The 144,179-nt window shown below is 40.9% G+C and overlaps 2 protein-coding genes across 7 annotated transcripts; both read right to left on the reverse strand.

The window, feature by feature from the left end:
* Positions 1-8,858: 8,858 nt before the first annotated feature.
* On the reverse strand, positions 8,859-100,537 carry LOC147309664 (uncharacterized). Of its 6 annotated transcripts, none has more exons than XM_086270474.1 (8): positions 100,076-100,537; positions 54,792-55,093; positions 48,501-48,594; positions 27,899-27,971; positions 20,760-20,893; positions 19,362-19,428; positions 14,207-14,294; positions 8,859-9,869 (listed from the first exon to the last, which is right to left on the reverse strand). In XM_086270474.1, the coding sequence occupies exons 1-4, from the start codon at positions 100,081-100,083 to the stop codon at positions 27,953-27,955; spliced, it is 423 nt and encodes a 140-aa protein (XP_086126600.1). In that variant the 5' UTR covers positions 100,084-100,537; the 3' UTR covers positions 8,859-9,869; positions 14,207-14,294; positions 19,362-19,428; positions 20,760-20,893; positions 27,899-27,952. The 6 variants fall into 6 exon arrangements, with proteins under 6 accessions (XP_086126600.1, XP_086126601.1, XP_086126599.1 ...); XM_086270475.1 differs by having other exon boundaries at positions 19,362-19,446; XM_086270473.1 differs by lacking the exon at positions 19,362-19,428.
* On the reverse strand, positions 48,852-51,448 carry sox2 (SRY-box transcription factor 2). The gene has a single exon (XM_086270472.1). It carries the CDS (start codon positions 50,901-50,903, stop codon positions 49,941-49,943), a length of 963 nt encoding a protein of 320 aa, XP_086126598.1. The 5' UTR covers positions 50,904-51,448; the 3' UTR covers positions 48,852-49,940.
* Positions 100,538-144,179: the final 43,642 nt, after the last annotated feature.

The raw sequence follows: 144,179 nt of genomic DNA on the forward strand, positions 1-144,179 counted from the left end.
TCATGTTAAACAAGTCTCACCACCACCAAAGCCCCAAATGAGGAAATATCTTGTAGAAGAATGACACTTCATACTCAGGTAGAGGTCTGAAGCTGTGAAGAGAAGATGGATTGAAGCTGTTTTGGTGATACCCTGGTGTATCTGTTAATTTGTCATCTGTCTATCATTTCAAATGAAAGACATATTACCTATAATAAATAGAAGCCCATTTCCGCCACTTAGAAAAAAAAAGGATCCATAGCTCGAAATTATTTTAGTTATTTTCTCGAAATTTTGACTTATTAGCTAGAAATTTCGAGTTAGCACTGCCAATCAGTAATCTACGTGAATGACATAATTTCCTTATTACCCGGAAGCTGAAGCCCTCAGGTACAAATGCTACAGCTAAGCTAGCAGTATTACATCCAGTCATGAATGCACAGATTGCTGAGTATTTTCAGCGTGGCTTCAAAAATGATGAAATCCTTGTGTTATTAGCTGAATCACATGGCGTTACTATCAGCAAACGTACTCGCGAAAGCGCCAGTTTGTTGCGATATGGTTTTGAGTGCGTGTTACTCTGCGCCATATGCTTCCGGGTAACAAGAAAGTGACCTCATTCACATAGATTACTGATTGGCAGAGCTAACTCGAAAATTTGAGTTATTAACTCGAAATTTTGAGAGTTATGGATACCTGGTTTTTTTGTTTTGTTTGTTTTTTTAGTGGCGGAAATGGGCTTCCATAATAATACATTAGTGTTTGTTTTTCTTCCTTTTTTTTTTTTTTTTTTACATCATTGTAACCTGTCTATGTCCCTGCCTGTCTTCTTCCTCCAAACAGATAATTACCTGAGGTCTCCTTCAAAGGGTGAAATCAATTTTATAATCTTGGGCCAGATAGACAGAAAGGTGAAGCACTGGTAAGACGGATGTCTTCTTACTGAATATGTCTGAACTCCAATAGTGTTAAACCAGTTTGCTCTGTTTCGTTCTACTGTGTGTGTGTGTGTGTGTGTGTGTGTGTGTGTGTGTGTGTGTGTGTGTGTGTGTGTGTGTGTGTGTGTGTGTGTGTGTGTGTGTGTGTGTGTGAGAGAGAGGTGGAGGGGGATGAGATGAAGAGTATATTCCAGAGAGCTTAAGGGCATTTCACAGTGTTAAGAGGTAGGATTTCAATTACAGTATATGTGTGTATGTGTGTGTGTTCACATGACATATCTCTGAGCCAGCTAGCTCTGAGCCAACCCACTGTAATACAACTCTTTGACACCATAATTGACAGGATAAAATACCTTCTGTTTGTTTTTCTTATAAGTGTGATCTGGCAGGCCTGAGACATTAGCGTGCTTAGAGTAAATGCATGTCAACTACTCTGCATTATAGTTTCTCTGTCACTAGATTGAGACGTTGATGATTCACAGACAATTTTCTTGAAACAAAAAATGGCAGCACTTCATTATGAAAGTCTCTAAAAACATATCATATTTTAGCTATTCCTCTGATATGCAAAGGCTAGAGTTTATAATGGTGCAAAACCTTTGCTGAAAAACGTATTTCACTTAAAGCACACAAAATGTTTGACATGGGACGCTGCAGTTCACATCTTGTTTCCTAGCAACATACATAACTTGTTTTCTTTTGTAAACACACACAGTCGTGACTGTGTTTTTAGACCAAACCCAAATTAACTGTCAGTTGAATCACTTTTGAAATAATCTTGTATCAAAGTCTTTCACAATCTTCATATTATCACGCAATTACACCTCAAATGAGAGAGCTATGTACACTGCTCAAAAAAAAATTTAAGTGACACTTTGAAAATTTGTCAGATCTCAGTAGGAAAAAAATAATGCTGGATATCCATACTGTCATGGACTGTGTAATGTGTAGGAACACATTAACAAAAAAATCCTTGCAGCAACTCAAAATGGTACTCAGGAGTTTGATTGTCCCCCACATGCTTGTATTCATGCCTGACAACATCCCGCATCTCCTAATGAGACAAAGGAGGGTGTCGTAGGAGATCTCACTTGCCAGATCTCAATCAGGATATCACTGAAGTCCTGGACAGTCTGAGGTGCACGATGTTCCTGAGGTGTATGTGGGGACGACCGGTGCCCACATACCAGTAACTCTCAGTGCTATGGCAGTGGTATCACCAGCAGGACCTAGTGCATTAGCTTTGGATCTGGCAATGGGTTCAAAGAGTTCATCCTGATACCTAATGGCAATCAGGGTGCCATTGCGTAGCCTGTAGAGCACTGTGCGTCCCTCTGTGGAGATGCCTTACAGGCAGCATAACATTCTCCATGGCATCAACACACACTTTTATGTCTGTCACGTTATTAGGGTGAACCTGCTTTCATGTGTGAAAAGCACAGGGCACCAGAGGTGGACCTGCCCAGTCTGGTATTCTATGGCCCCTTGGAGGACAGTGGGTCTTCAGACCACCCTCGTGAAGTCTTTGTTTGGTCATAGCTCTCTCACACCAGCCTCTTGCTGGAGGTCATGTTGTAGCTCTGGCAGTTCTCATCCTGTTGCTCCTTGCGCTAAGGAGTACATACGTGTACCGTTATTGAGTAAAAGACATTCTACGGCCCTGTCCAGCTCTCCCAGAGTAACTTGAGTCCTGGAATCTCCTCCATGCTATTGAAACTGTACTGAGACAGTAAACCTTGTGGCAATGGCCTGTATTAATGTGTCTTCCTGGAACAGGAGCTACCTGTGCAACCTCTGTATGATCCAAGTATCGCCTTATGCTACCGGTAGTGAAGTCGACCCGGGCCAAATGCAAAACTAGTGGAAACAAACACTCCTGTTTTGGGGGTTGTCTCGTTGTTGGCCCTCTTGTGCACCTGTTCATCAACAGCAAAGCAGCTGAAACTGACTAACAACCCCCTTTGCTACTTAGTTGATCAGATCAATACCACAGAAGTTTAATTGACTTGATGCTCTGCTTTGATTAAAAAATGTTTATTTAATTTTTTTTAGCAGTGTGGTTTCCCTTCTGATTAGGTGAGCTTTTTGCAACAAAAAGAGTTCTTTCACAATAAAACACAAGAAATAGAAGTATATCATATCTACAACATAATAGGCTATAACATACAATACTAAGTTATTTAGCAACAATTTGGATGAAAAATGTCTTCACTTGCTGTTTGAATGAGTCAGTGGAGTCTGTACCATGGAAAGACAGCGAAAGAGAAATCCTCAATCTTGGTGGCACCGCTTGAAAAGCCCGATCCCCGACTGCGGTATCCTTAATATAACCATCACAGGCACAGCAGCTTCACCCACCTGTGGTTCAAACTTTCTGTTTATAAGGAGCAGACGAGAAATCGTGTAAACCTTGACTTTAGTTGAGTCAAAAATTCAAAGTATGGTGATGAAAATTAGCTTTAGGGACTACACTTGAAACTGCAGAAAGTCACTCAAAGCTAGGAGCTTACTTATACAGTGGGGCAAAAAAGTATTTAGTCAGCCACCGATTGTGCAAGTTCCCCCACTTAAAATGATGACAGAGGTCAGTAATTTGCACCAGAGGTACACTTCAACTGTGAGAGACAGAATGTGAAAAAAAAATCCATGAATCCACATGGTAGGATTTGTAAAGAATTTATTCGTAAATCAGGGTGGAAAATAAGTATTTGGTCAATAACAAAAATACAACTCAATACTTTGTTATTGCCAACAAAGGTTATGTTACAGAGGTCAAACGTTTACTATAGGTCTTTACCAGGTTTGCACACACAGTAGCTGGTATTTTGGCCCATTCCTCCATGCAGATCTTCTCGAGAGCAGTGATGTTTTGGGGCTGTCGCCGAGCAACACGGACTTTCAACTCCCGCCACAGATTTTCTATGGGGTTGAGGTCTGGAGACTGGCTAGGCCACTCCAGGACTTTCAAATGCTTCTTACGGAGCCACTCCTTTGTTGCCCGGGCGGTGTGTTTTGGATCATTGTCATGTTGGAAGACCCAGCCTCGTTTCATCTTCAAAGTTGTCACTGATGGAAGGAGGTTTTGGCTCAAAATCTCACGATACATGGCCCCATTCATTCTGTCCTTAACATGGATCAGTCGTCCTGTCCCCTTGGCAGAAAAACAGCCCCATAGCATGATGTTTCCACCCCCATGCTTCACAGTATGGTGTTCTTGGGATGCAACTCAGTATTCTTCTTCCTCCAAACACGACGAGTGGAGTTTATACCAAAAAGTTCTACTTTGGTTTCATCTGACCACATGACATTCTCCCAATCCTCTGCTGTATCATCCATGTGCTCTCTGGCAAACTTCAGACGGGCCTGGACATGCACTGGCTTCAGCAGCGGAACACGTCTGGCACTGCGGGATTTGATTCCCTGCCGTTGTAGTGTGTTACTGATGGTGACCTTTGTTACTTTGGTCCCAGCTCTCTGCAGGTCATTCACCGGGTCCCCCCGTGTGGTTCTGGGATCTTTGCTCACCGTTCTCATGATCATTTTGACCCCACGGGATGAGATCTTGCGTGGAGCCCCAGATCGAGGGAGATTATCAGTGGTCTTGTATGTCTTCCATTTTCTGATGATTGCTCCCACAGTTGATTTTTTCACACCAAGCTGCTTGCCTATTGTAGATTCACTCTTCCCAGTCTGGTGCAGGTCTACAATACTTTTCCTGGTGTCCTTCGAAAGCTCTTTGGTCTTGGCCATGGCGGAGTTTGGAGTCTGACTGTTTGAGGCTGTGGACAGGTGTCTTTTATACAGATGATGAGTTCAAACAGGTGCCATTCATACAGGTAACGAGTGGGGGACAGAAAAGCTTCTTACAGAAGACGTTACAGGTCTGTGAGAGCCAGAGACTTTCCTTGTTTGAGGTGACCAAATACTTATTTTCCACCCTGATTTACGAATAAATTCTTTACAAATCCTACCATGTGAATTCATGGATTTTTTTTTCACATTCTGTCTCTCACAGTTGAAGTGTACCTCTGGTGCAAATTACTGACCTCTGTCATCATTTTAAGTGGGGGAACTTGCACAATCGGTGGCTGACTAAATACTTTTTTGCCCCACTGTATATATGCAGGGGTGGGGGGGGAGACAGGACAAAAGGTGACATATCAGTTGAAATTAAGTCACTCATTTTGTGTTTTGATTCAATCGGTGGTAATATGATTGGTTGATTCATTGATTTAATCATCCAGTCATTGTTTTTTTTGTTTTTTTTTTATCTCGGTTCTGCCACATGTAGTCGTGCTGAACCAAATTCATTCGAAGGTCACACATCAGGACAAATGGCTGCTGAAGAATTTAGCTTGGGGAAATTGTTTCAGAAGCACTAACCTTCAGTATCTTTGTTCACAAGTCCAAAAACTCACAGAGTCACATTCCACAGCTGTGGCATCTGTTCCTGACAGTTTACCAGACACCTTGTGCAGCATCAAAGAAAAACACAAGGGCAACAAAGTTGTGGCATTGTATGTGGGATGCAGGTAAAAATTTTCACTTCAAGTTTTGATTGTACAGGAGAAATGTTTTCTATGTTATGTTAGGTTATCTAATCTGTTCCACATACAGCAAGTGGCTCAAGGGAACGAATGAAAGGTCAAAGAAAAGGTAGAAAAACTTAAAGGCCGCTAAATGAAGACACTGCTTTTCGAGTTCTGCCTTTTTCATCACAGCAGGTGATGCAGCTCTGCATGTTTTAATCAGCAGAATTTTGTGCCAAATGTCCTCCTGATGCAATCCCCACCTCAATCTGCTAAATGGGAACGTAAATTTGCAGTTCCAGGCCTCTGTATTAATAGCTAGCTGTACTCAATAAGATGTTTGTCATCTGCAGACCTGATACAATGCTGCTGTTAAGACCTTTCAAGACATTTTTTTTAAAAGATGTAGAAATAATTGCTCTATAAAGTTTTACTCAACAGATATGTCTGCATTGCCGTTTATATTGTGAGACTTTACGGATTTGTGGTCTGAAGCCTCAAATTCTTTGTTAAGATTTTTTTTTCAGAATATACCAAAAATGAAGTGATCAAGCGTTGGAATGTGGCCTCTCTGTCTGGATTTCACACTTGATTTTTGAACGTTTAAATATAACGCAAGGCCATTATGGCTGAAACTGCCACTTTTTTGTTTGTGTCTCAAGTAAAATACTTTTAAAGTGTCATTCTGGATCTATGACGATATTGGAGAGACAAGAGAGAGCGGTTACACTCACAAAGAAATCAAACCTTCCATGTATTTCTTGAAAAACAAGCCTTTTGGACAGATATGTGACTAAGAAATGGATACAGTCTTCACAAGTTATGTGAAGTTACTAAGTTAGTTACTGTCACTGCTGCAATTGCACTTGACTGTTGCAGAGCAAGTCAGAGATGTTGAATTTCACTGTCATGTACTGCAGTAAACGCTGTATTTTCATGACATTATCAGGCTTCAGCAATCATGTCACTCTTCAGTAACAAGAGAGAAGAGCGGAGGAGTTGCAAGGAGCTGAAATCAAGGATGAAAGCAAATACAGGCTCATCGACTCGTTTTTTTTTCTTCTATCGAATGAAAATGAAAAAAAAAAACCATAAATATATTCTCATTGAAATGGAAAAAGTGAGAAAGTGTTTTACGGGACAAACTTGGAGAACTCTTGGGGAAGCTCTAAATATGTAACTACAGTGACATTAAAGGCTGAAGATCGAAAAAAAACAACAACACTAAAAACAAACAATGCTGCATGTGGACGATAAAGCGCACCCTTCATTCATTGTTCAGCATCGTTACACTGCAACTTGTCTTACAACCTCACAAAATCACAAAGTGGCTGTGGCTTAGGAGGTAGAGATAATCACAGAGTTTTTGGTTCAATCTCAGGCAGCTTCTTTCTGCATGCCAAAGTATCCTTGGGTGTGTTCATTGGAGTGTGAATGACAGATAGAAAGCTCTTAGACGTAGAAAATAAGTTATTGTATGAATGGGCGAATGAGGTGTGGTGCAAAGTACATTGATTGCACAAGTAAAAAAACACTGTGTAACAACCAGTCCTTTTCCCATCCATTTAGGCAGTATTCGTCCAATAGGAGAGCCTCATGCAGGCTAAAGTTGAATGAGAAAATGTGCTTTTTGCATAGATCTAGATATAAATAAAGACCATTTATATTTTTTATTTGAGGTTTTATCAAAGTCATCCACCCAAAGCAGGTGAAAGCCACAGTAAGCTAGTTTCTGCTAGTGCATTTGTAGTTTTTTTCCATCAGGAACAATGATTTTTGCTTGTGTTTGAGCTTGATCTTTACCTCTGACAAAACACACGCGCGCACACACAGACACACACACACAGGGGATGGTTCCTGAATGGGGCCGGAGGTCAGCAGCCGCATGCACGTGACAAGTCAGAGTTAATTCCAGCATCACAAAGGATGCTCTGGACACCAGCAAACACACTCTCCAACAAACACTCACACACACCAGATTATCCCATCAGGCCAGCTACAAAGGTCAAAAGCAAATGTTCAACTTTTGGTCCTTTAGCTCTTCTATTGTTAACACTTAGATGCTTACTTTATGCAAAACCATCAGTGCATTAATATGAGATTTATGGGGGTTAATGCATAACAGTAGACACCAAGGTTATTATAGTTAACTGAAACTAAATTTAGATGTGAAAAACAAAAAAACCCAAACATTTCAGTTACAACTTAAATAAGAATAAAAGCTAGATTTTTGAAAACTAATTGAAACAATTTTGTGAACTTGCAAAACTAATTCAAATAAAGTAAAAATACAGTGTTTTGATTTGATAAAAGTTTAATTAAAATACATAGAAAAGTTTATCGACACTTTAGATGACACGTGTGCACTGTAAGGCTAAAATTGGGGATTTATGATCAAAATCGACTCGACTTCGGCTGTTATTTATCAAACAGCTACTTTCATACAATCAGTCTGGTTTGCTCTCACTTCACTGGTCATCAGGTTTCCATGTCCTCCAACTATATAAACATTAAAAACAGAAGTTTACAGTAGTCTCTGAGACCTATTTGATTATTGGCTGGTTTTCCTTAATGGGAATTTTATATTTCTGACATTTTGCTACTTCCGTTTGATTCTTGTGCACCAGTGTAATTCTCTATAAATATTACTGCCTTGTCATATAAGAAAACACATTGTTAATCAAAGGGTTTTGTGAAACTAAAGCCATTGTCACTATGTTTGTGGCACTGTGTGTGTGTGTGTGTGTGTGTGTGTGTGTGTGTGTGTCAGTGCTCTTCAGATCACTGTGTTTACTGATTGGTCTGCCATCCATCACTATCAACTCCTCTCCGCCCCTTAAACAGAGGCATCAGTGATGGATCATCCTGATTTGTATCAATGGGCAAAACCTTATCAATAAGGTTAAACACACTAATGTGGGTCTAAAGTGAGAACAAATACGTGTGTATGTGTGTGTGTGTGTGTGTGTGTGTGTGTGTGTGGACCAGGCAGGACGATAGGTGGGGGTAGGAGTCATTTGTTCTGATGTAACAGAGTCAGTTTCATCACCCGAGGCATCGAGGATGAGCAGGAAAGAGAGAATGCACAGAAGGGAAAGGAAGTGACACGATGAGTCTAAAATGACTGTCTCTCTGTCTCTCTCTCTCACACACACACACACACACACACACACACACACACACACACACACACACCCTGGGTGTCAGCTTCCATCAGCAGCATGTATGACTGTGACTTATAACCACAGCTATGCGATCATTTACACTCAGTGCAGGAGATAGCCAGAAGCTACTGTCCCTCTGTACTAGTGTGCAGTGATTTAGTGTCTGAATTCACAACACTTGCTTGGATGTATTAGTGTATATGTTTTTACACGCCATATACATATAAATGAAACACTAATACATTAGGAGTCTTTCACAATGTTTTTATTTTTGTTTTATCTTTTAAACAGTGGAGCGCAAGCTTCAAGAACAAGAAAGTACAATAAAAAAAGAAGAGTTTGTGATTAAACCCACATTTAAACCACATCAAAATCAGCTGCCCAGGTCTTATGATGAAGTAACTTATGACTGGCACGATCACACTGAACACATACTTGGTTTTTTTTCTTGTCATGTCTCAGTTAAACTCAAAATGCAAAGGTCACTGAATCTGGAGTTGCTTAGAGACCAGATCTGCTGTACCGGTTATCTTTAATCGAATCAAGTGTGAAGCTCAGATGGAAAACAATAATTTGCCATCATTACAAAATATTAAGCAAGACTAATTTTGTGCAGTTGTGGTTAAAAAGAAAAACAAACGATTTGAAATGAAACGGCACCAGCTAGCTGAAAATAGCCTCTAGATTTATTTTTAAAAATCTAATTCTGTGTCTAATATTTAATTCCACAATAATGAACAGACTGTTGGCACACAGACAAAAAAGGAAATGTCACAGTACACTAATGTACACTTTTGATGGTTATGGCACAAGCTCAAATACAAAAACAGATAGGACACAAATGCTGAGAGTCCGGAGACGTACAGTTTAATAAGTGTTATAGAACGTAATGTAAACATGAAAATGAAAAAAGGAAATAAGTGAATGCCGAACAGGAAATCTAGCGAGGCCCCCTCGAGAAACCACAGTGTGCCATCTGCATTATTTCCAAATTATTTGTCATCTAATTTTTTTCCCTCAGCACCTTCAGAGAGCTGTCCAGCTGAAGCCTTCTTTTCAGCTCAGGTCATTTCAGTTCAGCCTGATTCACTTTAATTCAGTTTTCTACACTGGGGAATGACTCACACTCCTGACAGAAGACTCCCATTTACTGTCTGCCTGCATGTGTGTGTCCGTGTGTGTTTGTGTGGGGTTTTTTGGGAAACGTCAGCATCTTCTCCATCTCTCGTACTCGCCTGATGTTACACCGTCAGCATCACCTACAAGGAGACAGAGAAACAGGATTGTGGCGTGTTGTCAGCAACAAATCGGACTGTGTAAAAATAATGCCTCGTTCTTCCTCGCTCTCTCTCGTCTAGCATCATCAGTGTGATGTAATATGAAGAAATCACAGCTCTGGAAATTCTGCTTTTGAGGAATTATGGAGATAAGCTTGTGTTTCTTACTGTTAAACAATAAAGATGACGTGTATTTGTAAAAAATAATAAAAACATTTTTCTCATACTTAATGAATTCAAATACTATTAGACTGTGGTGGAGGTGCAGCGGAGGGGTGAGGCGTCTTAGTCGAGTCAAGCCGCTGTTCTCGCTCTCACACACACAGACACACACATACACACACACACAAACACACACAAAATTCAATCATGTTTCTGCTGCTGCCTGGGGGAACTCACTGTGGAAACCTCACTATAGTGGAAAATCACCTTTTCCATGTTATTTTACACAGCAGCACCTACGCCACACACTCGCAGACACACACCTACACAGTCTGTCTGCATTTACACGAGGAACCCAAAAGATCTGATTTTTTTTTAACTCTTTGTGGTGCTGATCTCACACCGTCATGCCTGTCTCAGCCAGAAGTCAGCGAGGAATGAGATTTTTATTCAGCCATGAAGAAAAAAAACGTGCCTCAGAGAGTTAATGTCATCCTGTGACAATACAGGGTTTGTTGCTGTAAGCGTGCTTAGCTAAGGTTGCATCAACCTGATACGTGACCTTATCTTGAGTGGCCATGTTGAATCGCGGAATCCTGAATATACTTATATACAGACACTTTTCTCTATAAAGTTATTTGGCAATGAATGAGGAATAAAGAGCAGGGGGCAGTTAATTTTGTAGACTATCCACAATATCAAAAAATCTGTCTTTTATTAATTACTGTGGTCAAACAATCAATACTTTTATTTTACATATAAATATATATTTATTGTTAGTAGTAGTGCTGGTAGTGCTGATGTTGACACTGACATGGGAACCTTATTTAGCTCAGAGAGTAGAAGAAGAACAACAGTACAGCAACCAAAATTCCATCTAAGGCCTGAGTTACACAGGTGTAGGGACCAGTCAGAGACACGCTGACAACAACCAGTTGTCAATGGGAAAAATGTGCAATTCCCGACCAGCTGGCGAGAGGTTGCTGGCTGCCTCTGGGTGAAACTGGCCACAAAGCCTTCTTGTGATCAATTTGGTTGCTAGCAGATTGCCACAGTTGCCCATGGTTTACATGGAAGATGCTAGCTTGTCTGCAAACACTTGCCAACTACTCTTTGAGCAGCAGTGATACTAAAAAATGCAACAGAATTTGGAAACGGAGAGCCTTCATAGTAAAAGTTGTGCCTTACTGCTGTAACCAGCACGATTTTACTTTGAACGCAAATGTTCTGTATTTCAAGTTTGTGGCACACTTGTCACACAGTAGTTGGCGAATGCCTGTATACTTTGTAACTTCCTATACTGATTTTTCTCTCTATAACATTCTGACAGGGAATTTTAAACTTTTTACATTTTTGAATGGCATGATCCCTTCCTAGCAATTTGTGTGCACCCTCATGCTATGGATATCGCAGGGAGAGCGATCAAACTGAGGGCCAAGAGCAAGAACATGGTGCTTGTTGCATGGATTCTAGATGGTCTGTCAGAATTCGTCATGTTGATTGCTCATGGCGTCCAAAATATCCTCGGGCCACTAAGAAATATCCCTGTGCTCCTGTTGGATAGCCTGACAATGAAATGGCATCATGTGAGGGTCTAAGATACAGTATTTATATATAATTAAACTTCACCTGAGCAACATTTGTTCATAAGCCATTGACACACACATACACACACAGTTTGTGCTACAAGGAACCCTCTCATCAACCAACCACATTACAAGCAGATGGTGAATATTATATGTGAAGTAGAAACATAATAACACCTTACATGAAAGAACTTTACTACAGAGTTGCTTCTGACTTAAAGGATAAGTCCTGTCATGTTCTGTTCTGCCGTTGCTTTCAACAAATCCCATGTGTCAGTGTAATCCAGTAATCATTACGTGTTAGCTATAGCTTTTTTAGATGTCATAGTGGTCCATTATTGTCCATTAACGGTTAAACAAATATCACCGGATCTCAAAATTTCATAACAAAATTAAAGTGCCACAGACAAAGTAGAGCAACTGTTGAGAGTAGTAAATATTGTTTTCTGTGGTCACTTCCCAGGAGGAACAGAAATTATGGGTGTATCAGTAGGCGTATTTGTCCTGAAGCATGAAGAACACAATGTTAAGTTTGGTATGAAATGTCCTCAGAGCAGTACGCCCTGGGAACTAAACTGCCACGGATCTATTAATGGTCACATACTCGCACTCCCCAAATGCTCCACCCTGAAATTTTGGCAGTTCACCAGTAGCTGTCCATCAGGTATGGTGTGCTAGTAAGGTTAGCTTAAGTTTTTTTTCTGTAGAGCTAATTGCCCATTTTCATGTAGCACATAAGCTAAATAAGTTAACGATAAAGTCATTTTAGAGTCCATCGCCATTAGAAACTGAAGGGCTGCGCCGAACAAAACTGGGGTTTGTCAAGTTTTTCTAGAAACCTTTTTAAAAGAAGAGGTAGCTAAAAAAAAAAAAAAAAAAAAAGCTAATGCTAAATTATCAGCAAACCTTTCAGAGCTAATCTGCACCAGAAGTTTTGTCAGCTTGCAAAATGCTTGTCATAATGTCGTACTTGTAATCTCTTGTTAAATATTTTACCGTTTCTGACAAAATAAATTCACAGTAGTCTGCGGACAATGAAGTCTATTGTCTGTAGCAAGATGTAAAAAACAAAGGACAAAAGTGATCTGTACACTTCTTAAAAGAAAGTTTTCTATTTTGTCAAACAGCTCAGGCTTTTCTTATTGTCAAGATAAAGAATTTGAGTGTATTAACTGTTACAATAAGAGCAATTAGACATTTTAAGATCTTTTTAAACAATGGGGAAAGTGCCATTTTTGCTTTATTTTTTCCCTGCTTTGCTGAAAATATACTGAAACCTGAACCCAGCATAAAGTTTTTGTATATGTTACAACACCATATTGGTCATATTGGGGAAATTTACATAAAAATATAAATAAATATTTGTTAAATATTTGTTTTAGAGTACACATCCACTTTTAGAACTAAAGTTTAAAGTAAGGTTACACAATCTGAATTATGGCACTTTTGAATGTAATTAACTTTTATCTATTCTTTCCCATCGTTTATGTTGTTTTTCATGGTTTCTTCCTTTTGCTCTTTTTTAATCCCCTCATGCCAGATGGCTGCCCCTCTCTGAACCTGGCTCAGGGAAGAAGTTCCAGTTCAAAGGAACTTCTTCCTCCTCACTGTTGCCAAGTGCTTGCTCACAAAAGACCGTCTGAATGTTCTTGCTCTAAAATTGTGTTTGTAATATGAAGTAGTCTGTTGTAAATGACTGCTTTTGAAACATAAAAACTGTATAAAGTATCTGGGCACTGCTGCTGCTTACATACTGTATTGAGGTCTTTGCTGGACAAATGTCATATGAAACTGGAAAACACCCGACTGCGAAGATGTGAACAAGCTTTGTGTGGGTGTCTGTCTGTCTGTATGGATCTGCAGTGCTCTGCCAATGCTACAGACATTTCAGAGCCCTTTGGCGTAATTCAGTGTGTCAGATACAAGAGGAAATAATGTGGTGAGCATCTCGTCGAATCGCTCCGGCTTAAACGGTCTCTCTCCAGAGTGTGTTTAGGAAATTAAAGGCCGGGGATTTTTTTCATAATTGTCTAGTTTATCATTTTATTACAGCTAGCTTTCCTCTGATGGGCTCCCTTTATGATTTATCAAATACAATTACTGCATGACTTATTTTAGGACCATTAATGTGTGCACGTGTGTGTGTGTGTGTGTGTGTGTGTGTGTGTGTGTGTGTGTGTGTGTGTGTGTGTGTGTCAGCTCTGGTGTATTTAAATAGCATTAAGTAATTGGAAAAACAGGTCGAGAAGCTGGAAAATCTAAATTGTCTTTGTGGATTTATACCCCCCATTCAAACACACACACACACACACACACACACACACACACACACACACACTCTCCTTTTCCTTTTCTCTCTGTTGCTTCTGAGTAAATACCCAAAAAGCTTCTATTTTAAACGTAAAATAAGAGAAAATTGTGTTTTAACTGATAGAAGCTAATCTGAAATAGTTTCATTCTTGTGCTGTGACAATATTTCACAATATTTCTCAAGGAATGAGGAAAATTGGGATATAGAGAAACAGAGAAAGGAAAGAAACAGTCACAGAGAGAAAGAGGTTAATTCCATACCTTCGCCTTCCAGCTAATGAAGTGTAGGTGGCGTCCCGGTCACTTCAGCTAATTGAACAGTGGAGATTACAGCAGCCGTCGCTCCCCTCTGTGAAAAGAGGGCCGTGTTCATTAGTCGTTGCCATATAATATTCATTCTCTGTAGAAATATGTAGATAGTAATCTATGCAAAGAGCTGCTGGTATGATTATAAAGCTCTCAGCACGTTCTCTGGTAGCAATAACTCAAACAACCATGATTTAAAATACTGCATGTGTCTATGTTTAACTTTATTGCTTCGCACTGAATTTATGGGCCTTTATCAATTAGACGTATACTCAGAAGAATCTATTAATATTTATGTAGGGCAATGTATTAATTTTGACATTTAACAAACCAGTAAAAACAGTAAACCTAAAGTATATCAGTATCTGAGTGTTATTTGAATTATTTGAATGGCTTTAGAGAGCAATAACTCCTGCGCAGCTAGTAATAATGGGCACAGTTGATAGTCTTGGTAACACTGTGACAGACTTCACTGAGGCATGTCAGTGCAACTCTAGGCTGCCCTAAGTAAAACAAAGTCTATGGACGGAGAGTCATTGAACCCCCTAGCTGGAATATGTGTCAATTTAAAATCCTCAAGAAAGCAAGACAAGATGGCAAAGCTAGTCATGAAAGGCTCAGTTTAATTCAGCTTTATTTATATAGAGACAAATCACAGCAGCAGTCACCTCAAGGCGCTTTGTATAGTAGGGTCAAAAGCCTACAATAATAAAGAAGACCCCAATAATCAGGCAGGTAAGGTAGCAAGAAACTCAGGAGCAGCCCTGAGTTTGAGATAACAGGTAGCACTATGCGGCGTCCTGTTGTATTCAAATTGATGGTGTATAAACTGGAGTTGTGGCCATCAGAGAGTTGTCCCGATTTTAAAACAGGCAGTCTTTAGTCACCAAAAACCTGAAACCAGTTGTCAATGGACTTGTCTCACATTATAATCTTGGCCTTTTTTTAATGCACTTCTTCAAAAGCCTTTCCACCACATTTGTAATAATAAAATGTTTATTTGTCATTACCAGCATTCTTCTATTTTCAGTCATTCTGGAATAGAAATTACGGCCATTGTCATCCAACCTATTCTGTGCATGAGAAAATTGATGCTGCTAATTACAAGGTATGTCTTTGTACCCATGTACAAAGATTAAGGGAATGTGTGTACAAAGCAATGTTACATAATTAAAAGCTGCAGCAATGACACTCGTGTAACCGTGAGGTTGATTAATGTCTCTGGTTTGTTGTGTTATGTTCACGAATTTCACGCTCATGTGACAGGTTGTTAGGCTTTGATTTTGTAGTGCGGTCCTGTGATAAACGAGCAACATGCTATAAGCTTTTCTTACATGTACAGTGAGTTGTGTGACTAAAACGACCGTCTCGGTCATTTGTTTCTACTGTCTGAAAAGGCCCACGTGAGTAAGCCTTCCTAAAATGACATACAGTGCTGTTTCACTCCAAAGGACCCAGAGAGTCCACATCAGGAAGCAGGTGGGCTTGTGGTTTCACAAACACACCCGGCTCCAGTCTCGCGGCTTTCTACCATTTTTGAGTTTCACTTTTACTCCCTTGGTAAAAGCAAGGAGGTCCTGTAGGTCCAGCAGCTGGGGCCTTACTGTGTGGAGCTCGCATGTTCTCCCCATGTCTGCATGGTTTCTCTCTGAAAACTCTGGTTTCCTCCCAATGATATATATGGGGTGAGGTTAACTGGTGATTCTAAACTGGCTATAGGTGTGAATATGAGTGTGAATGGGCTCCCGGCTCTAGACATTAGCCTAATGACAGACTGGTGATCTGTCCAGGGTGTACCCTGCCTATCACCCTATGGCAGTGGGGATAGACTCCAGCACCCCCAAAACACCCTGATGAGGGCAAACAGAAGAAAATGAATGGACTTTGACTCCCCAGTAACTTCTATTGTCATTCACCATTTGGTTAGGTTTAGCTAGCAGCACTTCTTGGTTAATGTAAGGAAAAGACTTTTGGTTTGAAGTGAACATACAATAAAATAAATACATAAATAAATTTATAAACACAACAAATTTACCATTTACAGAAACCTCCATTTAAAAAACCGCTAACGTACTATCAGTAATTTGCAAGGACATTTTCCATGTTTTTATGCATATTTTTTGCAGTGTAGGATTTAATAACATCAAGTATAAATGACAGCATGAGCCTTTTTCTGAGGGGAAATCTCTATTAATAATGGTGGAAAGTGTAATGAAAATTGCTACTAAAGCAGAATTACTGTTACATAACTGAAATGTTACTCAACTAAAAACACTACCATTAAATAGAAAAAAATACTTTACATAAAAGCATAAAATAACCTTCAAAACATACTAGGGATGTTTAATGTCAGGTGTCCTGTGGGTGTAACAGTTTAGAAAATGGATGGATGATTGTTTAATAAATAAAGTTAACTGAAGTATATCGTTGAAGGGTTTGTGAATCAGTAATGGAGACAGTTGTGAATAAATGAATGAAAAAATAATAATCAAGAACGTCCAGTGAGAGCAGAGTTTATTATACTCACAGCCATTACTGTGAATTTATGACAAACACACCAATTACTCATCTTAACTAGTTTATGGAGTTATACAGACTGCAGGTGTGTCCATGTGTGTGCGGTGCATCCTCTGCGTGCGTGTATTGACAGACAGAGAGAAACAGGAGGCAGTGGGCACGACCTGCAGAGGTGGGAGTGAAAGTAGGCAGACAAAAGATTTTAGAGTTAAGCAGGAAAGTTTGGATGGTCTAACGTTATAGTTTTCTTCTAACTTTCTTCTGGGAAGGACAGAAGCAGGAATGTGTTGCAAGTTAGTAAAAGGCGAGAAAGAAGCACTAAAAGACTAGCACGGCCCACCTCACAGTCACAGTGAGTAATAAAATTACTCAAATATATGTTAGCGTGCAGTCTTAAAGGAATTATATTTAGGATCTAATAACACACAACTTTTGAACTTTTTTTGTCTTGGTGTTTTTTTGTTTGATAGCTTTAAAACTCAAATTGTGGCCCCTGCTCAGCATTTAAAGCAGTAAAATTGATTTTCTAGTGTAAATCATACTTTTGTAAGTTGTGTAAATTACAACTTGGAAAAAAAGCACAAGTACTGGCCAGAAATGATTTAATTGGAGTGGGGAAAATATTGAGGCATGCGCACTCTTTCTCCCTGTGAACTGCACTGATCAGCCTTCCCCACCCGTGCGTCAATATTTGCTAACTCACTATCGCAGGATTCATGTTTTTTAAGTCACCTGATGCCGAAGTCACTGAACAGAACTCAGCAAAAACTCGTCATGTCTTTATCAGGACAAAAACAAAACTCCTCTCTGCTTCTGTCACTTTTCTAACCCCACTGAACCCCCTCCTCCCTGCCTCTTGTTGCCTATCCAGCACAGTGGGACCATGTCTCTCTCTCTCTCTTCTCCCCTCTCTCTCTCTCTACCTCTCTCGCCCCCTCCCTCGGGGCAGAAGTAGACCACGCCTTGAGGCCCTGCTCCCATTGTGTTTTCTCTGCTACTTCTGTTTGGGGCCTTTGTGTGCCGCTAATCAGCCGTGGGGCCATGCTCAGCCTCGAGTGTGTGTCTGCGAGTGTGCGTGTGTGTGTGTGTGTGTGTGTCCCTTGCCCTCATTACGTAGCCACACTGGGAGGCCAGCATGGGAAGTTTCTGCTGCCCTCCATCACCCCCTCCACCACCACCACCTCACCCCCCCTCTAGCTGTCCATCACTCACTTCCTCCCCCTATCCTCATCTCACCAACCCTTGGACCGGCCACAATTTTAAAATAAAACTGCACCTGCTTCAGTGGCTACATCAGAAAGCGATGCAGCAGTGGAGCAGAAAAACAACAGCGCTTTGTTCTAAAGTCCTCACAGTCACAGATATTTGCTGCGATGATTAGCGTCATTATTTTCGGAGCTGGAATGAAGCGATTTTGCGACAGGAACGGATTCTCTGTGCAAATCACAAAGTCTTTTCAACTGAATTTAGCGACAACAAAAGCGGGACTCCTCCACCCTAACACAAGGCTGAAAAAGTAAAAGTTTAAAGTGAAACTTCCCATTGCTTTTCAGGTCTTTTTTTCCTTCTTTTTTCAAACACGAGCACTTACAATACAGTAGGCAGGATGTTGTATGCTTATTTTATCTGCTGACGAAGTTAAAAAATATCTAACGCAGATCTTGTAAGAGAATCTTTTTTTTTAAACCAGGCTATAGTTGTTATGCTTTAACAGTTTAACTATCATGACTTGTTTAATAGCTGGTGAACATTCTGTGAACACATATTGCCGTAATGTCACTGTCATCTGGGGATACAGTCATCTATACTGTCAAACTCCTGGCTGTATGATTTCAGCGGGATTTATTAAGTAGCGTATTGTAATAGTAAAGAAAAAAACCTGGGGGTTGGAATAGTGTGCAGACCAATAATTAGTCATTTTATTTGTGAATGATTTAAGGCGTCCTCTTCAGAGTTTGAGCTTTTCTTCACAACATCAACAACAACACTTTCTTTTGTCTCACGTTCACGTGTTTAGCATGAGTCAACTGATGATGACTACTTCTCTCTTTTAAAAAGACAAAACTGAATTTCCAATTGTTCTTTGTGACAATCAGTTTGTTTGTTTCTTTTTTTTTGTCTTTCTTTTCATAATTTATGTCTTTGTGTGTATCACTTGCCTCGAGACAAATTTTCTCTTTTGGACATTGAGTTAAGTTAAGAGGAAAATGTTGCCCTCGCTGACAAGTAGCCTACTGGGTTCAGTATCAGTGCAAAGTCCAAGAAAACAATCTCAGTTTACACAGCCCTGTTTGTTTGGCGGGTTGTCTTTACAGAGATTAATGAAAGTTCAGTGCAGTAACGCAAAGTAAAGAAAAACTGAAGAGTTATTTTTTTAGATTATCTTTCACTTTCAGTGTTACTTATACACATCAGTAAGCTGGACTGAGTGAACTGTCCGCTGCCCTTTAGTGCTCCTCCCCTGTCACCTGCTGGATGCCTCTCTACCCTCATGCCTCATGTCCCCCCCCCCCCGCCCCACTGCTCCACCGCTTCACCTCCTTCCCATCTACTTTCTCCCTCCTTCAAGTCTTCACTGTTCATGAAATCTCACCTGTTCACATGGAGTGTGTCTCTCTGTCTTGATGCCCGATGAAGCTTAAGCCACTGGACCTCTTTGCCTTGAGGACAAGCATAGCCTGCTCATTGCTCATGTATACACACACACCCACACCCAAACACACACACACACACACACACACACACACACACACACACACACAACACACGCACACACACACAGACTCTGTCTCTGTCTCTGTTCAGTCAAGAGCTACACGGCTGTCTTAAATTTCATTGTGGGACAGAGAATATCCTCCCTATATATGTCACTCTCTCTTCCTTTAGCTCATTTCTTGCTTCACCTGACTTATCACACACCCCTGGCCCGTCCTCAGTCCTCCTCTGCTGTCCGACAATTTAGCTCTAGGTCATCAGCATCGTCTACTTACTGACCTAAATTCATGTTACGCCACATAATTAGGCTGTGTGCTTGTTTCCGTTCCCACTTTCAAAGACAGGTCTAAAGAGCTTGAGAAGCGTCTTGAGAGGGGAGACTTCTGTCCTGTGTCCAATGGCACTCAACAAGTTCTCCAACTAAATGGAGCATAGGAGCATACTGGCAACAGGAAACAGGCAACAATAAACTGTTAGAATTTTTGTTAGGTTAGAGGAAAAACCCTTGTTTAAATCATCGTTAGATGTCCAAGATTTTGAGTGTTACTGTGTTTCCTTCCCACTGTTGCCAAGTGAACAAATTCCAGTTCCTGGGTATGGGGCCGTCTGATTTTTGAGGTTTTCGCTCTATTATTATATAGTCTGTAAATTTTCCATGAAATTTTGGTACATCACAACATCATTGAATCTGGACAAATAAAATGTACTTGACATGTATATGAAAGTATGTTTATACCAAACATACTTTCATTGTTGATTAATTATTGGAATTTAAAAAAAAATTTGATTTTCTATATTCCAGTTGCATTTAACTCAGAACTATTGGTTCATGTCTTTGAGGCTGATGAAACCCTCCATCCACCTTAACCTCCTCCGCAGTGGTTCTGAAACCACAGTAGACTTCCTTTGCAGCCGAAGAGCCTTTTGAGAGAAGCACTGAATACTCATCTAATTCAAGTGAAGCAAATGAAACATTTTTTGAGTATAGACACAAAAATACACGTCTTTGACATACCGCCTGGAGCTGAACTGCAGTATATTACTAGGTTCGGACACAACCCACATTTTGTGAACACAGATTAATATATAAATAAAGTAACATTTCCCACAAGAGTCCAAAAAAAAGTGCCTCAGTCGGGGGACAAAACTGACATTTTCACCTTGTGCCATAATTTTTTCAGAAAGCTAATCTCAGAGCTAAAGGTGCTTACTGTTACCTCACTGACATTGCACATGTTTCAACAGAGAATCAACAGCATGAAAGTCTTGTTCTCACCTAGAAAAATTTTGATTTGTTTCTTTGCTGGTTCAAAGCAGCAATCTCAGCTCAAGAGGACACACAGAGGAAATGTTGTGAGACCCCCAACACCACGGGTGGCTCTGCAGGAACAGCGGACCAACAACTTAGCTCTAAAGAGAAACACGGGCAATGTTTAGTACAGGAAAATAAGTGCTCTTCCATAAACACCGCAGAAGCCAAAACATTGAGATTAACAAAAATTGCAGAGCAGCAATAATTTACATTCCTCAAAACAAAAAACAAGTTCAGGCCAATCTTTTTTTTGTGGATTGCTTTAACATGACGATCTGTCATGTAAACCCAGGACAGAGTAAAGGGAAACCAGAATCATAAAATAACAACACGCCTCATAAACTACCGCTATAAAGGTTTAACTAAAGCCTTAAAATAGCAATTACATCAACTGAGTTTCGTTTACAGAAAAAAAATCAGTGAGTGTATTAATATGTGTGTGTGTGTGTGTGTGTGTGTGTGTGGGAAGGGGGGGGGGGGGGGGGTGAGAGAATAAAGAGTAAGAGCAAGAAAAAGATGGTAATTAGTTGTGACTCAAGGTTTCCCTGACCATAATCCTCTGAACAATCTACACTCATACAGGTGTTCACTAAATCCAATTACCAACAGAAGAGGCAGTGGAGAGGAGAAGGCTAAATTATTTTAGCATTAAATAATACTGAAACGTTTTTGGGGGGTTGCCAAATAATAAAGTTGTATGTTGCACCTTCAAAATGCATTTTCCAGTCACTCGGGGAGACGGATATGCAAATGAAAATATTAGCAGAGCATCTACACTTCAGTCAGACTTTGAGTTTGTAGTTTACTTTTTCATAAATGACTTTGTGTTTATAGATTTCTGTCTTTTAAATAAGGTCAATAGCACTACCAACATGGAGCTTATACATAACAATAGCTGATAATATAGTGGACTCATATGACTGCCCCTATGTTTACAGAGCGCAACAAAGACGAGGCATTATATTTCAAAAGCTGCCTATTTATGTCAGGAGAGCTCATGCTCTTAAAAATGGTAATTGAGCTTTGGTACAGCACATGCATAATTACCTCTTTAAGACTGTCTCTGCTATTTCTTTTGTATTCCCGTGTATCGGTTTTAATATGCAAGTCCAGATATTGTGTACAGTAGATCCAGTATGTGTCACTGTGGTATTGTGCAGACCTCATCCTCTGATCCCCTGTATGGTTAAGCAGACCACAGAGCTCTGAGCAGGCTTTTGCAGCTTATTCAAATCAGAGCACTACTCCATCAAAGCTTCTGTTAGTTTAGCTTAATTGTAACTGAAATGAGATGAGATTAGAAACAAAGGCAGTCATTCTGTTACACAGTAAGCATGGGCAAGACTCTTCTAAACAGCACAAAGTAGTCAGCATAAAACTGTTAATGATTTTATGTCGAAAATTGCTTTCACCTGATTTGTACAATCAAATTCTAACCAAAATAAGACATGACCTGACTGAAAAAATAATAGAGTTATTTTTTAAATAAACATGCAAAGTATTAAACTTCTTCAACTGAACATCCCATAATAATAATAATAGTAACTATTATAATGAACATATACCTGACATGCTCATCCTAAACTATGGAGGTGTGCAGTGTGGAAAAAAGTTCATCAAATAAATGCACCAAAATAATGTAAATAATGCAAATGAATTCAATTTATTTCCTTTATATTAAACCAAATTACATCATTACACCTCATAGTGCATGTAAGGTGAAGAGGCCACGTTAATAGAGAGAAAACCCCAATATTTAAAATGACCGTCTATGAGCAAGCACTTGGTGACAGTGGCAAGGAAAAGCTCCCTTTTTATATGAATAAACTGCTGTGTGTGAAGACAGTGAAGAGTAATAATAATAAATGATTTAATGCAGAGTGGTGTATGAACATATAGAGAGTGCATAGAGGTGAGTGAAGAAGAAACAAAAAGTGCATCATGGGAAAGGAAAATAAAAACAGAATTCATTGTATGTCAGATTTATAAATTACCTGCATTATTTTACCAATATTCTAAATATGTTTGTTGATATATTTATTTACTGGCAATATAAGGTATACGGCATTGCTTGGTGGGCTTTTAACCCTGTTAAAGTACCATTCAATTTTTGGCATCTTTATTTCAGCACTGTCAGAATGTGAGAAAATCCCCAAATGAAATCGTAAACTCAAATAAAAACTTGGGAGTTCTGATCTTAATTACTTTTCTACTGCTTTGTAATATTGTTGTGACCAACTGCCTGTCTATGCTAGTGAGCTTGTTTGTGCTCTTCGCCCTCACCTGTAACTAGCGCTACAGGGAATGCTTGTCATGCTACTTGTGATCAACGTGTAGTCAGACAACATGATTTTGGCTTCTTGTATTTTTTTTTCTCAAATAAATATCCAGAAAATAAACTGTATCTTGTTTAAATGCTAGCACATCACTGGTATACTTCAAGGACACTTACATAACACACAAGTGAAGAAGAGCTTTGCGAGTGAAGATGAAGGTGGTTTACTGAAGTGAGCAGAAAGGGGAAAGAAGAAGAAGATTCTTGCTCCACTCCCTCCAAACTTGTAATGGAGGTTTGATTAGCAAGCATGTAATGTACTTTGCCCTGAAGCTAAAGGCGGGGGGAGGTACAGGGGGGTGTTAGAGGAGGCAGTGAAAAAAAATGGAGGGAGCATTATGGCAGGAAGAAGGTGGAGCGCATACAAGCTGCCCTCTCAGCAGGTCTCCTCATCCAACCTCTTCCCGCCACCCTGTCCACCTCCTCCACTCCTTAAGACGAGGACACAAGTTTCCCCCCTACTTCAAAACCTTGTGTCTAATGCCACCTCCCCATCCACCGCCACCTTCACCCCCTCCCATGCTGTATAAGTGGTGGAGGTGGGTGGAGTAGGATGGGGTTGGAGGTCAGAAGCAGGAAGAGTTTTTTTCTTTTTTTAACAAGCTGCACGTGTGCATGCAGGAAGTTGTTTGTGCACAGACACAATGCAAGTTTATTTGAATCCAGCAGGGAACAGTGAGCAATGTTGTCACTCAGCTGGTTTTAAGGTCAAAGGTTAAAGAAAATGTTGAGGTAGCACCCACCAGTGTGTTGCCTTCACTGGCAAAAAGAAAAATGAAACTAAAAGTCAGGGGAAAAAAAGTGTTTCTTTACACGCAGCAACAGAAATATTCATATCTGTATGAACAACTCTTCGGGGAGTCAGGTTAAATTGAGTCTTTGTCAATTTAAACTAAAAGATTCACTTTATAAATGATGGTGTAGTTTTAATAGTAACAATTCAAGGCACTGATGCTTTTAAAGTGACCCAGAAATTGTTTATCTTACTATGAATGAGCTCCCAGCCTTCAATCGTCATTTTCTCCTTTAACATAACTGATTATCTGCTAAAGTCACTTCCTAAATGTCAGGAAAGTTCCACCCAATCATGGAAATTATGAAAATAAAACTTCTTTTTAAATTTAAAAAAAAAAAAAAGTTCTAACAATCCAATCCAAACAATACAGTCTGTCCCTTTCTCTCCATCCTTCTGTCCCATCCACCGCACCGGATCAGCGTTTCTCTCCACCCCTCCTCTGCCTCGCTGTGCTGTCAGCTCAGGGTGTGAGCAGAACAACGTTAATGTGTGGAGACACCTGACAAGCCTGCTGGCCTTTAGGGCTCAGCCTAATCACTCTAGACCCGAACCCATCGGGAATTAAACCTGCAAAACCAAACAGTCACTGTGGGAGCTGGCTGGGAGCTGGCTGGCATCTGCTGGGGCCACTCCATCGGCTGCTGAGGGGAAAGGAACGTTGCAAATGGCGCGAGAACTGTGCTGTTTTAATGGACTAAAATCCACGACCTGGGTAGATTTATTGCCAAACCTGTTGTGCCATTAAGTAGCCAGGACATCAAGTAAAAAAAAACAACAAAAAAAACAACAACAACAAATAACAATAATAATACAAATGTTTCAAAGTTTTACTAAACTAAACGTATCTTGAGGAGAACTACCTCCTTCAATTCCTGTGAGTTATTCTATTCAGGGCTTTGATTTTTCATTGTAAATCCGACAGGATGGAGGTGTCAGAGTTGAATGCACGTACACACAGGAACACTTTCACGACCATTATATTAAAAAACGTCTAGAAAATTTAATACTGCACGACTACGGAGAGACCGACAAACGCTGATGTATGACAACATAAAGGAGGTTAAGACAGCGAGAGGCCAAGAGTCAGTCTGAAAATGTCACCGTAATGTGCTTGAAGTAACATTAAAGCTCTTCTCCACCATTCACGCTACAGTGCTGTGTTAACTTTAAAATTAATGGGGATTTTCCAGTGTTTAAAGTACAGTAGCTTGTTAACTCCAGTATCTGTTAAGCCACACTGGGCCCCTTCTCCACTCTCTCTCTCCAGATGCCCTCATTAATTTTAGATTGGCTCTAAATGAGTCTCCTTCATCGCAGCCAAGGGTTTGTAAATTGGATTCATTTATATTTAAATTGTGAAACAGGCGTGGTTAATGAGAGAGTCGTTATTTTGGGGGGTTATTTCAGATTGGGCCGATAGCCGGGGCAGCTCAGTGCTGTGCTGAACTAAAACCATCAGAGTAGAGGCACACGTGATGTTGGGCTTAACGTTTTCTCTAACACAAAAAAAATTAAACATGTTTAAATTAGATATATATTTTGAGGCACGTTGTTAATGAAAACGGTAGAATGTACAAGCACCTTGGCATCACCGTTTATTCTTTAACTTTAGAACATCACTTGGATCTAAGCTTCTAAAATGTTTTCTGTATGAAAATGTGAACAAAATTAGGGAGGAAAAACAACCGCCGTGTGTTTGTGTCCTTTGTTAACACCTAATTTAACACTCTTAAAACTAATGTGTCACTCTCAACGCATCTGTGTGGTTTTCAGCGCCGCATGTGCCAAAAACAAGCCGGTGAACGTGTTGACTTAACAGGTGCCTCTATCAACACATGACGCCCTGGCAAAGCAGCGGGACGCCTCTCAACCTAAACTGCTAAAACTAGAGTGTTGAAAGTGCCACATCTGGGGGGGGGAGAGAGAACACGAGGTGAGACGACAGAGATGTCCCCCCACCCCAAACCCATCCCTCTCATAAAACCCCCAAATCACACAGTGCTTTACAGCTGTACATCTCCTTGCAAGGCTTCTTACAGCTCTCGGCGTCCTATAGCAACCCCCAGCTTCTCCCTGCTAGGAATTTGACTGTTAGGAATCTAAGTGCCAGGCGTTTAAAACCTGAGGAATGCTATTGTTCTGGTCACAGCTGCACTAGCACTGGCCTGGCTACTGCTGCCACTGTGTGCGTGGGGAGGGAAGAGGGGGGGGTGATGGTGCAGGAGGAGGAAGAGGGCGGGAGAAGTCGAAGGTGTGAAAAAGGCAACTTTACGTGTTTTCAGTGCTCTGCGGTCTCATGACAAAGCAGCACATAGTTGACAGTAAGTTGACACATTCCTCCAGCCCGGCCTCCTCTCTGACTAACTGCCCTACTACTCTTCTAATCTTCTTACAGCATGAGATGCTTCACTGTATGTAGGTTATATCTGAAGCTTTAAAAAAATATATCAGATAAATGTGCACAACACACATGCTTGGAACTGATAAACACACAATGGTATGTATGCAGCGATGCAGTGGAAGATTAAAACTGCTAGTAGTATAGTTGGTGTTAGGTAAGCCCATACAGGAAATTTATAGTAGTTGAGGACAGGGCATTTTAAAGCTTCTTTTAAAAACAAAAGACATTTGTTGTCTTTTATACAGCTTGGCTCCAAGATGGGTTTCGCTCTCACAAAGCTAATTTCTCACTTTGTGACATGTTGATTCTTTATACCGCTGCTGTTTAATTTGGATGAAGGCAATAGTAGAGGTCTGGCAGCTTTGAGTAACAGGCATGTGTTTTTTCACTAGTAGAGCTGGTCAGTTTCTCTGCTTAAGCATATTTCTTTAAGGCTAGTCAAAATTAGCAAGCTAACGAAGCTAGTGCTACCATTAGCTAGCCTTTCCCTAGATCTACCCGCCCCCCAAACTGGCAGCCTTTGAAAGGTACTCCACAAATCATTAAGGGCCAGGTTTTAGTGTTAAAGACAAAGTACCGTTGGTACTGACAAAGAAACTGCAGTGACAAGACTGTGTGTAAGAGGAACTCAGAGATGTTTGCGACTGACCATGTTGCATATATATTTCTGGAAGTTCCTGGAAGTATTTCTGGAAGTAATTTACTAACACTGACATGCAGTTTACTGCTGACCACACCAATATTTAATGCTAGGAAAACAGCATGTCTTATTTTTTACGCTTGATATGAAAAAGAACAAACTGCGCCTGTGTTTAGAAAACAGTAAAACCGAGTAAAATCACTCGTAAAACTAACCACTCCCGTAAGTGCTATTTGGGACACTATTTTAATGCCATTTAATAAATCATTTAATAAACAAAACAAGAATGTGCTGTTGCTCTGGTACCAATACTAGTGTATATCCTCAAATTATTTTCAGTAGCTTTTAGCCACTCCTCGTGCAGATGGAGTTGCTCACTTTTTATAGAGATATCGGCGTACCACATCATAACGTTTGCTACTAAAATTATGTGCTGCCTGAAACAAGTAAAAGCTATTTGAGGGATGTTGGTTCATTTTCTTTTCACTTCAAATGAGCAGTTGGGTTCGGGGGTTGGGGGGGCTTTCTGCCCACTATATTGAATACAATTTTTATGTGACTGATTTTAGGTTGTTAATAAATAAAAATCAATGCCCGGCAATGTACTCTCAAGTGTGTTTGTGTGCAACTTTTACTATATAAATCTGTCAACAGCAGTGAGGATGCAAAGCTTCTCTCTCTCTCACACTCACTCTCTCCTTCTCTAGTAATTACCATCCAGCTGCTTGCAGGAACAATGCTTGGCTCTCTTCCAGACGGCTGACTTCATACACTCTGTGCCACGCTCAATTTGGAGCGCAGCGGAAGCTGGGCATGACTGGCACCCTCCAAGGCATTGCTGTCTTTTTCTATGGGACTCTGTGTGTGTTTGTGTGCATGAGTGCGTGTACGTGTTTGAGAGTGTGTATTTGGGTGTGTTCCCTAAACTTACCATTTGTCATTTTGCCATCCCGTTTCCCATTGTCCCGCTCTCTCACTCGCGTCTTCACTCTCTCGTTACATCACTAGAAGAAGAAGAAGAAGGGGTGAAAAAATGGAGTGTTGTTTTTAAGGGAAATCAGCATGTATTCTGCCTTGTTTCAGTATTCACTTGGAGATCTGTTTAGGAGCAGACCCAGAAGGAAGATTGCCACATACAGATGCTCAGATATATTTAATGGATGATCAGCAGAGTACAGAAACACGATAAAATCATTCATTCTGTGTGTTTAGCAGAGCAGATGTGGGTGAATTCATAGAAGGCAGATTTATGAAAACACTCTGGCTTGGTGAAAAGCTGCTGAGACTATAAGGTCAGAGTTCACAGTGAATCCATGTATACCCACAATAGTTCCCAGTGTTTCCTGATGCAAGGCTGTGTTACCAGGCAACGAGTAGTGTTCGGGGGCTAGTAACTTGCTGACTCCCCCCCTGTGCACTTCAATAAAGTTTAGATTCAGAAAGTTAAAGGTGACTTTGGTTAAAACGACTGCAAACTTTGCCTAAAACTAACGTCACAGCAGATCCACTCCCAGCTGTCTGAATATGAGAAACTCCCTCATTATGCGGGTCAGAGGAAACTATTGTTATCACTCCACTACAACACACACTCACAGACAGACAGCGTGAGGAGGAGGCGGGATGAGGGCACAACTCAGACAGAAATCGCTCAACACATATCTTTATATGGCTCCCTGCAGTCGCTCTATACAACTGTACACACGCACACACAAGCACACCCGTGCAAACAAAAAGCACGTACATAAACACGTACATAGTGCTCCCCTTTCAGACCCTGTCTTGGCTGAATAGGGGGCAGTACGAGCGGACTCTTCCTCGCAGCATAATGAAGAACTGTTTGGGTCCAGTACGCCGAGTTACGCCGATTTCACTGCCCAAAATAAGCCTCAAACATGCGCAAACACGAACACACACACATACTACCAGGCCCAGTCTGGCTCTTACTGTTTGGGACAGAGGGGCATTTAAAGAGGCGAGATAAACAGCAACAGTTGCTAATTGTTGCGTAACAACTCGACAAGGACAGAGCAGCGCTAAAACAGAAAGTCTTACAGTTTCATTTTGATTTGGGATTCAAGGCTGTCTCTTGACACTGGGTTTGACCACGTTTTTAAGGCGATACATTTGCGAATATACATGGCGATTTTCTGCTTTTTTTTTCTCATGAAGAAGACAGAATCCTTTTTATCCAGACATCGATCATATGGAATTAAAATGGGATTGAGATGTTTAGTTTTACAACCATATTGAGCCACCACCTAAACAGGCAGAAAGATATCATTGAACATTTAAAATAACAATAATAATAATAAATCAAAACTATACAAGGCAGGATATGTGATGCACAGACAAAAAACTAATTAAAATTTTTTCCAACTGCATAAAAATGTGCTGTGGATAAATGGTAATCTGTGTGTAATCCCCTCTTTAAGTGCTCTCACTAAGTGCTCTCATGCGCTCGTATGACTGGACAGGTAGAGCAATGGAAAATGAAAGAGGACAGGCTGGAAAACTGTAAGATTTACTTTGCTGCTAGCTAAACAAGATAGCTTTAGCTTGAATTTAAGCTGTCAATAATTTATAGCTGTTTGCAGCATCTCTTAGTCTTTCATCAGTCTCACATTTTGCTATCTAAACTTGTTATTGCATCATTATTAACACCTGCATCAGCACAGTGACAGAACATTAATGTAAATTACACCACAAAAACAGTAATGTCATTCCCCATTTGCAAGGCATATGACTGAGGCTGGTACAGCGTGGCACAGGACCAGGCCAAAGCAAACAGAGGTGTGTTTCTGATTTGACTGCTCGCTCAGTGCCGTTACAGAGTTAATACAGACGCTCACATAATGCAGTGTGGCTACCACCAATCAGCGGTGGTATTTTTGGAAAGTGAAGTAAAGAAATCTTGCACCCCTCGATATTCCTTCCCACTGTCGCCAAGTGCTTGCTCGTAGCGGGTCGTTTGATTGTTGGGGTTTGCTATATAGATATAACTGAATTGAACTTTATCACAAAGCTGGTGTAAGCTGTCATTTCCTAAAAAGTCATAGGGTAACTTCCTTAAAAGGGAGTTACAGGAGCATGCTATAAAAGAAGGTGTGCAGTTGGTTTTAGTTTAATCACGTTTGAATTGGTAAAAATTAGCTTAAAAAATCACGACCACCAGTTTTTGCAGTGTAGTTCTACAGTCATGGGCCCCGTCCCTGTGAGATTACTTCTACTAATATACACTGAGTGGACATGTAAGTTTGTCACGTATGCAGGTATGTATGCATCTATTGACCTGTGAGCACAAATGCATACGTGTTCATTTCTGGGTATCTGTGTGTGGATGCGCACATTAATGCACGTCCGTGTAAGTGTGTGTGTGTGTGTGTGTGTGCGTGTGTGTAATGGCAGTGGGCCCCCAGGGCTGGGCCCCCCACAGTTTCCAGCAGGATTGTGGGTAGCTGGGAGAGGGTTTGGATTCTGGCTTTGTCTGTCTCTGTGTGCTGACATCACTGTGCTGATGGCACCAAATCCCTGTTCTACTGCACGCAGCACTTTCTATACAAAACACAAATACAAACACACATTCTCACACATGCGGACACATGGTACAAGTAATGCCAACTTAGCCAAAAAAAAAAGAAAAAAAATGCGCTTTCTCTTTTTGACACACATCCAGACATCCATGATGCGGCTATGCCATCATACCGTGAGCTTTTTAGCAGATATTTGACGCTGTTGTCGACCTGTAGATTTTTATAAAGCAATGACAGCTTGTTTTCAAACTAATGATCACCAAACTGACATTCAGTCACCAGTTAAAGATAAATTTCAATAATTCCTTAAAGTTTTCCACACTGACTTTTTCAGATTCATCCAAGACAACATTAAAACATGCACGTACAAGGATATTATGATATTCATGGTATTTACATGTTTTCCTACATACTGAGTATTTCACTGTTTCCTCTCAGCAGCTTGTGCCACACACGAGTCTATTTGCTTCTGAGCTCAACTATCTGACTGCGTCTTTACATAGCCTGGTTAAATATTAACTGAGAGCCTTTCTCTTCCCCCTAGTGCTGTCTTTGGTATGTATGCAGCTAGCAGGAGGGCGGGAGGCGTCGGGTAATGACGGTGACAACACTTCCCCCTCAGCCTAGAGGAAATTGGTAATTGGTTTTGTAAAAAGTACATCACTAAATTGTTTATTGGTTGCTTTAATTTGTTCGATAGAGAGAAACGAGGCCAGCGTCAACGTGCCAGAAAAAAGTGTTTACCAGGGGAAAAAAGTTTCAAGGTGATAAATGATGATACCAAACAGGTTGCCTTGAGATTTCAACTGAGAGTCTGAAGCTGCAGCAGGATGAGTTCTTCTCAAATGGGAAGAAATGTTACATTTTAATGCATTCAAAGTGTTGATATGAACATATTTAAGAAAAAAAAAGAGAACCGGAGCTATGTTTCCTAAAGATCCCATTGTGAATTTGTTTTCCATTTCATTCTTGGATAGGGATACAGTGTCTTGCTCAAGGGACACTTCAGGGTAGCAGCTGCCTGCTGACGCAGATTCACCCTACATCCTCTGTTTGAATAGCAGTCTCTAAAAACCACTCATCCTGCTTGATGCCCTCGTGTGGTTTTGTACTTTGCAGGTCATACAAGGGCTTAATATCTACACACAGAAATACCACGAGAAAAAAAGCATGAACATCAAGCACACACACACACGCACACACTGCTCCTAAGAACCCCAGAAAGCGATTGGGATGGACCCAGCACTCAGAGCCACTCAAAGCCAATCAAAGCTGATGATAGCACAGACGTTTATACTATCCATCAATCCACTGCCTCTCTCTCTCTCTCTCTCTCTCTCTCTCTCTCACACACACACACACACACACACACACACACACACACACACACACACACACACAAAAGCATTTTTGAAAACTGCCTTCTTCAAGTGATCTCCATCCACATATCACTGAGGAGGTAAAGGGTTATCATGGTAACGGAGAAAATGTGAGCACAATGATGCCAATGGTGCATTTGTACTACCGGAGAAGTGAAAGACTAACTCATAAAAGATTGATCAAACATTCATTTGGCAGGGTGAGCTTTCTGCGGAGATGCTGGCTTACAGGTGAAACACAATGTCCTGAAGTGTTTAGGTGAATTCTGAATATATCAGAGGAAGGCTCTGCGCTCTGTCCTCTGATGAACAGTGGGTGAAATGTATTTGTAAAAGGAACTCAAAGTGAGTAGATGGGTTGAAGCCTGGGTTGCCATTCTCTACATGTGACGCACGGGGAATCTGATTAGCACTGAAGTCATAGTTTTACTGAGTTTTACTGTGCTGCTGTTCATACGGCACTGTGGAAAAGAAAAAGTGAAGAGGACTCAAACTATCAAGGCAACACGATTCAGTTCCTTTTAGTGTTGTTGACTTTACTTTGATTTTAGACAACACTTCTGGGAACCTGAATGTCCTCGCTCATCTAATTACTCTCTTGAGGTTAATAATAAAATTCTTGCTCAGCGGCATGTTCCCTGAGCCTGGGTTTGTGTTTCCTTCAGGAAAACTGGTGATCTTTAATTTGCTGGGTAAATGTGATAAGCACTACACCGACACACTGCTACAAGACACTCTTCTTTTATAAATAAATGTTATTATGTCCCCATAAACATATGTAAGGAATACTGAATAAAAAATTGAATAGAACACAGCAGCATTTTTTAATCTGCGAAACAATACATGGTTCTGAACAGATAAACGTCTTCCTGCCTGGTGTTGATTACAGTAACTTATGTGTGTTATACGATATAGATGCAGTCTACAGATTGTAGTTCAGATCTTAGCTTTATGAAATATTTTCCAATAAAATTAAAAATCACTGCATTTCTGAAAACGACTAGCCTTTGACGTAAGCTCACAAGATTTTTTGTTGCTGCTGTCACATCTTTAATCTTTAAAGATAATCAAATGATAGCTGTCTTTTTCTTTGTTCTTTATGAGGATAAAACTTACATGCAGATGATTAATATACTGGCAAGGTTGTTTTGTTGAATGTCCATATATGTTTACTTTATTCCTTTAAAAGTTTTAAATCAACTTCTCTATCTATATCTATCTTTCTAGCTGTCCATTTCAACAGACTCACTTTATTGGACTCATTTAATCCTGCACTTTAGATTTCTCACTCACAAAGAAGCAGTTTACTCTGGGTTTATTTACCCTGGTGGAAAAACAGTCTTATTAATGAGCTAAATCTTATTAATTGCACTCATTTCAAAGAACCTTGAATGATGAATGGGCTGTTTTATTTCATTCAAAAAGTTTAATTTTTAGTTGTCCCTTTCCAAAAATTGTTTAGTCTCATGATTCAAGGTTTTCTACACGAGGGTTAAAAAAGTCTACTTCATTTTTTTTTTATTTTGTAAATTCTGATAAACAAAATCATATTTTTTTATGATTTTGGGGAAAAAAGAATCTACTTTACACCAAAAAAAACATGTCATAATTTTAAAGCTGACAGTTTTTGAAGACTTTACAGGTTTAGGAGTTTAAAATGTCCCAAATTTGAATACGATCAAATATTAGTTGGGAAAAATTTGCTCAAGGCACACTTTTCCTTCATAGATATTGGTTAGTAATTTTTCTATCTGTTTTCTTTTACAAAAGAAAATACACATATAGAGAATTCACTTCCAGGTTAACCTGTTTTTCTTCAAAATATTTCAGAAATGCTGTATTAATCACATCAGAACGATTAAAGGGTAACTTTTTTGTTTCAGTCAAAAAAGGATGGATGGATGTGAGACACAGATAATCTAACAAACAGCAGACACTCACGCAGTGCGCACATCTGCCTTCATCTGCCTTAAACCAAATTTCGCAACATGTGAAAACCTTCTAATAAACTTTTAATGACCACTCCGCGCACACAGCCCGTCCTTTGAGTGCTGCTTCTCTTTCTCTCACCCACGCACACACACAGAAGGTCCTGTCAGGGCTAACTAAGCGCAGTGGCGGGCAGGGCAGCATTTGGATTGGCTGGACAGGGGTTACCGGGGGTTACGGTGGATTTGGTGGACCACCTGCTGAGCCTCAGCCGCCAACTGACTAAAAACATTTACATCAGAAACCACCCAGGATAGGGAAAGAGAAAGAGAGGGGAAAGAAAAAAAAGAAAGTAAAACTAAGAGACGGAGGAAGTTGAGACAAGAAGCACTATTCATGGAAACTTTACTCGTCATCTGCTCAGTTAACCTGACTCATCTCTTGTTTTTACAGATGACTGTTGTGCCACAAGAGAATAAATCAGTTTATCGCGTACAGCGCAGGTTCCAGTAGCGGTTGTTTAACTAATACCGATTCAGCTTTACAACCTGTTCACTCACTTTTGTTTTACAATAGTTTATGATGAGGAGTCCAAACCTGCAGCGGCAGTGTGGAAGCAGTCGAGGGCTTCTGCGCCTGCTCGGAGTGCAAGCATTTGTCGGAGACTGATGGGCTGAAACTCTTGCCCAATAGCCAGATTGTTTAAGGTGTGAGTGGACACACTGCCAGAGCTGTTAGTGTGCACGGGGAGACTTTGGCTTACAGTCAACGGGACAACAAAGTTTCATTGACAAGGCTTTGGTGACCGTTGAGCCTCGCTGGGCCAGAATTAATGGTTTTGTTTTTTGGGGGTGGTGTCTGTATGCTGCTAGTACTGTACCAGCTCCTCTGATACGTGGACGGGGAAGACTTGAGCTTTAACAGCTTTAGATGCACTTTTATTTTTCCTGTCAGTACAATGGTGGTACTTTTCAACAAGTTAGGACATCAAAATCCGCTGTCAGGTAAAATTTCCTTCAGAAAAAAGAGAAGGATAAGAGATGAAAGCAGACACTTTCTTTATGTTTACTCCCTTCGATTTCTTCCACTTTTCAGACGTAAAAGCTTTGAAACACCCATTAGCATAAATCAGCATTGAGGTGTGGGTTTGCTGATCATCATACTAAAGGACTGAAAGTGATTGAAGTCAGTGAGCTGCAGAAAATCCCAGCACAACAATGTCCGATATCACTCATAATCAGCTTAATTTCGATCCGAGAAATCTCTAAAAGTTCTGACACCACAACTGTTTTAGTAGCAGAGCTTTGCAGTGGCCCTTGCCCCTCCAAATACATCAATTCCCCCTCCGGATCCCCTCATGTATAAGGGCCCAGGCCCATACGGGGGTCCCCTCAACACCCCTACTCTGTCTTTGGCTCTGTGTGTGTCGGTGTGTGTGTGGTTGGGGAGGGGGGTTAGTCTGACCCGCAAACTGACCTCCTCAAACTTCAAACTGAATACTTCTGGCAGTTACCACGACGACAGAGCTCTCCAAGCCTTATCCTACTTACCGAGACGAGACGAGGAGCGAGGAAGAGGTGGGAGGAAGGAGAGCAGGAGCGAGGGAGGTAAAGAAGGAGAAGAGCGACAGAGAAAGAGAGAGAGAGAGCGGTGTGGACAGAGAGAAAGATACTGGTGGGGGGGTGGGGGGGCAAAGAGGGAGGCAGGGAGGACAGCCAGACAGAAAGCGAGAGTTGCTGCTGTTGCATCTCTGTGTTTTTCATGAGTAGACAGTTTACTGGGAGATTATTCACAGTCTGGTATTTAGCCTTATTAGGCCACTGCTCCCAAAGCAGACTTCCCTCCCATCATCCACTGCCACATTGGAGATTTTTTTATATATTTATTTGCTTGTTTCACATTTCCTTCACCTTTGTGTACATTCAACTTGTAGTAAATGCACAGTTTGCACTTTTTTCCCCTCTTTAAACGGAAGAAATAATTCAGGGTGGGTTGTGCGGGGATCTGGAAGGAAAAGTCCTGTTGGTTTTCATTGGATAGCGTTAGGCAGTTGGAGCACTCCCAGAGCTTGGGGAGAAAAAAAAGCGACTGATTGAATTGTCAGAACAAAAGATGAGCAGGTTTGTCAAAGGCACACATTTGTGTAAACAAAACCTGGAAGAGTAACTTTCAGGAAGCATTGTGCTGAGATAAATCCAATCACAGAGCCTACAGCAAAAGGTTGAAATCAGTCCAGCTGCAGATTTTGGATCACGGTTGTTAAATGATTGCTTAATTAGAGGCAGTAACCTTTGTAATCAAGGTTTAAACACTTAATACAGTTGGGGAGAGGTTTTGGTTTAAAAAAATGTATCATGACAATAAGTGGGCAGGTTTCTCTCTACCGGTCGACACTTTGACACTTTCCTAGTCCAGTCCACAGTTACAGAGTTGTTCGAGCATCTATCCCAGCTAACGGGGGAAAGCGACCAATAACTACCGGGGAAAAAACAAAAGCTCTTTCTTACTCTTCTCTGACCCCATGTAAAGCAAGGCTTGTGACTAATTTCAGTGCAGATAATGCACTTAATTTATAGCCACTACATCGTGTAATCAACATTTCTTTTAATTTACTACCCATCCACGCAACAACCATGACCTCCTTCATCTGAGGACTGTGACTGTAAATGGACTGGCACTTACATGCTGCCTTTCTACTCAGTTGAGTGCTCAAGGCGCTTTCTTCTGCAGGTCTCAGTCACTCGTGCAATCACCCAATCGCGCACACATTCACACAGTTGCATCAGGAACAACTCAGCTTTCCCGAAGACACTTTGGCACACGGGCTGAAGGAGATTATGAGGAGTCAGGCAGGCATCGATCCACCGACCTTGCCATTCGTAGACAACCTGCTCTCCCACCTGAGCCACACTGTTTGTTTTTTTAAAGGAAAGCATCTATGCCAGTTTTTGTTGATGATCCAAAAGTTAGAAATAAGCAAGTTAATTAAAAATAATAATGATAATAATAATGCAGTATGTTAAATTTGCCACAGCTCTAATTTGTGCCCCTGAATGGCTTCTTCTCCATAGCAACCACATCCAAGGCTAATAGATATTGTAGTATTTCAAGCAATCAGGCATACCAAAGTAAATGGAAGAAAGTTGTAATAGTAGCCTTTATATGAATCCATAATACTTTTAACTATTCGAGAGTTTTCCACGCTTCTTTGTTTGAGAGCACTGAAGACTGGACTGGTGAAAACGATGTATGGATTCGCACCTCCTTCTGCTTTTTTACTGTTATTGGATAATTTGCCGTTACTTTGCAATTTCTAATACGCGCATTGATCGGCACGTTTGAACTTTTTCAGGCTACGCTTCTTCACACGCTGTAACCATCTTAGTAGGCAACAATTTATTGCTAATGGCTTCCTTAAAGTCACCTCCCTCCTACTGTTTAAATATCTTATAAGCTCATTAAGAAGCACAGCCAGAGGGTTCCTGCCCATCGAGTCTCAAACAAAAGTCAACTGGACTGTGTCTGATTTAGACAGTAATAGTGAAAGAATGACAGACGGAAGTAAAGCAATGAGGCCTGTCATGATTTTATGTGTGTGCAACTGTAAATGTTTGACGGCATGCGTATGCCTTGAGAAAAGCAATTCAAGAGAGATCAAAATCAATAGTCTGGGTGTTTGTGTCCCCGGGCTTGCTGTCACTCACGCACCCTAATATTAAGGCGATTGATCCATCTTTGCCTTAATCTGTGCTCAACAGCTTCACCTGGCTCATTCCCAGGGCGACACAGTCTACAAAGAGACTCAAAACTCCCAGTAATGGGACAGCCGGCCCTGCTTCTCCATCCCGCTGTCTGGTTTCTTCTCTCTTGTCCTGTCCTCACTTTTTATAGCCATTCATGTCTCTTCTTGTATTCCCCTGATTTATTTTGCATCTTTTTATCCTATCACATTAAATATAGCTGCTACATATTGCCCAGGCTGACCTGTCTTGTCCTTCCTTGTCCTGCCAAGTCCATCCCAGTCTTGTCCCATCCTTTCTTTTGCTGTCTTAAATTCCAGCTATCCTCCTCCCTTCCTGTCATGCCTCTCATGCATACAGTGATTGTGGAATCCTAAAAGTCCTTTTGGTAGGAAACTGAAATTTTGACTGTGAAACAAACACAAACAGTTACTAAACCTCCTTTAAATCACCTTTTTATCACTACATTGCAATGCCACCGTGTCATCATGACTTAATCTGCGCTTGTTTAGAAGTCACTGTAGTGATGATCTCAACATCGAAAATGAACAGCATAATCTTTTAAGTGTGTCCTGAGGGACACAGTGGGGTAGAGGATGATGTTCGCATTAAAGCGGCGGCTGTGAACATAAACCGCAGGCTGTCTGGACTAACAGTCCGAAACGCTCCCTCGGGGCGGCGCTGTACGTTTGAGCTCCGTCAGTCTGTAAATCGGTAAATGATCCCGGCTGTCATTTAATCAATATGAACAGGGAGCAGCTGTCGCACATCATCGACTCCCCTGGGGGCCGTTGTTGAGATGCAGCACTAAAAGAGAACGCGCGTGAATGCAGTGTGTGTGTGTGTCGGATCCATTTTTCACAGGTATTTATTGTGACAAGCAGTGTAGCTGCAGAGCATCCTCTGGCTTCTCAGGGTTGTATGGTCAGTGCAAAGAGGGTACTGGCTGTTGATGAATTTTGCCCTGAAGGAACAAATTTAGTGATTTGTTGATGGAAATCGACTGCCAGCCCTTTTGAAAATTAATTGTTAGTTCATCTTCTCATGTTTTATTTTATTTCCCTATAAAGACAATATCTGGAGTCATTACTGGATTCAAAATATTGTAACTGTCTTGTGGTTTCAGTGTTGCCGTTCATTTTTTTAATCTGTTTTTTTACTTCACATTTTAAAGACTGAACAAGTTTACAGTGTAACCATGAGGTCTCTTTGACTTGTAGTGATTTTTTTGTGCCACGAGTTTAACAGAAACATGATTTCAACCACTTTCTCCTTGCAGGGACTCTGAGAGACGACAAAGCCGGTAACAGGAAAGATTTCTGGATGATTTATTTATTTATTTTTTGGTGGGGGGGGGGGTCCCCCTCTTTCTCTCTCCTTTCCTTTCGCCGCCTCTCCTTTTCTTTTTCCTCCTTTCCTTTTCTCTCCTCTTGCCTCCTCTCCTCTTCTAACGTGAGACAGTGAAATCTCATCCAGCCACTCTGCCTGCCCTTACAGCCAGCAGGGAGGGACATGTCATTTCATTTGTGTGCATGTGTGTGTGCGTGTGTGTCCCTTTACTGTGCAACACACAATGACGAGAGCACAGGGAGGAGGCAGGTTGTGTGTGTGTGTGTGTGTGTGTGTGTTGGGGGGGGGGGGGGGGGGGGGGTGACAGGGCTCTGATCTCTCAGATAGGGAGATAGCCACCTGATTCAAATGGCTCGCTTGTTCCCGGCAGTCACTTGATCGGCGTGTGAACTGACTCCTCGCTTATTTACAATCAAATGCTGCAGCACTGACCTGCCCAACCCAACCTATTGCAGACATCTCTCTCTCCCTCTCTCTCTCTCTCTCTCTCTTTCTCTCTCTCACTTTCTGCCCTATATTTGCCATGTCCCTCTCCCTCCCTCCCTCCCTCACGCACGCACGCACACCCACCCACACACATACAGGTGTACTCATAAACCTGTGATGGAAACTTCCAGCAATGAGCTGCACTGTAATGATCATGCAATCTTTTGAAATATGAGCTCGAGTAAAGGGGGTGGGTTGCGATTATTTTTTCATATTAATACATTTATCACATTTGTAAGATCACATATTAGTGATTAAGCCACTCAATCAAATAGTTAATGCTTCAGTGTACAAGAAGATTTTTTGTTTTGATGTATTTTTTTTCTGGAAAATATACGCCGGCACTATCAGTGAAGCAAATCATAATAAATGAACAACTGTAGTAAAAAAAATGTCAGTATTGTAGCCTAACAGCGCACAATGAACACTTTAAAGCTCAAATATATCTGGGTGCAGAGTTACATTAAGGGACACACTTTCTTCAGCTACAGAACTATGGTTCCCTAGAGAGAAATGCTTTTCCCGATTGGATAAAAAGAAGATGAAGAGCATATAGTATGTTACACTAAAGCCTGGTTTCTAAGTCTGTATCTTTATGGATGAAATGAGAAACTAGGATGAATTGAGGTAAATATAATCAAAGACAAGGTGACATCTTTTTTCTTAACAACAGATTTTCAGAAATAATTAACGTTTTCATATCATCATTTATGAGTAGAGCTGATTTCTATATTTTTATAATCATTACAGTAATCTTAGTTTCTTCCTGTTTCGTGTGTGTGCTGTGCTACAAGAAGCAGCAAGACTCTAATCTAATCCAGTCCAATCTGAGCTAATCTGCACCCACTTGTGAGATAAAACAGAAGATTTTGCTGCATATCCACTACAGATCTGCAGACGGGATTTCAGACCTCGCTGAGTGACTTTTAAAGGTAGAAGAATGAAAACAGCAAATTAAAACACCATCTGAAACATTTAACGTGTAGAAAATAATAACCCTGCCCACCATTACAACCCCCAGTCTCAAATTCTTGTGAGTCTGGGAGAAACAACTTCAGTCTACTGCATCTGCTTGCCCATCCGTCCATCCGTCCGTCTGTCTGTAACTGTCCTGTCTGATTATCTCTCCCAGTTGGCCCCGAGGGGACACCCACACTGAAAGAGGCCACTCTTCCATTCAACAACAGCTTCTGTCAGAGACACGAAGAGAGGGAGACCTCAGAGTCACCAGCTCCAGAATAGCCTGATAGTGACTGATGCAATCAATCGAAATCTACACTACAGTCCGCACCATCGTCCAGCGAGCCAGATTTTACGCATAATAAAAGGAAATTGCTCTCGCTCGGAGCTGAGTAAATGCAGAAATTTTAAAGAGGGAAGGCTCCATGCCACGCCGTGTTCGCCTTCCTTTAAGACTCTATGTTTTCAATTCTTGAAAAAAAGGGGGAGAAAACACTAGTAGGATTTTGTTTTGGGCCAAATAAAGAGTCATAAATTCCCTGAACTCTGAACTGTCTGACAAATTTCAGTCAGTTTAAACCAGCACATTTGTAGCTTCTCTAGTTCCTTGCTTCAATGCAAAATGTTTAAACTCGCTAAGGATGCAGAATACAATGTAAGTAAACAAAGAGAAGGTCAGATAAATAATTCAATACTGGAAGAGTTATGGCATTTCTACGTGACAGAAAGTGATCTGCGTGTCGACACGAGTTATCAAAACAGTATCGCCGCAAATCAAAATGTGCCTGCTGCTGCTGAGGCCCAAACCATAAAACCATTTGGCAAATGACACATGGAGGATGTTTTCAGCCTTTATCTGATAGTTAGAGACCAGAGAAAATAAGGGGAAAGTGAGGGAAGACAGAAGCGGGCCCTATGTGTATGTATACACTGCGCTTGTAGCAGAGGAAAGTGTCGTGCTGATATCTCAGCAGGCTTTCAGGAACTGCACCATCTCTGTGACATGTTGTAATACAAGTCTAACCTTATAAACCCCACATGAACACATTTTCTTCCAAGTGTTCCTTAAAAACGAAACCCAGTGTTGACTGATGACATGTGCCACAATCTCCACAACAATGACAGCAGAATCCCTCTGAAATTACACTGGTTTAATTAAATATTAGTAGCACTGGGTGGTAAAAGTTGTATACTTTGTTTAAAGTGTATAACAATGTTGTTAAAACTGTAGATACACTACTAAAAGGTGGCCCAGTTTAGAAACATCCATTCAAACACTATAAACAGACATGATCAAGCCTGTTTCACTTGTTTGGGTTTGGAAAAAGTGATCAGAGTTCTCGTGGTTTTTCTGTCTGTACTGTTTGGATATTGTCCAGGTTTGATGTATGATTGTTCTTGGGTTTGAAAAGACTGAAGCCTGCTTTAACATTTATCATTTACGAACTTTGTATAATCCATAAATAAGCAAAAAAGAAATAGGTAAAAATCTCAGTTTGAGAAAAACAAAAAGGCTAGAGTTTTTTCTTTTTTTAAGAGTGTGCATCTTTGCTTTTATTTTGAAAAGCAATCAGATGAGCTAACTGCGTTGGACCAGTCTGCAAAATATCAGACTGTTTTAAATATATTTTATCTGTTCTAGAACGGTCTTCATAATGGGTGTATGCTCTTTAGTATCATTTGGCCGGACTTTCTGCTGTACTAAAACACTAAAACCACACCTTTTCACCCATTTAGCCCCACTTTTTTTCTCAGCATGCATTTCTAGATGTGTCATATTCTAAAATAGGACAGCACCCGCCGCCCCCTCCCGATTTAATGTGCGAGTGTAGTTGTTGGTCAACAGTTGGGTCGGGGGGCCAGGCAGAGGGAGGGGGGCCCGGGAACAATGGACTGTGCTGTTGTGCTGGACTCGGTGGAGAGAGAGGGAGAGAGTCGGGCTGATGACAGAGTGAAAGAGGTTAGTGTCTATGCTGGGAAATGAGACCAGAGGAGGGAGGGTGGTGGTGGTGGGGGTTCCTGTGTCTGTTGGCTTGTTAATGATGATTCAGTCCCATCAGCTCAACAGCCTTCTCTATCAAAGAGTCTCCGAATGCCTGCAAACCACCTCCAGCTATGGTGCCCCGACAGAAACAGGCTCCTGACAGTAAACCTGTCAGCTACACTCATTCTAACATGAAACAATATGTCGCTGTCACACTCATCTTTGGCTTCATGCGCGGAAATCTGGTGCAAAAATTCAAATCAATCAAAATTTGTCTGCCACGTGTTTCCTGTGCAATCGGTATTTTATTGTTTGACTTTTAACAGTTTGGAAAATAAAGAGTGCCGGGAAAAAAAGAAAAAAGAAATAAATGCTTAAAAAACATCGGTTTTCTCCATGTGGAACATGAATAAAGGGCTTGAGAGCTTCGGTGATGCTCTCGGCTGTGTAGACTAACGAACACTAAATGTATCCAAAGACTGACTCTGGGAGCAAAGAAATCGAGACCTCGGTTTCAAATTCGCCCTAATTCGAAAAGTGACGCTGTCGAAAATCAAAAGTACGACACCTCAGCCAAGTGGATCGAAACTTTCACCGGTGGGGGGTGGTGGCGGTCGATGGGTGGGTGTGGTGGGTTATAATGAAAGAAAAAGCCAGTCACTGCAGCACAGATCGGCCCTTTCTGTGTCTCAGCAGAACACCCCACCCGTCCACTTTCCCTCTCCTTTTCCCCTCCCCCTCCCCCCCCCCGGGTCTCCTTGAGTTGCCTGAGCCGGCCTTGGGGTGGCAGTCAGCCTAGAAACCCGCTCATGTTGTTCCAGACAAACGACATGCTGTGGGAGTCGGGAAATTGTCGCTCTGTTTTATAAAGTCTACAGAAGAAAAATGCATATTATTATTATTATTATTATTATTATTATTATTATTATTATTTATTTATTTTATTTTATTTTTTTAATTGAGATTATTGACTGAGTTTATACCTTTCTGCCTTTGAATCACTTCCGATGTCCACTCTTTATTTATAATCGGACATCGGGTGGACTTTCCCGACAAACTAGTATATGTAGAGGATGCTTTAGTGCACGCTCACCGCCCTCACCGGTCTCCTAATTTCCGGACAAGAAAGGACCGATTTTCACTTGTAACTGCAGGAACGGACCTCACACCGGTCACCTGTTGCTCTAAAGAGACGAAAAAGCATAAATATGCGCGACACTGGTTTGATTAAGACACCTTTGCGCACCGCCAGCGTCACTAGCAGTGCGTAATCTCTGGCTTTCCTCTAATCGCTTTGATTTTTTTTCCTTTCTTTTCTTTTTTTTTTTTAGCGATCATATAGCTCTTGAGTGAAACTCCTGAATTGGAGCTGCATTGTCCTCTCCCCAACAGCAGCCAGCAGGCTCAGCAGCCAGCACAGCCAGCCAAGCGTTTGACGTTATTAAATAATAAAGAGATGCTGATCTGGTAGCATTGTTGTGAAGGGAAAAGGCCAATTAGCATGCCGTTATACTGTCATTATGGCTGTATTAACTCGAATTAGTTATAAGACAATGTGCTTTTTGATACTTGCATTTTGTATGTGTGTGTGTGTTTTTTTATTTCTAGATTTTTTAATGAGTGTATGACAGAAATGAAGACTGAAAGTACAGCTACATTAAACCGGCATGCAAGGAAACAAAGATTAAAATAATTAAAGTTATCCTTAATTATTAAATTCGATTCGATATATATATATATAAATATATGGAGTTTAGAATTCATTCCAAATATATTGTAAGTGGCCCGTGAACAGTAAAGATTTGTTTCCTCTAATGAGCCCTCTAATTTATCGACTCTACTCGTTTTTGTGGCAAAGCTCGGGTCCGTTTTAGCGCATGGCAAGAGAGGTTTCCTACCAGGCTACAGCAACCTGCGCCAGGCCTTACGTTGTTTTAGCCAGAGGGGAAAAAAATATTCACATCCCTCTGTATCCATCCCTCTCCCAGCCTTCTTTATCCTGGCTTCAGTTTTTATACAAGAAGCAAAATGAGGCGTATATGATCAGTTCCATGATCAGCTTTAATCAAGAAAATTTAATCGATCTGCAGCCCTTACATTATGTTCCACTGAGGTTCAGGAAGCCCGGGAGGCCTTTAAGCGAGGCCTGCAGCGCTAATTTCTAAAAGGCCTTAAAAAAGTAACAAAGTAAGTAGAGTGCAGGAGTAGGCTACATCACGTTTATGCAACCGCGTGGGTGTGAAACACGAGTTTTACAAGTGTCATTCGGGAACACGGAATGCAGATTTCGTAATGACATGCAGTTAGTGATGGATATTTAAAAAAGAGTTTAGGCACAATGGAAAGTAAAGCAAAAAAAAACCCCCAAAACAACAACAACAATCAAGCAACTTTAATGTTACTGCAAACGGGAGTGAATTCCAGAGTTTTGTACGTGCGCGTTCACGGCCGATGGAGGACAAGAAAAGAACAAAACGCGGACACCTGAGGCACCGCACGGTGAAACAGAGACACTGGTGTTTTGGTTGTGGGGATTTTTTCTTTGCTTTTTACTAAAGAGTCGTGATCCCCCTTCAAACTGTGCATGTCCTTAATGATGGCGCTCTATAAAGCTGTCAGCATCAATGAGCGGAGATGATAAACGGGAGCTGGAGCTACGAGTGACGGGGTGGGGGAGGAGGGGGAGAAGTGGTGGGAGAGGGAGTGAGGGGTGGTGGGTGGGGGCTGTCGCAGAGGCCTCGAGCCTCTGAGAATGCAGGCCGAGAGCAGCGCGAGGCTGATGGCATGCTGGTCTGTGTCAGTGTGTGGTCCTATTCACTGCAGTAGCGGGAGAGAGAGGGAGAGAGAGAGAGAGAACCCCTGCACCTGCGCTAGATCAGCAGGCTACTGGCTGCCATTCAGTCCCTCTGCGCTCCACACACACACACACACACACGGGCAGCTGAAACACACGACAGCTCTCTGCTCTGACAGTTTTGCTATTCAACTCTTCTCTGCGCTGTGATGCAGGCAGAGATGTCAGGCAGCCTTAAAAAACAAAAAGACTTGAGGGATGCAGAATAACGACGCGACACGAGAGGACGGATCTAAACAGGGCGTTTGGGATTATTTATAGAAGCGGTCCAATTTTTTTCACGTACCCCGCACCCGGCCCGAGAACAAGGGGATGGCCGGGTTCCCCCTTATTTAGGGAACCGTGATCGTGCTCTGACCGACATTTAAACATGGCGTCAGTTACACAGACAGAATGATAAAAACACACACAGATCCATGGCTGTTTGTTTTGTCTCATCACGGCTCGTTTATTACTAAACATGTTTCCCATTTAGTCTTGTGTCTGCCTTTTGTTAAAATAATAAAAATAACAATAAAAATAATAATAATTGTTATTAACTATATAATAATAATAACGGCTTGGTTTCAAAGCCAGCGCGTGTACACTTGGTAGAGTTTTTATGTTGTAAAAAACCTGCAAGAAAAAAAATCATACAGCGATTTTATGAAAACGGAGATAGACGCTTCATGTGCGGGTGACGTCAGCGCCCCCCCCCCCCCCCCCTTATTATTTGCGTGGTGGGTGAAAAGGGAAAGTGGCTCTCGTGGGATTACAGGCCACTAAGCTCGTTGTGTTTGCGTGTGTGTGCACGCGCGTTTGGTAGGTGGGTCATTTGACCTAATTAAATAATAAATAATAATATAATCTGAACAACAAACACGGGATTTGGATTTTGTCCAGGATAAATGACAGGTCTGACTCGATCCACCGTTTCTTCATTTATTTACATTGAAATTCCAGCAGGCCTCGCTGAGCCAGTTTAATCTGAGCTCACTTCACAGCGTTTACACAAAATGCTCGGCTCCACTTTGATGTCCTGTTAGAAGCTGCGCTGCTTTTTATTTTTTACAGTCATTAATTTATATATTTTTAATTGCATTTAATAGAAACACCTTTGTAACGGAACACGCACGTCAATATGGGCACAGACGCACACCAGGTTATCACAGATAACATCTGAGAGCTTATTGCTTTTCTTTTCTTTCTTTTTTTTTTTAACCCGAGGCGTAAAAAAAACAGGAGGCGCGCGCTTACCACCTGTTGCAGGCCAAATATCCTCGAGCTGGGGCAGCCAGACTCTGCACGCGAGGAACAGAAGGATGGGTGGGTGGATGGATGGATGGATGGATGGATGGATGAACGGTCGGATGGGGGAGTAATGGGTGAACGAAAGGATGAAGGGGAACACCTCAACCGGGCCTCCCAGCTTCAACCTACACGGGCCAAACAAAACACACCTGACTGCGTAAAGTGCAGCAAACATACATCTGAACACTGAGACGCGTTCAAAGCGTCCCCGTGGACTAATAACACCACATGTGGGGTGTAACGTTTTAGGCAGGCCACTTAATTCCCGCTATCAGCTGTGCTGTTTGAACAGGAACGCCGGGCTCGGAGCTCAGAGCCTCTCAGACCAGCTCAGATTTTGGAAAGCACGCGGGGTTAAATGCGGGGCTAATATTTTTCTACCGAGATAGCGCGATATCAGTGTTTTCCGAGTGAACATTCACAGTGTCCTAGTTTGTGACTGCCTCGCTCACACAGAGAGCAAACCATTTACAGAAGGGTTACAAACAAAAAAAAGTGGCTGGGTATGGGGCAGTAATAGAAAATAGGAGCATTAATATAATAATATAATAAAAGCTGCCCACGGCCTCAAGTCAAGCATCCTGTGTCCACATGGAAGTCTTTACCAGTCAGCCACAGGTCTTATGACACGCCACGGAAAATATAAGTTGCCCATCGAGCATGTTTGGTGTTCTTTGCCTTTTAAAGGTTTTTCCCCTCCATCACATCAAAGGTGCCACGCTCAGCCGGGAAAAAAAATGATCATTTTGCGGGGCCCCGTGGGCCTGCAGGGGCCCACGGGGCTCCTGGAAACATAACAGGAGATCTTTACGCGTCTGCTTTTTTTTCTTTCTTTTTTTAAGCAGGAATAAATTAATTAATAAAACAAATTGTTTATCACCAGCGCTCTCGGCTATTACAACCGATTCAACTGTTTACATCAATAATTAATGGGACTCCCAACGATCCCCTGACCTGCGAAAGGTCCGATTAGGAGGAAGCGAGAGAGGGAGGGAGATGGAGAACTGGACGGATGAATACCGAGGGGCCTCTTCATCTGCCGCTCCCCCGGGACACAGCCTGCAAGACACAACGGCCCAATGCGCGCGCGCACACACACACACTCTCCCCCCACAGATTTAAAACCGTTTGTTAAATTCAGGGCGAGCTGTTAGCTCATCATAAGGATCATCATTATTATTATTATTATGATTATGATTGGGAGGAATCCGCCTGGTTGGCAGAAAGGTGCATGGGTGGATTATTTTGGAGTCTGTTCTGTATGCGTTTGTTTTTTTGTTTTTTGTTTATTAAGGCAGAGGGTGGATGAGGGTGGATGGTGGTGGTGGTGGTGTGCAGCAAGTCACCGGAGAGCTTGAACCATGAGAAGCGGGGTTAACGGGAAACAGCAGGGCCCGTTTGATTAAACATTAAAATTAAAATGACCACACTCGAGTATCGGCGTGGAGCTATTACACGGCCGAGGAAAAAGCATCCCGGCCAGGCTCCCTTCAAGAGGGCTCCACCTTCAATTTCCACCTAATTGGTCTATTTCAGCCTGATAAGCCAGCTCCGTGTTTTGAAAGGAGTGAGAGAAACACAGAGAAAGCTTCCAAAACTAATAGATATTATTGTTGCTGTTATTATTATTATTATCATTAGTATTATCATTATTATTGGATAAACTCAATGAACGAGAGGAAATAAAGCCTGAACTCAAAGGTTTAAGCTGCTGAAAATACTCCTTAACAAACACAAAAAACACTGCAACACGGTGTCAGCAGACAATAAAAACCCACGGATGACACACATTCTCTTCTCTAATCTAAAATAACCTGGAATCAGATCTGCGCCTGGCATTAGCGCTCCTGCATGATCAGTCATCTATCAGCCTTACAAAAGAAGGCCCAGTAATCCAAGAAGAACAAAAGAAAGAAAGGGAAAAAATGTAGTTTGTATATTACATTTTTAAAAAGAGAAAGAAAAAACATCAAACCGTAAACCGGCTCTTAATAGTAATAATTATAAAAGAGGAGAAATGACAGTCTATACCTGGGGATGATGGGTATTTTGGTGGAAAAATCTTCCCCCCACTTTTTAGGAAACAGGCAACAAACTTTGGGCTTGATGTGGCCATCCGCAGGAACTAGAAAATAGAAACGTGGTTAACCACGACGCACAGTTATTTGTGGACTTTAAAGGAGGCATGTCGCCCCAAAGCTGTACTCTGTAAGCACTTAGTAGAATACTAAGAATACTAGAATTTACAGTACACATTTAAAAGAAGACGAAGAAGACAGATGACAACTTAACATGTGATGACTGCCTGGAACACAACAACTACAACAAGATAAAGAAAACCCAGTGATGAATCAAATCAAAACTCAAACAATTTCAAGTATCCAAATTTCCAAAATTTATTCATTTCAAACTGCATATTGAAAAAAAAATATATACTCAGCTGAAATTGTAACTGTTATAAGGATGGTATTAGTTCCAGTATATATACATGGAGTGGTTGGCTGTTCTGCGTACAGGCCACAATTCTTAAAATACAACTACGGGAATGAAAAAAAAAACCCCAAAACAATTTTTCTTCTTTTTGAAATAAAAACTTAAAATATCACAGGAAATATACAGAAATTGTACAAATCAATTAGAAAATAAAAAATAAAAAGTACAAGCGTCATATACCTCTAACAGATGAAAAGTGGGAGACGGAAATATAAATTAAGAACCTATATTTTAAGCTGCATTGAGAGGAAAAACAAAAAAGGCGTCGTTTTTTTAATATATATATATTTTTTCCAAGAAATAAAATGTTTAGTAATGCTGCCTTTAAAAATGAAAACAACAACAACAACAAAAAGAGCAGTTTTACCTGCTTCGTTTCATGTCCCCTTTTTCTTTCCAGTGTTGTGAAGTGTTAAATGAGCTCCCATAAGAATTTCAGCTCTGCTATCTTTCACTTTTTTTGTTTTTTTTATATTTTTACCTGCAGAACTGGCGTTGCTTTATATAAAACAGGAAAAATGAAACAAATCGAAGAAAAAAAAGAGAAATAGAAAAAGAAATATGCAACCTTTTGCAGTTTAACAAACAAATTTCGTCTGATTGTAATGTTTCTTTGATAAATACTGTACAAAAGGGTGATTGCAATAATAAAACATTTTTTGATTGCGACTCCCACTTTCTAAAGTCTTCCAAACTTCATCCGTCAGTGAAAGGGGGTGGGGATGGTGGCTGTGGCGGTGGTGGGGGATCTCCTACCGTTCCTCTAGAGCTTCCTTAGAATAAAATGTGAGACAAAAAAAAAGACAAAATAAAAAAGAGTCGTGTGTCCCTTTTTTCTTTTTCTTGGAGACTTCTATACAACTTTTCCCACCCCGAAATTTTTCTGTACAAAAATAGTCCAACGTTAAGTAGTCCACAGTTTCTCTTATAAAAGTTCTTTCTCTTTCTCTCTCCTTTTCTTTCTTGCTTTCATGTCTCTTACATGTGTGTTAACGGCAGCGTGCCGTTGATCGTCGTCCCGGGCACGGCGCTCTGGTAGTGCCCGGACATGTGTAGCCTGGTCTGGGCGGTCGGTTCGCTGACCTCCGCCCCGGGCAGGTACATGCTGATCATGTCTCTCAGATCCCCGCTTTGGCAGCCCGGGGCGGCCCTGTGGGATGACGAGGTGACAACGGGCGGGCTGGAGCTGCTGGACTCGGACTTCACCACCGAGGATGGCCCCATGGAGCCCAGGGCGGTCATCCCTGGCGTGGTTTGCTGGGAATAGGACATGGAGTATGTCGGGGAGCCGTTCATATAGCTCTGGGAGCTGGTCATGGAGTTGTACTGCAGGGCGCTCATATCGTAGCGGTGCATGGACTGCATCTGGCTCGGGTTGTGCGCGTTCAGCCCCGGGTGCTGGTAACCCAGCTGGTCCTGCATCATGCCGTAGCCCCCGTTGGTCCAGCCGTTCATGTGCGCGGCGTAGCTGTCCATGCGCTGGTTCACTCCGCCGCCCAGCCCGGCCCCGACCCCGACCCCGGTCCCCATCCCGTTGCCTCCCGGAGCCAGCAGCCCACCGGGCAAGGTGTACTTGTCCTTCTTCATGAGGGTCTTGGTTTTCCGCCGGGGCCGGTATTTGTAATCCGGGTGCTCCTTCATGTGCAGGGCCCGCAGTCTCTTGGCTTCGTCGATGAAAGGTCTTTTCTCGCTCTCCGACAGGAGTTTCCACTCTGCGCCCAGCCTCTTACTTATCTCCGAGTTGTGCATTTTGGGGTTTTCTTGCGCCATCTTCCTCCTCTGTCCCCGGGACCACACCATGAAGGCGTTCATGGGTCTCTTGACCCGCTCGGGGCTGTTTTTCTGGTTGTTGCCGGTGCCGGACGTGTTGGTGTTGCCCGTGCCCCCCGTGTTGGTCTGGGGAGCTGGGGGCTTCAGTTCAGTCTCCATCATGTTATACATCGGGAACAGATTTTTAATTTCAAAAAAGTTGAATCCCAGAAAAAAAAATGTTAAAAAACAAAGAAGCCAAGAGAAAAACTCCAGCAGCCAAAGGAGCGGACAGTGAGGAGCGAGCAGGGCTGCAGCGAAAAGTTACCTGCCGGGATTTCTCTATGCAACTTTTCTCTGGACAAAAACAACAAGCATCAAGCCGCTTCTCTCCACACACACACACGCATATACACACACACGCACACACACACAGAGACACGCACACACAGGCTCACGCACACACACAGACACTCGCTCTGTTTTCCTCTCTCTCTCCCTCTCAGCGCGCAGAGAGAGAGCCTTCTTCCAAAACAGCTCCCCGCTAATGTTGTGTCCACAAAACTTCTCCCGTCGCTTCTCCGAAAACGAGCGTCAACAAACCCGCACTTTTTCGCCTCTGTCCGCCCGAGCCGAGCCGTGACAACTCCGGATAGTTTGTGAAACAAGTTAATAGACAACCATTCATGCGACCGGGGGCTGTCAGCGTATAAATGGGTTCGACTCGGCCAATCAGAGCCGGCCTTTTTCCCAGCGACACGCCAATGGGAGACCTTAATTAGCATAAAGGGGCGGAGTCTGCCTGCCCCAGACACACACAGAGAGAGCCACACACACATACACAGGGTGCCCATATGGCCAATACCAAGTACATATTTACTATTTCCAGGCTGATGGGGATTTTTCTGTGGGAACATGTTAATGGGAGCACTTGATGATTATTTCCACACTTCATACTGAGAGAGCGCGTGATGCAGAAGCGAGAAAGTGGCTGCTTGCAAACTTTTAGCCCCACACAGAAAGTTAAAGTTGGATAAAAAACTAAACAGAATAAATGACAGTATAAACGTTCAGGAAATGATTTTTAGAGCCTTTAGACTTTACTTCTAACAACAAATCCACAGCTGGGAGTCAAACGCACATGCGCAACTATCAAACATGTTCAGCATCATTCGACCCTAAAGGTGGAGACAGCGTCCGACACAAGCCACAGCCTGCGGGAGCTAACCCTCGTCCCCAAAATCGAAAAGTCACTCATTCCCCTCCGCTTACAACAATCGCTCACCAACACCACCACCCACATCCATCAGAACAAAAGCACAACAACACTTAAATAAACTTTGTTAGTTAACTCAAAGCATCGAATGACTGTGTGTCTGAGTGTGTGTGTGCGTTTGTGAGTGTGTGTGCGTATGAAGGAGGGAGGGCCGGGGGGTTATGAGCTGGTTTTTAGCGTTGAAAAGAGGAAAGGTAATCCAAGATGTTTCCCCCCCTTTTTGTCCCTTTTAGTGAAGTTGAATGCCAACACACAGAAGGCAGACGGGCTCATCTCAGCACAAATAAGCGCTTTTTTGTTTGGGATGTTGTCGCTACATCTGTCCGGACAAAGACCCTACTCCACGTCACTTCCACTGCGAGTGCTGCTGTTGTTGTTAGGGCTTTGTAGTGTGTGTAAGAGAGAGCGAGAGAGAGAGAGGGCGAAGTAAGGCCTTACCGGGGGACGCGAGGAGGGGGAGAAATAAAGGTGAGGAATATTTTAAGATAAAGTGTGTTTGCACAAAAGGCGCAGCTCATTCAGTGAGCCCGAACGAGCGTGTCAGCCAAATAAAGTGTGTGTGAGTGTGTGAGAGACAGAGGGGGGGCGGGGGGGGGGGGGGGGGGGGGGTAGAGAGAGAGAGAGAGAGAGAGAGAGGAAAGAGCGGCCTCCACCTGCTTCACCTCAGGCCGAAGCAGGCCGAGATTACCGTGTAGGGAAACACATGCCGCAGAGTGCGAAACTATCAGGCTTTAGAGTCTCTGGGAGGAAAAAAAAAGTTTTTGTTGTGGGGAGGGGTCTGTGCTGGAAGTGTTAGTTTCACTTGTTTTAGTTCTTTCTCTCTCCCCCCCCCCGCGCTCAAACTGCATTTGAGGTGCCCAGAGCCTCTGTGCTGCGTGACACCAGTGCCGCCTAGTGGAGAACACGGGACCTACACGCGACTGCAAAACTTGAGGGGAGTAGAGGATGAGTTAGAAGTTCAGTTCAACGCCAAGGAAATGCTTAAAAAAGAAGAGTCTAAAAACCTCAGTATTTTTTTTATCACAAAAACCGCCCTTAGACAAAAAAATATATACTGAATATATTGTAATAAAAAAGCTCCGAAAAACCCGAGTCACCTGTCACACATCTCCTGGCCTGGATCGCTAAGCCAGAGAGTCACGATAATTAAAGAGAGATGAAGTCCACACACCTGAAAAAATTCCGTTTCAACCAGATGAAATCCCAACTGAAAGTCAACATATCGGGCCTTATTATGACGATTTTCTGTTGTTTTTGTTTTTAATCATTTGATAATAAATAGAGGAGCGGAACCCCCACGCACCCACCCCTTCCCTCGTGCACTCATTATGCCGGCCCCCGGCAACCTTACATAAGATTCATCTTGTGCTTAAAAGGCTGCGAGAGGCGACACATGCAGCTCGGTCCATTCTAATGCAAGGTTGAAATGGGCCGCTCGGCTGCTATCTGCATCTGAGTGTGTTCCCCCTACCTCTAATCTGCTTATGATAATAAAGGAACAGCGGGGCTCTGCGGTTCTCTGAAAGCAGGCCCCAGCCAGTCGGGAATGGCCCCATGCATCCGCAATCATCCTGAATTTGTTTAACAAAAAAAAAAAAGAAGAAGAAGAAGAAGAAGAAGAAGGAAAAAAAGGGAGAAACCAGTGGGGCGGCCCCCTCGGACCACTTGTAAGCCCCCATGGTATATTCACCAGGTTTGGGGTGAAAAACTGCAAACACGCAGCGGGCTGTGAAGCTAAAAATGCTGTTTATGTGGTTGCACCAATTTAGGTGACGTAATCTCTGCAAGAGTATTTTTTAAAAACAAGTATGGGTGGAAAATGATTCAAGTATCTCCTGTCAGAATCCTTCTACAGAGGATCTCAATGATCAGAGTTTACCGGTGACAATTTTCAAATGCAACACATGGCAAAATCTATGAAGGGATTTACTCCCGTTACAGTGAAACAAAATAAAAACCACATTTGTTGTTTCAGGTGAAATAAACTTCTTTTTTTTGTTTTTGCTTTTTGTTTTTTGCCACAAGGGCTAAAGAAGCAAACAAGAAATAATCTAAGCAGAATCTTCACCATAATTAATAACGCGAATAATACAAAATACATGAAGAGATTGTTTTACACACACACACACACACACACACACACACACACACACATATATATATATATATATATATATATATATATAAGATCAAGCAGGTTAAATATTTAAACACGATTTGCTGTTGATTTTTTAAATGACAGAACTAAAAATGTCAAAGTGAATTAAATAAATTCGATTATATGGTCAAGCTTCTAAAGTTTAAAGACATTGCAAAACTGAACTGATGTCATTAAACATAAAAGACATCGAGGAATTATGAAAAAAAGAAGATACAATGTAAGAAAATGTGAAATGTAAGTAAAATGTAAACGTGGATTTACTGTAAATTTATGGCGGTCCGAATACAGTAAGCACAGAGGCGCGTAAATTAAGCCTGTAAGTAACAACAATAAGCCGGGGTTGGTTTGGAACACAGCTCAGAGCAAATACTATGATACTCGTGAGTTTTTAAAATAAAAAATTAGAATGTGTTTTTATATTTTTATCAAGCTAAATCAATTTAAATAATTTTTAAATGTAAATGATTTTTGAGCTACACGAAAACCAAACCGGCCGACAACAACACAGACAGTCAGTCAAGCTCATGATTCCAGGCAGTGTCATTCCACAACACTGTTTTATACACACACACACTGACACACACACGCACACGCACACACCAACACGCACAGGGCTTCTCCACTCCGCCGCACTCCAACTTACTGCCAGTTTGGGAGTTGTCTTCCTCTCGTCTTGATTGGCAGAAATTAAACAAGTTGCCATGTCGCTCAGCCTCCTTCGTGTCTATCTCTCCCACCGCTGATGGAGCCTCAGCCTGTCCGGGGCAGAGCTCCAGTCGCCGGCACCCAGCCCGCACTTTCCGTTCGTATCCCCCCCGACCCGAGCCACCAACCACCAACACCTGGTAGTCCGTGCGCTTTCGGTGCGCGATTGTCGGCGTGCAGATCCCGGCGTGCAGCCCCGTCGTCTGTCTGGAGCTCTCCGCTGTCTCCTCTCCGCTAGCCCTGCAACAAGAAAAAGCCGTTTATGGCGACACACAATGTGAAAAGGGGGCCGATTTAAAAAGGAGAAGAATGCAAGCAAGAACAACAAAAGTCAGTTATAGCAAAGTCTGTGCCTCTCCTCTCCTATCTTCCACCCCCTAGCTTAGCCCACATAATGAGCAGGAAAAAGCTTTATATTTTGTTCACTGGGTATTCACAGATAATTTGAAGCCATTGTTTCTGCCACAGATGGTTCTTTTTAATACAATAACGGTGCTCTTTGTGAATAGCGAGCCCACAATAAAAATCTAAAGCGTCCTCCTGAATAACCATTTTGTTCTCTCTTGTATAGGCCGAACAAAAGCGCCAGTGAGGTAATGGCCTGCCTTATTGAAAGCCTCAGAATGGGGATTTGATAAAGATTTTTTTTCGCTCCTTTTTTCCTTCTTCTTCTTCTTTTTTTTTCTTTTTGCAAAGTACACGGCAATGTCAAAGAGAAACTGACACGGGATAAAAAGGAGGGGGGAAAAGGCTGGAAAAAGTGCTTGCAGTTGCAGATTGCAAAGATATTATTATTATTATTATTATTATTATTATTATTATTATTATTATTATTATAACTGGATTATAACTGGCAGAAGTCAGATGTGAGGGGCTGTGTTGCAGAGCTGCAGCAGAGCAGGTCAGGTGCATGTTCCTTTTTTTTTTCTTTTTTCTTTTTTTTTTTTTACAATGGAGCTTAAATCCAGAATACATTAGCTTCCAGAGGTCTGCTGTGGATTTTGCACAGGGTGTGTCAACTTCTGGACTCCACACAATTAAGTGTCCAGGGTGCAAAATAGCAGCAAACCCTTCTCACTTCTCACTACACAATCACAGAGCAAAGATAAATAAATAATAATAATATTGCATGACCTTAAAGTGCTTATAACTATAACTGGGAAATGTCATAAATGCATGGGTGGTAATGGGAAAAGGGGCGGGGGTGACTCATGTAACATGGTAATGTTGAGATGCTTGCCTATAGGCCTATAGGATGGTTCTTGCAGAAGTGTGCAAGACCCCCTGCACACACACCCACCCACCCACACACACACACACACACACACACACACACACACACACACACACACACACACACACACACAGTCTTGATGTAATTCGTAATTAACTCATGGCTAATCAATAAAGCGTTTAACACAACGCACAATGGACACACAGGGGATGATCCCCAAGCCAAACATATTGGATGTCACTGATCGTTACAAGGTGAGGACACCCTGTCTGTCACACAGGGTTGGAGGGTGAGGGTGGGGGCAGCTGGAGAAGATTGCAAAGGAGAGGAGAGGGGGCATGAATGGCAGGATGGAGAGAAGGGCAGAGAGATGAAAAGGTGAGAAGGAGATGCAAGGAGAGAATCACATTTCAAACTCACCGAATCAGCCCCCCAACACACACACACACACACACACACACACACACACACACACACACACACACACACACACACACACACACATGATATGTACTTATCAATGACATCAGTGAATAATGGATTAAGAAGAAGGCTTCACTCATGCCTCCTGACAAAGTTCATTCATTCATCAGTTCATAAGATGAGAAAAATGCTATTAAGGCTGATAATAACAAACAAGATGAGAGCATTTGGAAAGTTTGGTGTCATCAGCACAAGCTTTTCTCAGTCTGCTGGTATTCTTTCACTGTGAAGCAGGACTGTTTTGCTACAAGCACCATCTTCTTCAAATGCCTTAATTTCAAAAGCAAGAGCTCAAACTTTTTTCCTTTTTTTACATTTGTATGAACTAAATGAGTTTCTCTCCAAAGTAGAAACGCAATGTGTGCACACAGTTAGTGTGCTTGTTGAATCTACGATCAGCTGTGACAGGAAGTGGGTGGGGGTGGGGGTTTGTTTAACAACAGGTTCTGCATGAACTCATTTGTATTCTTATTTTAAAGAAATAAATACCTAGTTACTTTCATTTTGTGTGTCTTTTATTTGAAAACAATAACCCAGTAGCATTTTTATGCCCTCGTAAAATCACTTGCACACAGGCTAAGCGATTCTCTAGAACTTTGCTTGAAAAGACAGAAACTCAAGCATCAGAAAATCTGAAATGCACCTAGTGTGCATGCACCGCAAACACTGTCTGCGCGTCACTGAGCTCGTAACACAATTACATCTGCATTTAGGTATAAAAAGAGGTGGAGTTTTACTCAAAAGGTGTAAAAGAAAAACCAAACACAAAGTGATGACCAATAGGAGCAAAGGCCTAAAAGGCATCCAGAGAGAGAGAGGAAAAAAGAAGAGAAAAGCACAAGAGCAAGATTTAAAGAGGAAAACATGGCGGAGAGAAAGCGAGAGGGGATCAGCGCTCTCAGTGTGAATAAGCTTAGCTGCAACGAAGCACAACTCTCTGGCTTTATCTGATCAGTCTGTGCCATGTAGTCTAAATCACAGCCATACCACTCATATTAGAAGAGCCGGAGCACTTTTAATTATAAACCCATCCACAGGGGCCGGAGAATATGATAGCATGTTTGAAAAACTGGAACCAGAGAGAGCGAGAGACAGAGAGAGCGGGAGAGTTCACTGGCACCATGAGAGCTTTTTAGAACGACCAGCATCATCACTGAATACTAATGCATTTTACCTTGAGGCTGACCATTAACATACACAAAGCAAACGGCCACACACAGACACATATTTATGCTCTCAAAGACATTCAATCAGATGCATATTACACATACATGCCTGCATTTCAATATGCATGAGCGCGTATGTGGTGCTGTTTTGTTTGTGTGTGTTTTGTTGGGTTTTTTTCCAGCTCGGCCTAATGGGAGAACCACGGTGCTGCCCCCAACCCCCAGCCCCTCATGTGTCTGCATAACATGTGTGTGTTTGTGTCTGTGTGATGCAGACACACTGACACAGTAATCAGTGAAAAGGGAAGGCCCTGGATGAAGGAGACGTGGCCAACCAGCTGTCAATCACGCTACAAACACAAACATTACAGCACAAATACCCATTCATTAGCACCAATAAACTCGTCCTTGAGAAGAAATAGTAACATCGCTGGAAGGCTTTTTTTTTCTCCTTTTTTTTTTTGAGGATCATGGGTCACTGCGCAATGTTTTCAGGACTACCTAAACTACGTTCAGTATTACGAGTTCAAGTCTTTTTTTTTCTCAGTTTAAGCCATTCTCCTTCCTGCCTCTCATCATCGAGTATCATGCCATGATACTTATAACCTCAAAAGGTATCAGCAAGGCAATTTACGCCACATTCAAAGGCAAATCTAAGCCTCCTTTGCTATAAATCTCTTTATATGATGATGCCATTTTAACACTTTCATGTTTACCTGAAATTGACCGAAAGAAAGCACAAGAAGTTGAAAGTAGAATTTGACGGGGCTCGACAGATTGAACCAACTTCAGCAAAAGAGCTGTCGGCTGTGGCGACATCACCAGACACGAAGAAGCATGCCAAAAATAGCAAAATCCTCAATTTTACTAAACAAACAGTTAAAAACATTGAAATTGTTACATTTTGTGAAATCAGCAAGGCACGTAAAAAGAGACGAGTTAGAAACAACATCTCTCTCGTTACTAAAAAAGGCGCTCCCACACTTGTTTATTAACGATGTCACAAAGCCTCACGTTACAGTTGGGTCTCTTAAAAGAACCACACTCATCTATTGCACAGCATTTTGAGTGACAAATCCACCTCTGTGGTGCCAGAGAACAGAAGGTGATTGAAGGTTTCTGCAGCAGACTCTGCAGAGTAACCGGCCTGTGGCTGTCCCGCTCCTCCGCATGATGTAATGCCCAGCTTTGATGTTGCTTTCAAGTTTGAGAGTGGACAGACAACTTTTCAAAAAAGAAATAAAAAAAAAAAAAAGAAGAATAAGAAGAAGAGGTCTGAAAATGCTAGAGTGGACATAAATTTCCATATGCGGACAGCATTTTAAAAGTTATCTGCCACAATGTGGACATGGTCGGACTTTGAGAAGCGCAGGGCACGAAGCTGTGGAGTTTGAGGATTAAAGCTTTGAAGATACTAAAATGCTGACCGCCAGAAGAAGGGAGGTGGCTGGTCAGTCCTGCAGCTGTTTGTTCAGGAGGCAGGCAGGAACACATACGGACACAGCTGTCAGATATTTGCTGAGCAACACAATATAGTGGCATCTCATTAATGAAGAATGCAACACAAACTGTTTAAACACAGAAGCACAAAGAGCGTCCTTTTGTAGGCCACCACGCTCTTTAGCTATAGTTCATGTTACAGGACTGTGTCAGCATTAATGCAGTCTCAGTGGAAGCTCGTTTCCCCCACTGAAAGGAAAAAAAGGCTTCCATAACAAAAAATTTTGAGTTAATAAGTCAAAAATTTGAAAAAAAACAGCTTTTCAGGTAGTGGGTTGAAATTTTGAGCTAGCTAGCAGCCAATCAGGAAGGTCTGTGAAGGACATCATTTCCTTGTTACCTGGATGGCGATGGTGTTAAAATGCCTTCTGTAGCTGCATAAAAGGTTTAGAGTCAGTGAGTTCATGTCAAAGTACTGGACAGCTAATATCTTCGAGGTAGCAAGGAAATGACTTCTTAACACTAAATCGTCGTTTCTAAGACGATGTATTCTAGATATTTAGTAATTAACTGACTCTTCCTCTTAAACCACCATGAAAGACAGTTTGCACTCACAGTTTTGAATGAAATATCTTTCAGCCAATTTTAATAAATGTAACACAATTATATCTATTCTAAGAATAATAATAACTTTGGAGAGTCACAGACTTTTTAAAAATCTATAATTCTCTGCTAATTAACAAATACCTTCATTTGAGATTTTTTCTTTAACAGGGTGCATATAGGTAAACATTCTAACATAAATAAAAGCATTGCAACAGATGTCAAACAAGATAACCAAAACACTAGTTAGATTCTTAAAGTCATGATCTAGCAGTGCAAACCAATGACTTTATGTTAAATCTCTGGTTGTTTGGAGCTAATTAAAAATGCAACAAAACTATTAGAATAAGTTACGCACTCTAACATATTACCATACCAGTGTTAGCATTAACACTAATCACTGCTGTGCAGGCTGAGCTTAGCCTCAAGTTTGTACAGCTGTAAACTCACTTCCGAAACGTTGCTGTTTATTCATTCTGATCATGTTTTGTTTCTCTACAGTCACAGACTATCCTATATGATTATCACTGTTCTGAACAAAACCACCAAGCTCATTTTTCGCCTCCCACTGGCTCTTTCACTGATGTAGAAAACGCTGGAAATGTTGTTCCAACTATGGCCAAGAAGCTAATCCAGAAAATGGAGGTGATAATGACAGAGTGCATGACATGACATGACAATGATTCTGCAATAACTATGCACTGAAAAACAATCATCTATGCTATATTACAATACTTCACTGAAGAAATTACAAACACCCCTAAGAAGGCAAAACATAGAAATGGTTTCATTATACGAGGGAAACACTCACAAAAACCTGAATTATAATACCTGTTGGAGAATTCTTACATAGCAAAGACGATATTCAAAAGTCAACTTTCAGTTAAAAAAGTTTCTTAAACCTTGTTTTGTATTTTAAGTCACAAATTCTAAACTGTACAGATGGGTGAGTCTATATAGTTTCCATGCCCTAGTTACTGGCATTATTAGAGTTCATTTAGATGACGCTTAACTACCCAATCCACTCTTTAAGTCTGACATCATTAAGTCAACATCCAAACTCCGCTTCTGGTCCCAAAGTCAAACAAACACTGCGGCATCACGGTGAGTTATAAACTGTCTAAAATGAAATCTTTAATAAAATGATATGTTTTAGTTTGACGTTAGCAGGGAGTTAGCTCGCTACTTTCCATCTAAAGATGATATTCTATGTTCTGACTGAAAAATTAAAATGTACACCTCTGATATCACTTTCGACATAAATGCAGACAGAAAACTAAACAGCAGTGACGTTTGTGGGGTTACTGAAGTTGGACTAGCTGGTATATAATGATGTGCTACGTCGTTGCTAGCGCCACAGCTAGGGTTAGCATAATGTAAACACATTAGCACAGTGAAGCTGGAGGATGAACACTAATGTTTTTTCCACCCACATGAGGGTTTCCGATGGTTAGGGACAAATGCAATTGCATGGTAGGATGCTGTAAACGGACTGAACTTCAATCGGGAGAACAACTGAGATAATCTATTTACAATGCAAGGTTAGTCATTAATATACTGCTGCATGGGCTGGGCTGTAGTTACACCGTAAAGTTTTAAAAACTGAGCTTTAAAACATGCTGTCGATGAATAGTGTAATAAAAACCGATAGAGACCGACAGTGATCACTGACTTTTTGTGCAGATTAAATAGAACAAGATACAAAAGCATTAAAACATGTTAAAAACAGAACCTTAATAAAAACAGTGTAATTTGGACCCAGGGTTCTTACATCATCACTTAACAAGTGGATAACTGCTCAAATGAGCCTAGGATTACCCAAGCTGGTGACTAAGTTGTGAGTTTTGCCTCTAAAAGGACTTTGGTGTGAGCTATCATTACTATCCATTTTAATAATGTGCCAGTCCAGTTTTTTTAGCTTTCTTCCCACTGTCCACCATTTCCCCTTTATAAGTTTCTTTCCTGTTCTTCAACACAAGTTAAGGCTCAATCACACCAATGCAAAAATAAGACTACCACATTCTTGTAAAAAAAAAAAAGTTGGCTGCATTTAATTTTGTTGTTCCCTGACACCGACTGAAACAGTGGCCAACATGTCTCCCAGGGGTTGAGGGTGTTGCATGCTCAACCTCTGGGTGACCACTTTTGTTTGCAAGGAGATTGTACAGGTCGCCATGTAGTGAGGGAACCTGTCTCCAAACAATCGTGGTTACACTTGGAGTGATGGCAATCACTCTCAGACAGAATGACAAAGCTTTGCAAATATTTGCTGTCTAAAAGCAGACAGATTTTCATCATGTTGCAATCCGTCTGCACCAAGGAGCACGATATATAATGCATATATATATATATATATATATATATATATATATATATAGATAGATAGATAGATAGATAGATAGATAGATAGATAGAGATATTTATAACATTTATTTATAACAGTGATCAAAGTCAAGTTGATCAAGTATGTCAAACAGCAAAATGAGATAAAGATAATCTAAGATTTCTTTGTGTTCTTTTTAATTGCTGTGGTTCGTCTTTTCCTGAATTAAAGAAGCATCTGTGTGCAGGGGATGGCCTGACCTGACAAAAACCAACACCACTCTGAATTTAGAACAAGCTATCTGTGGATTACATCTCTACATACCGAGATCAGCATGACATAAAAACTCCAATTAAACGAGCAGTTAAATGTCACTGTGTAGGAATGACAAACCCAAACAGGGTTAGATTTCAGATTAAACATGACATTTGCCTGGCTGCACAAGTGAATGCTGTCACCACTACAAATTATCTGGATGATGATTAAAATGGCATTTTAGCTCATTTAGTGTTTATGGATAGTTTTCATAATGTTTTTATTGCTAACTTGCACAACTTAAAGGCTTCATCATGTTAAACAAACCACAACAGCTGGTTACAAATGCTCAAACGTCATTTGAATTACAGGACTACATGACCGATATCATAAATTAGAAGCATCAAATTCAAATGCCTGAGGAAAAGTGAAGTAAGATATTCAGTTACTGGCATCATATTAAAATTATGATTTTATAATAACCAACTAGTTTGCTTGATTGACAGCTAATAATGATCACACCCAGCCAAAATTGGCGTTTGCAAAAATTGATGCGTGTCAGGAAATGCAGCTGATCTGATATGTCAGGGCGTCTGGTGGGACTGCAGTTCACCATTAAGCTAAAAGATAATCTAACCCAAACATCAGTCACGGATCAAGCCAGAGGAAGGACACTTTACTTTGAAATAACTTGAGCTGATTGACGATTATTAGTGATCAAGTCAGATTAGCAGGCAGAGTGAAAGGACAACTCCCATGGTTTGAGTTGCAGTTAAAAATGTACTTCAGCATGCTGAAAGGAGCTGAAAATAAAATCATAGGAATCTGCTTTAGGGCCATCTGCCTCATGGAGAGCCAGAGGATTGAAGTTAACAGAAAATCCAGTCACACTAAAGCAGGTACAATACATACTGATATAAGCTCTAATATCAGTCAATGTAAATTCAGTGCATATATGTCAACGACACCACTCTTAAACAAACACTGAGATTATGTCTTGTGCATTACAAAACCCAACAAGGGGAAAGAGATGAATCCTGGTCTGTCTCCATGTGTCAAAATGTCCATGACATCTTCATGCTAAAATGCTAAAGGTGTAGGTTGCACCAGCCAACCAAAAGTGGAGCCACATCTCAAATGACTATTGCAATCTGAAGTTTATTAAAGCTTCATTAAAAGTAGGCAAAAAATACACACTGTGTGTTATTAGGCTCAGGCAAAGGAGGGAAGTAAGGCCGATAACAGCAGGGACCTCACATGGTGAGTGTGTGACAAATACAGTTAAGCACTCTCTTATACTGGGAAGTGTAAAAGGTGCTATAAGACCACTCACCATTATTGAAATTTACCTGTGCTCTTGGTTTAAATCTGATTTATGATTGCTTTTGGGAACAGACCGGAAATACACCTGACTTCCCGTGTATTGGCTTAACTTCAAACGTCTCATATTGACATTCCCTCACCTGTACAAATCAACATGAGTGCATGGCAAGAACACCAGTCAAGGGAACTAAGAAAATAAGCTCTCCACACTTTGCATGCACAATGGGCTCCAGTTCAAACTCCAACAATTTCTTGGCCTCTTTTGTACACTGAAATATTCACAGACGCAAAATACAGATTTGTCTGTAATATCGCACACATACACACACACACACACACACACACACAAACTGCAGCTATATTACAGATGTATACATATAAGATGCTTCACGCTCACTCCATCATACACTCATCTCTCTCCTCTCTCCACTCTCATCTCACTCCCAGCCACCGCTGGTTTTGTTTACAGGCCAATTTGAATGAGAATGAATCTCTCTAATCCACGCCGGCTGCTGCGAGGCCCTGGCCCTTTGTTTGGGATTACTGCAGCTTAGCGCTAGCTAACAATGAGGAGATGAGCAGCTCACCTCATCTCTGCTAATGAAGTGTGGAGAGTCATTTAGCCGGTAGCTAGCTGCTACCGAGCCAGGATGATACCGTCACACGTGCCTGCACGCACACACACTCACGCAGATACATATACGCATTTGTATTTCTACACATGTGAGGACACTAACTGTTGACACTTTGCTTTTGTTCCTCGGTCACACGCTGAGCCTCTCGATCTCAAGTGTTGACCTTAAATACTGTGAAGTATTTAGAAAGTGCGACAAAGGACATGACTACAACTTCTCTGACAATTTCCATGCATAGCCTCGATCATATGTATATGTTCAAGGCTATATGAAGCTTTCATTGTTCTAACCTAAGATGTCTGTTTTTGCACTGTTGCGACAACAATTGTTTGCGGTTTGCCAATTTTAATATTAGTTCAGTAAAATATGCTGAATCTCTTTAAAGATTTTGGGCCTGTTTTGTACCCTATTCTATGTTTGCAATATGAACCTAAAATTCTATTTCTATTTATGGGTTCTACCTTTGTTTCATGCTTTCACAATATATTTGCAAGATAAGTTTGAGAATTTTCAAACCATATTAAATAAAATTTAACAGCAAAGAAATGTGCTTTATGTCAGCTCAAAATGAACAGTGAACGTTGTTCAAACACAGTCCAAATGTGCTGATTTAAACAATATGGCATCACTTCAAGTTTGTGGCCACACGGCTTTCAATTCCAGGCATAATTATTATTTTCAAGGCCCTGCATCTTCCCCTTTCCATAGACTAACCTCCTGAAATATACTGGGCATGGCTGCATGGCAGAAAATCAGATGCAAGAATGGCATACCAATTTTCAAAATAAGAGACTCTAATCCACACTTTAATTTAGAAACTCTCCCAGTGTGCCTTGGAAGGATGCAACAAGGCACAGACACCCATAATACTTGCTGTATAGTTACGCATTAAATCTCTCCAATATCCCCCAGACAATAACTGCAAACTGCATGTCACAGCAACACAGACCTCAACAACTGCCACTAATGGCTTGATTTTAATATGCAGCGTAAACTCAGTATATTGGTTAGCACTCTGTAAAAACTGAATGTTTTAGGCTTTAATTGCACTTGGCATGCTCATTATGCTAATATAGTGGATAGCATTTTGACAGTGCAGATCGTGCACAAACGTGGGCCACACTTCTAATCTTTGAGTTCAAGTGTTTTTATTCTCATCATCATTGGTGTGTAACAATAAGCACCTAGCCATGCAGTTCACCGTTACAAGCATTTGTAAAAGAATGATTAGGAACCTGCTGACTGCACAACTGCACGATATTTCATATTTTCACAGCTCTGACAATACATGTACAGCCACTCTGAAGTCTTCTTTCTATCCTATGTTTCATTCAAAGTAATTATTATTTAATATTTACTGCAGCTCTACAGATGAAGCTTAATGAGCAGGCCAGCTAGCAACATGTTCTTCGTCATTCTCATCTTCAGGGTGATGAAAGATTTTAGGGGATGGTTTAAATTTATGGTGGAAATGAACTAAAGACATTGAATTTAAGACAACTGAATACTTTCATGCCTTATATTCCTTTTTAACTAATGCCGTCTCTCGCTGTTGTCTGATAAGCTTTCTAATTCATGTACATATTACATGCTATAACTTGCTATTTTCAACTTATCTTATACCTTGTTTTCAGTCTGACTGTACATTGACACATTTGGAAATCTAACTGAAGCATTCCCTTAAAAAACAAACAAACACACAGTAACTGCTGTAAAACATGCAAAACACACACATTTATGCTCACGCTTACTGACTGGTATTTGTGTGTGTGGTGAGGGGTAAGCCATGGTCACCAGGGTAGAGAGGCGTCAAGGCAACAGGAGAATCAGGAAGATTTAAGCCTGGCACAAACACACAGAGATAGCAGCGGTCCACACTGAGAGCATGTTGGCGTGTCTTCTGACAAAGTGACTGAGCCTGGCATCTGATTAGCAGAGAGAGAGAGAGGTGAGGAGAGAGACAGAGACCGAGTGGAGAGGAGAGTTTTGATGTTTATCCAGGTTTGTGGATGAGCATGGCAGGATCAGAGCTCTGTGATTGACTTGGATGGTGAGCGAGGGAATGGCCCGATGTTGGTCACATACCAGGACATTCCCCTGGCCTTTACTTACACACTGGTATATGTGACACGTATGGGTACACACTCAAACACACGCACACACAAACACATGCAAGGTTAAACAAAGGTTAATGAAGGGAAGAGGAAGAACATGCGTGGTAATGTTTATTTAATTTGCTCTCTTCTGATGACATTTAGCACTCTTGATCACAATAATCACTCTGTTGTCGTCTACATAGTGCACACTTGAAGCTATCTTGTTCAAAAGTGTTTGCTCTTGGGTTTATTTTCTTGATTTATTCATTGATGGATTTGGCGAATAAAAAGTTTAAAATGTGTGTGTGTTTGTGTGTGTATGTGTGTGAAGGGGAAGAAGCAGATTGTCCTCAATTGTCCTATACAAAACGCAGCAGCCAGACTACTAACTCGCTCTAGCAAGCGAGCTCACATCACTCCTATTTTATGTTCTTTACATTGGCTCCCAATAGATTTTAGAATTTGTTTTAAAATTATTGTTTTAACGTACAGAGCACTAAATGGCCAAGCCCCAGATTATTTATCCAAGCTTCTCACAAAATACACTACTGCTCGCCGTCTCCGGCTTAAACAAGTTTTCTATTGACTAATGCTTTTTACATTTTTATATTTTTAATTTACATTTAAACTCTATATTGTGTATACTGTGCATTTTGCTATTTATCGTACTGTTTATTTTAATCTCTGTGTGCAGCGCTTTGTGACTACCTGTCTATGAAAAGCGCTTAATAAATAAACTTTACTTACTTACTCAAACAAAAAGAAACATCAACAGATGACAATAAGAAGTCCTAAATCCACCCGTGTTGAAAGGACATGAAAAGACATCTAATTCTCTCTCTCACTCTCGTTCTGTATTTTTGCACAAAATAATTTCTGTTCATCTACCAATCAGTTAATCAGCTTATCACTGCGGCTCTAATTTGCAAATGACAAAAAGGGAAAACACGGAATAATCTGGTATTAAATATAGAAACACAAAAGAAACAAAAACACAATGTGGTACTTCTTCGCCACCTATCAGGTGTGGGACACGGCAGTCAGTGCTCACAGGGAGGGGTCTTCTTTTCGGCACAACGCAGCTTGACAAACTAATAGTCCCTACACACACACACACACACACACACACACACACACACACACACATGTCAATGTTGAAAGTTTGATCTCTTCTAGATCTTTTCCTGTCTGCTTAGCAGCTACTTATAAAATGAATAAGGACTCACCACTGAGTCCTGAGTCCACCACAGACAGGTTCAGACTTCCTGTCTCCACCTGCACACCATTTTAAAACCGAGTCTACGAAATAAAATTAACGTGCCATTGATTCCCCCCCTCCTAAATTAGCCTGGTTTTTATTAAAGAAATGATGTAAAGACCATGACACTAACCAAGGCTGGAAACAACAGTCGAGGAACCATTTACTGACACTCAAAAAAGTGATTCTTTGTCCTCATGAAGACGTAAAGTAACAAACACCAATGACATAAGAAATATAAAGCAATCAATTTGAAAAAAAAAATGCAACTTAAACATGTCAAATAAAAGGTTTTTTTTAACCATTTAATTACAGTTTACAGTTTTAAATTTACAGTTTACGTTGTACTTTTGTAACAAAATTAGATGGAAAATTTATATATAATCCAAATACTTAAAGTTAGCATTTTGGGCATAAATATAGTGCATAAAAAAAGAACAGCACACAAAGTTACTGATTGAACAGGCGTATTTGCTCCTTGTGTAACGCCTGTCCACAGACGCAGGCATTTCATCCTACAGTGTCTACGACAGGCCTACAGACAGTCTAAGTTTGAATCACAGAGTCAACAAGCTGTAAAGTGTAAAAGCCATAAACGCTCAGTGTTTAACTTCAGGCTGAGAAACCTCACACCTCACTGATAATGTGTGCGTTTCGGGAAAGACTCAAACACTGCGGTCTTAGCGAGTCGTGACTTAACGTGCCCTGAGCTCACACGCGTACACTTGGTTTGTCTCCGTCCTGTTTAAACAGGATCTGTTGAATTTCACAACCAGCTCATAAAGGACGCAAAAATGTGTTAAGATCCGCGGGAAAATAAATCCGGACTGTTTGCCTCACTTCTTGTGTACATGCGTGTGTACATATATGAAAGAGTGTGTGAAAGGTAAAGATCTCTGATTGGCCTAAGACCCCGTTAGGGTATGAACTATTGTTTCCGCCTAAATAAGGCCTATTATGTCTTAGCGTCTATGAGTATATTGACATACTTCTTATGCAGTATTGGTATATTTTAGAAATCAACATTTTTATATCAGTAACTAAATAGACTAACTAGATTATAACCACGTATAAATATTCACGTTCTGCCTTCAATTTCAATGACAGGTTAGTGGACGGGGTTTGGACCTGTCTCTCACTAACATTCTTCTGGCTTTCCTTGATTTTGCTTCCTGGTCTTTGTCTCCGTGGGGGATTTTCTCTTGATCTCATATCCAAGTGCTTCTAGGATTACTGTGGCGTCCATGAACTCATTGGTTTCAGCGATATGATGAACAGCGCTGTGTTCATGTCTGGAAATATCTCCTCTGACAGGACCTTGTCAGCAAGCTCGGAGAGTCATGCTCTGGGCTGGGTGGCTACCTTTGGTGTTCACCCATGATGTTCCTCCTCAGCTCAGTAATGCATCTGTCAGTAATGCAGGTGGCTGGGCATCATCTGCTTCAGTTCCACTACACTCTTCAACCAGGGTTGGCATATGGCCCTAATGCTCACTGGTGTTTTTATTTTGCTGTAGCCTCTGGCTCTTTTGATATTATAGCACTGAGCTACACGGTGCTTCCTGGTCAGTGTGCATCGTAGCATTCCATCAACTCCATGTTCTCAGTCCTTCTCCATGTATGCCTGGTTTCAGTAGCCCACATCTCATCAGTATGTCCTAGTTCTCCAGGACCTGACCTGGACCTTATTAAGCTGGGTGACGTCTGAGTCGGTATGGCTTTTGCTTTGTGTCACTTCCAAGATAGGCTTTTTGCTCATGCAATATACAAGGTGTAAAAAAGAATCATCAGATTTCAAAGTTCTTTAATTCTGCAGCTGTTCACTAATAACTAACGGAACACATACTGTTAGAAAGCGCGTATTGGTAAGTTCCATGTGGTTGATGGTAGGTTGCATAGCAACAGCAGTGGCTGCAGTAACTTCAGACATGATCACAAAAGCATGGGATGAGTATGGACCAATGATGTTGAACACTTAAAGTTTACAATCACTTTAAAAAGTAAAGCCTTTTGAAATGATAATTCTTTCTAATCTACCCTATAAATGTATATATCTACAGTCAGGTGGAAATAATTATTTCATCCCCTGCTGCTTTGTGTGGTTGCTCACTTACAAAGAACTGAACAGCCTTTAATTTTTATGGTAGTTTTACTTTGATGGAGAGAGACAGAATATCAACCAAAAATTTAAAAGATTCGACATTTTCCGCTAGACAGGTAAAGTACTGCAATAGTATTGCAATTTGTGAGTGTTCCCTTGAGTTACTTTTCAGTTACCTTTTAATATAAAAATGTTGTTTAGTTTCATCTTAAGTTTTATTTACAGTTTTTTACAGACGCTAGGACACATTTCACAATACTTAGGTCACTTTTGCAAAACTCTTCACACAATCCTCCTAACTGACCGTCAGCTTGGCAAAGCAGTTCATTTCACATTCAAAATGCACTACAACTACCAAAACACTTCATTCAGGTCTCAAATAAACTCATTCTTCCAGAACACTAGCAAAGGTTGACAGCCGACAAACACACTTTGTCACCCACAAAACAATGACCTAAAAAACACTAACAACATGTAGCATTACACAGTGTTTTCTTGTGTAAAACAAGGACACATCTGTGTTTATAATTTCAATATATGTTACTGGAATGGATCAGACATGCAGAATTCGTTAATATTTGTTTATGTATTTTTAGTTTTTTGCACTAAGTAATCCCAAAATACAAGAATTTGTATACACACCATCCACTGATACACATACAATAGTAATGCTAATCTACTCGGTCTTCTCCATTTGGCCACAGGTTCTCATCCACATCACATCTTATGTCATCTAGGGCAACACACCTAGGAAAGAATCTTCTGGCATGCCAGAATTGAAGGAGTTGAACAATTGAAGGAGTAACACCTGTGTAGATGTTCATCTACAATGAGAATCAGCTGTGGCTGGTTAAACTGCATTTTTAGATTTAAAATATGTTTCAATAAAATATTGCTGTTGGATTTTGCTGTCTTTTTAAGTTTTGCATTGTGTTATTGTTTTGGCCATAAGTTTAACAGTTTTGACAACAGTATGTAAGCACATGCAAAATGTCCTGTCCGTACAAAGATTTTTGGCAGTTGTTGTGTCTGAGTGAGAAGATAATTCATGAAATTTGAGAGATGTAGTCATTGAATGCATTTTGTGCCAAAACAATGATAACTGGTCCTCAGTTTAGCCCACATAGACTTCTGTTGTGCTCACTGTGTGAGGAGTTTTGCAAACGTGACCTAAGTATTGAGAAATGTGTCCTAGCGTCTGTAAAAAACTGTAAAAGCCTTGGTACAAGTTGATTCAAGAGCAATATATAATCTGAAGTGAAAGCAGAGACAGAGTGCATTAGGTTCTCCACAGAGATGCAGCATGTGTTCATTTGCATGTGTGGTCTAGGTAAACTGTCCTTGCACACGACCTAAACCATCATAAATTCTGACCTACAGATGGCCTGCAGCTGGCACAAACCTGGCCACGTGATTGTATTTTCTTCATTCTGATCCTCTCAGTTTTTGGCAAAAATACATTTAGTTGGGCTACATTATACTTTATATTTCTACTTTGTAATTTTGTGCCTACTTCAACAAATATATCAGTAGTTTTGTTCTTGGGAAATTGCAGTGCTATCACTTTTAAAATTGTATTTTTCATTTCACAGCCATTTTCATTCAGGTAATTCAAGTCTCTGTTGCTGGAAACACCTGTGATGTTGAAATCTGTCCTGCATGCATTTCTGTCTGTGTGTGAGTTCACCAGCAGACACATTATTAGGGTAGAACATATTAATATTTCTCATCACGACTTGCTTTTTGCCGCTAATTATCATTGTGCATGTAAGTCAAGTGTATGCCTGTGTGTGTGTGTGTGTGTGTGTGTGTGTGTGTGTGTGTGTGTGTGTGTGTGTTCACCATCCACCAAAGAGTTCCAAGCTGTCATGCTTTGGCCTCCTGCAGCTAACATCTGCTGCATTTAGTGCTGCCATGCTGCTCTGTGACACACACACTCTCTGATAGAATCAAATGATCACACACTGCCAAGGTTTATCATGTAACACCAACACACAGCCTCATTATTCTGTCCGCCAGTGTATCGCACACATGCTGCTTGTCCTTTTAAACACTGAAACCTGTTGCATAGCAGCGAAGGATTTTTAACTCTTCAATACTTAAATATTTCAATAACAGCAAGCGTGAATATTGATGTCATTAGATATTGCTTTTCGTTCTTTTTCTTTCAGTTCAAATTTGTTATGATGCTGGAGTTTTTCCAGGAGGTTCACGTATGTAACAAACCTTTTCATACAGATTCTCTCAGTCAGGAGTCATTCTGAAATACTTCTCTTTTTGCCCATTTAAAGGGCTTTAGACTACAATCCTTACTTTATCACTTACCCAAAACCCCTCTCCTCTTCTTTCCCTGACAGACAACCAGCTACACACCTATTAGCTCTGATGTGGAAAACTGGATGACCACACTGATGGAGTCCCAATACCAAATATTTCTTGGTTCCCGAACCCAAACAATGCCGGCATCTGCTACCACACCAATTCTTTTATGGAAAACCCTCTCTCTCACTCTCTGTCAGTGTCCTTCGCTCGCCCATCCAGGCACTAATGTAAATGAAAAGCAGTGGGAGTGGGTGTGCTGCTAATGTCTGGACAGGGACAAAAAGCCGGGGTATTGTATTGGCCATGTGACACACATCCGAACCTCGAAACACACACACACACTCCTTCCTCCTTCCCTCCCCTCATTCTCCTCTATTGACGGCTCTTCAAAATCAATAAAAATGATCTTGGAGTCCATCCACCATTTGGCTGCATCATCTTGGAAGTGCCTTCTTTAGAATATAGCAGCCATACTGTACAATGGGCCAGCCGAGCGCATGTAATTTGCCATTGATTTCCCCCCTCCTCTCACTCCCTTACCGACTCCTTAGCCCCTAGTCACTGCACACAACACAAAAAAACTAACTTCATCATACACCCCGTTAATGCACATGCACAATAACCCTCTTTTCTCCTGCCCTCTGGTAATTTCACTCTTTCATTATCTTTTTCACTTTCTCTCTCCTTCCTCCTTTATCTCCTTCGTCCACAGCACTCTGTGCTCCGGCCCTACTGCTGAACTCTCTTCACAGGTCACTGTTCTTTGCCATAATGGACTTGTACAAATGTGTGTGTTTGTGTATGTGTGTGTCTGTGTGTTTTCAATCTGATTTTTTTATTACTTTTATTTTCATTTCTTTACTTCTCTTCTTTTGTTGAAGTGAATGTCCCACATGTTGTCAACCACTTCTAAGCACGTCTATATCTTGTAAGCAATATGCAGCCCACAACCTTTTACTAAGCTTCAAAATATATCATTTTTCACGTCTGTTTAAAGTCTGAGCTTTCATTTCCATCCTTTATGTCACTGCAACATTTTAAGGTAGTAATTTATGACTGTCTATAAGTTTGTAATGTAATAAAACCAAGCGCAATGTCCAGGGATAAAAATTAGGCCAACACAAAATTTAATCTGAGCCCTTCAGATTAGCTCCAAGCACAGTTTCAGCTTCATGGACTCCCTTATTAAAAAACTCAACTCCAGCTATTTAGCTATGTAATAAAAATGTTTACAACTTAGCATAAAAACATTTTGGGTGTCTATAGCCAGTCATGGGAATAACGGTGTTACAAGTAACGGCGTTACTAACGGCATTACATTTTTCAGTAACGAGTGATTTAACTAATTACTACTTCTACAAGAAAATGCGGTGCGGTCGCGTTACTATTTTTCAACAAACAGACGGTGGAAGCTGTCTTCAGCTCACTGCATCTTATATCAGTTGCACGGAAGTAGCTGTAAGTAATCTGGGCGCTACAGCTTTAAGCAGCTGCGCACGCTCTCGCGGACGGCAATCGCTTTCTGGCAGGGATCGCTTTTTGGCACAACACCTGGAGCTAAGGGGGCAAAACAATCGCAGGAGTGCTGCTGTTTGACTGAGGAAGTAGTAGTCGTGAAGTAGTAGAAGTAGTCATGGTAAGTCAATCACACGACCACTTCAAGATGACAAAGCAACAAGGTGATACCAGTTTTTAAATTGTGTTGATAGGCCACGTAAAACCAGAGTCATGATAAACAATATATACGCAGTGTTTTTTCCTCAATAGTTTTGTCATGTTTACTGTCTAAGGACAGTGCTACCAAGCACTCTCTGCTTATGAGCAAAAAAACCCCAAAAAAACAGCCCGTTCGTTTTGGTGGAAAAATGCACCATGTCGACCAATCAAAAAATAATAAGGTGACATGACATTTGGCTGTTTAGGAAGAGGGGGAAGTTTTAGGAGTGACGGCGAGAAAGAGAGAGAGAGAGAGGGAGAGAGAAAGAGAGAGACAGCAGAAAAAGATAGAGAGTGAGTTTTGAGATGTGAGAGATTTGTGACATTTAGCATGTTTGGAGTATGTAGTTAATGTGTTGTCTTGTGTAGTTAGTGTGTAGTGTTGTGGATAGTTTTGTGTTTTGTGTCAGAAAAATGTCTGATTTTAGATCAATTGTGTTAATACAATATGTCAAACTGAAAACATAACTGTAAATTCAGACATGTGAGGTTGTGCTGAAAAGGATGATACCAAACAAGGCAAAGTAAATAGTTTTTAAAGGTGAAATGTAGAGGTAAAATCAAAAGTAGTTAAAAATGGCCAATTATACCAATTATACCCTGGACCACAGAGGGTTAAACATTTTTTTTTAAGTAACGCAATAGTTACTTTTCAAGTAATTAATTACTTTTAGACTCTTCTAACTCAGTTACTAACGCAGTTACTTTTTTGAAGAAGTAACTAGTAACTATAATTAATTACTTCTTCAGAGTAACTTGCCCAACACTGTCTATAGCTAACCTCCTCTGCATAACAGGGCATAAAGATAGCGGTTAGCCGGTAACTGTCTGCTAGTCCTCACCTGGGCTAATTCAATGCGCTAATCTCCAACTCTCTGTCATGTTTGTGATGTTGATGTCTTTCTGAGCAGAAAAGTGGAACCAGGCTTGTCAGTGAAATTTTTAGCATTTACGTGGACTGTTACTTCCCCCTAACTAGCAGGTACATGTGCCCAAATGTTTTGCCCAAACAGTTTATAGATCCAGCTTGCCAGCCAAACTTGTTAGCCAGGCTTGCTAGCATTAGCTGAAAATACTTCATCTTCCTATGAAAACACAGCCACTTCAGCTCCAAAAAAGACAGCACATCAAAAATGCTAACATTGAGACTTCACACTACCAGGGTTCAAAAGCCATTGGGTAACATCATGGTGGCCACATGCATCTGTTTATGTTGGACCACTACAAAACAGCAACTTTTGACAAGACAATGTGGAAATATAAGTGTATTTTCCTTTTCCATAACCCTCCACATACCTTTTCCTTTAAAATTAAACCTCTATAATTAAATTATATTTTTTTGGCCCTTTCTGTTCAGTTGATGCAGTCAAACACTCTGCACCAAGCTTTCCTTTTTTAAGCTGTTGAAAAAATGTACTTCACACATTGCTTTGAGTTTTCCACTAAGAACAAAGAAAAGTGATTAGGACAACAAGGGGGTAATATTTTAGATTATTTGACCGTACTCAAGTGTACGGAAGAGGATTAGGGCCATTGGGAAAAAAAAATCTGAGAAAAAAGTCAGAAGTCTGAGATTAAAGTTAGAATTCTGACTTTTTTCTCAGAATTCAGGAAAAGAAGAAAAAAAAAGTGCCCCCCCCCCCCCTTTTTTTTTTCCAGTGGCCTTAATCCTCTAAGTATATATATCTCCTCCTAAGTGAGATATATATATTTTTTAGGTCAAAAAGAAAAAGAAGTGTGTCATAAACAAAGTCACTCTTAGTGACTATTTGAATATTCAAGAATCTGTGAATAGTTCTCATCATTATGTGACAAGTTGGGAGTGACACCTGTCTGTTTTGATTATTTCTTTGCATTTAGATTTTTGTCATAGCTGATGATGTTTCCACTCATGGCAGTGACATCTCTGTGATGATGCTTCTGCTTAGAGCGATGACCTTTCAAAACCCAGCAATGACGTGTCTGGCCACATCGATGACATTCCATCACTTGGTGATGTTTCTAATGCAGGGGTCGGCAACCTGGGGCTCTTTAGTCCTTATAGTGCGGCTCCGCGTGGTTTGGGAAAATAAATTAGAAGTATTTAGCTGAAGTGTATTTTATTTATGTTAGTTCTTTTTTAACTTGTAGTTCTAAATTGGAAGATTATTGTGATATTGAAATATAAAAATACAATTATATTCTATTATTTTTTCATCGCTCAAAATAAGCGTCACACTCGCGGAAGCCGGTGTACCCGCCGAAACGCCGTGCATTTATCGAGACACCAGGTAGGCCAATTATGGACCTTCGGATCCACATTATGTCAGCAGCTGTTTGCAGACGCTGTGCGCAGAGGTTCAGGACCAGAAGTCCCATTGTAAACATACCACAGCAGACCCGACGCTGTTTGCATGAACATGCTTTTCAGCATCTCTTTATTGACCACTTTTCACACACGGTTGCTGTACGCATACAGCCGCTGTAGCTTTTCAGCTCACAGCCCGACACATGCCAACACAAGAGCATAGATAGCACAGACATTAAGGCGGTGAGGCGTGATTGCGGGTGCCGCTCAGGTGCGTCCGCCTCCCCTGCAGCGGCGCTGCAGACCACGCCCCGCCACACACATTAACCAGGTCAAATACATATGTAGGCAGAATTTTGCAAATATCAATTTTTCATTTTTCAGCAGCATAGTGCTTTTTTTCCCAATTATTTTTTAAAAGTCAGGTCAAGGCTCCAAAAGCCCAAAGGCGATATAAAGATGGCGGCTCACAACAGTTTTTCTTTGCTGGATCATTTTAGTTCAGGTTGGTGTCTTTCCTTTTGTTATATTTCTTTAAGAGTTCAAAATGTGTTAATTACATAAATAAAATGTAATTTTCTCATTAGCACTTCAAGGATTTCATAAGCAACACACCTTAGTTGTTCACACAAAGCATAAAGGTAAAAAAAACAATATATACAGTGTTATCTTCATTTTAGATGTCAAAAAGTATTTGCGGCTCCCAGTGTTTTCGTTTGGGTCCAAATAGCTCTTTGGGTGTTAAAGGTTGCTGACCCCTGTTCTAATGTAATCATCTGTTACTTGTGCCAGCATTTGTTGCCCGGTGATGGCCTTTTTAGGTCAGGTGATGGCATTTTTAAACTCATTGAGGGCCGTTTTGAACAGAAGAGCTGATGTTCACAAAGGTCTTGATCTCATTTTAAAACCTGCTGTGGACTGGGACAAATGTACAACAAGACACGCTCGTGTTAAAAACAGCTTGTTGCACACTGAATCACGTGAACTGTTTACGGGGAGACACGCACGTATCAAACACACAGAGACAGCTGTCAGTCAGTCTTTGAGATCAGTGTGTTGTTTGTTAAGTCTGACACTCTGCCTTAGCCGCTTTAAGCCTATTACTATATTCTTTCTGCGCTGTTCACAACATACACACACATATGCCAGTGCTATCACTAAGACTTTATTCAATAAGTCTTGGATATCCTCCAGCCGTACCACACATCAAACTGCAAACACACACAAACACGCACACAGACACAAACGATATCTGAATCTTTTTTTTTCCTGAGTGGTGTTGTCATTGCTGTTTGTTGAGAGTATCATTTACAGCCAAGGTGTTTGAAGAAAGACACCTCTCCCATGGCACAGTGTGTGTGTGTCTCTTCAGAGTGGGGCTTTGCTGCTCCTGACACCGTTATCAGCTCTAGTCGAATGTATTTCTTATCGAGGTGGAGGTGTGGAGGGAGGTGGAACGGAGGGGTCTGTGCGGGGGGAGAGAGACGACCGACAATACAAGCTTATCAAACGTCCTCAGCCACGATTCGGCTTGTCACTCAAGACCCGCGTGCACGCTCACACACACGCATGTGCGCACGCACAAACACAAAAGTGCACACAGACAGCTGGGCCTTGTTTGATTGATAGATGGCTTTCCCCAACAAATAGAAGGCTGGGATCAACATCAATGCCCCCCCCCCCCCATTTTTCTTTTTTTTTCACCTTACACATGCTTGTGTGGTTTATAGTGCTACGTATGGATGTGTATGTGTGAGAGAGAACATTCCAGAGTAACAAAGGTGGGATTAGGGATGCATTAGTTGGCCGTGGAGCGAGAGGCCTGTCAATAACAGCAGTCAGAATAAACCCCAAAACCTCGATAAGAAGACAAAGGCCGAGCCAGATAGCAGCAAGCAGAGAGTGAGAGAGAGAGAGATGGAGTAAAGGAGGGATCGATAGAGGAAGAGAGAGAAGAGGATGAGAAAGAGAAGGATGGATTAAGAGGAAAAGAGAGAGAGGATCAATATCAAGAGAGGCAGGAGGAGAAAGTTTGCACAAAGACCGAGGGAGGGGTGGAGTTGGGTGAGGACAGAGAGAGAGGATGCAGGAGAGGATGCTGAGAGGTGGAATGTAGGTAGGAAGCAGAGATTGACAGACGGGTCGATAAAGATAGCAGCAATGTTGTATTACATCCTGCTGCAGCTAAACATCTGAGGCTATTTTGAGCATTTTTACTGACGAGAGGCTGTCAATGCTCGATGTGAGGTTGTTGATTAGTCTTTATGAGCTTGGCTGCCTAAGAATCTGTATTTCTACTGTCACTTCAATTCCACTGATAAAACTAAGAAATAACCCAAAGATGTTTTCACTTCCTTGTGAAATTGTGTCCTTCTATTCGTGTCTGTCAGGTTTTGAAAGAATCCTGTAACCCTAATCCTTTAACAAGAAGAACCTTTCCAGAACACTGGGAACTGGTGCCTAAATAAAAGGAAAAGGAACAAAATTTGGCCCAATCTATAGTGTGTGCAACCCAGCAGACGATCCAGGGTCCTAATTTAGTCCATCACCAGTTTGTTCCACTAAGACCAAGCAGTGGTGGTATCAGCAACATTACGTGGAACTCAAACAAGTACAGTTTTCAGATTTTTAGATTTCTCTATGTATTCCATGCAGGTCTCCATGCCTGATATATTTCCTAATTATCCCAAACACCCACTGAAAGGTACAATAAAATGAGCAGAATATCTAGCAGATTTCAACGCTCCTGAAAAACTTTCAATCAACTCTCCAAAAACTATTTATGCCCAGTATGCTGACATTACGTAGTTTGAATACATGTGAATTTTTTCTTATTTTGTTACATAATGTAAATTGTTGCATTTTATGAAACCTCATCCAATTATTGATACATTCAATTTATACCACCATATTTTCCTTAATGATTTAATATTTGAATAAATCAACTTGATTTTACATATTACAGTCGTATTTTACTAAAAATTATTCATGTTTTTTTGAGAACTCAACAAAACTCTTTAAATATTCCTCCAACACCAAAAGAAGTCAGTGTTTGAATTAAGGTCTGTTTTGTCAGTCAGTCACATTTTGGTCATTCTAAAATGTGAAATTTGAAATTGGTGAATTTACAGACTTTGTCAATGTCACAACAGATTTAACAGCAAGGTTTAACAGGAAAAATGGTGTAAAAATAAAAAAAAAGAAGAATATTTGTATTTGGTTTTTTTGCTAAGAAAGCTGACAAAAGCACCAACATTCAACATTAATGACCAAAATATCTATGTGTGTTACTTTTACTGTGTTTACTTTTAGCTCTGTTTGTCTTTCTGTGCTGTAAAAATCACTTAAGTTTTGCAGCCAAGTTTTGCTCGGGCAATGCAACGCAAAGGAATTATTTTATCACAAGTAGTCTCTGAACAGGTTGGCACACTAGCAAAGAAGGAGTAAGAAGGTCCTGTGTTTGACTGCACTGCAGGGCTGGAGTCTTTCTGTGTGGAGTCTGCATGTTTTCCTGTGCCTTTGTGGGTTCTCTGCACACTCCCACAGTCCAACGACATGCCAGCTTAATTGGTGATTCAAAGTTAGGTGTGAATGCTTGTCTGTCTCTATGAGTTAGCCTTGATCTAGCCAGGATGTACCCCACTTCATAACAGCACACCACCAAGCAACGTGGAACATGGATTACCCCCCCCTCCTCGCCAAAAGCGCGATGATTGCTAAAGTGGTTAAAAAAAAAGGTTAGTGTATTTTTCGTGTTGTTGACGTTCATATTACAAATATGGCTCATCATAAAGGAAGTAATGAAACTGTAAATGGCACTAAGGCAAGATTGTTTTGAGGATCAGGTCAAGCTTCATTAAAACCTGGTGAAGCTTGAGCATGTATGTGGTGGATCCAGATGGCTTAATTCAAAACTGCATAATATGACATTGGGACTGGTTAAGGACTCTGATCTCTTGGTGACCTTTTAAAGAATTTGAAGACATAAACTGACACTACGTAGTTTACCTAAAATACTCCAAAACATTACTGTCATAGACAGGATTTGAATTTTTCTTTTGGTACTTTGTTTCTATCGTCTAACGTTAGTATGTAACCCATTGAATTGTGTTTAAATAAATATATTTTTGTGTTGTCACATCTATTTTATGTATGTATAGCCAATAGGGCATGTAAACAACAGAAGTTGATCCAAAGTGCTTTAGAAACCGGCGCATTTTCATTTCAGGTCTCCAAAAAACAACCCAGTTTCACAGAAAACTGAAAGGTGTGTTTTGTTGCGTTAACTAATTATTGTGGACACTAATAATCACAGTGACTTAGAGCAAATTTAAGATAGTTCAACTCATGAGTCATGACACACTGCTCTACCCTACATATGCTGCCTTTATAGGTTGAAAGTAATGGTATCGGTATTTATTTGGTATTGATACCAAAACCTGCAGTATGGCACACTACTAGTGGATACACACCTGATGCCTGATGAGCTGTGCTTTTGATGGAAAAGTACACAACTAGCCTCTATGCAACTTATCATCTTGCCAAACACATGCCAGCCTGAACTGGATGCTAAAACGCCGGTTGCTCTTAGTCACAACAATCCTACAGAGGTTTGAACCAACGACAGCAGGGGCAGACAGTAGCGGGTTGGGAGGGGCGTGTAATTGTTTCAGGCGGCTCTCATTAATTAATTTCCCTCCTTCATTTAAACTGAAAATGCTACATAGGTCTGGGAGGTATAGGCAATGATACAGAAGGAGCGACATGAATACTGAGAGCGGGAAGAGACACGGAGAAAGACGAGAGGGAGAGAGAGGGAGTGCATCCCGCTCCCATCAGCATGGCAGCGAGCAGCTAGCTGTCACACAAAGACACAATGAGGCCCGGCAACAAACAGCCACTTAAAAAACAGCCTGGCAACAGAGAGCAAATTCAATTAGAGAAGTAATTAGTAGATACAGGGCCAGGCAGCGGGCTGCGGCGACGCCACAACACAGGAATTAATAGGCGCGGATAGGAGGAGGACGCTGTCATAATTAAGAGGCAATCACCTATGTCAATGAATACCTAAAAAAAAAAACACAGCCCCCCAACGCAAAACTATTAATTCAGTGATCAAAAATATTTCAGGAGATGATTAATACAGCAAATTCATTTTAAAAGACTAATTTCTGGAAAGATAGCAAGACAATTGCACATAATGTAGCCCGCCCGGCATTTATATTGCTAATTAAATTTTTTCTTTCTGATAATTTGTATTGGAAGGATTGCTTTTCTCTCTCCTTCCTCCCCTCCCACGTGTGTTTGCTTCTTCGCGAGTTGTGAACCAACGGAGGCAGTGTTGCAGCAGTGAATAGACTGCAGAGGCTGCTGAACGGTGTGGCTTCAGAAAAACACGAATTGCTGCCATGCATGGGCGAAAAACACAAGAACATGAAATAACCTCCCCCCTCCCGAAAAAACAAAATAAGCAAACAAAAAAAAAAAAAACCGCTCACCACTTCCATTTTTCCCTCCATCAACATCCTCTCCAGACTCCACAGATACAAAAAGACCAAGCACTTAAATTAGATGATAAGGACGTGAAATAGTTTATTGATTGATTTGCTTCCCTCTTGTTGTGGGGTACATTGGAGGGCGACGGCAGCTATCATTCCACGCCAATGGCTTCTCTGTCGCTAATTACTCTAGTTTTTAAATCCCTCAGATGAGCCACCGAGGTTTCGTACAACAAACAGGAGAGCTTTGAAAAAGCAAAGGGACAAGCACAGATCTGAAGGCTGAAGGGAATCATCAGAGAGTGTAAAGAACAAGAGAAGCTGGTTAGCTTCAGCGTTTCACATGCAACAAGCGACAGGATTTTATGGTGTTGGGCCTGATGTTGCTTTCATGCATGTTGGTGTGGAAATTCTTAGAATGTCTTAAAGCCACTGATCTGAGCAATACTCACATAGCAGCCCAGAGAAGCTGCAGGGCAATAGGTCTATAAATACAACAGGAATGAATGACTAGCAAAGCCACACAGTTAATGAGCATGTGCAGATATAAACAACGTAGCTGACACAAAGTAAGCACAAGGAGAAATCTGGATGCTTGTATGATAAGGATCTTTCATGATCAGAGCACCAGTGGTACAAAGAAAAAGATTTACTGATTTCACCTTACTTCCATTTGTTTGGCTGTTCTCAGGAAAACTCCTAGAAAAAGAAAAAGAAAACATGCAATACAAAAATACTTGAACACAAAAAACAGAAACTGCCACTCAGTGGCAAAGAAAAAAGAGAAGAGAAAAAGCATCACAGCATAATATTATAATGTAATGTAATACCACGTAAAAACTGAAAAACGCGGTCCACACTTCCATCAGCAGGTCTAAAATTACCAAAGTTTTTTTATTCAAGGTCAAAATTAAGCATTTGTGTGTCTGTTGCTTTTACAAGTAAAGAAAGCACTACTATACGTTCATCCGTGATCCACCAATTCGTAATGAGCCTAATCAGGAATTTCTCTGTAATTTCAACCCATCTGTTTCATACATCATTACACTATAAACCTTCTAAACTTAACTTAAAAAATTAGAACAGCTTCCTCACCAAAGCTTAAAAAAAAGGGCTATAAACCAGCGTGAGAAAGACAGTTACCAACATTAAACACCATGCTCTCAATAGTCACGCTATAATAAATGAAACTTTTTATGTGACACATTTTTCTGGTGTGGTCTGGTGTTTATATTGGCTGACTAATTTTGTGCTCAGCTGCAAAACGTACGATAACCTTTTACCACCTCGAGGTTTCTCTTTATGATCTCAGAAACAGAATTCTTACCTTTATTTATGACATTGTAGTTTTCTGCGCTAAAACTTTTATTGACCTAAAACAATTACACAGGGTTTTTTTTCAAACAAAAGCTAAATGATTTGTATTTTCAAATGTATATCGTGATAAATATTTTTGGTCATATCGCCCTGCTCTAATCTGTTGTCCATCTTTAATGATCCTGTGCAAACTGTAGCCTCAGTTTCCTATTCTTCTTACCTAACAGAAGCGCAACCCAGTATGACATTTTGCTACTGTAGCCTAATTGCTTCAAGGTTCAACGTGTTGTGTGATCAAAGATGCTCTTCTGCATATCTTGGTTTTAATACATGATGATTAATTTAAGTTATTGTTCCCATCCTTGGAACAGCTTGAAGCAGTCTCGCCATTCTCTTCTCACCTCTGCCAACAACAAGGTATTTTCTCTGCAGAGAACTGCCACTCACTGGCTATTTTCCCTTTTTCTGATCATTCTCTGCAAAGTATAGAGGTGCTTGTGTTGGAAAATCCTAGTTTCTCTCAAATGCTCAGTCCAGCCCATCTGACACAGACAATCGTGTCACATTCAAAAGTACCAAACACTCTTCTGTAAACAACTATTAGAGGTGTTAGACTTATGATGGGTTGTGTTTCTACACCAAACTTTACTAAACTTCTCAAAATCCATCACTTACTGTAAATGCCTCTATCAAGACCTGAGAATGGCTCAGAAAGTTTCAAAATCAATCAAGAACCCAGCTGGACGTTGGAAGATTAGTGTCTATTTATTTTATCCATGCATAGACATAAAAAGTAAAGTAAGGGCTCTATTAAATTCAACAAAAACCATACAATAACCAAGAAATGATTGACTTCTGTGCTTTGTATTAAATAAGTAAAATCAAGCAAGTGCAGATGACTTTAACCTGATTTTGAGAACACAAAATCAACAAAGAAAAAAAAATGCAAATGAAAACTATTTACCGTTGGCTCGAAAAGTCCACACATTTTATCTTCTAAGTGGAAATGAAAGCGGGGCCTACACGTCGCAGAGGGGCCCAGACTGTGATGATGAGCTGAGTTTCCACATCCACATCTTTTAAATACAGATTTAGTTTCTTAGGCTCTGTTAGAAAATGGAAGGAGATCTCCATATGCAGAATTTACATATTCATCTTTGACAGTTGGGGGTTATTTTGGGTCCCATTTGGGAGTGATGTGAGAAAGAAAATATCCACTTAGCCATATCACCTCCAGCGATCGGGACTCATAAGCCTGGCAATAGGCTGAGAGGGGAGGATAACACTAATGTGGCCTCAGATTTCTATGCAGGACTAGTTAATGCTATTTACTGAGGAAGGTAGATGATCGACTGCGGAGCAGAGAGGAGAAGGGAGGGAAGGAGATGGACATTAAGTGGCCTTCGGAGTCTGTGGCCGCTGCTTTAAGAGAGCCAATTACCAGGCTAATGGAGTTAATGCCAGAGATGAGATGAGCTTGGGAGATGAGAGGAGAGAAAGGATAGCGTGGTGGTGGTGGTGGAGGGGGGGGGGGGGATCCTGACAGTGAGACAAGCCGCAGCAGAGAGAACGATTAGTGTTTGTTAATCTGATGGGCAAATCATTAAGCATCAAACATTACCGCAGCACGTCGTGAGGAAAGAAACCGAAACGGGGATGCAGGGCCAAGGACACCCGGACCAGATCTGTCCCGCGGTTTCATGATCCGTCATGTTAGGCTGAAGATTAAAAGTGTGATCTCCGGGCTTATAAACGATTTAGCCAATTACCAACGTTATCTAAAAACGCTTTAATTTGCCATTCAGAGCTGCAACAGGGGCCCTCGGAGCCGTCAATGAGGGTGATTAGAGCCCCCGATTGCAGCTTCGAAAAGGTCCCAAACAGCTGCTGTCAGAGTGACTTGGAGATGTCAACGCAGGAAAAAACTCCACTTCAGAGGCTGGCATCTGATTAGAGAGGAGAGGAGAGGAGAGGAGAGGAGAGGAGAGGAGAGGAGAGGAGAGGAGAGAAGGGGGCAAGAGAAGAAGAGATTGAGATTAGAAAAGAGAGCAAAGAAGAGGTGGAAAACCTGAGTTGGTCGGCTGCCAGCAAGCTCAGTGTAACAGGGAAGGCCCATCTGCACTCTCCGACACTCAAGATGGCAGATGTAGAAGCAGATTGATTTTCATTCAGCTGTCATGATACACAAGTGGAGGAAGAAAATACACACGCTGGCGAGCACACACACACAATCATGGTGTTTGAGAGCTCTGTCAAGTGCCTGGGCTGCTGTTGGCTGTCGGTCTGCCAAGCTGTTTCTCTCCTTCCTGTCATTTCCTCATTCTCTTTCCCTCCCTCTCTCACGCTCTCTTCCTCCCTCTGTCTCTCTCTCAACGAGCGCTAGAAGCATCTAAACACCACATCTGGCGCTCAAATTAAATCATTTACAGTCCATAGAGAGAAGCGGCGTTTAGTGACAATACAGCCGGTGGGGAATCAGCGTGTTTTCTCTAAGCTCTGACACCAATCGTCTCCTCTGGCATCTGATTAGATGTCATTGCGGAGCTGTTCAGATGCGCGAGACGTGTTTTCTTGCTCGCACGCTACAAAATCAGAGGGGTTGAAAATGTCATGGAGGGAGCTGATCATCTGCTGGCGTCGCCTCTGACACCTGCACTCCTTTCTCTCTGCTTCCATCTGCGGGTCTGTTAACTTGAGCAGATTTTATTTTTTTTGCACCATGTTTTCTCTTTCTACCTCTACAAACGTTTATAAGGTCACCTATGAGCTGGCTTCAGAATTCATAGGGTAATTAAAAAAATGTTGTAATATAACAGTGAATCGCCGCAGTCTTTCAAAGTCATCTTCCACTGACAAAAATAATAATAATAATAAAATAAGCAAACTGCAGGTGGAGCTGCCGGCTGTATCGGTCAGCTCCCAGTTTACATAAGACTTAAAATACTATTAGAGCCAAGGATAATTAGAGCCAGTCAGACTGTATCAGATCAAACTGATCTCAATAGAAAGAGCGCTGGCTACCAGTGAAGAGAAAAAAAGCAATAATATTTGTTGTTTTACCTGTTTGCACTCTTTTTGTCATGTCAAAAAGCACATTTTTCCATAATGACTATCATCTGCTAAAAGATAAATCAGGTATTAAACATATAGACGCTTGCAGCACCCAGACTGAGCTATGTATAACTTTACCAAGGTCAGGTCAAATCTAACAACTGAGTGAATCCAAGAAGAGCTCCAAATTTAACGTTTCATTCAGAGTTCTAAACATTGCATTCAAAGGCCATTATAGAAAACAACTGAACATCCAGCCACTGTTACAATGGCTTCATCAAACACAGCACAGGCACTGCTTTGAGCCTAGTTCTGCTGGAGGTTTCTTCCTGTTAAAAGGGAAGTTTTTCCTTCCAACTGTCGCCAAGGGGTCAAGCGCCTTGAGGCGACTGTTATTGTTATTTGCCGCCATATAAATAAAACTGAACTGAACTGAACCTATTCAACCTTGATTTAAAGTAAAGTCGCCACACAGATTATACTTGTATAACCTTTGTATAACCTATATTTGTGTTTTAAGTCAAATCTCAGTGCAAGTCAGGCTTTAGGCACACAGGCCTAGAGACCAGTCGCTGATTTGTATTCCCTGATTGGTTGGTGATTGGTCGTTGGGGGTTGGTGGTTTTTGCCAGGTGAAATCAGTCACAAAAAGGGTGCCGTACCAAGAAAACTCCTTGGGATTGCTGTGGTTATCAGAGGATTGCCATGCAATGCAGTTTGCATGGGAGATTCCAGTTTCACCGCCAACACAAAGTCAGTAACAGAGAGCGTTTTGGTCCAAAAACTGAGAGTTGCACTTGCTGAAATGTGTTGAATGCAGCTCTAAGGCACAACCTTTACTCTGAGGGTGTTTGCAGACAAATCAGCATCCTCCATGCAACCTGCAAGCCACTCTGGCAATCTGCTATAGACACAGTATACCTCACTGTGACCACTTTCACTTAGTGACAACAAGTAACCTTTCACAACCACTCACCAACTAGTCAGGGAATAATTATTTTTGTCCTCATAAACTTATCAGCATTTTTTTTCATGAGGTCATAATTCAAGGGAGCAGAAGGATTGTTTCCCCATAGATTTTTATACAAATGTAACTTTTTTAAAGAAAGAAAGAAAAAAGAAAGACTTCCCCCTGCTGGTCATTAGGGAGAGAGTTCTTTTTTAATAATGATACCCCTGATTCAGACCCAGAGGCTACCTCCAATTTTTAAGTGCCTCCAGCACTACCAGTGTAGAATACTATGTGGGACGTATAGGTCAGGGTGGATGAGCATGAAGTGCGTGTGACTTTCATTCAGTAGAACAGAGTTTCCGTCTTACTACAGACATGTAATTAACCGGCATGCAATTAATTCTGTTTTTATTAACAACAATCCACAATTTTCTCTGACCGTAATCAAGTGGTTTAACCCTAATCAGACCACATTCATAGCATATCTGGCACAACCACATTCGTTCCAAAACCTTTTGCAGCTGCTATTCCAAAATATTGTTGACATCCTTCAGTGTAATAAGGTTTTACACCATTGTCTACTTCACTTTCTTTCTTTTTCAGTAGGTTTGGTAAGACACCACTGCTCATGACAGGCTGAATATGTCTTTGCATTGCTCTTTAGTTCAACATGAACCATTTTTTGCAAATAACTGCTTCTGCAATAGCTATAGAGTGGAGCCACAATCAATTAATAGTGTAATTAAGTGTCCCTGAATGTCATCTACTGAACTCAGTTCATTCAATATAAATACTATTTTGAATAGTTTTTAAAACCTGCAGCAGATAAGAAAAAAAACAAGCCAATCACTGCTTTTTACTGGTGTTCTGTGATGCATTTTATAATGGTTATCAACTGTTTCTTTGGTGCGGTACACTTTAAAAGGTCCATCTTGAAAGTTTTTAGTTCCAAAAGACTCGATATGTATTCATCAGAATACACATCGAGAAGGCAATGAGGTCGGTCCATTAGCATCAAGACGAATTCCATTTCATTTGTGAAAATGATTCAAATGAGATTGTTCAAATCAAAAGTGCAATAATGCCAATCCATTAGTAGCCTGTTTAGGAAAACAAGATCTCAGGACTCAATAAAAGATTAAATGACTTGTTAAGACAGAGATTTACTTCATAAAAGGTATCGTGGCAATTCAGTCCCACTAAAAGCACAAAAAACACGCTCTCACATGACAACTACTGTGCACAATATGTCCACACACTCCAAAAGCGAACAATAATGACCACCAGGGCTCTGTCAATCAGCTGACAGTGACACTTATAAAACATTCCACTCTCTGCTAATCACATTCAGCCATCATTAACCACTGCTCTGTCAAAGACTAATTCAGGCCTAATAAAATCATGAAATATTTCTTCTTCTTCATCTTTTTTTTTTGCCAAAGAACTCAGAAACATGGTTTTAGAGATTTGGGGAAGCATGATAGAAGACTATTGACTTGTAGCTTAGCCTGGGAATGTAGTGACTCCTGTGAAATCCCTATAAAATGCGAGACTGGTGGTCATCCATCATTATAGTCAGACAGCACAGGCCTTTGTTTGTCCAGCACCGGCCAGCGCTGGACTGGCCTGGCTAACAGAGAGACTGTAATGTGTGTGTATGAGAGAGTCTGAGAGAAAGACAGCTGAAACAGAAACAGTGTGAAACAGAAAGCAGTGTGAGAGTGCGAGAGAGGGAGGCAGTTGACCTGGTGTCAATTAGGAGCCCATATCGTTCCATTCCCTGGGGGCGAGGCCGACTCTGAAACATTAAATCATTTCATTCACTTCAAACCGATCCTGCTGCCCCCACCCCCCCAAGCATTGCCTGTGTGCCCGAAATCTCCCACTGCCTGCTGCTTTGGCGACATTTTCACTAAACTGTGGATTGGATGAAAGCAGCTTGGATCTCGGAGGCTGTGATACTGCAGTGGTGCCTCATTTAGAAGGCAACGAGGTAAAAGACCAAAAGAAAGGCTGTTTTAGTTATCAGATATTGGGTGAACCTTCTTGTTTGCTTAATTCAAGGAACAGCAGGAATGCAATACATTTTAAACCACAAGTTTCTTTTACATATATTTTTGAGCCGAAATTTACACTGCAAAGGTATGATGGTGGTATAAATGACCTCTTAGGATCCTAATCATGGAGACTTTTGCTTTGTCTCAAGTGGAAATGGAAGTTATGATGATTAAGATCAGGTTTTACCATATGGAGAAATAATTGTCCAGGTGGTGCAGAATAGCATATACTTTAGCATTTAATATTTCTTATGGAACATCACTTGATATCAGCAGGACAAAGTGAACACACGTTACAGCAGGCATGGTAATCCAATACTGAAGTCTTCAACTCCCATAAAGTTTCATATAGTCAACCTCATCATCACTATGGATGACTCTGCTAGTGCTTTAGTTACATTCAGAAGAATATATATAACCTCACAGCTGGAACCTCTTCGTTCAGTTTTATTTAGCATATTGTAAAATGTTCAGCGCACCAGGTGTCTCACTGTTGGTGTCCTGACAAGGTTTTGTTTTTTTTTTGTTTTTTTAAAAACTATAATATATGTGACTGTTAAATACAGTTAACAGCTTTTAATGCCACTGAAATGGATGGTTAGGTCACAGTTCAAAGTGTGAGTAACTATTTTTGTATGTGGACCTTATTCTTGATTTAAACACAAGTACTTACAGGACATTCCTAAACTGAATTCAACATCTCCACTCTGAAGCAGACTTTAATTTATAGAGACTGTATGGGCTGGAGATCATGCTTTCTACTGTTCAAACTTGTTTTAATTTGCTTCTTTCTAACAATAAGGACATAATCTTAACAATATAAGTGAAATACTGAGTTGACTTTGCTTGATTTAAAATGAAACAGCCATATTAAATCACATGTTTTGCTTGGGTGGGAAGTATCCAGCTCAGCAGCTTGTTTTTGTTGGCGCTTTCAGTCTGAGAAAGCATTTCATGTACTTCTAACACTAACTGAAGACTTGTTAATTGAAAATTATCTTCACACAGCAGAAAATATTAATGAACAAAGATCACATTAGCACAGTATCCACAGTATCTACTAAATACCAACAAATGAAAACTAAAATAACTCTTATGTCACGTTTTACAGCTAAAATTGAATTTGGATAAGATTTTGATCGAGTTTGCGTGCACAGTTATGTTTGGAAATTATCGCCTAAGCACTGTTAAACTTCATGCAAATTCTCTAAACTGATTTAGTAATAAATCCCATATTTCCGATCATTGTTTGTTGGTGGCAGACTCTAAATCAGCTTTTCCATAAAATCCTCTCTGACAAAATGTGACAAACTATTGTTGTTCTTTGTCTCCATATCGCTCTAATCCTCTTTCTCTTTTTCTGCCTCTCCATCCCTCCATACGCTCTCCCCAACCACACAGAAAAGGCCTCAGTACTGACCGCCACATAAACACATACACAAACACACAGAGCTATGGTCGGCTCTGTGGGTCTTAGTGGGGGGCTTAGCTGTGTGGTCACATTTTACATGTGTGTGTGTTAAATTGTGAGTTGGCCTGGGTGTCACTGGGTTTTGGCCGTGTGTGTGTGTGTGTGTGTGTGTGTGTGTGTGTGTGTGTGTGTGTTTATGGCTACAGATGATGAACTTGGCCAGACTTGGGAGAGGTCTAGCCGGATTTTGTCATTCACATTGTCTGCGTAACTTGTTGGCACTTATATTGAATTGGGCTGCAATATGCATACATGTGCATGGCTGCATCTGTGTGTGTGTGTGTGTGTGTGTGTGCGTGTGTGTATGCTTGGCAGTTGGCATAGGTATGCAGCAGATCAGTTTAAGCCTTATAAACCCATTGTTGTGAAATAAAACCATCCTTTTTGATTTGTCATAACCCCTTTGTTTGATATTCTATCCATGTTCCTGTTAATATGCAAACACACTTTGGACTAATAGTATATAATATATCAGTCGGGACCAAGCAATGACATTTTGTCATGAAACATGGATCCACTATGCAGGACAGAAATGAGAAAATGGGAGAATGATGAAAACAGAGTTAGTTTGAAGGGGATTAAACAGAATTTCTTTTCATTGAACTGATCACAAATATCAAAAACACAATCTAAATATCTTAAATGACAAAATTAAATTAAATTAAAAAGACATTCACCAGCTGACCGCCCAGGAATCATTCCAGTGTTCTTGGTCCTTACTGGAGTCAGGCTTGTCAGCCCCCCATATGTCCAGTTATGAGCCCGTCCGTTTCATGCATGTACAACACACCCACACCGGAGCAGGCAAATAGTCACACACATACTCATAGCTATATTCACGAAGTGAACAAAACTTTAACCAAAGTAAACTGCAGGGGACCACCAAATGACTAAGCAAAAAAAAGTACTTCATGTACATTAACATTAACTTAAATTGGTATTAACTTAGTCAACTTGTCACAGAATCAAGGAAATGACAAAAGATTTTAATGTTCAACAACGGAACAATCCAAAGCAAAGGTTATATGTAATACGAACTTCTCTCAAAACTACACTCATGTAGGACTGCATACAGTCCTACATGAGTGGACTGCATACACAAGAGGCATATCAGAATGCTACACTCCAATTCCAATTCACATTCATTCACATTCATTTTAGAGTCCCAGATATAACCTAGTGGGAGTAACCCACTAGGTTATATCTGGGACTCTCCACCATTTGACCTTAGAACTGAAGAAGCTTCTCGGATGAGAGGTGAAACGTCTTCAAGCAACTTAAAGAAGTCCAGACGCTTTTCTTTGCAAGCTCCTTTGACTACGATGACCTGGATGACTGAGAACCTTCACAGACAACTCAGGTTAGTCTCCTCAGGTTATCTGCAACATGACCAATACTTACATTAATGTATTCTCAAGTTACCTTACATGAAAAGTACCTATTTAAATTTACCAACCTCAGTTTGCAACAATGTGACCAAAAGTTATATTACTGGCCTTTTAACACACTTATGAGGAGGTCAGCATTATCTGACAGTATGTTTTGCACTAAGTACCGCAGCAATTTCCTAATGTTGTAAACCTGCTCAACATTTGGCAATAAAACCCTTTCTGATTTCTGAAGTTTTATTTTTTCTCTCGAAGCTCAGTTACCCATTAAGTTACAAGTATATCACTGTAATTTTGACTTGGACAACCCAAAAAACAACAACAACAACAACAACAAAAAAAAAACATGTTTTGAGTGATGTGCATTTTAGCAAATTTTTACTGTCCACCTTTTCATATTTGCAAAGAATTATTGAAGCTTTTGAGTTAACAAGCTATTTTAAGTATAAAACCTTCTCTAAAACACTACAATGCAACACTTAAAAGATGAATCATAAAGACTGAACAAAATTGAAATTTAAAATGTACATCTACAGACTGCAGTTTAAACTTGCAATAAGGTGTCAAATCCAAATCTGTAAGAGAAATTTCTTTTTAACTGTTTAAATACAACTGTGGTTATGCCACAATCCCACACTTTACATTATGCTTACATTTACAGAAAGCAAATGGAAGACGTATGCACACACAATATTGTTTTTTTGTTGCTAGTCTAGGTCAACCAACTTTAACCTCAGGCAGAGTTCGCAGTCAAGCTTAGAACATCAACACGATTGATAAAAATACTTTTAGTCAGGGATAAATTCAACACATTTTACTTTGTCAGTAATTAGTTACCTCACCCGAGACCATCTTGTGGAAACACGAATTTACTCTGACACCATGATAAAAATGCAGGCAGCTACTGACCAGGGCAAACACACCTCTTCTCCCACGAGGCCACAAGAATCCAGAAACTGTTGCGTACGATACGAACATATGCTACGGGGTTGCCCTCTGATTTCTGCATGGTCTCACACACACCTATGTCTAACCAAAGTAACGACCAGAGTGACATATTTAAATAACAGCAGAAAAAAATACATCCCTTTTTCTTTTGTAGCATAACAACTAGCATAACACACGGAGAGACACAGCCAATTCACAGCATGTAGCTGCCAAAAAAAATAAAAAATAAAAATCTACACAGATATAGAGAAAAACAATATTAAGCACTGTATTAGCTGGCTAAAATGACCAGATATCTCATTTTTAAAATTAATTTTATAATGCTGAATTGCATTAATACAAATTCTTTGTAGCGTGACGAATATATTTTGCATAGTAAACTTATATAGCCAGTATATATTAATAAAAGACAATAAAATAAGGAACTTACCAGGTGGTGTTGCCAAACTCTGTTTTTTTTTTTCTGTTTCTTCTTCTGTTATTTATGGCAGTTATAATTGTTTTTTCGTTATGGTCCAGTGTACGGGAAATTCAAACAGGAAGGATGTTGAAACTCATTTTTACATGTTACACAAACTTAATATTTTCTGTTGTTGATTGATTACAAAAGTATTTTGTTCAATATACTCAAACATTTAAGGAGCTGTTTTTTAATTTTTGTGTTGCACTGACTTTAACATTGATTAGTCAACTCACTGAAACATGTACATGTAGACAACTTACTTTTTTTTAAGCAGAAAATTGCTTTTTTGTTAAGTTCTACCGACAAACACCACGAATATTTTTAGAGTGTAGGAGAGCCCACTCAAAAGGTATGACTTTTTAAAAATGGATTATGGGTGTTCCCCAAAGCCTTTTTTTTTTCTTTCTTTGTTATGATATCACGATGTGCTTTTTTTTAACCCAACACTGACCAAACTAATGTGCATGTTCATAAGGTGCATAAGATAGTAATTTCATACCAAAAAGTATGAAATCAAGTATGAACAGATTTATTTTTCAGCAATTTCTAGGACACTTCAGGTTGGAATACGGTTTTACAGCATGTTGTTCCAAAGATCAATTATGATGTTTGACTTGCGTAGCTATTCTTCCAACAGGGAGCTTCAAGAAGTGAATACAACACACTTGTCAATACAGGTCACAGATCCCACTGACATCCCACTGACGTCAGTTAAATTGAAGGTCAGTGTCAGTTCAAGTGCCACAAATGTGAGTGGGTAGACAATGAATTCAGGGTCCAAAGGTCAAAGAAATCAACCCGTTTCTTTAATTCAGGAATGGCTCCCATGATTAAGTATACATATTAATTTTGTATAGTAATTCACGACTCATTCTTTGGGTGTCTTGTAGTGAAAACAAAAACAAATGGGAAATTTTAAAGTTATAGTGTGTGATATTTTCAGAAGAAGTCCGTAGATTGTAGACTTCAGTCAAATGAGTTCTCTTTTCCTATCCTCCCAATTTATGTGCATAACCCTAGCTACTGTGGCTGCCGTGGGCCAAACATTTTTAGTCAGCCAAGAGAGAGAAAACATTAGATTTAGACTGCCAGCTAGCATGTTTCTACTACTGATTGTGTAAGAAACGCACTATATATCCTGTCTTCCTTCTCTCACCCAGCAGATGGCCGCCCCTCCCTGAGCATGGTTCTGACGGAGGTTTCTTCCTGTTAAAAGGAAGTTTTTCCTTCCCACTGTCGCCAAAGTGCTTGCTCATAGGTGGTCATATGATTGTTGGGTTTTCCCAATGTATTATTATGTATTATTGTAGGGTCTATCTTACAATATAAAGTGCCTTGGGGCAGCTGTTGTTGTGATTTGGTGCTGTATAAATAAAACTGAATTGTATTGAATTGAAATACATTTGAACATATTTGAATCACATCAACACTTAACAATAATAAACTATAAATAAATGTGGAATAAAAAAACGTGTCAACAGAATACTCTGTGGCATTTTATGTTTTTACCCCCAAATCACATCAAAATATCTGGCCACTGCTCCATCTGTGGTGAGTCTACTCAGATTGCAAATTGACTCTGGACTGGACCCACCCTCGGGTCTTTTTCTGTCTGGGTAGACTGTCAGTTCACTGTTTACCTCTGCTGTCGACATGGTGAATGCTGAGGAGCATGCGTGTCTATTTACTCTGGAGGAAAAAACGTTGCAAAAGGAATCCAATACAAGTCAGTGAGTCACTGAAGTTCACTTTTGTCTGACGACAGTGATGCTGAAGTGAACTGTTAGGATAAACTTTTCCTTTGATAAAGGTCGCTGTTAGACTCTGTTAGCTGCTGTTAGCTAATGTAGTGAAACCTTCTTTGAAGTGACACTTAGTGAATAAACTCATTTATTCAAATTGTTTATCATAGGGAAAATGTGATTTGTCAGACACTGAAGCCTAATGATAGCTTTCAAAAAGCTAACTTAGCTGCTTACCCAGTTCATTGTCCGGAGACAGGAAGGTCACACGTCATCTGCTGACAGAGAATAACTGTCGCAATATCAGGAATAAATGAGCATGAAAGAAGGGCGACATTTTATTAAGATGTCGGTGGCGTTGCGTCTTTCCTTCGTGTTGTCACTTCTTTGTTGAAGGACACCTCTTATTAGATGACAAAACTTAGATATTATTCTTCATATTTCGAGTCTGAAGGTGCAGACGCAGATTAAAATGTCCCTCCACGGCACATTAATGCCTATGAATTCTCTTCTCCTCCACCTATGTAGCCGGTGTCTTGCTACATATCTAAAACTAGTAAAAAGGGAGATGTCCTTTCCAGTAACGGTATTCAAATATGGCGGAGCAATAAAGCAGCTTCCACAGACCCGTGCTTATTCTTATGCATTTCTAACAGATTAATTACAATTACATGTGACTGCATCAGTTGTTGAATGACACACACAATTACACACAATGTATGGTTATGAGTACAACATTCTTTCTTTCTATTAAATAAACGTTTTAAAAAAACCTGACCATACCAAAATGTTGATGGAGTTTCACATAAGTTAAATACCAGAAAAACTGCAGCAGCCCAACTCTGAATATAGAACCCAAACGAAACCCTAACTTCATCATGAAAGCCAAACTGCAAGGAAAAATATATGATTCACTTACTTACTGCTTGTCATCCTAGCCCTTGCATCCAGATTACAACCTTGATCATCAAAATGTGTCTTTAGTGCGACTTAGCTTAAAGTTTTGAGCACAAACAAGTGTCAACAAGCGTGCATTTATTCCTCAGCTCCTCAGAAATGTTGCTGTGAAGTCTCCTTGTTGCTAAACCAACACAGCAGTGCCGATTAAAGTGGATTTCAAGCTCGTTGCATTTGATCAAAGTCCAGCTGATATCAGAATCACGGAGCAGCTAAGCTCTTAGAGCCAAATCCATAATAACACTCCTACACCACCCACAACAAAGAGACAGCCAACGCAAGTAAATAAATGCAGGCAGAAAATATCATTTGAGGACCCCTCCCATCTCAGTGAAATAATACTGCCGAATACAAACCTCCATAATTGGTTGAAGAATTGGGTTGATAAAAGATGGAACCTGGACACTAAATCCATTCAGCTCATCTGTTTACTGCCGAAGCCTTTTAAACAAAACTGTTGTTCTGGTTTGATAGTGTGTCACAAAGATAAGTGTCTCAAAGAGTTGTGCGTTTGTATTTATTTTGTATTTATTGTTCATTGATCTCTTAACAGCAAGAAAAAAAAAGAAAAAAAAAGTGAAAAGCTTTAGGTTTCTGACTGAAAAAACCCCATCACCAACGTCATACCAAGATATGTTTGATTATGTTAGCATTTTACTGCAGTTGGTCTGTCAGTTAAGCTCCATCTTCAAAAGCTGTTTTTGGAACAAATTAAAAAAAGAAAAACATCGAGCAGCGCTTTCAGCTCTCTTACTGTGCTGCACTGTCAATATTTTCCTCCTCAGCATTAACCCTAAAAACACACAGACACTAATGCGTAATGTCTTAATGTACAATAAAAGAGGAGCGACCTCTAAAAGAAGCGAACGCACGCACTTCTATCCCATACACGTGCGTGCGCCTCTCCTCTGCTTCAGGGAGCGGAAAAAAAGTTTTTCTCTGTCAGCCTCTTAAGTGGCTGGCCTTCAGCTATATTACCCTCGTTTCCTCCTCCCTCCCTCCTATCCCTCCATCTCATCTTAATGTGTTTGATAAAACATCAGGCGCAGAGGGAAGGGCACACAGCAGATGATGTGCTTTTTTGGCCGAAAACAGGCATCAACTAAAGGACGGGAATAAAGGGCTGAGTCCGCTCTGTCTGTCTGCCCGAGTCTGTCCATCCACTCGCTGCATTAAGAAGCTGCCCGGCTTCTTTTCAAAGCCAGCCACTCTCGTTGGGCCGCTGCATCTCAGGCCTTTTGTGCCCCCCTCAATCTCTCCATCCAACCGCCACAACCACCCCCACCCCTCCTCAGCCCATTGCTGAGTGTCTGTAATGGCCCAGACGTGGAGTGGGGTAGGTGGGGGGGCGGGAGAGAAACTAAGGAAGTGAGAGAAATGGAGGAAGAAAAAGAGACCGAGCAGGAGCAACTGGAGGGTGAAGGAGAGAAGGTACAAAAGGAGGAGAGAGGGAAGTGATGGGAAAAGTGGTGGCAGAGCAGAAAGAGGGGACACAGGAGCGAGATGGACAGAAGGGGGTGGTGGGTTGGGGGGAAAGGAGGCCGAGTCTTTAGGAGGAAGCCAGGCGGCACTAAGCATCTCTGTTGCTGAGCAGTCAGGCCTGCCTGCCCCCCTGGCAATGAAAACCTTTCCATCCCCACCTCCTTCCCCCGCACCACATCCCTCTCTGACCGCAGCCTCCTCCTCTCCTCCTTTGCCCACTTCCTCTTCTCATTCCACCTCACACACTCCCACTTTCATTCAGATTTGCTACTCTTATAAGGACTTTCCAGCTCCATGCTTTACCCCTATGAACCCGAGGCCATCTCTCATTCGGTTCAGACACTTACAACATGGTCACTACATGTCTCTGTGAGGTCAGAGTACCGTACAAGCTCTAGGCTATTTTAATGACAAAGTATGTGAAAATAAAAATACTTTTCATATCCAAAATAGCATGTGAAGAACTGTAGAAGATTGTGTTTTTCTGTAGTGTGCACCCAGAGGGCAGACGGTTTAAAAGGCCCCATTTGAACTCCACCATAATGCAGTTGAAAAATTAAAACAATTATCAATGAAGATAAACTCATAAAAAGAGCAGCAGTCTCTGCACTGCACATTTCTTTGGAGCAATTTCTTTGTATGAAGAAAATCTGAAGAGGGTATTAAAGGCAATCTAAAAGGTGGAAAAGAGATTTTCAAAGATGGAAAAGTTTCAAAATCTTCCTGAAAAGTACACCGAGTCAAGTCGCAACACCTTCTTTCACAACCCAATGGGTCATGCTAATGTATCTTTTAACGTCCTGTGACAAAACACTCTGTGGCGCTTTAGAGGCACACATTGTGAAGGTGGATCAGTTCATTGAGTACAAATGGAGCTCAAATTAAAAGTTGCTTAATTTCGCAGCAGGCAGAGACACAAAGAAGGTGACTAATAACTTGCAGCAGCATCTTTTAAAAGGGTCTCGGGAATGAAAGCGGTCTTAATTTTGAGGAATACTGTCATTGGTGTGAGCCCAACAATCATCTTGCACCGATTTGTTTACAACAATTACAAGAAAAGGTAGGAATATTAACTTGCCCACACATGTCTCCGACTCAAATGAAAAGAATCGCTATTTGGCCTGTCGTCAACTTCAGTGATCCTGCTCGGTCTTCAGGACACACACACACACACACACACAGACAGACACACACACAGTCAGTGGCCTCAGGACTAATTGCTAGATTGGAGCAGATTTTCTAGTTCAGTTCAGGGCTGTAATTGTGAGGAGAGCTGGGAGGAATGACATGGCTTCAAGCTGAGAGGACAAATCACCAGAGGCCAGCGATTAGACTGCACCAATGTTCACATATCTGTGTGTCTGTGTGTGTGTGTGTGTGTGTGAGAGAGAGAGAGAGAGAGAGAGAGAGAGAGAGAGAGAGAGAGAGACTATGTATGTATTGGGGGTGAGGGGTTAAGCCAACCATCTCTCACTTCCAAGTTTCTGTGGCAGTGACCCCAAAGAGGCACACGTGCACACACACAGACACACAGGCACACCAAGTTGACCCCTGCAGACTCCACGGTGCTACACACCAGGCTGTTGAGAATAATTTGAGAGCCTACTTGCGATTTACTACAAAAGAGAAAACTACAGCTCTGCTGGATGCATTTATCTCTCTGAAAGGAAATGACAGAAAAATGAGAAAAATTGAACTTTTTTTACAACTTCTCATATCTTCTTCATGCTTGTGTGCATTGTGTAATACATCTTAACGTGCACAGAAATGCAGGCTTCAAGTTAGAGGATAAAGACAAGAGCAAGAGAGACTTTTCACCTTTGAGCTTTGACCTTTTGTCAAATGTGAGCAGGAAAAGTGCATATGGTCGCTGCAGCCTAAAATCCACAATTTAAGTAGGTTTTGAGATTGCGGTGAGTTACCGTAAAAATTACAGCTTTATGGTAACAGCATAACAAATGTTAGCATACAAGAATAATCATAATCTTAAACTAACTGCAAAAACACTAACAGAGCAGAAAAGAACTGGGACACAATCTTCTACAGTGCCCTTTAGCAAGGTATCTGCTCTTGAGACATGTATGGAAGTCCTGGTCAGCTGCTTGAGAGAATGCCTGCAGGACTTCTGTACAGCTGCTGTGTTCAGCTGATAATTCACTATAATGTTACTCTACCACAACTCTGAAATGAACACACACAGCTCCAAACAGAGCCAAAAAACAGAAAAAAATAACCATTTCCTGCAACCCACGTCTAGCTGTCTTCCTCTCCCCGCAGGGGGACCCTCAGACACAGCAGGACAGGAAGGATGCATGCCGAGAGAGATGGCAACACACACAGAGACACACACAGCAGCGCCAGCGTTTTGCTACCAGATAAACCTGCATGAAAACACTAGCACAGCCAGGAAGGCCTGCTTTAGAGACACTTATTCCTCACTCCCTCTACATCTGCACCCGCACCTGGGCTCTCTCATGGCATAGCCAGCTTTTAATAAGAGTGAGAGAGAAAGAGGAAGAAGACAAAAAAACGAAGGAGAAAGGATATGAAGATATTCGCACAGCCAATCGTACAACTCCGCATCGCTCAGCCAGCCGGTAACAGGGAATCAGGGAGTCAGTAAATCATCCAGCCCGATCTTTTCAGTCAGCTTACCTTGCCATGATGTCATGCTTGTCATTATGACAAGGGCCACAGTCCTTTCATCTGATTGGATGTAATCCAAACCAGCATTACATCCATGGCAGGGAAAGGAAAGGAGACTCCACACTCACAAAACTCTAATACTGATTTTCTGGCTCTCCTTTTTTTTTCTTTTGGTCTTGTTGCAAGCGTCTTGTTTCTCTTTTTTCGCTCCATCCTCCAGCCTAGCCTCCTAACAGGCTTCACACTTCTGCAGATTAAATGTCCTCCTACACTATGACCTGCACTATTTCTGTGACAAGTCATTTATTTCTTCACTAACACTCCATCTTCCCTACCTGGTCACCTAATTCTACTAGCATTCAGTGCGGCCTGTTATCAGTCACCACTGCCTTACCTTTTCTCACCTTAGCTGGGGCTGGGCTGCATCCCCTGCCCTCCCACCTTCTCACTTTCTCCCCCGCCTCCCTCCACCCAGCATCCCCTGGCTTGCCGTCCCCTTATCCCCCCCAGCCTTGGAGCTCGTAGCCCGGCCTCAGCTCTCCCTCTCCCTGCCTCGCCTCCAGCCTGCCTTCCCCTCCACTCTGCCTCCCTGAGCCCCAGCCTTCTGCTCAGTGTTCAAGGGGAGAGCCAGCTAGGAATGCTGTGGCTCTAGACGTTTTGTCCAAGCCCTAGGTCTCTTTCACTGAGGCAAGATTAGTTCATACAAAAACTCAACAATACACCACTGAAAGCCATTGTTGATATTCAACATTTTTCACATAGCGGAGCAGAATAGACAATGCGGCAGCCGGGAAAGCCCGAAGCGGACTAGCAGGGCTGATGGCTGATGGTATCTCAGCTGAGCGAGGCCTTAATCCCTTTTATACACACACACACACTCACGCAAGTGTACACACTCTCAACAGACTGGAGACAGCAAAATCAATACTGCTCGCTCTGTCTCTGTCTGAGTGTGGATCAGTGGGTGGATGAGTGTGATAGGAAGAAAAAAGAGTATACTGTTTGTGTGAGCGTGTGTGTGTCTGTGTGTGTGGGTGGTGTCGGACTGTCTTGAGCATTCTTAGATCTTTGTATAAGATATAAGATTTCTCAAGGTTTTCTTGCACAGGAACTAACTGAAGCAATGTGATGACAACTGTACTACAAACTAATTTAAAACAGTAAAGATTGTTGTTTTTTAATGAAACTGACACAAAACATTTAGAGATCTGTTAAGCAGCCACCTAATTTAAACCCGAGAAAGATTTCTACCTAAAATACAGTCAATACAGTCAACTCTCAGTGGAATTGTATGGTCACAACACAATCCTGCTGTTTAAGTGCCTCACAAAGGACCAAAATGGGTTAATTTCATCAATAAAATAAAACAATACAGCACACCTCATGTTAAAAAACAGTATCTATCCACTCTGCAAATTCTGCAAACTTGGCCGAACTTTAAGCATTATAGTAACAAACACCATTTTCATATGAATTAAAGTGAAATCTAACTTTAATGTAGATATGGCTTTATTCAAGAAATCACTTCTGACTTAAAAACAAGGCCACTATGTTTTTTTACATCTCTCTATCATTTGCTACTTTTATATCTTATTTAACACAAAATTGTATTGATATCATGATTTATGGTTCACATGAAAATGAAAAGTAGGATAAAGCAGGATATGCTGTATGACTGGCCACTGGACTTTGGACTTCGCTTACTAATGGGTCATGATCACTGCACTCAAATAAATTACTTTTAATCCTCAATAAAAATGAAGCGATAATTTGGAGAAAAATGCAAATGAAGTATATAAAATGATAATAATTCCTCATTAAAAAATCAGGTAAATGTCATTTAAGTAGAATCCTTTGAATTTAACATTTCACATGTACTTACGTAATAAGATTACATGGAAAAATTTGCCTGTAATGAAATGACAGCAATGACTCTGGGCATAAAATTTGCTTTAAGTACATGTCCATTTTTTACATACAGTCTATGGCCTCACAGTTGATGAATAAAAGGCTATTTCAGTGGTTTAAACCTGTAAACATCAAAGAACCCAGACTTTTATTCTAGTGCAACTTACCATCCCAAATAATCAATAGTTTTAAAGAAACCAGGTGGTGCTCCCAGCAACAAGTGACCTGAATCTGATGAGAGAGCAGCCCTTTAATAGACATAACACCCTTTTAAAAATCCACATGTGGGAGACACACTTGAGCTAGAATCTCTGGGTCTTCAGTCCAACTAATCACAACATAACTGGGTTATGAATATCTTCCAACGGTGAGAGCCGGGCCAGCTTTAAATTTTTTTTACCTTGACACAGTGGAACGCTGCAGAGAATTTTAACTGCATTCCTTAAAGATGAACAGCAAGGAGGTACTGAAGTGTGAGAATGAAAGAGGACATTTTTTTAAAAATAAAGCACTGCCCAATTTTCAGCCACAAGGACAGCTGCTGGATTCCAACTCTGAGCATGGAATCAGTCTGAACAAGCATTTATGATTACAGCTGGTTAATGTAATGAATGCCATGTCATGTAAAACTCATAAATCAAGTCACGCCGGCGGAAACATTTCATAAAACATGATTAAAAGTGTCATGTAACACTGGGAGCAACGGTGTCAGAGTGAGACATGTTAATTGTGCACTAATGATATGTAATGAATGTCATCAGCCCCGAGGCTCCGGCTAACGAGCTAAATGAACTGGCACTAATGGGCCCGTTAGCTTATCTTAGCGCTAACATCAGCTAGCATAATAAAGGGTTTGTCTTCTGCTGACAGCGGCTGACGACTGTGAGTGGCACTGCAAGTTTCTGGAGGTGTCACATTAGAATTAGACGCTTTTTAGAAAAAGCCTTCAGATGTCAACAACAACAGGAAAACAAAGACTCGGAGGACTTTTTGTCATGCAGACGACTAAATGCAAAGACCTGAAAACAGATTCTCAAATGTATTTTTTAAATGTTTATTTTTCTCATGGCGCTGTCACAGGTCTTCCTTCTGCTTTCCACCTGGACTCCAAATCCAGATCCAGATCCAGCTGCCGGGCTTTCCCTGGACCCCCAAGTCCGCTAGGTAGCAGAGGAGAAGAAGGAGAAGAAGAGGAGGACGAGGAGGGAGGGGACAGGGGCCCTCTCTCTCTCTCTCACTCTCGCTTTCTTTCTCTCTCTTTTCTTCCAGTTGACCAATTGACAGGTGATTGATGGCTATCTCTTCAGCCTGACAATGAGTAGCATTAGCATAACTAAAGCAATGTACAGTAGAGTGGGGCAAACAGTAAATTACATGTTACCCCCCACTCAGCTCTCACTCCCTTCTCTGTACCTCTCCCTCACTCTCACTCTCTCCCTCTCCCACTCCACTCACTCATTCAGCCCAACACTACGGCAGGCAAACAAAACAAAACAAAGTATGCTTTTTGTCCCTCGTGTGAGCCCTTAAACAGTGCAGCTTGACAGCTTCTTTAGAAGGAGGCACACAAAAGGCCTGACAGTGAGAGAGAGAGAGAGGCTGAAAGAGAAACAGCACAGTACAATGTGAATAAGACATTGACCTTGGTGAGGGTTTGTGTGTGCTGTTGTTTGGGATGGCTCTCACAATGTATGTCTAGTTGAGGAGTGTGAACTGTAAATTGATTGCCAGCATTCAGACCACAGCCTTGTTCTAAGTGTTTAATATATTCTTCATCTGAAATCTAATTCAAGCTACCGGTGCCCAAAACTTTGCACTTTCCTTCCATGTTAGTTTTTTCTGAACTGATCTCCATCTCAGCCACAGACACTATTCAGGTTTCTCGTATTTAGTATTCAGGATGTTGAAGATGGAGGAAGAAAAGGGGAAGGTTCATGGTTAAAGATGAGGGTTGGTGTGACAAAAGAGGATAAGGATAGGGTGAGATGGAGGCAGGTAATCTGCTGTGCTAAAGGTCAGAGCAGAAAAAGAAGAAGAAGAACAAAAACGACCAGCCAATTTCTCTCAGTGACAGTAAACAACTTCCTGCAACCACTCACCAACTGGTCAGGGAATAAACACTGGTGACTGGTGGTTGCCAGTCAGTGAGTATGACTCGGTCTTTAGCAATCAGTTTCCCAACGACTGCCAGCAACCTCTCACCAACTAGTTGGGGAATATATATTTTTTCCCTCCTGACTTGTGGTTTCTAGTTGGTCTCCAACTGGTCTCTAAGTCTTTGTGACTGGGGCCTTATACATTTGACCCCACAGTGTTAGAATAATATTAGAATAATATTCAGTGATACTGAGTTTATTGGATAGTTCTGTAATGTCGAAGATGTCTAAAGTATTTTTAGATCTGTTTGGATTGTCATTGCATTCACTCAGAATTTGGTCAGACCTATCCAGAACTGGGGCGGCACGGTGGAACGGTGGTTAGCACTGTTGCCTCACAGCAAGAAGGTCCTGAGTTCAATTCCACCATCAGGGCAGAGTCTTTCTGTGTTCTCCCCTGTGCTGTGTTCTCCCTGGGTACTCCGGCTTCCTCCCACAGTCCAAAGACATGCACTTTGTTAATTGAATATGTTATTTGAATCTAAATTGCTGTGAGTGCGAATGGTTGTCTGTCCCTGTGTGTTAGCGACTTGTCCAGGGTGTACCCCGCCTCTCAGCTAGGGTAGTCTCCACCACCCCCAAGAAAAGGATAAGATGAAGCAGATGGATGGATGTCCAAAACTGCTCAGAGGTGTTTCCAAGATGGTTGAAGAATTAAAAACAATAAAATAAAAATTGCTAACTAGGTATTAAAAACAAGCTTTACACATGGGTTGCTAGCAAATTGACAGCAATTTAGGAGAATGTTCTTGGATTTCAAAAGCTAAAACTTTTTAATTTAAGCATTATCCTCCTGCTGCTCTAACCACACAGGTGAGGAAGGTCTGCTAAGCCACATCTGCTTGTCAGCAATTCAATCATACCTGAAAGGCTTGATTTAAATCCCAGGCAGCCGAACAAGCCTCACATATTCTGTTTCACATAAAAATATGTAGATGAGAGGAGATAAAGATGCTCGAAAATGTGAGTAAGTTTGAAACCTCTGCAGCGATATTCACATTACTATGATTCATGTTGTCCTGCCACCGTGACCCCTCAGACGCGTTTGCTCAACACTTTACACAAACAAGCTTCAAGCAAACTCGGGCTTTTAAGCGCTCGGCTGAGGTTAGGAGAAGATCACAGTCAACACGAGATACAAACAGCAGTCTTCCTTTTCAGCATCCACCCTTTTTTGATTCAACAACCACGTACACACGTACACATTTTTCACGAGAACACCACTTTACCAATGAATAAGTAAATGCTACCGTCTTATTCATTTTAATGAAAGCAGTGTTCTCAGGCAGAGAGCCTACAGCACGGAGCGCTTCAATAATTAAATCCACGTAAAAAGGTGAATGTCATAACGCATTGGCCAGAGAGGAATGCATAGTTATTCTATCACTCAGGCCATGAGTGCCCCATTTTCTACTTCTTCTTCTGCGCTACGTATTATATATATTATTGTCTGCACCGTTTATCTACTCTGAGCAAGGATGATTGTTTGTCCTTGAGCTCAGACGTTCGGAGGATGAGAAAATGAATGCTTGTGTCATATACTGTTGAAGTAACAAGACCTTTGCTGGATAGCAGGAAGGATGGATGAACAGACAACCAAAGGGGTGACCACATACTGGCCTGGTCTCCTTTCGCCGCCACTTGGGCCAGCAATCTGGTCTCTAATTGTTCATTCATGGTGTGAATCTTTAAATGGGGGGCCCTAGCCTGGCGCTAAGATAATGACTCACTCTGTGTCTTTAGCTAGTGAGGCTAAATTACCACTGGGTGCAGAGTTACCATGGAAATAGGCCACAATGAGAGTGATTAGTCTTGTGTCTTTTACACACCGAGACACGGTGCAGTTCCTCCAGTTCAGCGGGAAACATGGAAAGCCTCTTTCGTTCCCTCTTTCTCCGTCAGCCTCACGTCAAATAGTATTTTATTACAGTAGGAGTAACAGTACAAAGAGCATCCTCGGGTATAATTAACAGTGATTAAAACAAATTGCATTTATGTATCAAGGCTGTTTTTTCGTTACTCTTTTTCTTATCTGAATGGGAAGTGAACCCTTTCAGGTACAAGCCCGATAAGGAGATATTTATAGCTGTCAGAAAAGATATCAGTTTCATCTTTAGTTTACTTTTGTTTGCTACACCAACAGATGCTCTCAGATGCTTCTCTCTCACCACAAGTTTCTATGACAACCTTTTCAGTCACCAAGGCATCTTTTGCTGATGCTTCTTCTTTCCTTCACTGAGCCAAAGAGTTCATTTGTCTTTGTGGAGATTTGCTGCAAGCTGATGCCAGTTAGTTTATATCTCTCTCTTTTTTTCTTTTTTATTTGCTTATTTGGCTTTGTATCTTTGTATCTTTTTTGTTGTGTTTACTTTCTTTACGTTATCCCTTTTTTCTGCTTTTTTAAGTTCACTGCCCAGTTTCCCCAAAATTGTGTTTGTTCTTTTCCTGCACTGCCTCCTCTACTCGTCTATGCTGCTGCATGTGTGTATATCTGTGTATATGTGAGGATCCTATAGAGCTGAGTGGCATACAACTGATACCAAACCAAGGAGAGGAGAGGAGATAATCTGTCTCAGTGTGACGCTGCCAGTGAACATCAGGAGTAGAGAAACTGAAATAGCCATCATTACCTGGTCCCGCTGTTGGCACCCGCTGAGAGGTCTGTGTATGTGTGCATGTCAGTCAAATCAGTGGACCGCAGAAGACCAGTGATCATAATATTTCTTACTAGAGCAGGACGGATGCTAATCAGTGGAAGAACAATATGATTCATCCTACAAACACATACAGCTTTCACTGTATGTTATAAAGTGTTTTTAAAAATGTATAAAAACAACTCAAGGTTGCACTACTGCACTGAGTGTACAGAGTTTCATTTTCCCGATGAAATTAACATACCATTTACTGAAAGGCCACAGTCAAGGCCAAACAAATGCTCACCTTTGATGGGAAAATTGTCTACTTCAATGTGCCAGTTTTTGTTTGATCAAAGACTATATAGTTACTGTGAAAATTTTAAAGGAAGATAGCTGTGGTACACTGAGAGCATTGGATCCTTTATTCTACCTTTTAGCTTGATTTAGGCAACAAAAGCACTTGGATTAAAGGGGACCAATTATCCTCATTTCCAACTACATGTTTTTATTCTTGGACTATTAGAGTAGCTCTCCATGACTCACAGTTTGGAATGATCCTTCTTTACCTTATACTGGGTCTCAGCTTGGCACCCAGTGCCTGCACTGGCTGAAGTTACGATTTAAGCTCTTTCCACCCCTTACTTTCTTCAGATTGGCTGCCCCAAACAAACAGAAGGTTTGAAGACCAGTGCTCACCAGCCAGAGTGGTGTATGTGCGATGCCTCTTAGCATACTCCTTAGCCCCAGTCGGGCTACCAAAATCTCTATCTCTGCCCTGCCCGTCGGGCTGTTATAGGAAGGGAAAATATATGTCAATGCTTTTGCATTCTTTCGGAAATGTAGCTGGGTAATTATGTCATTGGCATCGGTGAACCACTGTCAATATGTGACATATTGAAATCGCGTTTGAATTTGCGCTTGTTTTTTGCTTTCACTTTGCAATCGCGCGAACTGTGTATAGAGAGCGACAGCACTGACTGGTGAGTGACGATAATTTGCGCACCAATTCCTCTGACATCGTCTTATCAATCGTTAGCTTACTATGCAAACATGACAAGTGAAATCTACCGCAGCAAACTTAAACATGTGAGAGGTTGATCGCGCAGAGAATCGCTGAGCTTATGTGAGTGCGTGTGTAAAAGCAGCAGGATATATATTTTAGTTCTGCTGAGCCAAATAAGACAGGTCAGGGTGAAGAAGTGACCACAAAACAGAAAAGTTATGACAAATCAGACTATACGGCAAAAAGAAAGTGCAGCTTTATGGTTTCATGGACAAAAGAATTTCTGTGGCTGCAATATGACGAGCTATATAACCGGGGCTGCACATAAGTGGTCCGCAGGTGCGCAGTCGCTGTCAAAATAAAAAGAGCGCGCAAGATAAGAAGTTGCAACACGTGTTTGCGTACATAAGATTTTCTGGAGGAGGACAGACATTTGTTTAGAACTCTTAAAGATGTCGAAGAAGCAAGCTCCTTTAACCAATTACTTTGGTGTTCCTCCACCTCCAAAGAAATATCAGAAGGAGTCCGAACCACAAAAGAAGCACGTATTCTCGGAAAAGTGGTTGCAAGAAGTGAGCTGGCTTCAAACAAATGATGAACGCACAGAGATGTGGTGCAGAATGTGCCGTGAAAATCCCACTCTAGCGGACAAAAACAGTGCTTTTTATATGGACGCAAACGTGCGTTGCAACTTCTTATCTGGTGCGCGTCTTTTATTTTGACAGTGAATGCGCGCATGCGGACCACTTATGTGCACCCGTGTAAATAACATAATGTTCTGCCGGGTGTGTTGTTGGTTTTCCCTCGATTTCTGAGTCAACAAGCGCCTTTGTTACTGGGACCAGTAATTTTAAGAAAGGCCCCCATTAGAAATGCATTATTGCTCAGTCTGCAATATCTTTCCCAGAACAAACACCAATTCCAAATAACATAGTACAAATAAACCTGAAAAATCTGTTTAGAACAGCGTACTATGTTGCAAAGAGTGAACTACCACTGGTAAAATTTAGCAGTCTTTGCAAGCTTCAAAAAGCAAATGGCCTAGATCTTGGTTCCACTTGCCTCTTACTCGTGACTTCAGTGGAAATTTCAAATTCAGGATCTGACACAGACTGATTCATGTCCTACACAGTTCTTACAAGTTCATAGAAATTTCTGTTCAATTAGAACCAAGTATTTGAGTTGATGATTGTAATTTTTATACAATGTTGTAATTTGTTTTTCAACAATTTTTTGATTAGTGTTTTGTTTCCGTTACAATATTATACTTTAATGTATAATATTGTAACGGAAACAAAACAGGAAACAAAACATCAATCAAATCACTCTCTTTTTTATTTGGGCTACTTAAATTTATTTTGGGCTACCAAAAACTGAAGAGTCCCTGCCCAAAGGGCTACCAGGAATTTTGAAATTTTGCGAGCCCTGATAATATTTTAATACAATCCTTAATGTTTATGAGACCACCACCCAATTATAATGTTTGCCACTGTGCCACTAATAATAATAATAATAACACTTGGAATTCTTCAATGGAAGCTATTTGTGCCCAGTCTCTTTCTTATTGTTGTGTCATGAACTCTGACCAACTGCAGGCAAGTGAGGTCTGCAGTTCTGTAGGTTTTGTTCTAGGTTCTTTTGTGGCCTCATTGATGCAGTCTTAGAGTAATTTTGGTAGTCTGTCCACTCCTGGGAGGGTTCACCACTGTTTCAAGTTTTCTCATTTTGTGGGTAATGAACGCTTTCCAGACTGATAGATGCCAGTGACTTTGTTTCTCATCTGTTCTTGACTTTATTTAGATCGTGGCAGGATGTGCTGCATTTTGAGATCTTTCAGCCTATTTTGTCAGACAGGTTCTATTGAAGTAATTTCTTGATTCAACCGGTCTGGCAATAATCAGACCTGCGTTTGGCTACTGGAAATGAACTCGGCTCTCCAAAAACTGTGGTTAGCCTCAGTTCATTTATGATTTAACAAGGGAGGTATTACTTTTTAATATAGGGTCGGGTAGGTTTGGATAGCTTTTCCCTAAAGTAAAATCACCATTTAAAACTGCATTTACTGTTTACTCAGGTTGTCTTTCTCTAATATTGAAAATTGTTTGATAATCAGAAACATTTAAGCATGCCAAATATGCCACAAAAAAATTTGAATTAGAAAGTGAGCAAATACTTTTTCACACTATATGTGGTCAACTGAAGAGGAAGATATATCATGATTACAGTGTTATGATATTATGATGAGTAGATGATGTTATTCACTCTGAATAATTACGGGATTATTTAACTGTACAGCTTTTGCAGTGCATGCAAACAAGCTAAAAACATCATTGTCAAAACTGATGAAACGTACATTTGAGTAACACATGTCCACATTATTAAAGAAAAACCACAGTCATCAAAATCTCTGTTAATGACCTCTGTTTCCGGGGTTTTGGATAAGCTGATGAAGTCCACTTTCTTCCGTTGTTTCACTGATTAAGACCGTGACATTCACTTACAACGCAAGCTCCAAGTTTCATGAATTTTTCACCTAGACAAACATTCCTTGTCCTACGTGAGTTTTATCCAGAAAACCTCAGGCTTTGCTTTACTTGGTCTTACCAACTCAATTAATGGCAGTTCCTGGTTATTGTCTGCTACTTTCTAGCAATCTATTACCCCACCCAGGGCCAAGCTAATGCTCTTAACACAGATTACTAGCACAAATCTCCAAGCTAAACACATTGTGTCTGGACAAGTGAGTGGGACTGCAGCAGTGACAGCAGGTGCTAAAGCTGCAGCTAACCCTGGTTAACGCTGCCTGAGCTTCTAAGACAGGAAATGCTGGGAGGGATACTTACCTACTTACTCACCCACACTGACTCACTCTCTCTCTCTCACACACACGCACACACACATATGCACATGTGAACACAAAGGCCGGGGACTTAAAACAAAGACAGCGTGCTGAATGGGAGAGATGATCATTGGGGTGCATCTACATGACAGTGCAGCTCTGCAGGAAAACGACGGGGCTTCCTAAACCTTCTGTTTAAGGACTTCTGTTCGCCCCTCGGGACAATAACCCATGTGTGAGAGTGTGTGTGTGTGTGTGTGTGTGTGTGTGTGTGTGTGTGTGTCCGTGTGTGTTAGCTAAAGAATAACACATTTACAATTCTAATTATCCTAGCTGCTAAAATTAACAGCGCATAAATCAGTTACATTAACACCTGATGAAACTTTAACTGTTTAAAATGAATTGACTGCAGCTGTAAGAGATTCAAACAAATGCATTGATGCTTTGTTTAGGATTCTGCGGTTATCTGACATGAATGTAGTGAGAAATATAACTAATAATGTTTATTATCTGCTAAATCATTCGGTGAAACAGAGTTCATGCAAATTCAAGGGTGAGAATGTCAATTTTTAGCATCAATTAAACAATGCTGGTTGAAAAAGTCAGTCAGCTCCTCACAGGCACAGTAATACTGAAATAAAAGCTGCTTGTTCAAAAACCCAGTTGTGCCAATTAAAGAACTCCTACTGTACTGATTGTTCTGTCATAAATGGTGCGAAAAGGGGAAATTATCAGAGTTTGGGACAAAAGGTCAGATGATAACCTGTCAGCGTGACGGGAAAATCCACATGACAGAAATATACGCAGACAGATGGAACTAAACACACGAGACAAGAAGAAAATTCATCACAGCTTGACAGAACAAAAAAACGAAAGAGGAAACTTAAAGTCTAATATGATGTGATAAGAAAACAAGAGGGTAGTCAAAGATCATGTGTAATCGAATTGAAACTCTTACAACAACTTTTTTTTGCCTCTGAATCAGTCTGCCCCTCACCATCTGAGGGGACGTGCATCTGCATTTTCAGGATCAAACTCCTTTTTATAAGGACTGCAATTGGACAAAGAGTATGAACAGTTGGATTGCCTAAGAAACAACTAACTGTTCTCAGTAGCAACGTCTACGTTCACATGCATCCACATATACACTCACGCAGATGTGGTTAACCTGCTTCTTCCCAGGCAGCTGCTAGTGGCTTCAGCCACACAGACAGGTTAGCAAAAACATGGCCATTATTGGAGAACCAAGAGCTGACACCAGTGTAAAAAGTGGATACAGGAAACCACAGACCCGTGCTTAAGAATTTTAAGACAAGTCAGCTCATCATAACGATCATTATTACCATTTAACTTTGTAAGCACCTTTAGTGGGTAATGCAAACGCTTTCCATATTTAAGTTGTTTCATTGCTGATTTTCTAAAGTAACAAGAAAGCTCAGCAGGAGTCTGAACACATGACAATGACAATAATATAAAATACCCACATATTCATAGTGTGTGAATATGCTGGTCACACGCTGTGGCGACCCTTTGGGAAACAAGGAAGCATCTTAAAGTATCTTTCTGGTCTCTATCTGCACTAATACTTTAATTCAGTATTGAACTACAAGATTAAAACCAGGCTAACATTAATAAGATTGCTAGGAAACTTCCCGCATCTTCTTCATTTTGTTGTTGTTATTTTGAGTCGTACCACCCACGTAAACATTACAGCAGACAAAGCATACCCCTCATCCATGGCAACAGTTGTCTTACCAATAGGACAATGGGCTGAAACCACAGACAGAACTTGGCCACTGTCATATAACCCACTGGTTATTAGGCCATTTTTTATTTTGGTGAAATGGTGACACTCTAAGTTGTTAGCTAATGCTAGCTAAGTTGGTTAGCAAGATGCAAATATAAAGTGTGTGACACAAACACACACTCACAAATACACATGCACATATCTATTTGAACTAGTAATGGACTAAAAAAACTGAATTTTACTCACTAAAGCACAGACTTCTTGGATCCTCTGTACGGAGCCCCGCAGGGGACATGGGAGAAAAAAAAATTAAGACGGACTTTTGCGAGATCTTGCAAAAGTTTTGCGAGATCTCGCAAAACAAACTCGGGATCTCGCAAAACAAACTCGGGATCTCGCAAAACTTTTGCGAGATCTCACAAAACAAACTCGGGATCTCGCAAAACAAACTCGGGATCTCGCAAAACTTTTGCGAGATCTCGCAAAAGTTGAATTCCAACAATGGCGGCAGCTACTTAGTTGTAATATTACTCTTTCTGGGTCACAAAATACACTTTTAAGATAGTTTGAGGCGTGAATGTAGTTGTGTAAACGTCAGATACCTGCTCGGTTAACAAGACATCACATATTTGCAAAAGTGCTCCGACATTTTTCGGAGATCTGACACCCACTATCTTGAAGCTAACGGGAGGTCGAGACCTACTACAGCCGGGAGGAACACCGCTTTCCCGGCACATCGTGCCTCGACCTCCCGGTCAGCTTCAAGCCGGCGGCCTCTGAAGAATGCGACCAAAACTTTTGCGAGATCCCGAGTTTGTTTTGCGAGATCTCGCAAAACTTTTGTCCGTCTTAATTATTTTTTTCTCCCATGTCCCCTGCGGGGCTCCGTACCTCTGTACCAAACAGCAAGCCATAATATTCGGCAGAAAATGCACTAAATTTAAGTATCCCCAAAACACAAACAACACAAACACAACAATTGAATTTAATGACCCAAATTAATGAAGCAGAGGCCCACCAGACAGGAAACCAGTCAGCCAGTATCTAAATTAAAAAGAGATATTTTAAATTACCCCACTCAGAGTTAAAAAAGAGAAAGCTATCTTTACTGCCCAAAAATGTCCAATGTACTAGGCTATTAGCATGCTTTTTAATACAGTAACATTTTAACATGGGCATTATAAAGGGATTAAATCCCTTGTGGCCATTAGAGCAACAGTGGTTTTGACGCATCACCTTCATTTTTTTCATCTCTGGGACACACCACAAAAACTATTCAGGGGCAGTCAGAAGGACACAACAACCAGCCTGACCTCCAAACCCAACAGCTCCCAATCCAGTGGAGAATTTGCAGGATGTGATGGAGCAAATCTGATAAATGACAACCCCACTTAATAACACACAGAACCCAAAGAATATGCTGCCAATGTTCCAGTGCCAGACACTCATACTCAGTATTTCGCAGTAGGAACATCATAATACTAGAAATTTAGTGGTTGGTATCAATACTAGTTGAAATACTTGATACTCTAGTTGATGCCAAAACAAACATTTATCCTATAAAAGCTCCTTTATTTAAAAATTGCTTTTAAAATCACTGGTACCTTATATATGTGGTTTTACACAGTCCCTGCAAAACTACAAAAGCTATGAAAATGTCACATGTTCCCATGTCAAAACAAATAATTTTTCCAGGGTTTCCACATTAAAATCATCCTGTCCTGACTTCATTCAAAGAGATGCTGCAGGATGATAGAAACCTTTTTTATCGTGCCCCTGATTCAGATTAAAAATGAATTAAAAGATGCTGCCCCGCCCTCTCTTTGTTGGAGGTTGAACAATTTCTTTCAAGAGAAAGTATCAATCAACATATTGATTAGCACTAATTAGGAACAGTCCCACTGTGGTTAGCTCAGCAGGTGGAGTCTGCTATACGCATTTGTGCAGTCATGCATGTATGTGCCTCCGTTTGTGTGTGTGTTTGTCCATATACATTCTTGTGTGTGTGTGTGTGTGTGTGTGTGTGTGTGTGTGTGTGTGTGTGTGTGTGTGTGTGTGTCTTTGTCTCGACTGTCACCCTGAAGGTTATCTCCGTGGTGGCAGCATCGTCAGGTGACAGTCGTATCCCATGATGCCAAGCGAGACGTCAAACTGTCTTTCCAACCAGGGTTCCCTTGACGACTAGAAAAACACACACACACACACACACACACACACACACACACACTATCACACAAAGACACATAGTGAACACACACTAAATACACCCTTTTCTAGTGGTAGGTGAAAGGTGTGCGCGTGTGTGTGTGTGTAGCCGAAGGGCTGCTCAGACTTTGATAAGCTATCACATGTCCCAGGTGATGGTCTCTAACAGCACATCAGTCCAAAGGCACTGCCTGACAACCAAATCAACTGCACCCAGACCAGACATCCTAGCAACCCAAATCAAACAAACCAAACCCGACAATATACATCATACATACGTTTCCTTGAAACACACTAACAAAAAGGAGAGGCTTTTATTTGCGACTAGTTTCTCAAAAAGGGAAACAGGATCCCTGATAAGAAAGTATATTTTAGGAACCCACAGGTGGTTCACCATGTTGGCCCAGAGAGCCACTGGAGGGCCTTAAAGCACAGTACGCCACTTTGAGACCACGCTTTCAGCTCTGCGGTGTTACTACAGTGCAGTTTCTAAAGAACATTTCGAATCAGTCTTGCCAGACAGAGGGCGCAACAGTGGACGGATAAATAAACAAACCTCTAAAACAATTTAGCATTTTATACATATCCTTAAAAATCCAAAAAAATCTGTCACTGCAGCAACCCAACTAATCTGCATTTGTATGTGCATGTGTACTTTCAGTGCAGCAAATGTAGGCTACTTAATGTGCTTGTTGCCATTTTACTCTGACACTATAGTGGGCACTGTAGATTACTCTAGAGCAAGCTCACATGAAGGCTACTGTAGAAGAAGAAAGCAGACAAAGCCAAGGCTAGCAGTTTGTTATTAAAAACTGTGCTGTGGATGTGTTTGTGCTGGCAGTGATTTCTGTTCATTTTGTTGAGGCTGCTCCTTCGGTCTCCATAAATATGGAGGTAAATGCATAACTGTTGTCAAAGGGGGTATAAAAATAGTTGGGCTGTGTATGGTTATAGTACCATAGATCTAGATATTGGGAGGCTTGAGTTTGTTTTTGTGGAAACTCCCAGCAAAAATAATGGAAGTGATTGTCAAGCTTCCACCTGTGAAAGGTTTCTAAGGGAGCAAATGTGCAGATCTGCATTGTATTGATAAAGAAAACATGTCCTGTAGTTACAGGAACTAATAGCTTTTATTTGCTGATCCGGTATCTGATGAAATAAAAAACATCCCGATCATTGCCTAAGCAACAATACATAATACATAATGTATTATGTATTATAATACAGATAATAGATAGCCTCCACAAGGGAAATTATTGGGTTACAGCATCAGGATAAAGATTAACAATAGTACAGTCCACAATAAATAAACAACATAGTTAAAGTGCCACAGACGTATAACGAGAGAAAAGTTTTACATTTACAGCAGTGATGAAAAAATAACAAAGAAAATACAAAATAAAAATGAAGTTAGTTAAATAAGAGTACAAACTAAGACTGACATTGTGCAAAGTTGGTTGGCTGTTGAAACTCAACTGAAATTTGTGTTATATTTTACAACCTGAATCTACACTTGTCATAACAACATAGCATTACATAGTAAAATACACAGTAATGAAGGGATTTAGATTGGCAGTTAAGCTCTTAAAGTAGAGCTGAAATGAAAATTAAAGAATTAAATTGATTTTCACAAGTTTTGTAATTGCCTCCCAATGTAGCTGGCATCCACACAAACAGGAAATCAAATGAACATTCCAGTGTAGTTCAGGGTCTCTCTGTCTCTCTCATACACACACACACACACACACACACACACACACACACAGAGAGAGAGAGAGAGAGGGAGAGAGAGAGAGAAAGCGCACCATGTACAATTACAGAATTACAGCATCTTGGAAATGAGACATGACAGAGTAAGGATGCTAGTAATGTAGAGAGCTGTTTTCTTTCACTCAGCTCTCTCTCTCTCTGACACTCACACGCACACACGTACAGTGCCATCCCATAATGAAGTGTCTCCCGTGCGTGTGATGTCAGTGACACAGGTTCCATTACCTGACCTGTCACCACATTGCCGTGGTGACAGCCTGTCAGATACTGTTTGGTTGCTATGAGGAGAGGCACAGGAATCCACATGATTCAATAATACAACACTGATTGGTTTAGCTTTTGGGAAATGATGCCTATTCCTGAGCACGGCAGTATTTGAACTTTTATTCTTCTCATATTTCAGGCTATGAGAGCTGAATTTGAGTTTTTTATTATAAACTAACTTCAAAAGCACAGAGTATTTTATACAGTAGTTTAATGTTTTTTGGACCTTAAAAGCTACTGAAAAACTAACAACTACTATTCCTTGCGTTTATAAGTATAGTGTACTTGCTGTATCAGTACCATTATGGCTGAATACTGTAAGGAGATAAAGGAGATAAATGCCTCTGCTCACAGAAAGACACTGCACAATTTTATGTTTTTTAGACAGTTTTTTTCCATCAAGTAAGACTGCTGAGCAGAATTATATTGGCGCAGGTCTCACTACCTCATGCAGGACGTAAGAAGTATGCATTACAACTACAGCAATATTACTACAATTATAATACTAAAAAAATATATAATCATAATAATGTGTTCACAATATTGTCAGTACAAAGTTATAATAGCACTGTGCAAGTATATGCACGAATTAAAAAAATTCAATTCAGTATGATTCTTTGATGTTATTTAAATTCTTTTGCACTTACAATTTGTTGTTGTGCGTTTATGATTCACTTTCAATGATAAATGTAACATCCAAAAAGCTTGCAATGGAGAACCATGATTGAGGCTTGGCTTTCATCTTCATGATGGCTGATCAAGCACATTTCCATAACCATAAAGCGCAAGGGTTAAAGGAATAATAACAAACCTGATATATTTTTATAGCTGAAGGGAAAAAAAAAGGAAATTAATCCAGCGTGCAAGGACAAGAGCATGAGAAATGTTGTTTTCAGATAAAACTACAGTTTAAAACAGATTGAGGATATTACAGTAGAACATTTATTTCACAGTATAACTGCAACAACACAGCTGCCAGTATTGTTCTGTAAAGCACAGCTTACAATACTTTTACAGTAAGAAAAACAATTAAGATCAGAGTAGGTACACTGTTGAGTATGCTAGCAAATCTAGCTGGCAGAACTTTACTGTTATTTAATGGAAAGTGGGTTTTTTTGAGAATGGCTAATCTGATGTGCTCCACGGGTGTGCTCTGTCCTTATGAATTGCTGAGATTATTGTGATAAGTGAGTAAAATTGTGGTAACAGTAAAATTATTTGTTTCTCAGAGGTGTAATGCAAAAATAATTTACAGAAAATGAATTTCCGATTTCACTTGGCTAAAGGTCACAAGATGAAACGTGTAGTCTCTGAAAGAAAAAAAAGACATACGCACGTGTATATATGTTAATATTTATGCTGCTCTGATAGGAAATGTGTAGTAAATACAGACACAACAAAGGGAACTGATCACACAGAGCTGCAGAGTATGAAGGGTAAATGAGCTTCAGATAAGTGAGGAGGAGGAGTTTTGGTTCCATTCAGTTGAGCTCTACAGTGGCTCTTGTGTGTTCTTCCCCACCGCAGGGAGAAAATAAGAATAATTGATTTCACTGTTTTCTTCTGGTGTCAGATCTGCTCCGTTTATCATCATCAAATCTATCTCTCTGTCCTTCTCCTTCGCTCCAACCCTCTCTCTCTCTCTCTCCTTGTTTGTTCTGCTAATTAACTTTATTACCCTGATAGCTCCCCACTGCCTCTGACGAAAACAATTACCATCTCTTCCCCCTCCACCTCTTTCTCTCCTCTCCCTCATCATCCTTGCTCTTTCTCTTTTGGCAGAGAGCACTAATTAGTCCTGAGGCTTTGCTGCTGCTACACTTCCTATGTGTCGTTCTGCCTCTCTTAGAGGCTTTCAACATTACTATCTAACTATCAAGACTCTGTAAGATCTTCTGAGGTGAGAAAAAGTCAAGACCAAAGACAGTTTGTGGGATTAAAACAAACACGTTTTAGTAATATATCTCCGTTCTAATACATTTTCCTCTGGATTTAATGCATTTTTATATATATACATACATAAAAGAACATTAGAATTCGAATAGAATAGAACAGAATTCGACTTTATTGTTATTGCACATGTCACAAGGCAACGAAAACAAAGGCTTCCTGCATTGCAACTATTCCTGAGCCCTTTTTTTTCTTTTGTCTACTCCAGTCATAAAGGTGGGTGATGGCATTATTTCAATATATGTCAAAAAGGACTGTGCGCACCGTTTAGGGAGACATAACAGAAACCAGCCTTTCAACAATACTGAAATTAAGGTTAGTTTCTTAAGGATAAGGCCAAGTTTTACAGCTTCCATTTACACCTGGCTGTGACCTTGTCACAATTCAAACCACAGTCTGAATGGTTCATGTCTGACATTATGGTGCTGTTATCTAAGACATACAGACACAAACTGTTAACAGGTCTCAAAAAGGCCTGGATGTCATTTCTACTACATCTTTTAACACCTATTTAATGTAATCTTTGTAATCTTTTAGCACCTATTTAGGATCCATATTTTAAAAAAAACTTTTTGCATGTTGAAGGCATTTACACATTTTTCTATTAGGCTGTCCATTAAGCTAAATTTGCATGAAACTAAACTATGCTCTGCATCTCTCACTGTCTGTTACTCCCTCTCACGTCTGTGTCATGTCCTGGCAATCTGTCCCCCTCTCTCGTGCTCTCTCTCTCTCTAGTTGCAGACAGGATAGCATTACATTGTCAGTGGTAATTTAACTCTCATCTGTCTTCACTAATTATTGTCACATTCATCAGATTCATCAAGGCAAGAGGGGCTCTCATGGGGATTGCACCATTTGCCGTTAATACAGCATCAGCTGCTATTAGGTCCGGGAAACTGAGAGGTGAGTGTGTGTGTGTGTGTGTGTCACTAGAGGGACAGCGTGTATTCATCTCTAATTAGACCAAGCTGTGTGATTAATTATACAGTCCGCCTTTTTTACTCCAAGGCCTGAGGATGGTGTTGTTGATGGGAGGAGAAATAAATATAGAAGATGAAAAAGGGGGGGACAAAGATGGAGGGAGATCAGACGAGGAAAAGAGAGGGAAAAACAGATGGAGATGAAGAAGTGAGAGGTGGTGAGCAGAGGAAGGGATGCTAATATGAGGGGAGGGAAGAGTGGAGAGAAAGAGAGGAAAAGACAGTTAGCAAAATCCAGAGGGAGAGAGAAGAAGCGAGAGAATGGAGCAGAGAGGTGAAGTGTTTTGTCATGTGCTCTCAGCATAATTCCCACCTGACAAAAAGGCCTTGAATCAGGGGGGAAATTGCAACTTGTCACCCAGCAAATAAACTGCCCTGATAACTGATTAATAACGCACACCTGGGACAGCTGCACACACACACACACAGGCATACACACACTCTCACACGCAGATGTAGGCACATGCTGAGACACACTTGTAAACAGAGAAAGAGCCAACACATCATCAATGCATATGCAAGTACTCGCACATGCTGATGATTGCACTTACCCTCTGCATGCACACACACACAATTATATGCATTCAGATTGTGAATTTGGAGCCAAACTCCAAAAAGAATCCCACAAATTTCAGAAAAGCAACTTCCATGTTAGAAAAGAATTTTAAGTTTCATCAATCAGAACAAGAGAAACATTTTTATGCCTTTTTAAAAAATGTTTACCCATTATGTGAACAGCACAGGTACACACCCTGGTTCATTAGTTAAACTGTACTATTATGAATTTCATGTTATAATGTTATGTCATACATGATACTTTAAAGGTGCAGCCAGTTGTTTTTGAGTTCATTTAACAGAAATAGAGAACATTTTGCTCATTAATATATATTGACTCATGTGTAACTGTCGTCCAAACCTATGCTTACTTATCGAAAATGCAGGGAAGCAGGTGCTAGTTTGTGGAAGCCACCATGTTGCCGCGCCATTTTGAATACAGTGGCAGACAGACACATATGCAGTACTTTTAATTTAATGGATACAAATAGTTCTTTCAGTATATTCATCACATTTCCACATTATCGTCTTCCTCTTCACCTCAAACCTCTCCTGAACTAAACCATGTTTATGAACAACTAAATGCTCACAAACATGGTTATTTATTCCCAAATGCACTTACTTACTGTCAGCAGATTAGATGTCAGCTGTTTGGACAACAAGCCAGTTAATACCAACAATAGCTGGTTATAAGCTAACGTTATAACAGGTAATATTAGGCCCGTGTGTCCTGAAAATGCTCCAATAAACTTTGATAACGTTCTCAAATACTATGGGCAAGTTTATTTGCCAAGTGTCCCAGTTCAGCAAACTGAGATTCGCTTTAAAGAAAGTTTCACTGACAGGGTTGCTGGAGCCTATCCCAGCTGTCACAGGGTGAGAAGTGGGGTACCCACTGGGTAGGTTGCCAGACTCTCATGGGGCTAGCACAGAAAGCCAACTAGTATAACAAAAACACAGTCACATTCACACCTGCATCAAATTTGGTAGAATTATCGGTGACTCTAATGGTGGTGTCAGGACACTAACTCCAGTTTTGTGGGTGAAAGTTTTTCCTTTGGGATCAATAAAGTCTTCCTGATTCAGATTTCATCCACTACAACCTCATCTTAATGTGGACTATCCTCTTTGCACTTCTTCTTCTACTACTGGATAAGACACGCTACAGAATCACACAATGCCAAAATTGTTATGTAGCAGGAATAAAGCAAATTAACATCCACAGCTTAGATGGAAAAATGTAGTGGTGTTAGCAAACCTGAAAACATCTATGTGTATCGTTAAAGTGTCTGCATGGAGCTGAAATTTTAGGGTCACTTGACCTTTGCACTAATGTTAAAAAGAAAAGGCCACAGATCATTTTAAATGATGTGTCTGTAAGGGAAGGCATAGACGATGTAATATAGCACCACCTGAGCAAGAATAAGAAAAATCTGACCAGCCACTCCCCAGAGACAAAGACAACAACAATGGAAGAGAGAGAATTCAATTACAGACAGATAAAGGATCAGCTCTATTCCTTCCTTTTCCTGAGATCACACACACACACACACACACACACACACACACACACACACACACACACACACACACACACACACACATATGTGTCAGTCAATATTGGCACACATTGACCCACCCAGGAAAAGCCATTTAGAGTGACATCTACTCTCAGTGTCTATTATACCCTTACACCTTTCTCTCTGTCCTCATAGCCCGGATGTGTTTCTAAATGCTTGCAGGTTCCTGGCCTGTGATCTCCACTGTGATTGGACAACAACAGTGAGACCAAAACAAGGCCAGGCCAGGTCATGCTCAGTGCCCCCATACTCTCACACTCCCTTCAGCGCGCGCACACACACACACACACACACACACACACACACACACAAAGACTGCAAAGCCATCTCCTCCAAACAAAACCTCTTCATCTATAGCACAAAGGAGGCTCTCCCGAAAGCCTATCATTTTCACTGGCACTGGGTCGAACGGTGACGGAGCGAGGGAGGAGGAGGAGGAGGGATGAAGGACGGGAGGAAGGGGACAGTGTCGGAAATTGGATCAGAGCCGAGTGTTGTCATTTGGAGTTTTATCTGCAGAGCCTGATGCCCAAAAGGTCATCTGACATAATGGCTGATGAATTAAAAAAAAAAAAGAAAAAACGTGCTGAGCAGGATTTTCATTTGCAATTTTCAATTTATCCAGACGGAGCCTCTCGCCCCCCTGATAACCGTCTCCAGCCTGTCAGCGCTATCGCACTGCCTGTCACAAACATCAAGCAGCTGTAGCGACCAGAGAGCGACTTAGACAGAGATGGAGATAGAGAAAGGGAGACAGGCCAAAGGACAGACAAGTGGTGAGGAGACAGATACAGCTAATCCCAAATAAAGGAAGAAAAACAACAAATGGATTACCATTAAGTAGTAATATAAAAGAGAGAGAGAGAGAGTGGCAGGCGTGGAAAAGGTCAAGGAATGAGAAACATGAAGTCTGTTTCACCACCTGATCTGCAGCTGTCAAGCACTCACCAGCCCTACTTACCCTTATTTAAGCAGCATCAGTTTAAAAACGATTTTTCACATTTATTGTTTCACATCGTTGATTTTCGGCGAATGACTGCAGAGTCAGACTTTCATGATTGGCAAAGAGCTACAAGGGTCACAAGGGTCAAGTGAAGGTTCAGACCTCATGGTTTGTTGGATTTGGCGCTCCAGCACCAATGAAGCACTATGGGGTGAAAGTCAGTTACAAGTGTAACCTCTTAAAGACAGCAGGGAGAAAGTCATCACAATGATACGTATAAAACATGTTCGACTGAGGCAGAGGAGTGTTGATGACACACGTCTGAGCAGCTTTTGGAGTTTTTTTCTTTCTCATCACCAACCGGTCGCGGCAGATGGCCCCGCCCCTCCCTGAGCCTGGTTCTGCTGGAGGCGTCTTCCTGTTAAAAGGGAGTTTTCCTTCCCACTGTTGCCAAGTGCTTTCTTAGAGGGGGTTGTCTTATTTGGGGCTTTATCTCTGTGTTATTGTAGAATATTTTTCTTACAATATCAAGTACCTTGACGCATGGTTGTTGTGATTAGGTACAATATGAATAAAATTGAATTGAACTGAATGTTTTTACTGAATTTCATTTCATTGAAAGATGACTCTTGTCACACTGACCTTCAAGTTGTGTTTTTAAATATTTCATTTTGTAGCCTTTGTTAGATCACAGTATCAATCAGCCTTAATAAAAAGGAGAAAATCACTACTTATTAGTCTTTAAATTGCTCACAGTGGTCTTCACTTTCAATAATCTTGAATGGTAACAAGTGAACATTCGAGCTGCCAAACTGAGCAGAACCTCTGTTGTCAACTTTCATGTATGTAGATTAAATATTGTGTTGTGTATGTATTAATGAGTTTGTAAGGCTTTGTTTGTTTGTTTTTTCCAAACAGTTGTGTTGACCAAAAGGTCGCCCAGGGGTTGAGGGTGATGCAAGCTCAAACCCTGGGCGACCTTTTTCAATCACCTGGCAACTGAACAGATCATTTCTCAGAAGGCAAACTGTCTCCAAGCTATCACGGTTTAACTCAGACTGGCTGCAATCACTTGCAGACAGATTGAAGAAAGCTTGTAAATAACTGCCCTCTCAAATCTAAATGGTAGCATGTTGCAGTCAGTCTGAGTTAGTTTGTGCTGATGAGATTAAGTGGTTGCCAAGTTGTAGTATTCTGTTTTTATTGCTGCATAAAAGAAGAATTGCAGACTGCTTGTGATATTTTGCTAATGTTTGTGCAAAATGACACAAGACACAAAATCTGTGAGCTTCTGGCTGAACTTGCTAAATTGAATTTGGCAAAGTTTGCAATTTTCATCAATTTATCTCAGTTAAGGGACATATTATCTGTAGATTATAGTATATAAGTAGACTGCCTGTAAATGCAGGCTTGACCCCGTTTATTCACAAACTGAGAGCAGGCTGAATCTGTTTTATGGCCGTCTTGACACACCAAAGTTCCTCTCAAGATAGCAAGAGCTGCAAGTGGTCACAGGGTCCCTGTCTGTGAAGCAACCAGTTCAAAGGCAACAAGAGTGCAAGTTCAGTGTGCATGGTCACATTTTTTGGTTTTTTTTTTGGTTGTACCATGTTCTCTGGTCACTGTTTTCCTTAGTGTGCAATTAGCATTAACAAACATTGATCACAAGACCATTACAGCCAACTTTGAACCTCTTTGAGTGTGTATAGTTGTTGACACATTCACACAGGTCATCTATCATAATGAACAGCCCAGAGTCACACAGTACCCACATGTGGCTCAGTTAAGCTGCAGGAGAGCTTGCTCAGTATTTTGCAAAAACAGGTTTTCTGTATGTTTGTTGTGAACAAGTCATGTCTGATGATGTAAAATGACAAGATGCCACAAAAGCTATAAGAATGGGATCTTCAGTATCTATGAATCATTGGTGGATATGACCAGATATGAACAGGATATTCTGTTTTCACTGACAAGCGTTTGGTTGAAACATTACGGCACTGAGAAATTGGCAGCTGAGACAAAGTCAAGGGTAGCAACTGGTAGCTGGACATCTTCTACTTTAAAGCTGAAGTAACTATTGGTTTTGTCTATCGATGATTTGTCACATAAAAAAAATACTAGAGTACTGACCATGATCAGCAAAGACTCTGTAAGTCTCTTCATTCACGGCAAAACCATGGCTCATCAGTAGGGTTGCTGTGGAGAGAATCAGGGCCCAGAGCCAAGGTTTCCAGAGCAAACAGCCTCATATAGCTGCTCCCCATCACTGCCTATTCATCCCTCTGCATCCCACCTGACAGAGAGAGTGAGAGAGAGAGAGAAGCACAGACCAGGCACAGAGGCACAGAGAGGCACTTGGCAGTGAATCCAGGCCTTGCTGGGTTCGGTTGAACAGCTGTGTCTAATAAAGTGTCTCGCCTCAAAGAAAAACGGGGGGGGAAACGGAGTACTTCACAACAATCCAACACTAAGAGAAAGGCAGCAGAGGAGGAAGAGGGGGATGGATGATGAAGAGATTTTGATAAAAGCTTAAATGACAGGGGGGCAATTTCTCCTAACAGGGAGGATAAGGTACAATGAGTCCACTGATTGGTGGATACTCAGGTTTAAGAGCAGACTGTTTGATTTGAAGAGGATCTGCCTGTGCCTGTTTAGATCGATAGCACATTGAAAGTCCTTCCAAACTGCATCTGTCCCTCATGCGTCGTGTACCGAGACTGTAGCATTTGTCGCAGAAAGCAGTGTGCTGCTGAAGGTGGATCCTTTTAAGCCACAGATCACCGCAATGAAGAGCTCTACATGCTGTAAAAAAAGGTTTTTAATCTGCTGTGTGTAAAATGCAGATCCATACAAACATGTGCGTTTGTATTCTGTATTCGCCTTTTAATGCAGAAGTATGCTGGTGGTGGGCCCTGTATCTCAGAAGGTCATACTGACATGGATGAAGACAACAAAGGATGCCAGACGGAAAATTGTTATAATGAACATATTAATAACATTAAACATAAAAATCATCTCAATGTAAAAAAAGTAACCTATATATTGCCTAAAGCCAGTGCTGGACTGGGAAAAGAGGCATTTAAACATACAAATCTTTCTGTGTGGAATAGCTGCAAAATCAACCTGCTCTCCTTGGAAACTGGAACCTGCTAAATAAATTCAAGGTAATTATTAATGGTTTGTATGTTACTTCGTTCTATATACAAAAAAAGTCCCCACCTGACCCTTTCAGAACAAGCATATCTTTTTTATGTATGATAGAATTTCTGTAATTAATGAAAGTATGGACAAAAAGCCTTATAGTTAGAAACTATGATTCTTACAAATGTGGTTTGTATCATCAGCCTATAGGAAGTACTGTATAAAGACATAAAATATGTTACATTTGACCTCTGACCTCTCATTCAATAGATTGATCTGAAGGTATAATAAGGTTATATCGCGAGCTATTTAAAATGTTTCTTACAGCCATAGCTTGTATTGTAACATATTGGCATATAGCGAATGTTATATAGGGATTCTAAATATCACCTTACTTTGGATGTTCGACCTCTTCTTCAAGGTCAAAGGTCAAACTTTCGTGAAATGTCTCTTATCTTTAAAACTGATTTAAACTGCTGCCTTTGCCTTTGTTTGTATTGGCCACATGTAGGACATGATGCTGGTGTTCGGGGATCCTAAATATCACATTGTAGTTTGCATCTATGTCACATATGACCTCTGACCTCACTTTTACATTTCGCATCTGCCTTTCTTTTATGTTGACCCCAAAATGCATTATATTGTTACAATAAGCTGCCTAATAAGTTACAAATATACTGGGCTATAATATTAAATAATATGATCAGGATATTCATGTCGAGTTATTTACAAATCAATACCTTCTTATAGTCATTAGATTTACAATTCTTTAATCATGGGTCACGTGATTTTTATGGGTTTGTTTTCCGTTCAGGATGTTGCAGGGTGAGTTTACATAGATGGATGGGTCTGTCCCTCTTGCACAACATTGTAAATATCTTGTAAAAAGGCGCACTTGATTCTTTTCTACTCTTTTTATTTCTATTTCAAACAGCCAGTACAATTAATGCCTTCTGCCCCAATGCACAAGTCAAGAACACTGAATCTAGATTATTTCTATTCATCAATAGAAATAAATGGGCTGAGTTATATATTTCAATTAAAGACTCGTTATTTTATTATTCTTGACACAAGGACACACCATTGCTAGTATTTTTTTTCCTTTAAGACCCTGTGCACTGCTGGCCTTGTCATAACATCCCATTCTGAAATCATTTAGGCTTTTAACAGCCCTCCTGAAAGGCTACCATACCTTTATATATTTCCCCACAAATCAGACTTTGCCCAAATTTATCAAACCCCCCCCCCAAAAAAACACAACAACAACAACTTTAAAACAAACTGGACGATTACTTGCTTGCTGTTCAACTCCCGGTCAAAGCATGCATGTTATATGTGTCCATTCCTGAAAGAATCTCTACACAAAGCACATACTAAAATCAAGCACACCTTAGCAAACATGTTTTACGATTACAGGTGGAGAAACCCAGAACAAAGTATGAAAAACACTCTTTCATTTTAAGGCAGACTGAGGGGTGGGGGGCATCTAGAGGAGAACAGCAGCACGATGGCCTTGAGAAAATGGATCCTCGCTTCCCAACACCTTTGTTTGTCTCAGAGTGCCACAAGAGAGCCCTGCATGTGTACATGTGTATGCGTGTGTGTGTGTGGTTGGGGGGAGAGTACGTGGGGAGTGGGGGGATGCTGGGCTGTGTGACAGAGTCTCTCTCTGCATTAATTGCTTAAATTGAAGCGCTGCCACGTCTCTCTGAGAGACGCTTTGATATGATAATGGCAGCCTTCTCAGCACAGGAGAGGCCTGCTTTGTGTGTGCGTGTGTGTATGTGTGCGTGTTTGTGTGTACGTGTGCGGATGGTAATTTAGTGGCATGCACCTGCCAGCACGCCACTGTCTCCTGTCGCCATCAACACAGCCAAGGAGACAGGCAGAGTCAGACAAACAGATTCAGGGAGAGGGAAGGCACAGCCATGTTGATCGGGTTTGGGAAAAGATGGTGAGAGGGATGAAAACTGAGGGCTTGAAAATGACAGCGTGTCTCTGCACTGCATGCTGCCTACAGATGGTCGACAAACGAAAGGAAAACCTTTTAGAAGAACGATGCTCCCTCCATCCCTCTGGTAAAGTTCCAGAAACTTGTAGGCTCTTTAAAAATGTCACTGATGCTCGCTTGTCCTCCATAACAACTACTTTGATCATTTTATTACTAATTTTATTATTAATCTTCAAATCTAACACTTCTTGATGTGTCTGGTTTTAAACACAAGACAAATTTTTGTTAATCTTATTTAGTTTAGTTAATCTTACTGGCTGCCACAGAAATAAATGTGATGTTTATGGTTGTAGGAAATCGTATTACTAAGATACAAAGTGATATTAGCTTGTCTGGATCAAAAAACAATCAGGTACCAGTTGCAATGATCCTTGACTAGATTTCTAAAGTAATAGACAGTAAAGTCAGTTCTAATATTTTAAGAATTAACATTTAAAATTTTTCTTGTAACAAGCAGTGAACTGTGTGTATTCTTTGTGTTTTTATCTGCTTTAATGTCCTGTAATTCCACTTCGATGTGTCATTCCCACAGTTAATGATCCAGTCCTACCCAGACTAGTTAAAGTCAACCTTGTTCATCATGCGTCATGGTCACTGGCGCGTCAATGAAATAACGGTTCCTCTGGTGATGTCACAGGTCAGAGGGGGTGCCATTAAAACACTGGCATACCCATGGCAACACTGAATTCGCTGCCATGGTGGTAGTCGTGGTAGCTGTGAGAGATGGTTTACTGGAAAGGAAGTGAGTGTGTGTGTGTGTGTGTGTGTGTGTGTGTGTGTGTGTGTGTGTGTGTGTGTGTGTGTGTGTGTGTTGAGTCAGGCTTTACCCAGAAACCCCTGCAGCTCCAGGAGGAGAAAGGAAGCACTGTGTTTCAAGCTCTGACACACACACACACGCATCCTGGTTACTTGCTAAGCCAGCTGACCTTTACACAGGCCGCCCACAGATGACCAGTCCACCACCATGTGATGCAGTAGGTGGCCAAATCTACTAGACACATACACCACCCCTGAGCTCACACATAATCATATCAAAGCTATTTTAGATGGCAAACATATCTCAGGATCTTGTGAGCTATTTTAAAAACTCTGTAGTGCACTTAGAAAATGATTTGGAACTATTATTTAAAAGATGGACGTAGCCGCCGTGACTTCACCCAGACGCTCAGTATGTGAAGTCCCAAATTGAAGTGTTGTTTGAAGCATCATATCTTGCTTTATCATCTATTTTACTTTACATGGAACCATAATTCACTAAATGAAACCCATGCTTTATCGAAGCAGATTTGAGTCTAGCATTTAAGATCACAAATTCATCATTAGAGTGCTTATTGAAGTAATAAATTACGTGAGCAGTGGGATAATTTTTCCCTAGCCTTTTATACAAATAATTCTTATCGCACCCTGGGCAGTTGTCCCTCTGCTGGACATGCTGGACATGGCTTTACTTTTCACATTGGGAGGTTTTGTCCATCTTTTATACGGTTTTATTCCACATTGACTTCAATAGAGCAGACCAGAGCAGAGAGCCAGTGATTACATACAATGATGTTATTAAACTCTTGCTTTTGACATGGTATGGTAGCTACATGTTACAGGTTTGTAACCATAACGAATAATTTATGCTAAATTTGAGCAAGTATTACCTGGTAGTCTGTGACATAATAAAGTGTAAACTTTATAGCTCATCATAGGTTGTTAAACGTTTTTCAAAGTTTGGCAGGATTTTGTTGTAGTGCTAAAACATGCAAAAAAAAATTATGGTTGTCTCCAAAACTAGAGCGGTTATTTAGCCCCATCTTTCTATTTTTTAAGTTTAAAATAAAAAGACAAAGAAAAACAATCTAAAGACCGCAATGAAAGAAAACAACGTAACACTTAACACTTAACAACACTTGGTAAAGTGCTTTCATAAAGGTGGAGGGGGCAGAGCCTCAGTATCCTGTTCCTTCCTGGAGATGACATAAGTGGTACCAACTGTTGTCTTCTGCTGTGCATTCAGAGATGCTCTTCTGCATACCTTGCTTGTAAGGTTGGCTGGAGGAGTTACTGGATTACTTGAACAACAGTGCTAAAATCACCTTTCTTTCCCATTGTGATGCTCAGTTTGAATAATAGCAGGTTGTCCTGACCATGTCCATGTGCAGATTTGCTGGCAAATGACTGACTCATTAGGCAACCGCATTAACAACCATTTGAGCAGGTGTATCTGTGAATTACAACGGCAAAAGCTATCCTTTGAATTTTGAACCTTATTTTATTATGAATAAGCTTTGGGAGTTAAAGTAAGGAGCTGTGAGGAAAGAAGTGAGGCTTTGGATTTTGTGCTCTTGAGCTTACAGTTTGAGAGCAGTCTGTGGAGCTGGGAGAGTCAGTCAGAAAATCAGTGTTTTCTACAAACACTGGGTCTGACTGAACTATCACACACTATTAATAGACTCTGGGCAGTGTCACAAAGAGTTGCTCCTCTTGTTCACACTGTATGTGTGTCTTTAGTGCATGTGTGTTCATCTTTCGCCTGATGCCAAAGGCCCCATTCCCATCCCTTGATCTGGAACAATGTGCTTCAGTCAGAGAGAGAGAGAGAGACAGAGCCGCCTTAGAAACTGGGTGCCCTGAACGCACACACAGACACATAGCGCACACACACACTTCCCAGCCAGTTTCAACCCACTCCTAACCCACTACCACTCTTCCATTCAAACACAAAAAAGCTAAATATGAATATATGATTCCAGTTATATAATAAATGCAGCCTCACACACAGATTGTAACACCATGTTCCAACACTCGCTGACACATTTCTACAGCACACGGTCCCATGAATAATAAGTGTCCAACTATGCCAGAGGTCACATCCACGCTCCACTCCCCACAGCTTTCCCAATCAATCTCCTCATTAGGGAAATGTTTGTCCCAGTTGGGAAGGTGGGAAGGGTGAGAAACAGCAAATGAAAAAAGACAGGGAGGGCACTGAAGAGTTAGAGACTTCAATGAGTAATTGCAGCTGCCTACTTTCTTGCCAAATTTTGTCACTTCAAGCTTCCACAAGAGGTTATAGACTTTTAAGCAGTGAGAAAGAAATCTCATGAAAATTCAAGTTCTCTCCCACACAAAGACTACAACTGTGGTTAACAAGTCTTATTTCTAAGGCGCACCATGTTTGTGCTCAGTCATATTCATCACAACCACGCAGCCACACACACAAACAAACTGACAGTCAGCAGTTTGCAGTGTGCTCGCAAAATTGGGGTGAGCTTGGCAAAAAAGTGTTTACCTTTCAGAATACAGCAGAGCCAAATGCAGGAATGAAAACACTTTAAAAGCTTGTATGGATGCACGCATCATTTGCATTTTCGCAATTTCAAAGTAAACGATTTAATGAAAGTGTTATTCATGAGTCTTCATCTTTAGGTGGATGGGAGCAGTTCGTGAGTTGTAAAAGTCGTACAGAAATGCTGGTCTGCTGTCCTCAGAGAAGGGAACAAACAAAGGAAGGATTTTGTCCACCCATTCTTGTGAATACTTAGCTATTTAGATGACTTTATTGGGGGGTGGGGGGGCTCTTCTGGGTCAGTAAAATAAAGCCAGTGCAAAAGGGCGTTATATCTGTACAGCAGTCTATGGGAAAATGCCGCTCTGTCTTGATTGTCCTGCTGAGTTCATGTGCTCAGTCAGGGATGGGAATTAACAAGAATTGAGTGATACCGATTCCATTATTGATGTCACTTATCAATTCAATGCCTTATCGATTCTCACTGGCTCCGCTTTCAGAGTCACCACCACCACTAAGCAGCATATCAAAGTATTATATTAGTGCAAATTGACTGCATGCTCTGTGGTCCAAAGTTTGTGCACGTTGGAAGTATTTGCCCTCTTCGCTGTGAACAGTGTTGGGCTCGTTCCTCTAAAAAAAAATTGTTATTGTTACACATATTACACAGAACACCTTTCTTACAAGTAAGTAAAAGTTGTTACTTAATTACTCCCAGGAAAATATACTACTCATTACCTTGCTTTAACATTGCTGCTACTTGAGGACACCTAACCTAATGAGGACACACATATGATCATGCTGTCAGTATTACACAAAGTAACTCTGAGTAGAGCACAAGGCTAACAGCACAAAGCAAAGTTGAAAACCAGCACAAAGAGACTTCAAAGCAGTTGCCACAGTCATGCTACTAAACACAGATAGAAACGAAGGCTACTGCCTGACTTCTCATCACTTTGTCACCTCTTTAAGTTCAGGGTCTGGCTGCTGGGCATTCACTCAACTTTAACATCACTCTGGGTTCTTTGTGGGAGCATTATACTGTATAGCTTTATACTGTAAGGTAAAGACCCTACAATAATACAAAGAAAACCCCCAAAATCAGATGGCCTCACCTTTCTCCTTTTAACAGGAAGAAACCTCCAACAGAACCAGGCTCAGTGTGGGGCTGCCATTTGCCATGACCGGTCAGGAGTCAGTTGACTCACTAAACAAGATTAAAGCAACTCAGGTTTTTAATGCAATTAGTAGATAACACCAACCTCTCATCTAATTCTCATTTTCCTTCTGACTCCAAATAAACACCATGGTGGCATCTAATATGTTATAATTGAGGATTCAAAGGTAGGTGATGTCACAGTGACAAGTGTCATCATTTATAAACAGTCTACGGTCTGAAGGCATAGTAACCACAGATGACATCGACTGACCTGCAATCAACCAGCTCAAACTTGGACTATGGTTGCAAATGTGAATATCTGCTAGTTTTCATAGACTTTTAAGATAGAATAAAAATATTTGGGTTGTGGATCATTGTTCAGCTCAGTAAGCAACATGACAGATGAAGAATTAGTGAACAATTAGTCTACTAAGAACTTGATCAATAAGGAAATAATAATTAGTTGCAGCATTTTACTACAGGTGCTACAAGGATTCAGTGGCTAACAACTGACTGATATGAGTGATGAAGATGTACAAGAAGATAGCTTTATCTCTAGTGGACATATACACACACGGACACACTGAAGAAAAAAGAAACTTCTGTGCCAGAGGTTCCTGTTTCCACTGAATGAATGAAAGTCTTTGTTCTCGCTGGCTCACAGCCCTCTTCATGCCCCGCTGCTGACTGGCAGATTGGAAGTAACAAATTGCTGCGTTCCCAGAATGATAATTAGCAAAGCCATGAAGGCGGTTTTGTTTAAAGGGACGTAATGAAGCCAAACTTTCTAGTCACCTGACTGACTTCTGATACCCTTAAACTTCACAAATAAAACTTCACTTCGGACTGAAACTTTGGCTTTTGTTGTCAAGTATAAAATGCATACAGATCTGTCAGTTATCTCTCATGCTGCCCTTCAGTAAATCACCAACATCTACTGTGAACCACGGGCCAAAAAGGTGTAGGATTGTTTTAAGTCCCCTAAAACCTTCCATTGATGTATTTTAGTGAATTTCCCATCTCCACACACACACACACACACACACACACACACACACACACACACACACACACACACACACACACACACACACACACACACACACACACACACACACACACACGTATCGTCTTAGGTGTGATGAAAACAGAACTTGGTGGCTTTTTAATAATCAAGTCTCTACAGCGAACAGTCTCCTCCCCTCTCTCGGCTGCATTTAGCACAGCTTCAGCATCTCCATCAACAAGTCAATAGAGCCTCTGGCTCACCGAGACATTAGCTAGGAAGCTATGGAGGTGAGCAGGGCTTATTATAAGCCTCTTAGTGATTCTGCAGGAGGTGAAGAAATGGTCTCTGTAAGGGGAATCAATCCTCGGGTAATTACCTAGCCACACTGCAGACTGCTGAGGAGGAGCAGGACTGGGATGGGGCTGTGAAGGCTAGCGAGCTCCAGTTCAATAAGAGCCTTTAAGGAGAAGCCATTGTCTCAGACTTAAGAGAGGGGAGCAGACTGATAATGATAATGATGACGACGACGATGATGATGATAAATACACAGCCAGTAATCAAGTGGTGTTTGACGGACACAAGTGCACAGCAGGGCTCATCAGAGTTTAGTTGCACGCGGGCAGGCGATCTATAATCCATCCAGCTTCCATCCAGTTGGACTCGCTATCCCAGCACACACTCGACAGACCAGCAGGAAAACAGAGATGAAACGCACATTATCAACCACTTCCAAAAAGTCACACTTCCGCAGTCCAAAATGTTACGTTTCAGTGACACACTGGAGGTATTTTGAGGCAAAGAACTGAAAATGAGAAAAAGATCCAGCTATTCATGTCAAACTTAAGATGTAATATCTCTTTTTCTGTTGTGTCGTTTCATTTCAGACAGTTTTTTAAAGCAAAGAATTAAATCGAAGTTCAAAAAAATCTACAGCAGAGCATGGATGGATGGATGAATTGTCTCAGTTCCTCAAAAGGCAATTCTATTTGTCAATGCAACACCCCTGCATTGGATGCTCCAAAGAGCCTGTACTCAGACAGAGTGCCCCCAAGAGGCAAGAGTTACCAAAGAACTGCATCCTTCCCCATAGTTTTTGCATTTCTCTTCACAGATTATCTCTGATGTATTTTGGGACCAAGAAGTGGTCTCTCTCGAGATTAAATAGTTTCATATATCTCACTTTACTGACTGTTAGTCGCAGTCAGTAAAATAACATATTTCACCCTCCATTTGAAGACTTGATTCTGATTCATGGTATTATTCAATGCTATCTGCTATTTTTCCTGATTAAACAACTAATACAGTCATTTATTGAGAATAGCTATTAAGCACACACCCAGGCGGAAAGACACTCAGGCAGACAGGTTGGTTAGCACAGATAGAAAAGAAAGTTAGACAGGGAGACAGAAGGACGGAAAGACAAACACATAGCTGAAGCCTTGCTACTCTGACACCCGGGAAGCTATTTGCAACAACATACGCAGAGAGGGGATTTGAAAAAAAAAAAAGCTAAAAGAGAGAAACTAGATAAAGTAACAGCACTCTTTCATTTGAAATCAAGAGTTTAGAGGGCAGAGTTCAGCCATAAGTGGCGCGGCTATAACGCGGCGCAGAGGGAAAAAAAATTAATTTCACATTCTTTAATTTTCAGAATAAAATGGCCAGCCATTTCAGGTCGAATAATTGTTTGAACCAATGATTTTATCATTAATCCAACAGCGGCCCCCGAGAGCTGGGGGTCACACCGGAGGTTGATTAGGTACGAGGCTGCACAAAGAGCCCTCCAGTCGATGCCATTGAAAAGAAGCAAGTCATTTAGATTGTGAATTGGTCCCGGGGCTGCGAGGCTCGCTCCATTACAGGCCATTTTCAATTTCAGCTCACAATAAACATCAAGCCGGGCCAAGGAAATTACAGCATCTTGGAGATGTAGCCGAACAGATAGGTGGGGTATGGACAAGATGACACGACTGGAGGGAGGCGAGGGGAGGGTAATGGTAAGGGCTGGAGTGAGAGAAAGAGCAGAGATTAGCCAGTGTGGAAAACGGAAAGACTGAGGGAGAGAGGGAAGGAAATTCCAAGCTTTACACACAGTGTGCGCATGTGCTCAAGAAACTAAAGAAAGTGGATCAGAGTCCAAAGAAACAGATGATCTTTTGTACTTTGCTGAACTAAATAATTACCTAAAGATCAAAATTAGACCAAGGCTGGACAAACACGGGGGAAAAAAGCTCATCAATAGCTGTTCCACTTGGTTCGTTAACATTAACAGCTCGTACCTTTACTCTCCTGTGAAGTCCAATTAATGTTGGATCACAGAAAACAAACAAGCACACTACAAAAAAATCACAATTTATCATGCCAACCAAGGACCTGACATCATTTAACCACCATAGTTTACTTTAATATCACACATTTCAAAAACACAAACACACAAAACACAGGAAGACGTAAAAAATAACTAATTTAATGTTGTCAAAGAAAAAAAATCAAAGAATACATAAGCTGGTTTTGAATATCTCCTCGGCTTCATAAATACAACCCCAAAACAAGGGTTTTGTACTGAGAATTCACAAGAACGAGTTTAATTAGTTTAATCTGTGCTCATGCCTCAGATCAATGAGCATAATTTCACTGCTTCTCTCCAACAATGCTCTTGTTTACTCATAGTACATAAAAATCCACATGAGACTGAACTTAATGACAAAATACATAATTTGACAAAAATTGCTTTGTCTGTGAACAGAAAAAAAACCTCTCCGTACTTTTCTTCTCTTTTACCTTCTTTATCCACGCGGTGTGTAAGGTTTCGAATTAACAGCAGGACTGAAGAGGCTACACCTCTCTCACCCACCTAGTTATAAACCCATTGTGACACAGATAATTGCTTACTACATTTGAGAAAACCGTTGACCTTTAAACAAAAATGGTTCTTCCACCCAGATAACAAAAGAAGAAGAAGAAAAAAATCCAGTTTGTACTATTAAGAAACCCCCTGTGCATGCAAACAGAGAGAATAAACTAATGTGCAAAGTATCTAGAAAACTACTCATGCCAGATCACGTTTCTTTGACAAAATGCTTTGTTTGTTTGTTTTTCTTTTATTAACAAATATTAAATAAAATAATCAGTGATTTTTTTTTTATATATATATAATTTGACATTGGAGTGACGCCTTTCTCAGAAAGTAACACAGTCGACAAGGACATACTTTCTTGATGTTCCACTAATGAGTCATGGGTCAACCTGGAAACCAGTGTTTGCAGAATACATGCACGACTTCCTGCTCGAATGGAGGGATTAAAAAAAATAGTGACAAACAAATACATGTGATGTGTGTGGACTGATAAAAACATTAACTTCTTCAGTCAAGGCACAAAACCAGGTTTTCTATGTGGTTTTCTACCACCTTATGTTTGAATGGCACTCTTAATTACATCTCACTGCAGCCTTTTCTCCAGTGATCCTTTTAATGGACTCTGCAAGGAGAAACTCCACCACCAGCTGTTTTGCTCAAGACTCATAGGACAGAAATTCACCGGAGTTTCTGTGCAGAATTTCTTCATTTTGAAAATTTAAGTGGAACCGTGACTGAAACTTGACCTTCCTGCTTGCTTTTTCTCGCAGACATGAGAAGTAGGTCCACCCAGTCCACTGAGATCCTCACTCAAGACCGAAGTTCCAGGATATCACAGAGTCCGCTAAACACCCCCCATTAGTTACTTCCTCAACCAATAAAGACACACAGTAATCATCCATCAACACTTTCAACTTAAGCATCCCTATGTGTGCCGCACGAGCCTCTTGTTGTAGTAATATACCAGATATGCCTTCACTATCGTGACAATAGAATAATTAAGCTTCTGGCACGAAAGTGAATACAAACAGCAGACATCTGCTGCCGCTGCATGGGTTTACACTGAAGCCTCAAGACTAGGCAGGAGACAATCAGCTGGTTTGTCTCAAAGCAATTATCCACATCACCTAACTCCTCTGGGTCAATCATATGGAGTATGGAGATAACCTCAATATTTAAACTAGATGTGGTAGAGTATATCTGTGTGTGTGTGTGTGTGTGTGTGTGTGTGTGTGTGTGTGTGTGTGTGTGTGTGTGTGTGTGTCTGTCTATGGCAAGGAATCGTACCTAGGGATTATAAAATGTACATTTTTTAGAGTCTTTATCCACAGAAAGCTGCATTTTCTAAGCTTCCTTCATTCTCAATGTGTAATTATTCAACACAGCTGCACTCATCAATGGCACATTTCATCAACCAATCAAAATCATATACACTTGCTGGACACTCTCTGGTACACCTCAATATTGTCCGGTTTGACCCGCTTTCCTTCAGAGTACTTTGTGCACATCCATATTGGCATGATGGCATCACACACTAGCTGCACATTCGTCAGCTGCACATCCATGATGCAAACCTCTCGCTCATTTACCTGTAAAATGTGCTCTCTTGGATTGAGACCTGGTGGCTGTGGAGGCCATGTGAGTACAGTGAACTTATTCATAAATAAATTCATAGCTGTGGTATTTAAACAATGTTCAGTTGGCATTAAAGGGCCCAAAGTTTGCCAAGAAAATATCCTTCAAACCGTTACACCACCACCAACAGCCTGAACTGCTGATACAAGGCAGGATGGATTTATGCATTCGTGTTGTTTATACCAAATCCCACCCTACCATCTGAATGGTGTAGTATCACACCAGGAAATGTTTGCCCAGTATTGGTGAGGCTGTGTAAACTGTAGTCTCAGTTTCCTGTTGTTGTGTTGTGTTGTCCTGTAGCGGACAGGAGCAGCACCCAGGGTGGTCTTCTTCAAGCCCATCCACTTCAAGGTTTAATGTGTTGATGCTCTTCATATCTTGGTTTAATGAGTGGTTACTTGAATTGCTGTTGTTTTCCTATCATTTCAAAACAGTCTGTCCAATATGGATCGCCTTTCTTCCCCATTTTGATGCTCAGGTTGAACTTCAGCGGGTTGTTTTGGTCATGTCTACATGTCTAAATGCATTGAGTCGCTGCCATGTGATTGGCTGGTTGGATTTCTACTTTAATGCAGTTAAACAGATGTACCTAGCAAAGTGAGAGTATTTCAACTGTAGTGAAGGAACAAACTATTCTTACTCTCAGAAATAAGCCACTCATTTAATAAACAAGAATACCGATTTGTAACCTAGGAACAACAAGCACAGAGAGAAGTTCTAGGTCATCGATAATTAATAAAACTTTATTAAAATTATTATTATTTACTTGTAATGTGTCTCAACAGACTTTTTGGACAGTGTCCCAATCTTGTTTATTGGAATGTTACTATCTAAAATGTTTTTCAAATGTGGTGATATGATGTCTTTGTATCAATATCAAATCCACTTTTTCCCCACTTTTCTTACAGTGATGATGGAAACATTTTTAAAGCCAACCAAACCAGTCAGAAGCTTTCAGTAGCATCTGCTTTTCAATCCTTAGTGATATAGAATATTTGAAATGGTTACAGTACTCCTTTTCCTTGGTATGAATATACCAATGTCAGCTTGCTATCTCTTCTCTATGAAAGCTGGCTCCATACCACACTAGCAAGATGGCCCCGCCCCCATCCAGTCACAGTGCGGTCTTTTACTTAAGGCTACAATAATGAGTTTCTGTGAAGCATGTCGGTATATATCCTATAAGAACAGTAATTACCCCAATTTAATTTCTTTCCACTCATTTATTGCTTGAAAATGATTAAGATTGCACAGCTTTTTATTTTTTTTAATTGCACTTGACTTTTATATTATAGATGTTAAGAGGCTTATAATGCTTTACTTAGGAATAGATATGTTGGAAACATTTGCTGTTTTGCTTGCACTTGAATGCATGAAGTCTATTAAACAAGAGCATTTTTCAAGTACTTTTTGTCAGTTTAAAAATGTAAGCTGTCAATATTGTGTACATTTATTCCAAAATTGTATCAAAATTGGTATTGAATCCAAGTGCTACTGTAATTAGAAGTTGTAGTACTGTGATAGCACCGGAAAAAGAGCACAAAAGTTCATTTAAAATCAAAGATAATGAGGACAAGAACAATAGTAACAACCTCCAACACACTGAAATAACAGGTCCAATACTGGTAATCAAAACTAATTTGTAAAGTCAGACTTACAGATCAGAAATAAAGTCAAGTTCATCACAACTTTGCTTGCTGAGCTCCTTTTTTTATTTCCTTTCAGTTCAGCATACAATAATAAAATAATTCAGTGGGATAACTTTACAGTTGGAGAGCCAAAGTTGACCAAAACCAATTAAAGTAGAAAAAAATTGGGGAAAGGTTTATTGCAATCATCATATAACGTCTAAGCAAAGCACCCCTTTAAAAAAAGACATCAGACTTCATCGTAAAAAGAATTAATGACACCAACCAACTGTGCATTTCCACCTTCTTTTTTATACATGCGAAATGAGAGGAATAATTTAGGTGCAGTTCCATTCAAGGCCATAAAAGTCAAAAGAAGAGAAGCTAAACAAAAACCAAGGCAATAAAAAAAACTTTCTCTCTGTCGGCATTAAGAACATTAAGCAGCAGCGTTTTCTCCCCATCTGTGGCAGAAAATCAATGGTCGCGGCCTGCGAGGACAGCCGAAGGCTAATTTTACCCTGCATTTTCTCTGGCGGCTAATCCCGCGGCCAGGAGCTAAACCAAGGAGAGCAAGACGAGGAAGAGGAACAGAGAAGAAAAGGAAGGAAGATCTCCCTCACTAAATGAATATTATCAGCATGAAAACAAAGTGACTACCTGAACAAAGTCCATTTTACAGAACCACTTCAATAGATTTCACCCCCATCTCTCCCTCTCTCCTTCTCTTTCTCTTTCTGGGGTAAGTGGGGGTATTTATGAGCTATAGGACCACTTTAAATACCACCTACCCCCATCCAAAGAACATACACACACATACACACAATGCATAGGACATAGGACATATATGCGCAGGCACCAGGAAACACATGTGCAGACAGTTGTAATGGAATAAAGCTTAATCAAGGTCCTCAAGATGAAGAAAAAGCATTTGTAGAGTCTATCTTAGGACAGATTAAGGCAGTCAAAGAATAAGACTGAACTCTCTAATGGAAGAAGAAAGTGCAAAATGTGATGAGAAAGAAGATGTAGCTGTGGGTGGCAGCAACGCACCAAAGCCTGGATGAACTACCGATATTAAAACTAGAAGAGGCTAGAAGATTTATTGGAAAACGCTGCTACTATCAGGATTCATAGCATTTTCCTATTTAACATATTACATTTTCTTTCACACCCAAATATAATTTATATACATATATTTTGTGATTTTAGGGCATCTGCTTTAAAAACAGCTGGAATTTTCATTCAGGTGGTTATGCAAATTTGAAACATGCGTAAAAACAAATGAATGGCAGCGCACTTCCATTTCCAGCCCTCTCAGACATGGAAGCATACACGCGCCCGGCGTGCATGTCACAGCTCTGGCTTTCACACAAAGAGAGGGAAAGAGGAGTGGCGCTGTTTTAGTCATTAACGAAATGAAGCGAGGGGTGAAATCTACTGAGGGAGATAGATTTCTTTGGAGTCATGGTACATGCACTATCACAGCACGATGCGCACATACGTGCACACACCCACACACACTCACAGAACCAAATCAAATCTTTCTGCTCTGCTACTGATCCGCTCTGCACTGTTTGCATGGGAAGAACACTATACTGGGATTCTGTATGCTGCACGCACCGCTATGTTGATCAAAGTGTTTATGGATGTGTGTGAACAGCTCTATTTTAACCTCATAGTGTATAGTTGGAGACAAAATTATTATATCTCTTATTGCAAGTGTCTGAAAAAGAATGTCCTTAAACCTAAAAGAAAACAAAACTCAGTTTGCTTCCATCGTGAAATGTCCTGACATATAATGAAACATGGTCAAATTTTGCTAAAGTTAGTGACACCTGCAATACGACATGACATGACAAAACAGTTTGTTAGGGTGTAGCGTCCAGGCTGCAAAGTGCTGACGATGAATGGGAAGCCTGCAGAAAAACAGCTTCAGGGCTGTGTGTTTAAGGCGACCACCCGGTTAAAAACCTCACAGTATATCTGCACATTTATGGGCGTCAACAACCGCTGAACCGCTTTACACACATATATATCCTCTTTAATGGGAAGATGATATGATGTGTGGGTGGGTGGGGGGAAAGAGAGGGGCAACGGGCAAGGTAAATGGAATAAGAGAACTAGACAAAAAAGGGGGGAATAGGGAGGGTTTAAAAAGAATGAATTGAAAGGGAGCGATAGTAGGAGAGAGAAAAGCAGGGTAGACGCCTATTCCACATCACTGCCTTCAATTTAACACAGGTGGTAAAGTTAGCAGATAACACTGATAGTTTCGCTAAGGCTGCGCATGAGGAATGATACACAACAGACACAGATGCACGCTAACACACACACACACAGATATTCCACCTCCTTGAGTGGGGTGGGGTAGGAGAGGAGACGGAGAGAGAGGGAAATGCGGGAAACCGAGGACAAAAAGAAAAAAGAGGGAAAGAAGAGAAGGAGAAAGAGAAAAAACCATCAGAGCCTGTCTGTTCCTGCGACTCTGTGTGTGTACCTGGGCGTCTGTGCTTGTCAATTACACAGTACTGAGATAGTTTATTAACCTCTCGGGCCCCGAGGTCAGCTCAGTACTACAGGTTAGGACTTGCAGGTAATTGATGAAGTACACTGGGTCACACAGACCACATCTCCACACCACTTTTTTTTCTCCTTTCTTTAAACTGTACCAGTCGATTTAGAAGCCTTGCAGCTGCCTGCAAGGACCTACAGGTTAGCAACATCAAACCAACTTCAGCTCAGAAAATTGGGCCTGTTCTTCAGCAGCATTACACAAAATTATATTTTCAGGAAACTGGTGAAATATTTACCTGCATTGTGTGGATTTCAGGTAGATCACTGACAGGCTACTTTGATACATGGACTTTCCGTGAAATCATTGTTTATAATATGGTAATAAATAGAGGTAATAACTTTAAAGTCTAATTTCAGCAAATGAGCCCACAAACTCATTGGGAGCGTGTTCACAGAGGTTCACTTGACTGTTTTAGCATCAGAAGTCTTTTTGCAAACACTTTCAATTCAAAGTCAATGTACGCTTTAGTGTAATCACTAGAGTAAACACAGTGTACACTCTTCAGTTTAAGGTGCTTCTGCACTGGATTAATTTTACAAACCAGGACGCTACATCCATGTTTTATACCATCTACACATGGAATGTGGATCATGGCCCAGGAAGCAGAGCAGGTAATCTACTAATCAAAAGGTTAGTGGTTAGATCTCTGGCTACTCCAGTGTGCATGCCAGAATATCCTTGGGCAAAATACTGAACCCTGAGGTGCTCCTGATGTTCTTATTGGTGTGTGAAAAAAGTGCTTGTGTGAATGACACATGTTGTTTAAGTGCTATGTAATAACCAATCGATTTACCATGGCAAAGAAAGAGGTCAGAGCAACTTACAGGTATGTTCATTTATTGTTTTTTTGATCTGTAATCATCATCTTTCTGCGGTTTTAAAATCAGCGTGGGAGCATTTTGATTAGAAGCACTTTGACCAATGGGCTAACTTCCTGGAGAGATATAAGTTGTCTGAAAATGATGTCATAGTCAGCAGCCACCAGTTTCTCACACATAGCCCTCAATTTGGAGCCGAATTCATTTCCGTCCTTATGAGAATATTCTGTGTAACAGAGGTGGTAGTGCTGCAGCATTTTTTTTTACAACATGCTAATGTTAAAAAGAAAAAAAAGCAGACATGATAGTGTGTGGCAGGTAAGGCCATCATCCTGCTGCACAATCAATGCTTCCCTCATCCTCATTTGCAATAAATCAAAGACTCCGAAGAGACAAAAGACAAAAACTATGACTGTCACAATATCCACCTTTTGTTTGAAGCACTGCGTCGTTCGTTAAGGTGCGATCAAAGCAGCTTAATGATGAGCAGAGAAAGATAAATGAGGAACGGCACAAACCTTAATGAGTGATGGGAAATGGAGAATAACTACTCTCTTGTGGATATATTCGGTATATTCATACTCGGCGCTGTTGTGGGGCACAAAAGAGTGTGCGAGTGTGTGTGAGTGCGTTTGAGTGTGAATGGAGGTAATGGGCAGTGCAGCTGGCCGGCGCTCAGTTTAAATGGTGCCTGATTGTTTTAGCTCATCCTGGGTTTGATGATGGAGACGGTGTTGTTGTTCAAACAAACGTACAGCGCAGCAAGTGCACATCTGTGGGGCGCTAACAGGTGTGCAGGAGACAAGAGGAGAGCTAGTGTGAGAGAGCGAGAGAGAAAGTGCATTTTGGAAAACATCCCAGCATCAAGTAGAAGCCAAATTAAAGAGAAAATCAAAGCCTTTTTCCTGTCCACTTGAAGATAATAGCACTGTTTGTACAGTATACGAGAGAGCGAGGCGTACTGTGACTCTGCATTATATCAGCTGGGTTTAAATCAGCTAAATATGGGCAGCTTCAGTTTAGATAAGCGACAATATGATAATCACAGGAGTAAGAGCAGATGGTTGAATTTTGCTGTTGACGAAGGTAAGCCACACATGAACAAATGCACATGAACAGCCTAACATTAAGCCCCTGTCTTTGTCGAAAGTCTTATGCCAGGTCCACAGGTAGTAATATGGTGCTATAACAACCGCTGTCCTGCCGGCAGATGTTGTAACCTGGCTGCAGGAATTTGCTTTCATTCGATCGCCAGTTCATTAGGCAAACACTTATGAGGCAAAGAGGACGGATGTACAGTTGTTATTCCAGTTTATTTGGAAGGTGATGGATGTCGTTGCTTCTGTAGGCCAGTTATACTTTTCCAAACATACTTTAGAAACTATATGGAAACTTTGTACAGCTAAATCGTACTGAATACTGAAAAAAATAAAACGTGTGCTGCACAGCTGTTTCCACGCC

The sequence above is a fragment of the Aulonocara sp. 'chitande type north' Nkhata Bay genome, linkage group LG17 (genome assembly GCF_057382095.1).
Source record: "Aulonocara sp. 'chitande type north' Nkhata Bay isolate Kocher_YH1m ecotype deep benthic linkage group LG17, A_spYH_male_GT1.1, whole genome shotgun sequence".
Taxonomy (NCBI): Eukaryota; Metazoa; Chordata; class Actinopteri; order Cichliformes; family Cichlidae; genus Aulonocara; species Aulonocara sp. 'chitande type north' Nkhata Bay.

Coding starts and splice junctions, on each gene's coding strand:
- sox2 (XM_086270472.1), bottom strand. CDS start 50,903: ATGTATAACATGATGGAGACTGAACTGAAGCCCCCAGCTCCCCAGACC.
- LOC147309664 (XM_086270476.1), bottom strand. Junction 48,595..54,791: donor AGACAACTCCCAAACTGGCA/GTAAGTTGGAGT, acceptor TCTATTTTCTAG/TTCCTGCGGATGGCCACATC.